The sequence below is a fragment of the Oryctolagus cuniculus genome, chromosome 8, assembly GCF_964237555.1.
Source record: "Oryctolagus cuniculus chromosome 8, mOryCun1.1, whole genome shotgun sequence".
Lineage (NCBI taxonomy): Eukaryota > Metazoa > Chordata > Mammalia > Lagomorpha > Leporidae > Oryctolagus > Oryctolagus cuniculus.
The window spans coordinates 32,576,567-32,720,745 of NC_091439.1; the positions used below are offsets into that span (position 1 = coordinate 32,576,567).

Sequence of the window (144,179 nt, forward strand, 5' to 3'; positions counted from 1 at the left end):
AAGAAAGTCAGAGATGTGGGCCGGCGCCACGGCTCACTAGGCTAATCCTCCCCCTTGCAGTGCCGGCACACCGGGCTCTAGTCCCGGTCGGGGCGCCGGATTCTGTCTCCGTTGCCCCTCTTCCAGAGCAGCTCTCTGCTCTGGCCAGGGAGTGCAGTGGAGGATGGCCCAAGTACTTGGGCCCTGCACCCCATAGGAGACCAGGATAAGTACCTGGCTCCTGCCATTGGATCAGCCTGGTGCGCCGGCCACGGCGGCCATTTGAGGGTGAACCAACAGCAAAGGAAGACCTTTCTCTCTGTCTCTCTGTCTCTCTCTCTCACTGTCCACTCTGCCTGTCAAATATAAAATAAAATAAAATAAAATAAAATAAAATAAAATAATCCTCTGCCTGCGGTGCCAGCATCCCATAAGGGCTCCAGGTTCTAGTCCTGGTTGCTCCTCTTCTAGTCCAGCTATTTCCTGTGACCTGGGAAGGCAGTGTGGAGGATGGCCAAAGTGCTTGGGGGCCTGCACCCACATGGGAGATGGCTCCTGGCTTCGGATCGGCACAGCGCACCGGCTGTAGCGGCCATTTGGGGAGTGAACCGACGGAAGGAAGACTTTCTTTCTGTCTTTCTCTCTCACTGTAACTCTACCTGTCAAATAAATTTAAAAAAAAAAGAGGAAATTTATTTCTCATAGCTTATTGCATCATCTTAGTGAGCTTGCCAGACACTGAAATGATTGTTTAAAAGAACATGAAAAGGGGCAGATGCTGTGGAGCAGCGGGTTAAAGCCCTGGCCTGATGCACCAGCATCCCATATGTGCACCAGTTCTAGTCCTGGCTGCTCCTCTTCCAACCCAGCTCTTTGGTATGGCCTGGGAAAGCAGTAGAAGATGGCCCAAGTGCTTGGGCCCCTGCACCCACTTGGGAGAGCAGGAGGAAGTGCTTGGCTCCTGGTTTGGATCCGCAGAGTTCTGGCCTTTGTGGCCATCTGGGGAGTGAACCAGTGGATGGAAGACCTCTCTCTCTGTCTCTACCTCTCTCTGTAACTCAGTCTTTCAAATAAATAAAACAAATCTTTAAAAAAGAACATGAAGATCCCTGAATGAAGTGCTGCAATGCTTTTCCAAAATTGCTTTATTTTACCCTTGTTGTTGAAGTTTTATGGTCTTACATTTTTGCTCTTGTTATCGGCATTTGTATATCTCATACAAATTACTCTTACACTCTTATGAATTTTTCTTGCTAGATGATGTGTAACTATGATTTTCCTGATTATCCTTCCTAGTCATATTTTAAATCACTTTTTAAATATCAACATACAAAATTTCATTTTATTCCTAGTTTAATGAGAAGAAAGTGTTATTATATTTGTGAAATTAGACATTTTGAAGGCTTTAAAAATACTCAAGTATGCTTCAAATTCTAAAGTACTGCATTTAGTAACACTCAATCTGTTTTTTAATTAAGTTAAAACATTTCAGTATTAAAGACTCTGTTGCTTATTAATCTGACATATTTAGTGTCAGTATCATATCATCTCAGAGTTAACCACCAAACTAACCAAGCAAAACAAACAAACAAAACATAAAACCAGACTCACCAAGATGCTGTGCCATGTTCCTATTTTTAAAAGGAAATCCTGCTTACTTAAAAAATATGTATTGGGCCAGCGCCGTGGCTCACTTGGTTAATCCTCCACCTGTGGCGCCGGCATCCCACATGGGTGCCGGGTTCCAGTCCTGGTTGCTCCTCTTCCAGTCCAGCTCTCTGCTGTGGCCTAGGAGGGCAGTGGAGGATGGCCCAAGTGCTTGGGCCCTGCACCCGCATGAGAGACCAGGAGGAAGCACCTGGCTCCTGGCTTCGGATTGACGTAGCTCTGGCCGTAGCGGCCAATTGGGTGATGAACCAATGGAAGGAAGACCTTTCTTTCTATCTCTCTCTCTCTCTCACTGTCTAACTCTATCTGTCAAATAAGAAAAAATATATATATATGTATTAAGGGGCCAACATTATGGCACAGCAGGTTAGGCCACAACTTGACACAACAGCGTCCTGTACAGGAGTGCTGGTTTTGGGTCCAGCTGCTGCATGTTTGATTGAACTGCCTGCCAATATGCCTTAGAAGGCAGCAGAGGATGACACGAACACTTGAGCACTTGACACTCATATGGGAGACAAGGATGGAGTTTCTGGTTCCTGGCTTCAGGTGGGCCATACACAGCTCTTACGGCCATTTTGGGAAATGAACCAGCCAATGGAAGATCAATTCTCTCTCTCTCTCTCTCTCTCTCTCTATCTCTCTCTCTCTCTAGTAGTCTGTCTTTAAAATAAATAAATAAATCTTAACGGCAGCTTGGACTCTGCAATAGAATGCTTCATGATTTTATATGAAATGATATTTGAGTCATGGCAGGTAAATTTTAGCAGTTGATATTTACAACTTTTACCATTTTTATAGGAGTACCTGAGTGGACAGTAATGAGTAATAATTCTGCTTCTCTACGATTTTTTATGTACCTTATAAGATAAACAAGTTCTAGAATTTTGAGAAGCTTGTGTAAATTGATGAGATATTTTAAATCAGTTTGTATTTTTTTTTTCTAAGAGAAATTTCATGCTCAAAGCATAACCCTAAAAATGGAAATTTTTTCATTTAAGCATTTTGAATGTTGATGATTGTTTGTAGCCCTTGTCTGTGTTCTTGAGGAAGTATTTTTTTCTACTGATTACTAGTTGAATTCTTTAAATTCAAAGTATTTCTATGAATATTTTACTTGATTTTCAGGGAAGAGAAACAATCCCATCAACTCATATTCTCATGCGATGTTAAATTTCACATATCATTTACAAATATTTTAATTATTGCTTAATTATGAGATTCCAAGATTGCAGACTAAGGAATGAGATATAGTGCTAGGCTAAGGATAAACAATTTTAAAAAAAAGTATAGGAAGAGCACTCTCAGGGGCCAATTAGAGAGAAAATCACAGTAGAAATTCTATGCATGGAAGAGGAATGTTGTGGTCCTGTGTGGAAGGTATGGACATGTAACACAAACATGGACACAACACATGACTCCAGCAGCTGGAACGGGTGGCAGCTTGAAGATGGAGGTGAGACCAGACTGCAGAAACCTGTGGTGATATAGCTCGTGGGACAGTGTGGCATAAGTTTGGCCTGCCGCCTCAGAGACTAGAGGGTATCCATGGAACCAGTGGAAGTAAAAGTGGCACGTTTTTCTCACACCGTCTTCCCAGTAATGGTGTCTGATGCTTGGCTGAGAGAGAGCTGGTGCCATTTGGGCTTGGGAAGCAGCTGCAGAAGCCCTTGTTCACATACAGAGCAATTAGCTGAGACAGGACACCATCTTCTTGGCATCTGATGGCAGTGGCGGAAAGAGGGCAACATTTGACCAGCTGGTCTTTTGTATGCCTGTGATACAGAGACTCTAGCTGAGGAAAAAAACAGCAATCGCCGATGACTTTGAGCCTAACTCAGAAGATTGACTGGGTCCAGGTATTCATATAGGACCAACTGTGAGGCGCTCCCAGCCCCACAACATACCATAGTCTTGGAGGATCAAGGTGCCTAGGCAGAGTACTCATGGACATATAGCTTGGGGAACGTTGGCCTCTCCATAGACTGGACCAGTTGTAGGGTACAGTGGACCCTCTCAATCCAGCAACTGTGGGATATTTCTGTGCTGAGACTGTGGAGATTTTGTGACTGCATGAGAGGGTGCAGGGTATTGATTGCACCAACTGGGAGCTAAATCCCAGGCATTGATCACTTTGGAGGAGAGGAGGTGAGAACACTATGCCCCCACTTCTGTTAACAAGAGGAGAACTACCACTGCCAACTTAGATGTTATCCTGTTTATTCACCATCTCTGGAATACTGACCAGAATTCCTTGGCCACACACACCACACGTTGATCATTGAAAGTGACACTCCACTAAGATGCAGAGGAATAATTCAAAGATAAAAGCCATCAGAGGAAAAACTCAATTATCTCCACAAATCCCTAAAAATAAATGCAGAAATTCGAGAAACAAGAATAAGGAAGACACCACAACCCCCCCCAACAAAGGAACACAAAAACATTTCAACATTAGAATGTGAAGATGAATAGATTGATGAAATGCCTGAAACAATTCAAAAAATTAATGATAGGATTACTCAGAAGCAATGAGAAGCAAATCCATGAAATAAAAATTTCACACATAGCACGAATAAAAATTTTCCCATAAGATTGAGATTTTAAAGAGAAATCAGAATGGAATGTTAGAAATGAAGAATTCAATAGGTCAAATAAAATATATGGTGGCAAATCTTAACAGACTTAGAGACAGAATAAAGAATACCCAAACTAAAAAGACAAACCTTGGGAAATTTTTGAGTCAGTCCAAAAAAAAAAGAAGAAAATAGAAAAATTAAAAACAATGTTGGAGATTTACTGTGTAGTATTCAATCATGCAGCATACAGATCTTAGGAGTTTCTGAAGGTGTGAATAGAGACAATGTATTGGAAGCCCTGATTATTGAATTCTACCTAGTTGGTCTGTCTATGGAAGAAAGTAGGGAAGAAATTAATTACAGAAAATGTCCCTAACTTGAATAAAGAAAAGGATATCCAAACACAAGAAGCAAATAGAACTCCTAATAGATGTAACCAGAAAAGATTTTTTACCAAAGCACATTGTAGTCAAACTTTCACCAGTAAACCATAAAGAAATAATTTTAAAATGTGTATGAGAGAAATGCCAGATTACTTTCAGAGGATCTCCAATTAGAATCACAGCTGACTTCTCATCATAAACTCTGCAGGCTAGGAGAACAGGGAGATACACAGTCCAAGTCTTAAAAGAAACAAAACTGTCAACCCAAAATAGTGCACCCTGCAAAGCTCTCATTTATGAATGAAGATGAAATAAAGGCTTTCAATAACCAAAAGAAATTAAAAGAATTTTTCATCACCCAGTCAGCCTTACAAAAGATTTAAAGATGTGATACACACAGAAACACAGTAAGATAGCCATCATTATTTAAAGAATGTGAAGGCAGATAATCTCCTAGTAAAAGTATAAAGGAAATCTAATGCTTACTATAGGAATATTTATGGGAAAATGACAGGGCCAAGTCATTACTTATCAATATAAACTTGAAGGTAAATGGTCTAAAATCTCCAGGTAAAAATACAGAATGGCCAAATGGAATAAAAACCAATATCCATCTATTGGCTTCCAAGAAAAAAACACATATCACCAACAAAGATACAGACAGACTGAAAGTGAAAGGACTGAAAATAAATATTCAATTCTAATGGAAAGTAAAAAGGGGCAGGTGTAGCCATCCTAATTTCAGACAAAATAGACTTTAACATAAAAACTTTTAAAAGAGATGAAGATGAATACTATGAAATGATTAAGGGATCAATTCAATATCAAGACATGAACATAATAAATGCATATGCACAAATTACAGGGCACCTGACTATCTAAAAAATGTTAATATATCTAAAGGGAGAAATAGACTCTAATGCAATAGTAAGGGGGGCACTTCTACATCCTACTTTCTTCCATGGACAGATCAACTAGATAGAAAATAAAAAAAAAAAAATACAACAGTGCTAATTGACACAATGGACCAAATGTACCACTGTTATATATATAGAACATTTCACTACATACTTGCAGAACACACATTCTTCTCACCAGTCCACTGAGCTTCCTCTAACGTAGGCCTTAAAACAATTTATAACTATTTCAAAATCAAAATCATACCATGCATATTCCTGACCACAATGTAATGAACATTGACATCAACAACTCAAGAACCTAGATCTCATATGCAAGCACCTGGAGACTGAAAACATGTTCCTGAATGAACAGTGGCTCCTAGGAAAATCAAAAGAGAAACAAAAAAAAAAAATGTAAGCAAAAGTATTCAACAACGTATCATATCAAAACAAATGGAATACAACAAAAGCAATATAAAGAGGGATGTTTATAGCAATTGGCATCTATATGAAAAAATTGAAATGGTATCAAATAAATGAGCTATCAATACATCTCAATATCAGAGAAAAATAACAACAAATTAAATACAAAATTTGTAGGAGGAAAGAAATAATTAAAATTAGATGTTAAAATTAGAAAATAAATAACCAAATTTGAAACAAAAATAATACAAAGTATAGGGGTAATGAAGAACTGTTTATCTTTTTTGAAAAATAAACCAAACTGATACAACACTGGCCCAACTAACCAAAAAAAAAAAAAAAGAGGACCCTAATCAATAAAATCAGAGATGAAAAAGATAACACAGAAATAAAAAATAATTATCAGTAATTACTACAAAGTACTATAGGGCAACAAATTGATAAACCTATAAGAAGTAGATTCCTTGATGTAAACAATCTATTGAGTAATGAAGACATAGAAAACCTAAAAAGATCAATAACCAAGACAGAGATTGAAACAGTAATAAAGATCCTCCTAAAAAAGAAAAGTCCATCTCTCTCTCACATTCCATTCTGCCTGTCAAAAATAAAAAATAAAAAAAGAAAAGTCCAGGACCAGGTGGCTTCCCTGGTGAATTTTAAGACATTGAAAGAAGAACTAATCCCAATTCTTCTCAAGGTATTAAAAATAATTGAAAGGGAGAGAATCCTCAGTAACTCTCTCAATTAAGCCTGCATCACTTTAATTCCTAAAACAGAAAAAAATATGCAATAGTAAATGAGAACTATAGACCAATATCTCTGATGAATATAAATGCAAAAGTACTCAACAAATTATTAGGTAATCAAATCCAACAACACATTGGAAAGATCATTCACCCAGACCAAGTGGGATTCATCCCTGGAATGCAGGGTTGGTTCAACAGTCACAAACTATTCAATGTGATGTGTCTCATTAACAAACTGAAGAAAAAAAATTTGAATATCTCAATAGATGCAAAGAAAGCATTTGATGAATACAGCATCCTTTCATTTGGAAAACTGTAAGCAAATTTTGTATGAAAGAAAAATTCTTCAATACAATAAAGACAACTGATGAGAAACAGCCAGCCAGCATCTTATTGAATGGGGAAAATTGGAAGCATTCCCCTTAAGATCTGGAACCAGACAAGGATGCCAACCCTCACCATTGCTATTCAATATTGTCCTGAAAGTTTTAGCAAGAGACATTACGCAAAGATAAAGAAGTCAAAATGATACAAATTGGAAAGGAGGAAGTCCAACTATCTCTGTTTACAGATGACATGATTCTATGTGTGGAACATCCAAAAGATTCCTATGAGAGACTACTGATACTTATAATAATGTTTAGTAAAGTGACAGGAAAAAAAATAAAACACAAAAATCAATGGCCTATGTGTACATAGAAAACACCAGGGCTGACAAAGAACTTTTAAAATCAATCCCATTCACAATAGCTACAAAACAATTAAACAACTTGGAATAAATTTAACTAAGGATTTCAAAGATCATTATGCTGAAAATTATAAATCAATTAAGAAAGAAATAGAAGAAGACATTAAAAATAGAAAAATCTTTCATTTTCATGGATTGGAAGAATCAACATCATCAAAATGTCCATACTGCCAAAAGCAATTTATAGATTCAATGTGATCATAAGCAAAATGCCAATGACATTCTTCACAGATCTAGTAAAACTAATGCTAAAATCCATATAGAAACACAATAGACCCCAAATAATTAAAGCAAGTTTGTGATAAAAACAAAGTTGGAGGCATCACAATATCATATTTAAAGACATACTACAGGGTGTTTATCATCAAAATGGCCCTGTACTGGCACAAAAATAGACTTGTAGATCAAAGCAACAGAACATAAACTCCAGAAATCAATGTGTGCATCTGCAGTCAACTTATATTTTACAAAGGAGCTAAAATCAGTACCTGGAGCAAGCAGAGTCTCTTCAACAAATGGTCCTGGGAAAACTGGATCTCTCCCTTCCACCTTCCACCCTTACACAAATATCCATTCAAAATCGATCAAAGACCTAAATCTATGACCTATACCATCAAATTACTAGAGAGCATTGGGGAAACTCTGCAAGATATTTACATAGGCCAAGAGTTCTTTGAATAGACACCATAAGTACAAGAAATAAAAAGCAAAATTGACGAATGGGAATACTTTGAGCTGAGATGACTTTGCACTACAAAAGAAACACTCAGCAAAGTGAGGAGGCAACCAACAGGTTGGGAGAAAATATTTTCCAACTGTAGAGCTGATAAAAGGTTAATATACATAATCTATAAAGAGCTAAATAAACTCAACAACAAAAGAAACATTCCTGTTATGAAATGGCAAAGAATTTGAACAGGCATTTTTCAGGAAAGGAAATTCAAATGGCTAAGTGACACTTGAAAAAATGTTCAGGATTACTAGCCATCAAGGAAATGTAAATCAAAACCACAATTGGGTTTTACTCCACCCCAGTTAGAAAAACTCTTATACAGAAAACAAAAAGCAACAAATGCTAGTGAGGATGTGGGGGAAAATATACTATAATCCTAAAATGTAATGTATTGGAGTGAAAAGGACATTTTAAGATTCAATGATTGTTTACAGCCCTCATCTTTTCTGTTGAGGACCAGTGTTTTTCCTCTTCATATTATTTGTTGAACTCTTTAGTAAGTGCAGGGCTAACTTTATGGTCATTCAGTAAACTGAGAGTAGATCTTTGTAAAAATTAAGAGTGGTAATTGGAGGCCGGCGCCGCGGCTCACTAGGTTAATCCTCCGCCTTGCGGCGCCGGCACACAGGGTTCTAGTCCCGGTCGGGGCGCCTGATTCTCTCCTGGTTGCCCCTCTTCCAGGCCAGCTCTCTGCTGTGGCCCTGGAGTGCAGTGGAGGATGGCCCAAGTGCTTGGGTCCTGCATCCCACGGGAGACCAGGATAAGTACCTGGCTCCTGCCTTCAGATCAGCGCGGTGCGCCGGCCGCAGTGCGCTGGCCACGGTGGCCATTGGAGGGTGAACCAACGGCAAAAGGAAGACCTTTCTCTCTGTCTCTCTCTCTCTCTGTCCACTCTGCCTGTAAAAAATAAGAAATAAAAAATTAAAAATAAATTAAAAAAAAGAGTGGTAATTGGAAAGAGAGGATGAAAGATTTGGAGCATGGGTTGGATGGACTGTAGAGTATGAAGTATTACTATGTTCCTAAATCTGCATGTATGAAACTTATAACTTGTATAATTAAATAAAATTTAAAATAAATTTTAAAATATTGCTTAATTATATGTAATTAATAATAATTGCTTTATTGTTAAAATATCTATATTTATAAATATATATTTTTATAAATGTAGACAGCAGGTACCAGGGCTGTGTTGTGTTTCAGTGGGTTAAGCTGTTGCCTGAAGTGCCAACATCCCTTATGAGAGACTATTTGAGTCCCAGCTGCTCTAATTCTGACCCAGATCTCTGTTAATGGAGTGGGAAGAACAGTAAAGATGGCCCAAGTGCTGGGGCCCCTGCACCCACTTGGGAGACCAGGAAGAAGCTCCTTGCTTCCGTCTGGCCTAACTTTGGCTGTTGTAGCTATCTGGAGAGTAAACCAGAGGATGGACGTTCTCTCTCTCTGGCATTCCGTCTCTCTGTCTCTGTCTGTAACTCAGCCTTTAAATGAATACATATTTGAAAATAACAAGACAAGACACGCTGAAAATGTATTTACTATAATGACAAACCATGAATCCATTATGTATAGGCCACTTAAACATTTGTCTCACAATTCTTTTTTTTTTTTTTTTTTTTTTTTTGACAGGCAGAGTGGACAGTGAGAGAGAGAGACAGAGAGAAATGTCTTCCTTTTACCGTTGGTTCACCCTCCAATGGCCGCCGCAGCCAGCGTGCTGCGGCCAGCGCACTGCGCCTATCCAAGGCGAGAGCCAGGTGCTTCTCCTGGTCTCCCATGGGGTGCAAGGCCCAAGGACTTGGGCCATCCTCCACTGCACTCCCGGGCCACAGCAGAGAGCTGGCCTGGAAGAGGGGCAACCGGGACAGAATCCGGCGCCCCGACCAGGACTAGAAACCAGTGTGCCGGTGCCACAGGCGGAGGATGAGCCTAGTGAGCCATGGTGCCAGCCTATCTCACAATTCTTTAGAAATTACGAGTTTTTAAAATTAAACTCTCTTTAAAACTAATTAGCCCTCTATGGAAAGTATAAAAACTGAAGATTATTGGTATCAAAGAGCACTACTAATCAGTAGAATCAAAGTTGCTAAAATCTTATATATTAATTATACTGTGTAGTAGCTTATACTTATTTAAATAGTAATAGAAATTAATAGATAATGAAAATGAAAAAGACATTGTTTGAAATAAGAAGGATTTTTGCAAATCATTCTTTGAATCTGGGAGCTTATAAGACATCATCCTTTGTTTGTAGTAATAGAAATACTTATTTCCTCCTTGTGATATAAATTTTAAAATATATTTTATTGTACTGTTGTCTTGATGAAATGTATTTTAAGGGCATTTTTTTTTTATTTTGACAGGGAGAGCTAGACAGTGCGAGAGAGAGACAGAGAGAAAGGTCTTCCTTCCATTAGTTCACCCCTCAAATAGCTGCCACGGCTGGCACGCTGTGCCAATCCGAAGCCAGGAGCCAGGCACCTCCCCCTGGTCTCCCTTGTGAGTGCAGGGCCCAAGCACCTGGGCCATCCTCCACTGCCTTCCCGGGCCACAGCAGAGAGCTGGACTGGAAGAGGAGCAACCGGGACTAGAACTCGGTGCCCATATGGGATGCTGACACCACAGCAAGCACTTTTCTGAAATTTCAAATTACCCAAATATCCAGGAAAGAGGCACACAGAGATACATACAAATACTCACTCACATGCACATAACATATACATATGTGTGTTTACAGCTCTTTGGTTTATGATCGTTCAACTTAGGATTTTTTGAGGCTGTGAGGGTGCGAAAGTGATAAACATTCAGTAGATACTGTACTTAAAATTTTGAGCTTTTATCTTCTGCCAGGTTAGCAGTATGTGTTGTAAGATATCATCTTTCCATGATGGGCAAAAACGGGGAGCAGGAGTCCCTAGGCAGTCACATGTTCATGAGGTTAAACAACAGATTCTCTGTAATGCACTCTGTTGCTAGGAAAATTAAATACAGGTGTTCAATAAATTATATGAGATATTCTACATTGTGTTATAAAATGGTCTTTATGTTAGGTTAATTTACCCAACTATAGGTTAACAAAAGGTTTCTGAATTAGTTTCAAGTAGGCTAAGTAGAGCTATGGCTTTTGTTAGGCTATGCGTATTAAATGAATTTTTGACTTAGAATACTTACAACTTATGATAGGTTTCTTGAGATATGACTTTAGTCGAGAAGTGTTTATATATCCAACTGTGTCTCTATAGCAAAGATCATATGTATACACACTTTTGTGTGTATAAAGAATTTATAATCATGTTTTGATTAATGACAGGAATACTGTCTAAGAGATATGTTGCGGTGTTATGGGACTATGGTTGTATACAGTGTGATTGTGTACATATATAAAATCTACCATCTATTTTTATTTATAGGTATAAAATTTTATATATGTGTTTGTGCATATACACAGAAAGATACATTTTTACTTTATTATCCTTTATAGTTTAGTGTGATTTATGGTAACATGTTTAAATAAAATAAGCCATATTTTTAAAGACATATTTCAGATCATGAGTAAAAAATAAAATACCACTTCTCTATTGGTTAAAAACAGCAAAATATCTATTATAAAGTAGATGGTAAAGTGAGGATACTAATTTTTTCCTTAATTTCTAATATGATTGGTTCCATTCATCTATAATCTTGTATTAAAATAAGCCTTTTTCCCATACTTTTTCTAGTTAAATTATCATTTGCCAAACTATTTAGGTAGGAAAACCTGTGATAGCTCATTAGTGGATGATTTACTATCTGCATATAGAGCTCAGTATGGTTTCATTCTTGGCACCTGTGATTAAATGCCATTTGGAACACATTTCCACAAGGACACCTTGGAGGAAATAGTTCTGTATAAGCTGAATTCATGTGCTGCTTAAGGAAAATTATGAATCGGGATTCACAGAGCAGAAGAAAAAAATCTTTGACAGTTGCTTACAATGAATTTACAAATTCTGTTTTATTGAAGCTAGTGGTATTTGGCTCTGTGTGTTGTCAATTATTCTTGGCACTTCATAATTTCTTGGCATACTTTAGGGTTTGAGTGGAAAAACAATTTATATAACTGTCACATCAAATTGGAGAGAATTATCTAAACATAATCAAGTTACAGCAAAAAGATGCAATAATTCTACAAAAAAGAGGCAGTGTAGCTCTCATTTAAGAATAAAATGATCTGTTGAAAATGGACATTTACTATAATACAAGTCTGGATTAAATGCTAATATAGGGAAGCAATACAAGAGACCAAGATGTCAGGAGAATAAAAATGTGTATAAATAAAATAGTATACTAAGCAGACATGTATCAGGCACAATTTTAGATGATCATCTGAAGATAAGTAATTAACAGAAATATGCATAATTGAACAAAAATATAGAAACCTAACCTTTTGTCAACATATTTTAATTGTCTTTTGGTTAGTTTATTAGGACATCATGGGGTTACCTGATGTGGAACGAGATCTAAATATTATTTTAGTTAATATAGTCAAAGTATCTGCATTTTCATATATACAAGAAATAAAATTATTTTTATTTTATAATTAGCTTAAAAATTAAATGAGGAGCCAGAGTCACGGCTCAATAGGCTAATCCTCTGCCTGCGGCACCTGCACCCCGGGTTCTAGTCCTGGTCAGGGCGCCGGATTCTGTCCCGGTTGCTCCTCTTCCAGTCCAGCTCTCTGCTGTGGCCCGGGAGTGCAGTGGAGGATGGCCCAAGTCTTTGGGCCCTGCACCTGCATGGGAGACCAGGAGAAGAACCTGGCTCCTGGCTTTGGATCAGTGCAGTGCACTGGCCATAGCTGCCATTGTGGGGTGAACCTACAGAAAAAGGAAGACCTTTCTCTCTGTCTCTCTCTCTTACTGTCCACTCTTCCTTTCCCAAAAAAAAAAAAAAAAATAAAGTTTTACTTAATAAATATACATTTTCAAAGTACAACTTTTGGATTAGAGTGGCTTTTTCCTCCCATAACCTCCCTCCAACCCACAACCATCTCATTTCCCACTCCCTCTCCCATCCCATTCACATCAAGATTCATTTTCAGCCCGGCGCCGTGGCTCAATAGGCTAATCCTCCGCCTTGCAGCGCCGGCACACCAGGTTCTAGTCCCGGTCGGGACGCCGGATTCTGTCCCGGTTGCCCCTCTTCCAGGCCAGCTCTCTGCTGTGGCCTGGGAAGGCAGTGGAGGATGGCCCAAGTGCTTGGGCCCTGCACACCATGGGAGACCAGGAGAAGCACCTGGCTCCTGCCATCGGATGAGCGTGGTGCACCGGCCCTGGCGGCCAATGGAGGGTAAACCAACGGCAAAAGGAAGACCTTTCTCTCTGTCTGTGTCTCTCTCTGTCACTGTCCACTCTGCCTGTAAAGAAAAAAGAGAAAAGAAAAGAAAAGACATTAAAAAAAGATTCATTTTCATTTATCTTATATACCAAAGATCATTTTAGTATATAATAAGTAAAGATTTCAACAGTTTTTACCCACACAGAAACATAAAGTATAAAGTACTGTTTGAATACTAGTTATAGCATTAATTCACTTGTACAACACATTAGGGACAGAAATCCTACATGGGAAATAAGTGTACAGTGACTCCTGTTGTTGATTTAACAATTGACACTCTTATTTATAATGTCAAGAAGCGATGGGCCAAGGATCTAAATAGACAGTTTTCAAAAGAGGATAAACAAATGGCCAACAGACACATGAAAAAATATTCAGGATCACTAACAATCAGGGAAATGCCAATCAAAACCACAATGAGGTTTCACCTCACCCTGGTTAGAATAACTCACATACAGAAATCTACCAACAATAGATGCTGGCGAGGATGTGGGGAAAAAGGGACACTAACCCACTGTTGGTGGGAATGCAAACTGGTAAAGCCACTATGGAAGTCAGTCTGGAGATTCCTCAGAAACCTGTACCATACAACCCAGCCATTCCACTCCTTGGCATTAACCCAAAGGAAGTGAAATTGGCAAATAAAAGAGCTGTCTGCACATTAATGTTTATTGCAGCTCAATTCACAATAGCTAAGACCTGGAATCAGCTTAAATGCCCATCAGCAGAAGACTGGATAAAGAAAATATGGGATATGTACACTATAGAATACTAAACAGCAGTAAAAAAAAAAATGAAATCCTGTCATTTGCTACAAAATGGAGGAACCTGGAAAACATCATGGTCAGTGAAATAAGCCAGTCCCAAAGGGACAAATATCATATGTTCTCCTTGATTGGTGACAACTAAATGAGCACATAAAAGGAAACCTGTTGAAGCAAAATGGACACTATGAGAAACAATGACTTGAACAACCCTTGTCCTGACTGTTGAGGAACAACTTACTACTTTATTCCTTTTAGTATTTTTTTGTTATACTGAATACCATTGGTTGAACTCTTTAATTAATACACAATTATTCTTAGGTCTTTAAATTTAACTGAAAAGTGATTTCTGTTAAATATAAGAGTGGGAATAAGAGAGGGAGGAGATGTATAGTTTGGCACATACTCAAATGGACTTACCCCTAATGGTAGACTTAGAAACGTGCCAGGGGATTCCAATTCAATCACATCAAGGTGGCATGTACCAATGCCATCTCATTAGTCAAAGTGATCAATTTCAGTTCATAATTGATCATAATGATAGGATTAAGTGTCAAAGGGATCACATAAATAAGACTAGTGTCTGCTAAAGCTAACTGATCGAATTAAAATGAGAGAACAATCCAACATGGGAAGCGGGATACATAGCAGACTCATAGAATGGCAGATGTCCTAAACAGCACTCTGGCTTCAGAACCAGCCCTTAAGGCATTCAGATATGGCTAAAGAGCCCATGAGAGTATTTTAGGCATGCAAAGCCAAGACACTGTGGGAAAAAAAAAAATGACCTAAATGAAAGATCTCTGTGAGTGAGATCCCAGTGGGTCATCAAAGAAGGAGGTACCTCTCTGAAAGGAGGAGAGAACTTCTACTTTGACAATGGCCTTGTCTTAATAAGATGGGAATTGGCGAATTCAAGAGGCTTCCATAGCCTTGGCAGCTCATGTAAGGCATACTTTCAACACTGTATAGTTAATTCCTTTATTCATCAAAACAACGTTAACAGTGAAATTCTCTTCTCATTCCCATGTAATTGATGAGTAATTGAAGCACATAGAAGTGAAATAATATGTGTAAGTTTGCACAGCAAAGAAAAAGTAAAGCAAGGATTAATACCTAGACTTGGTTCTCTATCCTTTTAACTGTCATGTTCAAATTTATTTCAAACATTATTTTTTCTCAGTATAGTATTTAAAAGACTCCATATGAAAACATTTACTACCTATTAAAATTATTTCTATTTGAACAAATATACTTGAATTTGTGATTTTATTAAAAATGCCAAAATTACCTGATTTGATATTTTTTCATTGGTGTCCATAGCGTCTTATAAACCCTGTAAAATAAATTACACAAAATTTTGATATTGACTTCTACTTAGGCAAAACATTGTAAGATTGATCCTATTATTTGTTTGAACAAAAGAGAAAATAGAAACCAAAATTCAATCTTTGAGGTTTGAAGATTGTGTGTTCTTTTAATAGGAAGTTGATTACTACCATAGTACAATGTAAGTTTATATAAATAAATATAAGATTAAGCTCGCAGAGGAACCCTTATACACTGTTTGAACGTAAATTAGTATATCCACTAGAGAAAAGAGTTTGGAGATTTCTTTAAAAACTAGAAATAGAACTGTCATGTTATCCAACAATTTCACTACTGGGTACACACTCAAACAACAGGAAATGATTGCAGCAAATAATACCCACTCCACCATGTTCATTGAAACACTGTTCAAAATATCTGAGATGTGGAATCAATTGAAGTGTACATCATCTGATGAATGGATACTGACAATGTGGTTTATATACACAATAGTATCCTACTTAGCCATAAGAAGAATGACATCTGACATCTGCAGTAAAATAGATGGAACTGGAGGACATAATGTTCAGTGAATAAGTCTGATAAAGACAGACAAATACTGCATGCATTTCTGCGTATGTTGGAGCTAAAAAGAAAAACTAAATCTGGACAAAAAGGTGATTACTAGAGGGTGGGATGGGTGGGAAGCATAGAGGAAATTTGGGTAAATACTAGGGGACGATCAGGTGAGTGTGCCTCATTAATTGTGCTAATATAAGCTGTTAATAATAAGGGCAAGTGGGTGTGGTTTGTAGATCGTGACAAATATACCGATGTGAGAAGTTAACAATGGGGGACGCCGGTGCCATGGCTCACTAGGCTAATCCTCCACCTTGCGGCGCCGGCACACCAGGTTCTAGTCCCGGTCGGGGCGCCGGATTCTGTCCCGGTTGCCCCTCTTCCAGGCCAGCTCTCTGCTGTGCCCAGGAGTGCAGTGGAGGATGGCCCAGGTGCTTGGGCCTTGCACCCCATGGGAGACCAGGAGAAGCACCTGGCTCCTGCTTTCAGATAGGCACGGTGAGCCGGCCACAGCGCGCTGGCTGCGGCGGCCATTGGAGGGTGAACCAACGGCAAAGGAAGACCTTTCTCTCTGTCACTCTCTCTCACTGTCCACTCTGCCTGTCAAAAAAAAAAAAATACAATGGGGGACGATGAGTGCAGTATATGAGAACTCTGTACTGCTTCACAATTTCTGTTTTGTAAATGCAAAACTATTCAGAAATTTTAAAGATTTGAATATAAAAATAATTATTATAATATAATTCTCTATTTTGAAAGACTGAATCAAAAACACTAAGTAATAAGGAAAAGGAATAATAATATGGTGATAATATTCTAATCTCAAAAACAAAACAAGCAAAAATTATATAAGTACATTAACTTTTATTTTTTTTTTGTCTAATTAATTAAAGAGTTGACTATTCTCAGAAGCCACATAACTGTCTACAAATTTTGTAATCTTATGATTGCATAATTAGGATCTATGGGTTATAAAGAAGACACTTTGTCCTCCATTGTCTTGTCTCTACATGAATGAAAATTGCAATTAACTGACACTGCTAATTAATAGATAGCTCATAACCTTATGGTCACTTTAAATTGTAGAACTTAGTAACCAATTTTTATTTAAAATAGCTAGTTTTTGTAAAGTCAACTGTTCTGATTTCTTAAAGTTGTTAATGCCAGAGAAATGCCTGCACTATGTGACGAGTAGTGTGACCTGTTTCTTATCTCTTGGCATTCATCTTTTCCGTCAGCTTGAAGCTGGTTGAATCTCAGCTCAGGAGCACCTGTTTTCAGAGAAACCATATTTCTAATATTAATGCACTACCAATTATGTGAATGAGGAATATAGATACATCAGACTATACTTAGTTGCTTACATGTTGCAGAATTATCTGCTTTACAACGTACTTTTATATGTAGTTTCTATTTCACTTATCAGACAAAAATCTGATGTTATACATTTTGCAATGAATTTACTTGAAAAGGTGAGGGGAAAGACACAAAATACATACAGTCAAATTTTCCTGTGCCTAGCATGCTAGTTGATATGACTTCTTTGATATAAAACATTCATAGACCAACAGTGTTCTTAGTATTAAATATGTTTAGGAAGTATTTATTTTTTTTTTTTTGACAGATATAGACAGTGAGAGAGAGAGAGAGAGAAAGGTCTTCCTTCCATTGGTTCACCCCTCAAATGGCTGCAATGGCCAGAGCTATGCCGATCCGAAGCCAGGAGCCAGGTGCTTCTTCTTGGTCTCCCAAGTGGGTGCAGGGGCCTTCCCGGGCCACAGCAGATAGCTGGACTGGATGAGGAGCAACCAGGACTAGAACTTGGCGCCCATATGGGATGCTGGTGCCACAGGCGGAGGATTAACCAAGTGAGCCACAGCTCCAGACCCCTAAGCAGTATTTACTTTAAAAGTACACTTATTTTACAAGCATGGTTTTTCCCAGTTGGATATAACTGAATGACCCTTGCAACAGTATGACAGCAAGAATATTTTCAATAATTAGACTTTCCACAAATGATATTGGCTTCTTTGAATTAATACAAAAATGTGTGTATTTATCTTGTGTAACATATTATTGATATTAATATGTGTATTTTTTCATCTAGTTGTCAATTTTCTGTGTGGCAAAAATACTGTGATCTTACATTTTACTGTATTACATTTTTTAATATTTCACATTCTTATCTAAAGTAAACATGTTGTACACTAGATCCCTTGAACTTATTTTTCCATATAGTTTTGTATCCATTATCAACACCCCAATTGCAGGCCCTGTGTAATCATCATTTTGCACAAAACTTATACAAGACTAACTGTTACAGACTCCACACATTTGTACAGGGTTTCCTTCTTTTTCTGTTGCAGAAAAAGAAAGATGTATATTTACTAAAATTTCTGTAACTGGCCGGCGCTGCAGCTCACTAGGCTAATCCTCCGCCTGCGGCGCTGGCACACCGGGTTCTAGCCCCGGTCGGGGCACCAGATTCTGTCCCGGTTGCCCCTCTTCCAGGCCAGCTCTCTGCTGTGGCTAGGGAGTGCCGTGGAGGATGGCCCAGGTGCTTGGGCCCTGCACCCCATGGGAGACCAGGATAAGTACCTGGCTCCTGCCATCGGATCAGCATGGTGCGCCGGCCGCGGCGGCCATTGGAGGGTAAACCAACGGCAAAGGAAGACCTTTCTCTCTGTCTCTGTCTCACTGTCCACTCTGCCTGTCAAAAAAAAAAAAAAAAAAATTAAAAAAAAAATTCTGTAACTGTTCATCTGCTGCTGAACTCTTTACTTGATTCCCTATTTTGAATGCTGCAGAATTATTCTATAATATGTTTAAATTGTATTCAAAAATTTAATTATTCAATCAGAGAATGAGAATCTTTGGATATAAAATTGAAAAACAAAAGGTATAGTAACTGTGGAAAGATATGACCCCCTTTATAAAAATAAATTTATTTATTTGAAGGGCAAAGTTACAGAGAGGCAGAGGCAGAGAGAGGCAGAGAGAGAGAGAGAGAGAGAGAGAGAGATCTTCAATCCACTGCTTCCCTCCCCAAGTGGCTGCAAAGGCCGGAGCTTAGCTGAGCCAAAGCCAGGAGCCCGGAGTTCCTCCGGGTCTCCCACGCAGGTGCAGGGGCCCAAGGACTTGAGCCATCGTCCATTGTTTTCCCAGGCCATAGCAGAGAGCTGGATCGGGAGTGGAACAGATGGCTCTTGAACCAGCACCCATATGGGATGCTGGCACTGCAGACTGTGGCTTTACCCACTACACCACAGTGCTGGCCCCATGACCCCCTTTAATGTATGGTGGTATGTAGAAATGCTATGTTTGTGCTATCACACATTTCTCTTCTCCAACACTTACTCAACTCTGTGGCAGCCATTACCTATGTACATACGGATCCATAGAAAACAGGGGTAAGTGAGTGTGCTTGTACATTTTATATTTGTTATAGCTAATAATTTCCTTAAGTGAGTATCAAGTTATTTACTCAAATTTCATTTTGCAATATATTAGTAAAATGGTAATTTTGTTCATGCAATAGTAATATCAATTTTTATTTCAAAATAATTTTGAGTTAGTTATCAATTTCAATATTTATTTACAGGTTCTTTTCAAACTCCAAAATTTTGATAACCCTGAGCCTAATGTTAGATGATCAGTAAAGACATATTGGATTAGAAGGTAGGGAGAAATTATGTGAAGCAGAAGAACAGACCATACAAAGGAATTTTTGCAAATTAATAAGAATTATCCATTAAAAATATAAGTGAGAGAGAGAATGGAAGTGGACAAGGGAAATAGACTTTTTTTTTTGAGAGGCAGAGTGGACAGTGAGAGAGAGAGACAGAGAGAAAGGTCTTCCTTTGCCGTTGGTTCACCCTCCAATGGCTGCCACGGCCAGCGCACCGTGCTGATCCAATGGCAGGAGCCAGGTACTTCTCCTGGTCTCCCATGGGGTGCAGGGCCCAAGTACTTGGGCCATCCTCCACTGCATTCCCTGGCCACAGCAGAGAGCTGGCTTGGAAGAGGGGCAACCGGGACAGAATCCGGCGCCCTGACCGGGACTAGAACCCGGTGAACCGGCGCCACTAGGCGGAGGATTAGCCTAGTGAGCCGCGGCGCCAGCTGGGAAATAGTCTTGAACAGAGTGTGAGACATACTAAATTTGTAGAAAGGTTGGCCTTTATAGAAGTGCAGGTGATTTTTCCATTGGAGGAGGCAAGAAAACAGAGTAGATGGATGTAGATGCTAGAAAATTGATGATTGCAATTGATTGAACTTCTGAAAATATCTCTCTGATTGAAAGTTCTCTCTGATTGATTCTATTCACTTCTTAAAATGGAATTAAGGACTCAACTGACAGGAAGGAAGGGGGAGAAGCTATTGGAAAATTGTTTAACAGTTAAACAGCAAAAAAAGAAGATTGACTCAACCAGAGAAATACAACATGATTTCTTGACAACACTTTGTTAAGAGAGGTGAGTTGATGTGGATGCTGATCATTATTGCTAGAGCCATGTGATCTAGCTATTTCAAAGATTTCACTGATAACATGGTTCTTTAATAATTACTTGTCACCATGTCTCCTTGTTGCTATTTGGGTACCTAAATATTGGATTTCATTGATTATATGTCACTGTCATTTAGGGCAATTGATAGATATTCAATAATTAATAATAGTAAGCTGGTATCTTCTATGATCTCTAACCATATTTTGTGTGACTTTCACAAATCACACTTGTAAATTGTCATGAAACCTGTTAGGAAATTGTTCCATCTGTGAATGAGAGCTGTTTTTACTTTCTGCCCCCACTTAAAAATTGCAATTTTATAGCACTTTCATAGGTGATTTCCAGATACAAATATCTTCTCAATACTGATTGTTAGTCTGTGTACCAGGTTGTGACAGAGACAATATGTTTTATTTATATTCAAGATTTATAAGTAGTATTTTATATACACTATATAAATCATATAGTATTATTTTATTTATAATATATTATAGAGAAAATCAATATATATATTCATGCAATTAGTGATATTATGGAAGAAGAATTTAATATTTTTGTGCTTTGAAAAATAAGATCTTATTGACCTTTTCCCAAGGACATTACCAGTAATGTGGATTTGTTATAATAATTAGTTATTTTGTGGCCAAGTATATTACTATTTTTCATTAATGTAAATAAAATGCGACTGACTATTTTTTCTGTGCCTATTTTAAGGATAGATGTGATGATTATATTTGGAAAGCATCACTCATCTTTGACTTATTCTAATTCAAAAAATGGAATTTTCACATCTGCAATAGATTAACCAATTTTATTACTTAATGTTCTTCTTTTCTTTCCTTATTTTTATTATTTTTTAACTTTTACTTAATAAATATAAATTTCCAAAGTACAGTTTTTGGATTATAGTGGCTTCCCCCCACCATAAATTCCCTCCCACCCACAACCCTCCCATCTCCTGCTCCCTCTCCCATTCCATTCACATCAAGATTCATTTTCAATTCTCTGTATATATATAGAATATCAGTTTAGTATATATTAAGTAAAGATTTCAATAGTTTGCACCCACACAGAAACACAAAGTGTAAAGTACTGTTTGAGTACTTGTTATAGCATCAATTCACATTGTGCAACACATTAAGGACAGAGATCCTACATGGGAAATAAATGCACAGTGACTCCTGTTGTTGACTTAGCAAATTGACACTCTTGTTTATGGCCTCAGTAATCACCCTAGGCTCTTGTCATGAGTTGCCAAGGCTATGGAAGCCTTTTGAGTTCGCAAACTTCGATCTTATTCAGACAAGGTCATAGTCAAAGTGGAAGTTCTCTCTTCCCTTCAGAGAAAGGTACCTCCTTCTTTGATGGCCCACTCTTTCCACTGGGATCTCACTCACAGAAATCTTTCATTTAGGTCATTTGTCTTTTTTTTGCCAGTGTCTTGGCTTTCCATGCCTAAAATACTCTCATGGGCTCTTCAGCCATACCCGAATGCCTTAAGGGCTGATTCTGAGGCCAGAGGCTGTTTAGGACTTCTGCCATTCTATGAGTCTGCTCTGTATCCCGTTTCCCATGTTGGATGGTTCTCTCCTTTTTAATTCTATCAGTTAGTATTATCAGACACTATTATTTAATTTTAAATAAGGATAATGATGCATGTGATCTCCTACAAGGTAATTTAATTATATAATGTTTCCAGTTTGAGGAATATATATATATATATATATATATAAATGTATGTATAGTTAATTTTGAAAAGGTTCATTATGCCCTGTAATGTGTGCTATAATTATATGAGGTGAGTCAGCCATATACAAACAAATATAATATTTTGAAGAGAAATTACTTAAAATAACTATGAATTAAAATTTTAAAAATGTGTCATAGAAGCTAGCAGAAAAATCATAAGAATTCAGGAGAGAAGAGTATTACCTTCAATCTTATGGACAGCATTCTTAGAGAAGTACTTGAATCTTGCTTTGAAGCATATGAAAATTTTGGGAAGTTATAGTTTTGGGGGCAATGTTGTGAGTACATGAGTCATATGTGAGGCAGCAAAAGTCATACATGAGAGAGTGAAATAAAGCAAAGTCAAAAAAAAAAAGATTGGTAGACAGCAACTACTAAAAAAGTTTTCACACTGTTTATTCAAAATAAAAGGCATCGCGTGTATAAAAGGGCAAAAAAAAAGCTTGATTTAATCTATGCTTTATGGAGATTTTTTTTACACCTGAGTATTAGACTCACTGAAACAGAAAACTGGGAAAATAGTAAAGAGACATTATAAAGCTTAGAAACGATTACTTGAATTTTCATAGAAAATTTCAGAATCAGGAAGAATGGTTTTAATTGAATAATACTGAAGATATAGACTGCAGACAGAATTTGAGGGGAAAATATTAATTTGACAATCTGCAACCTGGGGTGACTTTGAAGATATTAACTTCATTTAAAAACAAATGTGCAACAAAAGCAATTTAGAAAGAGGTTGATGAATTCAGTATTTTATGTGTGTTTGAAGACCCTTAAGTGGAGATTTTAAATGGGCATCTGTAAAATGATCTCTTTGCAGATAAGATACTTGTAGATATCAAAAATGAGATTGTTCACACATAACTGGGGTTAAAGTCTTAAGGTTAGATAAGATATTCTGGGAAAGAAATGCAAAATAGCAAAGAGGAGATAGAAGGAAAAAAATTGCACAGAAAATTAACTATAAAGAATCAAGGAGGGGCCGGTGCCGTGGCATAGTAGGTTAATCCTCCGCTTGCAGCACTGGCTTCCCATATGGGTGCCAGTTCCAGTCCCGGCTGCTCGTCTTCCAATCCAGCTTTCTGCTGTGGCCTGGGAAAGCAGTAGAAGATGGCCCAAGTCCTTGGGCCCCTGCACCCATGTGGGAGACCATGAAGAAGCTACTGGCTCCTGGCTTAGGATCTGCGCAGCTCTGGCCCTTACGGCCAACTGCGGATTGAACCAAAGGAAGGAAGACCTTTCTCTCTGTTTCTCCCTCTCACTGTCTGTAACTCTACCTCTCAAATAAATAAATAAAATTTTAAAAAAAGAATCAAAGAAAAACGAAAAAGTAATTTGAGGTGAGTTTTAATGCCTTAATCCATGTAAGTTCCAGAGAATTTTAGACATCTGTGAAGACTGAAATTATAGGTATTTCATTAGTTTTTTTTTTTTTAAAAAAAACTGTAGATCATAATCTCAATATATTTGGGTGAATGATAAATTTACAAAAATGACATCATTTTATTAAGATATATGATGATTATAGAAAACTATTACATTGTCCTCATCATAACTTTCCCAAAGATAATAAGTTTATGACAAGTGTACATGACAAGCATTACAAAACCTAGTTTGTGTTACTCAATAAAACTTGAGTGCTATACAGCAACCTTTAGGTAGTAAGTACTCAAAACTTTTGTAAAATTATTTATCATATAAAGAAATGGAGGCAGGCTTATGAATTTAACGAAAAGTCAAATGTTAAAATTAAAGGCAAAATGAGAAATAATATAATTAACACACACTGGGACAATGATACTATCAGTGAATTATATTTGCCCAAAGGATATATATTTTCAGATGAGAAAACATACCTAATATTGTTATTAATGTAAAATTATCCTTACTATTAGGCATTTTAATTTTAAAAGTTAGCTAGTTTCTTAGTAATTGTCATCCTCAAACACATGAAAAACATGGAACTAGGTAATGTACTATTCATTTTAATTTCTAAAAATTTATAGGGTAGTCTGTAATCCCTGCATACGTTGCATAATGTTCAAATCAGAGTAAACATATCTACCTCCTCAAACATTTCTTTATCTAGAAAATATTCAAAATTCTTTCTTATAGGTTACATTACAGAGCTCACAAAACCTTTGTGGAGCTCTATATCTGAAAATGCCATTTCACATTTAACAGCCATGATGGAAGTCTTTTATATATTCATTCCACCATGGACAGCCTGAAGTCATATTTCTTTTCCTGTCAAAAATATTTACTTTTATCATGAGCTTGTCATTCTACTGTATTAAAATGGAAAAATGGATACTTTGGAAATTGTGATTCTGTTGTAAATATAAGAGCTGTGGATATCTTATAACTTCTTTTATTTTTAAAAGCCAAATATTGATTGTATAATATTGGAGATTAATAAAACTAATAGCAGGTATATTTTAATTTGTAAGAACATAGTTAATTGTTCGTATGATCATTGATAAGAACGTTGATTCTGACACCAAGCAGGTTACCAGTTAGTTTACACATTGCATTTAATGGTCTCTGACATTTTTTTGGAATGAGCACAAAAAGTGTCTGTTATTATGAGCTGTGAAAACTGGAAGAAATGGAAAGAAAATATTTTTTTAAAAGCATGATGTTGAGAATCTAGAAATGTAATGACCACCTGTGTCCCCATGACCTAGGTATAGCATATATTTAAATGCACAGATAATTAGGGAGAAACATGTAATGATAAGGAAGAGAGAAGAAGCTTAATCAACAAGACAGGTCAAATGAACCTGATAATTAAACATTTGACAACTATCGCCCCACATTTATATATCCATCCTCTCAGGACTCTGGAGAACGGATTATATAACTGAGATGATAAACTTGATAAATTTATATGACACAAAATGAAGCAAATAAATTTGAAGATACAGACAGCCAACAGGTATTTTTCAAAGAAAATAAATTCCAATTTGAAGACTTCTATATTGTTGACAACATTTCTGTTTAATTCAGATTATACATAATTGTAGTATTATAAAGGTCAAGGTACTAATTACTAATTTTATTTTCTAAACTAAACATACATTCCTTAACCCTAGTAACATTTCAAAGACAGAAATCTCTGTCCAGAGTACTTTGAGATTTAATCATCCAAACTTGTATGGCATATACATTTAAAAGTATAAATAAATTGAAATTATCTCTGGGAATATTAATTTCATTTTAATAATATAATTTTAAGTAATAAAACATTCCCAAGGATACAGTTGTTCTTGGAATATGTTTTAGTTGACCACAGAATTACATGTTCATTCTTTTAGCAACTTATTTTAGGAGATAGTACTGCATATTTCTAGTGCCCTGAAATCTAAATCCTGGCAACCAGTGTGTGGGGGGAGGGGAACAGGGGAACGAGTTCAGAGAAAAGCTATGTGTGATTTCCATGCAGTGAAGACAAATTACCAATGTCTTGACCTTGGGCACTGGTTCAAAGTAAATGACAATTTAAGAAAGTGAAAACACAGAAACTGAAAGATATTTACATCTCTTGATACTATGAGTATGAAAAAAGCTTCTCATCTAAAGGAGGGAAATAAAGAGAGTACCTGATACTATAAATTTTCATTTAAAAGAAATGTCAGTATAGTTAGTTAAATACAAAAGGGCATGCCAATTATTCCATGTCTCATTTACCTTCTAAATACCTCAGTCATACTACAGGCCACTGTTAAAAAGGTACATCAGTGCAGACAATTTTAGTCTAACAATAGAGATATAGCTGATATTGGCAGGAATAAGCAACTTATCCCAAGTTAAAATTTATATATATACATAAATATATATATTTATAATATGTATTCACTATTTATATATTAGAATATATAATATATATTATATATTTTTAGAATATTCCAGGAAACAGGGAGAAACTCAGACTCAGCAGATTTAAGTCACAATAGTCAATAGGGAAAGAGTCTATGTACTGTGTTCATGAAGAATCATGGGAGGAAATAATTGAAAAAGTTGACAAAGCATTGGAAATTCCCAAGTCATTTTGTTTATTCTTAACCATTCTTTCACATCTTAATCTAAAATAACTACCTAAGTTTTCACCTCACTGGGGCAAAACAAGATCCTTAACATTGTAGTGAATAACCAATAATTTCTTCTCAATTTGAAATCTTCAAATTCTCACCTTAGAATATTTCTTTACTGGCTCATTTGTTGTTTTACTTTATTCAGCCATAATTCTACCCCTCATACACATTTTTATTGGATTTCTTGCAGACCTCAACTCTTCTACTAGTAGTTCATTATCTCACACAAAAATTATTCTCACATTCCTGATTCTTTTGTGGAAAATATTTTACAAATCTGTAGTCCTTAACCCATCAAGACAAATTGCAAAATGTGATATCAAAGTAGGTATGGTTTACTAGAGAAAATGATGAAATCACTTGGAATATCAGAGAGTGGGTGAAAGATTATCCCAGATGCAGTAACTCCGCAATTTAAACAAATAATATTATGGTAAATATTTTGAAAATCGAAATTAATGTGAACAATTCAAATCAAATATAAAATACAAAAAAAAAACTATCAACATATCAGCTATCAAGACATTAAGTAAAGTTAAGGTCAGTATTAATAAATTTCCTTTTTTGCCTCAGACTCCACTGTAGCTCAATATGGTCCTTTTACTATTTCCAATAATAATTAAGATTTTGATAGTTAGTTCCTCACTGAGTATTAAAGAAAATGAAAAGAGTAATGTATAGTTGTATATTATAAGTAGTAGAATTTAAAAAATGCTATCATTTCACAAAAGTATTACAGGAACAACATATTTGTCAGATATATAAATTAAGCAAATTAGGGAGCACATTTGGCATGGTGATTGATATGATCCTCGGGGACTGTATCCCATATCAGAGTATCTGCATTCAAGTCCTTGCTCTCTTCCCAATTTCAGCTTTATAGGAAGCAGGAGTTGAAGGTTCAAGTGCTTGAGTCCCTGCCACCCATGTGGGAGCTTTCAACTGAGTCCTTGGTTCCTGGTTTTGGCCTGGACTAGTCCCCAAGCCATGGTAGCCAGTTAGTGACTAAACCTGCAGATGGGACTCGCTGCCCCCAATAAACAAATAATTGTTTTAAAAAGTTAAGTAACCTAAAAAACATTTTAATAGTTGCTTTAAATGTGTAAATTTAGAAGAGAGCAAAAAAATGTCAACTTCTTGTGATGTTTAGATGCATTCAAGTATTATTGGTGTATTACATAGTGTTTAAATTTACTTGGAGTTTTGTGGAACAACAAATGTGAGTAGTCATAAAAATGTAGATTTTCCTTTCCTCTTGAACTCTTCTCACTCTAAATAAAAGAAATATATATATATATTCTTTTATACCTTGACCATTTATACATATATGTATAAATATATAAATATTCAAAGAGATGCTCATTCACCAATTTTTATAAATGTTAAGCAATAAGAGATAAACTATAGGCAAAAATACATTTTCATGAGTGTAGCACTGTTTTTCTAGGGAGAAAATGAGAGACACGAATATCTATCCATGAATGAAACATAAGAAGGAAAAACAATAAAAGAAAACATAATTTAGAGTAGTGAATTTAAGATGCTAAAGTCCAATATTAATTAAATTAGATATGATTCATTCTGTAAGTGCATAGAATCACACAGCTTCTTTTGTAAAACTACTTTTCTATGAACTGGGTAATTAGAAAATAACTATCAGTTATTTACCTTTTCAACAAATATAGCTCCTTCATGTGTATTTTGATGATTCTTTCCTAAAATAGGTTCATTAATATTAAACATTCATGCAAAGGAAGTTGTATTATACTATATAAACAATCCTAACAATTCAATTTATAGGTAAAAAAAATGATATTCCCCTACCCAGAGCTGTTTCTAATTGGAAAAGTTTAGAAACTGAATGCTTCAGGATAGAATACTGACGAAAATAAACATGGATATGGCTATATAACAGCAAGTGCTCATCTAAAATTATATAGTCTCAGAATATTCAATGAAATTAAAATGTCATGGCATCTACTTAAGTGAAAAACGAAATTGCATATCATATTCAGTTATGTTCAAATTTTTGTTGGAAAGAAAATTAAGACTTTTGAACACAGCTTTTCAGAAATAGCTCCACATTGCACTACATAATACTCTTAACAATAAACATCTCTGACTGGCACACTGATTTGGGAGAATTTCCTGTCCACAAGACTGATTATATAAGTTACAGATTAAGAGAAAAATGAAAATCCTGACACAAAATTTTAAACTTCAAGACAGCAGATCATGCAATCAAGCAAGATCCTTTCTGAATGCAGGGCTCTGAGAGAGCACACAGGTCATGTACCCATAAGGCTGGCCCTGGCTGTCTAGCATATCTGCTTTGTTTACTCCCATGCCTTTGTGTGTTTTATGATTGTTTTGTTGAAAGTGAGGAAAAATTAAACACGTTATTTTTAGGGCATTTTTGTGTTCGCAGAGAAACTGAGTAGAAGGCACAGAGGTTTCCTGTATCACCCCTGTCCCCACAGATGCATGTCCTATCTCATTATCAATATCCTCCAGTTAGGTGGTCCCTGCGTTACAAGTGATCAACATTCGTTGACACAGCACAAACACTCTATGTCCACAGCTTATTTAGGGTTCACTCTCGGCGTTGTGTATTTAAATATTCTGACAATTATGTAATGACATTTATCCATGTTCCATTAATGAATTTTACAGAGTAGTTTCACAGTCCTGAAAATTCACTGTATTCTGCTTTTTCATTCATCCTTTCTCCTTATGTCATGGCAACCACTGGCCTTTTTATACTCTCCATAGTTTTATCTTTTCAAAAATGTCATTATAGTTCAAATTATTAAGGCATGTTGCCTTTTCAGATTGGCGTATTTCAATTACTAATATTCATTTAAAGTTACTCCATGTATATTCAAGACTTGCAGGTTTCTTTCTGTTAAGTACTGAATAATGTTACATTGAGGGTATGCACTACACTCTATTTAATCATTCAAGAACTATTCAACTTCTTAGTTGTTTCCAAACTCTTTCCAAATATATATATAAAAGCATCTATGTGTGGATATTGGGATGGACATTAGATTTCAACTACTTTGGGTTTATACCAAAGAGCACAGTTGTCAGCTTGCATAGTTAAGTGTATGCCTACTTTATCAAGAGACTGCCAAATAGTTTCCTGTAAGGTTTTAGCATTTTGTGTTCCTACCAACAATGAATGAGTGTTCCTGTTGCTCCACTTTGTCATCAGCGTATGGTGTTGTCAGTGTTCCAAATTTGGCCATTTGAATAGTGTATAGTCATGTATCATTGTTGTTTTAATTTGTAAGTCCTTGATGACATAGGGAAGAGCATCTTATCATGTTTTTTTGACTTCTGAATATCCTATTTGCTGAGGTATCTTCTATGGTCTTTGAACTGGTTCTTAAACATACTGTTGGCATTCTTATCTTTGAGTTTTAAAAGTTGTTTGAATATCTTACATGACAATCCTTTATCTGAAATATAATTTGCAAATAGTTTCAGTGTCTGGCTCGCTTTTCATTCTATTCAAAGTATCTTATGTAAAGTACACATTTTAAGGTCCAGCTTATGATTTTTTTTTCTTTCATGGAATGTTCCTTTGGTGTTGCATTTAAAAAGTGATTACTGAATCTGAAGTGAATTAGATTTTATCTTATGTGACTTTTCAGGTCTTTATTTTAATCATCTGAGAAGCAAAGATTCATATATGCAGAAAGAGAGAAAGAGAAGAGAGGGACAGACACTTTGCTGAGTGTTTGTTTTACAACCAGAAGGTTCTCAGCTTGAGGCAATTCAATTTGTCAAATTTGGCTTTGATTGCCTGTGCTTCTGGGGTCTTTTCCAAGCCATCATTACCTATGCAATATCTTTCAGGTTTCCCCAGTGTTCTCTAGTAATTCAATGGTGTTAAGTCTTAGATTTAAGTCTTTGATCCATTTTCAGTGGATTTTTGTGTAAGATGTAAAGTATGGGTTCAGTTTTATATTTCTGAACATGCATATCTTACTTCCCCAGCACTATTTCTTTAGTAGACTGTCCTTGCGGTCCAGGGATTGAATTTTACTCCTTTCTCAAAGATAAGTTGGTTGTAGATGTGTGGTTTGGTTTCTCCAGGTTCTATTCTGTTCTATGTGTTTAAATGTCTAATTTTCACTAGATTTTTACTGAAGGTTTCTGAATATATGATTATCAGAGATATTGGTTTGTTATTCTTTCTTTTTTGTATCTTTTTGTGCGTTAGCAATTAAGGTGGTGCTGACTTCATAGAAGGAGTTTGGGGGGAGGAGGCAAGATGGCGGAATAGGAAGGGAGCACACTGATAGTCCGGGGAGAGATAGTTTAATAAAAGTGGAGATACTGCAGGTTCAAGGAAGAGTAGGGGAGGAAACAGCAGAAGAAACTCTTCTGGAATGCGTGATTCACAGCAGACCTGCGTGGAGAGCGTGGGAGCCCACAGTTCGGGACACCAGCGGCAGACTCAACACACCAGCGCTGGAACGCGAGGTGAGCCGAACCTCAATAGCCCGAGACACCGGCAGGCAAGCGGAAAGAGGAGACTAGAGGGAACAACCCCCGGGGGGGGGGGAATTTCACCAGGCTAACTGGAAGAGAAAGAGAGAAAAAAAAAAGTGACTGGTACGGACACGGGTTTCTCTCTCTCCGCTCACCTCTCAAGGGCAAGCAAGACAAAGAGCAGGCACCATCTTGGACATACGTCATAAGCAGAGCGACCTCACATCTGCACCGGCCCTGAGCCTAGCAGAAAAACCTGACTCTGGGCGGGGCGAATTAACAGGAGATTAGGACCTAGTAAATTTGTGGTGCTACTGAACTGAGACTGTGAAAAAAGAGACGGTGGGGGAGAGAACTCACGGAATTCACGTGAGTACTCTCCAGAGACGCTACAATTCCGTAACTTTGGCAACCCAGTGGGAGACTGAAGGAGAAGTTGAGCCCACTCTGAGGGCTGAACAGATTCCCTGTGTGGTCCTTGGAAAGAGCTTCTTATCTCTGGCTCCTGTGGGTATATCATTTGCCTGCTAACTACCTCCAACTTCATTCAGCTGTGCGGAATTACTTCCCTTTTGAATCAAAAAAAGAAAGAGAGAGAGAGAGAAATTTACCACGCATAACCTGGGAGTGTCACCTTTGGCACACCAAACAGAGCTCTCAGGCCACACCCATCTCAAGCCCTAAGGCTCCATCAAAAACAGATAGTCCACTTAATCTAGAGTCATAGTATAGCAAGAAAAAGCACCACAGTGAAGAAACCAAATATCTCCAATATGCAAAATAACAAACACAAAAACCGAGGTAATAAAAACAAGGAAGTCACCATGATGCCCTCAAATGAAAAAGACACCCCAATTCAAGATTATGAAGATGATGAGTTAGAAGAAATGCAAGAAGTAGATCTCAAAAAATTGATAAGAACATTAAGAAGTTCTCAAAAACAAATTCTTGAACTACAGAAATCCTTAATGGACAAGATAGAAAATCTCTCTTGTGAAAATCAAATATTAAGGAGGAATCAAAATGAAATGAAACAACTAGTACAACAGGAAACTGTGATAGTAATGAAGTGAAGAATTCAATAGATCAAATGAAAAACACAATAGAGAGCCTTACAAACAGAATGGGTGAAGCAGAAGAGAGAATATCGGACTTAGAAGACAGAGAACAGGAAAGGATACAGTCAGACCAAAGAAAAGAAGAGGAAATTAGAAATCTAAAACATATTCTCAGGAATCTTCAGGATACTATTAAAAAACCCAACATTCGGGTTCTAGGAGTTCCTGAAGGCATGGAGAGGGAGAAAGGATTAGAAGGCCTTTTTAGTGAGATATTAGCAGAAAATTTCCCAGGTTTGGAGAAGGACAGAGAAATCCTAGTACAGGAAGCTCACAGAACCCCTAATAAACATGACCAAAAGAGATCCTCACCACGACACATTGTAATTAAACTCTCCACAGTGAAACATAAAGAAAAGATCCTAAAATGTGCAAGAGAGAAACGTCAGATTACTCTCAGAGGATCTCCAATCAGACTCACAGCTGACTTCTCATCAGAAACTCTACAAGCTAGGAGGGAATGGCGAGATATAGCCCAGGTACTAAGAGAGAAAAACTGCCAGCCCAGAATATTATATCCTGCCAAGCTATCATTTGTGAATGAAGGTGAAAGAAGCATAGCAAACAGAAATTGAAAGAATTTGTCGCCACTTGCCCAGCCCTGCAAAAGATGCTTAAAGATGTGTTACACACAGAAACACGGAAACGCAGTCATCAATATGAAATAAGATAAAGGAAGGAAACCTCACAATAAAAGATCACAGGGAATTCAAAGCATATATTAGAACTTATCTTTGGCAAATGGCAGGGCAAAATTACCACTTTTCATTAGTCACATTGAACGTTAATGGCCTGAACTCTCCAGTTAAAAGACACCGATTGGCTGATTGGGCTAAGGAACAAAAGCCATCTATTTGCTGCTTACAAGAAACACATCTTTCCAACAAAGATCCATACAGACTGAAAGTGAAAGGCTGGAAAAAGATATACCATGCCAACAGAAATGAAAAAAGAGCGGGCGTAGCCATCTTAATATCAAACATAAACTTTACCACAAAAACTGTTAAGAGAGACAAAGAGGGGCACTATATAATGATTAAGGGATCAATACAACAGGAAGATATAACAATTATCAATGTATATGCACCTAACTACAGGGCACCAGTTTATCTAAAAGATTTGTTAACGGACTTAAAGGGAGACTTAGACCCCAATACAATAGTACTGGGGGACTTCAATACTCCACTCTCAGAAATAGACAGATCAATAGGACAGAAGATCAACAAGGATACAGTAGATTTAAACGACACTATAGCCCAAATGGATCTAACAGATATCTACAGAACTTTCAATCCTACAGCTAAAGATTTTACATTCTTCTCAGCAGTACATGGAACCTTCTCTAGGATTGACCACATACTAGGCCATAAAGCAAGTCTCAGCAAATTCAAAAGCATTAGAATCATACCATGCAGCTTCTCAGACCATAAAGGAATGAAGTTGGAAATTAGCAACTCAGGAATCCCTAGAGCATACGCAAACACATGGAGATTGACCAACATGCTCCTGAATGAACAATGGGCCATAGAAGAAATTAAAAGAGAAATCAAAAATTTTCTGGAAGTAAATGAGGATAACAGCACAACATACCAAAACTTATGGGATGCAGCAAAAGCAGTGTTAAAAGGAAAGTTTATATCAATAGGTGTCTACATCAAGAAATTAGAAAGGCCCCAAATAGATGAGCTTTCAATTCACCTCAAGGATCTAGAAAACCTACAGCAAACCAGACCCAAATCTAGTAGGAGAAGAGAAATAATTAAAATCAGAGAAGAAATCAACAGGATTGAATCAAGAAAAACATTACAAAAAATCAGCCAAACGAGGAGCTGGTTTTTTGAAAAAATAAACAAAATTGGCACCCCATTGCCCCAACTAACTAAAAAAAGAAGAGAAAAGACCCAAATCAATAAAATCAGAGATGAAAAAGGAAATGTAACAACAGAAACCACAGAAATGAAAAGAATCATCAGAAATTACTACAAGGACTTGTATGCCAGCAAACAGGGAAACCTATTAGAAATGGATAGATTTCTGGACACATTCAACCTACCTAAATTGAACCAGGAAGACATAGAAAACCTAAATAGAACCATAACTGAGACAGAAATTGAAACAGTAATAAAGGCCCTCCCAACAAAGAAAAGCCCAGGACCAGATGGATTCACTGCTGAATTCTACCAGACATTTAAAGAGGAACTGACTCCAATTCTTCTCAAACTATTCAGAACAATCGAAGAAGAGGGAATCCTCCCAAATTCTTTCTATGAAGCCAGCATCACCTTAATTCCTAAGCTGGAAAAAGACGCAGCACTGAAAGAGAATTACAGACCAATATCCCTGATGAACATAGATGCAAAAATCCTCAATAAAGTTCTCGCCAATAGAATGCAGCAACACATCAGAAAGATCATTCATCCAGACCAAATGGGATTTATCCCTGGTATGCAGGGATGGTTTAATGTGCGCAAGACAATCAATGTGATGCACCACATTAACAGACTGCAGAAGAAAAACCATATGATTATCTCAATAGAGGCCAAGAAAGCATTTGATAAAATACAACACCCGTTCATGATGAAAACTCTAAGCAAACTGGGTTTGGAAGGAACATTCCTCAATACAATCAAAGGAATCTATGAAAAACTCACAGCCAACATCCTATTGAATGGGGAAAAGTTGGAAGCATTTCCACTGAGATCTGGTACCAGACAGGGATGCCCACTGTAAGCAGTGCTATTCAATATAGTTCTCGAAGTTTTAGCCAGAGCTATTAGGCAAGAAAAAGAAATTAAAGGGATACAAATTGGGAAGGAAGAACTCAAACTATCCCTCTTTGCAGATGACATGATTCTTTATTTAGGGGACCCAAAGAACTCTACTAGGAGACTATTGGAACTCATAGAAGATTTTGGCAAAGTAGCAATGCACAAAAATCAACAGCCTTTGTATACACAGACAATGCCATGGCTGAGGAAGAACTTCTAAGATCAATCCCATTCACAATAGCTACAAAAACAATCAAATACCTTGGAATAAACTTAACCAAGGACGTTAAAGATCTCTACGATGAAAATTGCAAAACCTTAAAGAAAGAAATAGAAGAGGATACCAAGAAATGGAAAACTCTTCCATGCTCATGGATTGGAAGAATCAATATCATCAAAATGTCCATTCTCCAAAAAGCAATTTATAGATTCAATGCAATACCAATCAAGATACCGAAGACCTTCTTCTCAGATCTGGAAAAAATGGTGCTGAAATTTATATGGAGGCACAAGAGACCTCGAATAGCTAAAGCAATCTTGTACAACAAAAACAAAGCTGGAGGCATCACAATACCAGATTTCAGGACATACTACAGGGCAGTTGTAATCAAAACAGCATGGTACTGGTACAGAAACAGATGGAGAGACCAATGGAACAGAATTGAAACACCAGAAATCAACCCAAACATCTACAGCCAACTTATATTTGATCAAGGATCTAAAACTAATTCCTGGAGCAAGGACAGTCTATTCAATAAATGGTGCTGGGAAAATTGGATTTCCACGTGCAGAATAATGAAGCAAGACCCCTACCTTACACCTTACACAAAAATCCACTCAACGTGGATTAAAGACCTAAATCTATGACCTGACACCATCAAGTTATTAGAGCACATTGGAGAAACCATTCAAGATATTGGCACAGGCAAAGAATTTCTGGAAAAGACCCAGGAGGCACAGGCAGTCAAAGCCAAAATCAACTATTGGGATTGCATCAAATTGAGAAGTTTCTGTACTGCAAAAGAAACAGTCAGGAGAGTGAAGAGACAACCGTCAGAATGGGAAAAAATATTTGCAAACTATGCAACAGATAAAGGGTTAATAACCAGAATCTACAAAGAGATCAAGAATCTCCACAAAAATAAAACAAACAACCCACTTAAGAGATGGGCCAAGGACCTCAATAGACATGTTTCAAAAGAGGAAATCCAAATGGCCAACAGGCACATGAAAAAATGTTCAAGGTCATTAGCAATCAGGGAAATGCAAATCAAAACCACAATGAGGTTTCACCTCACCCCGGTTAGAATGGCTGACATGCAGAAATCTACCAACAACAGATGCTGGCGAGGATGTGGGGAAAAAGGGACACTAACCCACTGTTGGTGGGAATGCAAACTGGTCAAGCCACTATGGAAGTTAGTCTGGAGATTCCTCAGAAACCTGAAGATAACCCTACCATTGGACCCAGCCATCCCACTCTTTTGAATTTACCCAAAGGAGTTTAAATTGGCAAACAAAAAAGCGGTCTGCACATTAATGTTTATTGCAGCTCAATTCACAATAGCTAAGACCTGGAACTAACATAAATGCCCATCAACGGTAGACTGGATAAAGAAATTATGGGATATGTACTCTTTAGAATACTATACCGCAGTAAGAAACAACGAAATCCAGTCATTTGCAACAAAATGGAGGAATCTGGAACACATCATGCTGAGTGAAATAAGCCAGTCCCAAAGGGACAAATACCATATGTTCTCCCTGATCGGTGACAACTGACTGAACACCAAAAAGGAAACCTGTTGAAGTGAAATGGACACTATGGGAAATGGTGACTTGATCAGCATAGCCCTGACTGTTAATGAACAACTTAATACATTATCCCTCTTAGTATTTTTTTTGTCTGTTCTACTTAATATGACTGGTTTAATTCTGTAATTATCACACAGTTATTCTTAAGTGTTGAAAATTAACTGAAATGTGATCCCTGTTAAACATAAGAGTGGGAATAAGAGAGGGAAGAGATGTATAATTTGGGGCATGCTCGGGCTGTCTTGCCCCAATTGGTAGAGTTGGAAACATACCAGGGGATTCCAATTCAATCCCATCAAGGTGGCATGTGCCAATGCCATCTCACCAGTCCAAGTGATCAATTTCAGTTCACAATTGATCATAATGAAAGGACTAAGAGTCAAAGGGAGCACATAAATTAGTCTAATACCTGCTAATACTAACTGATAGAATAATAAAGGGAGAGTGATCCAACATGGGAAGCGAGATACTCAGCAGACTCATAGAATGGTGGAAGTCCTAAACAGCATTCTGGCCTCAGAATCAGCCCTAAAGGCATTCCGATCTGGCTGAAAAGCCCATGAGAGTATTTCATGCATGGAAAGCCAAGAAACTCTGGCAAAAAAAAAAAAAAAAAACTACATGAAAGATGAAAGTTCTCTGTGAGTGAGATCCCAGTGGAAAGAACAGGTCTCCAAAGAAGGAGGTACCTTTCTCTGAAGGGAGGAGAGAACCTCCACTTTGAATATGACCTTGTCTAAACAAGATAATAGTCGGTGAACTCAAAAGGCTTCCATAGCCTTGGAAACTCATGACTGGTGCATAGGGAGATTACTGATGCCATAAACAGGAGTGTCAATTTGTAAAGTCAACAACAGGAGTCATTGTGCACTTACTCCTCATGTAGGATCTCTGTCCTTAATGTGCTGTACATTGAGACTTAATGCTATAATGAGTACTCAAACAGTATATTTCGCTTTGTGTTTCTATGGGGGTGCAAACTGTTGAAATCTTTACTTAATGTGTACTAAACTGATCTTCTGTAAAAAAAAAAAAAAGAAGAAGAAATTATCAATTCCCCACTTGACTCTCACTGGGATTAAACATGACAATAGATCTGATCTGATTCCATCATCATTTAAAAAATCATCTATTATTTTTCACTTTATGTTTCTGTGTGGGAGCAAACTGTTGAAATCTTTACTTAATGTATGGTAAACTGATCTTCTGTATATAAAGAGAATCGAAAATGAATCCTGATGTGAATGGAAGGGGAGAGGGAGTGGGAAAGGGGAGGGTTGCGGGTGGGAAGGACGTTATGGGGAGGAAGCCATTGTAATCCATAGCCGTACTTTGGAAATTTATATTCATTAAATAAAAGTTAAAAAAAAGAAGGAGTTTGGGAGGATTCCTTCCCTTTCAAATATTTTGAATAGCTTGAGAAGAATTGGAGTTAGCTTTTGAGCATGTCCCAAATTGTACATCTCTTTCCTCTCTTATTCCCACTCTTATGTAGAATTTGGGACATGCTCAAGCTGACTTGCCCCAAATGGTAGAGTTAGAAACATACCAGGGGACTCCAATTTAATCCCATCAAGGTGGCATGTACCAATGCCATCTCACTAGTCCAGGTGATCAATTTCAGTTCACAATTGATCATAATGAAAGGACTAAGAGTCAAAGGGAGCACATAAACAAGTCTAGTACCTGCTAATATTAACTGATAGAATAAACAAAGGGGAGAGTGATCCAACATGGGAAGCGAGATACTCAGCAGACTCATAGAATGGTGGATGTCCTATACAGCATTCTGGGCTCAGAATCAGCCCTAAAGCCATTCCGATCTGGCTGAAAAGCCCATGAGGGTATTTCAGACATGGAAAGCCAAGACACTCTGGGAAAAAAAAAAAAAAAAAAAAAAACCTAAATGAAAGATCTCTGTGAGTGAGATCCCAGTGGAAAGAACAGGTCTTCAAAGAAGGATGTACATTTCTCTGAAGGGAGGAGAGAACCTCCACTTTGAATATGACCTTGTCTAAACAAGATAAGAGTCGGAGAACTCAAAGGGCTTCCATAGCCTTGGAAACTCATGACTGCTGCATAGGGAGATTACTAATGCCATAAACAAGAGTGCCAATTTGTAAAGTCAACAACAGGAGTCATTGTGCACTTACTCCCTGTGTAGGATCTCTGTCCTTAATATGTTGTACAATGTGAATTAATGCTATAACGAGTACTCAAACAGTATATTTCACTTTGTGTTTCTATGGGGGTGCAAACTGTTGAAATCTTTACTTAATGTGTACTAAACTGATCTTCTGTAAAAAAAAAAAAAAAAAGAAGAAATTATCAATTCCCAACTTGACTCTCACTGGGATTAAACATGACAATAGGTCTGATCTGATTTCATCATCATTTAAAAAATCATCTATTATTTTTCACTTTATGTTTCTGTGTGGGAGCAAACTGTTGAAATCTTTACTTAATGTATGCTAAATTGGTCTTCTGTATATAAAGAGAAACGGAAATGAATCCTGATGTGAATGGAAGGGGAGAGGAAGTGGGAAAGGGGAGGGTTGCGGGTGGGAGGGACGTTATGGGGGGGAAGCCATTGTAATCCATAAGCCGTACTTTGGAAATTTATATTCATTAAATAAAAGTTAAAAAAGAAGAATTGGAGTTAGCTTTTTTTTTCAATGTTAAGCTTTTCTTAGTTGAAGGCTCTTTATCATTGATTCATTTTCCATCATGGTTATTGATCTGTTTAGCTTTGCTATGTCTTCATGATTCAGTTTTGAGAGAGTTTATGTGTCCAAGAATCTATACATTTAAGTTTCCCAATTTGTTGGCATATAGCACTTTGTAATAATTCCTGATTATTCTTTTTATTTCTGTTATATCTGTTGTTGCATTGCCTTTTCCATCTCAGATTTTCTTGATTTGGGTCTTCTCCCTTTTTTATTTATTTACTTTTTTGGTTAGTTAGGCCTATGATGTTTAATTTTTCTTTATTTTTTCAAATATCCAACTCTTCATTTCACTAATCTTTTTTTTTTTTTTTTGACAGGCAGAGTGGACAGTGAGAGAGAGAGAGACAGAGAGAAAGGTCTTCCTTTGCCGTTGGTTCACCCTCCAATGGCCACCACAGCCGGCACACCGCGCTGATCCGAAGCCAGGAGCCAGGTGCTTCTCCTGGTCTCCCATGGGGTACAGGGCCCAAGGACTTGGGACATCTTCCACTGCACTCCCGGGCCACAGCAAAGAGCTGGCCTGGAAGAAGGGCAACCAGGACACAATCTGGAGCCCGACCAGGACTAGAACCCAGTGTGCCGGCGCCGCATGTGGAGGATTAGCCTATTGAGCCGCAGACCCGGCCTAACTAATCTTTTGTATTACTTTTTTGGTTTCAATTTTATTTCTTCTGTAATTTTTAATTAGATCTTTCCTCCTACGAATTTGGGGTTTTGTTTCTTGTGTTTATAGGTCCCTGAGATGCACTAATAGCTCATTTATATGGAGCATTTCCAATTTCTTGTTATAAGTGTCAATTGCTATGAACATTAATGCTGCTTTTGCTGTATCCCATAAGTTTTATATTTTGTACTGTCATCCTCATGTGTTTCCAAATTTTTTTAATTTCTTTTTTAATTTCTTCAATGATTCACTGTTAATTCAGGACCATGTTGTTCAGTGTCTACATATTTGCATATAATCTAGGTATTTGAGTTGTTGATTTCCTGGTTTATGTGGTCAGAGAAGATACAAGGTATGATTTAGATTTATTTTTTTTTTTTTTGTTTAATATGCTGATGCTTGCTTTACAGCCTAGCATTTGCTCTATCCTCAAGAAAATTTCAGTCACTGATGAGAAAAATGCGTATTCTTGCAACTATAGGCCAAAAAATTCAGTAGATATCAGTTAGGTCATTTTGTCCATAGTGTCGATTAGCTCTGTTGTTTCTTTGTTGATTTTCTGTCTAGTTGATCTGTCCATTGATGAAAGTGGAGTATTGCAGTTCCCCATTAACACTGTATTGGAGTCTATGTATCCCAATACATTCACTAATACTTCCTTTAAATAGTCAGGCACCCTGTAATTGGGTGCATGTACATTTATAAGGTGACATCTTCATGCCTTTATACACTGGTGTGCTGCAGATAGTGAAAACCATTTTTTAACATTTGAAAATTCAGCAAATTGGTCATTTAGCCATTGGTAAACTGACAAAAAGTTATGGTAGGGAATATTTAAATCATATTAATTAGCTCATTCTACACTCCATGGCTTTAGTTTCCCCTAGAGAGCTAGTTTACCAACATAACACCACATACATGTACTGTACTCAGGAACATTCCTTAACAAATTTCCTTCATTTAACATGCCATTTCAGGGTCTGATTCCTGGGAAAGAAATTTGTTATCCATGGATATTTTAAGGAAGTAATCCCCAAAGGGGATATTTTAGCAAGTTCATCCACTACTGGATGTCAATGAGAACTTCATTACTGGTGTCATGTGGTATGCCAATACCCCTGACATGACTTAGGGGTGATATTTTTTATAGTATCCCAATTGGTGAACTGGGATTGAAAGTCTCATAGAACATCTTCAGACATCTAAGTGATTCAGGTTACTTGTAATTACAGGTGATGCAATTAGATCCCTTGCCTGAGTGAGGAGATTCATTTAAGAAATATGATAGCGGGATGAAGGTAATTAATCATCAACTTACAGAAAAGTCTAAAAATCAGACGATGCCCTTTGTAGCATAAAAAAACAGTTATTTAACAGAGTCAGAAGGCAGAAAAAAGCTGATAAGCTGATGTCAAGTGTTAGATTTAATAACAAAGAAAGCAGTGATATTGACTTCTCAATCCCATAAAATCTGTTGTGCCAAGTCAGGGTTCTAGTTGGGAATAGCTAGCAACTTTGGACTTAAAACATGAATATCTACGTCAATGCAATCAGCAATATTGAAACTCCAGGTTCCCTAAGACACCTTGGATCTGAAGAAGTACTTACTTCTTCCCTCTTAAAAACTAGAAATTTCTGCTATTCCCCCATTCTTTGAGACTCTACAGAGTATCTTGATTATAAATTAAAAAATCTACTAGCCTTTTCCACCCTGCATGATAAACAATAGCAAGTAAAATCATGAATAAACTTTTCTTGGGAAGTACTGAGTCTGTTTTGGGAGGGCAATTATTATGTGTATTAGTCCATTGTTATCAATACTATGCTTAAGACAACTAAGATTGGATAATTTTATGACAACAAAGGTATTATTTAGCCCACCCTCCTGGAAGCTGGGGGTCTAAACAACGTGTCATAGTTTTTAGTGAATACCCCATGGTTGCATTACATGCTGGATTGCAATGGCATGCCCAGTGTGTGTATAGGTGCAAAGGATTACACCTTGATTGAGGAAGCCAGAGAGTTTTGGGAATCAGGCTTAGACTTTTAAAACAATTCACTTTCATGAGAACCCATTCCAGAACAGCATACTCCTTTACAGGAGCAATATTTAAAATAATCTAAGGGTCTCACACTAGGTCCAAGCATCATCCCATAGTGCCACCTCAGGGACCAAGCATCCAATACATGAATCTTGGCATAGGGAAGAGGGACAAAACACATCTGAATTATAGCAAAATACCACAAATGAGCTAGGGCCTATCAAGTAAGGATCACCATGAAAAGGCAATATGCATGGTATAGAATTCTGAAGATGTAGAATTAAAGAAGATATGACAAAAAGTTGAAAATGTGATAGTTGAAGAATCTAGCATTGTAGTGCAGTGAGTTAAGCCACTATCTGCAACACCAGCATCCCATAAGTGCACTGATTTGAGTCACAGCTGCTCTAATTCCAATCCAGCTCTCTTCTAATGTGCCTGCAAACAGATACGACTCAAGTACTTGGACCTCTGCCACCTACATGGGAGACTTGGCTGGAGCTCCTGGGTCCTGACTTTAGACTGGCCTAGCCCCAGCCATGTGGGAAGTGAATCAGCAGATGGATGATCTCCGTTTCCATCTCTCTCTCTCTCTCTGTGACTCTGCCTTATTTATGAATATAAATAAATAAATATTTTTAAATATGGAAGCTTATTCCTATGGGAATATGTTCACTTGACAGAAGGTTTAGCACCCTGTAAAGTTCTATGTGTTACAATATTAGTGAACTGTCAAATTAAATTTGGTAAACTTGAAAAATTGATAGCTTACATAAATTGAACTTGAACTGGCACAAGAGTCATCATCAGTTATTACTGTAATGATTAAAGGACTCAGAGAAATGGGAGTGAGAGAATGGATATAAGGCCATAAAACTGAAACTAGTACCTCTGGTTCATGGGAGGACCAAGATGATATTCATGTTACCATTATCATTACTAGTGATTAAAAACATGCCATTTAGAAAGGAAATACACTAGGGTGTATCACAAGAGATACATCACAGAATTGTTGTCTGTGTTACCAGTATATAGTGTGAGGCCTTACAACAATAGAGACCAAGGTTAATCACTAGAATAAATATGGAAAATTTATTCTATTAAATGAGAAATTTGAGCTAGAGTCTGAGGTGTTTATGCAGATGATTAAAGAAGATAGTGGCCAGTGCCGCAGCTCACTAGGCTAATCCTGCGCCTTGCGGCGCTGGCACACCGGGTTCTAGTCCTGGTCGGGACGCCAGATTCTGTCCTGGTTGCCTCTCTTCCAGATCAGCTCTCTGCTGTGGCCAGGGAGTGCAGTGGAGGATGGTCCAAGTCCTTGGGCCCTGCACCCCATGGGAGACCAGGAGAAGCACCTGGCTCCTGGCTTCGGATCAGCGTGGTGCACCAGCTGCAGCGTGCCGGCCACGGCGGCCATTGGAGGGTGAACCAACGGTAAAAGGAAGACCTTTCTCTGTGTCTCTCTCTCTCACTGTCTACTCTGCCTGTCAAAAAAAAAAAAAAAAAAAAAAAAGAGATAGTGTTCCAAGACAAACTAGTAACAAGCAGTCACTCAATCTATAAAATCCAAGGACACAGAACTGGTAATCAGCTTCCTAGCCCTCCCAGAAGTCATGATTTTTGATTGAGCAATTGTCCATTATTCAGAGCTGAGTCATTTTCCTAAGCACTGGATCCCCACTGAAGGGGGATATTTTTCACCTGAGAATATTCATTTATTGTGGACCTGATCTGGAAGTTTACAACCCGGACTTCAAGTCTTTGCCTAGTGCCATAATAATATGAACGTTTTGAGGGTGAGAATCTTGGGAGAAGGTGTGTATGTATTATGGAATGGTCGATAACTAAGTTTTCATAGAGGACTTCAAAAAATTGTATTATTTCTGAAATTGCATGATACTTCCTATCACAAATGCTCTCTCAGAACATAGCCACTCTATGTTAGAAAGTGCAGATTGTGCCCTCTGTGCCCTTTGTGGGCTTCTATTAACAGCCTCAATTAATAGGTGTGACAAACGGGAGCACATATTTTGAACCTGTATCTTTTCTCACTAAACTTTCCCTTATAATCCGTATGATATGATTTTTGTCATCTTGGACCACAAAGACAGTCCTGTTTGGAAAAGGAGTGCAGCTAGTATCTACCACAGTTGGCTAAAACTTTAGGTAAGCATATGACCAATTTGCCAGTCTAGTGAGCGGTTTGGCCTGAAATCAGATCTTTTCCATCCTTATGAAGCCATTCTAGCTGACAATGCATGGGATAGACAAAGGCCCTTCTGACAATTCTCTGTGTAAATTGGAGGTTCATGAGAAAAAGAAATAACATTTGAAACATATATGTTTGCTTACTGTAACTTTGAAGATTTGAAATCAAGTTACCATTTTTGTGATAACAACACTTTACATACACTCTGTAAATGTTTCAAGAATTTGCTAATTATACTAGAATAATTACAAAGCTTCATACAAAATGAGATCAAAAGATAATCTGCTTTGTGCAAAATATTTCTGTCAGGATTTCCCCCTTTGGGAACTGGCTGGGTTACCGCAAAGGAAGAGTCGAGGAGACTGAGGAAGGTCAAGCTAAACACACTTTATTGATACTCTAGGTGACTAGGAGGAGAGATGGCTCAAGCCTATTCCTGTGGGCACTAGGCACTATGGACCAGGGAGAGAGGCTGAGCAACCTCTGGTTTACAGTGTCTGAGGGTCCCCTTACATACAGTTTCTAGAGTCTAGCCCCGCCCACATTCCGACCTCCCAGGGTTCTGTAGTCATGGCAAGGACAGTTTGTGGTTAGGCTGTCTAGTTAGGCTGTGGGTTTTCAAATCTTACCAGCGAGGGTGCTTACCTTTCTACTTTTCTTTCAAGCTGTACTACTGCACAGTTACTTTCTTTCAAACGGCACTACAGTTACTTTGTTTCAAAGGGTGCTACAATTACTTTCTCCATGAATGGTTCCCTAACAATTTCTGAATTTCATGCAGAGATTTTTCTTACACATATTTCCATGTACTTTTTGAAAACAATTTACATGCATTGATTTCAAAAATTTTTGAGTCACAATAAACATAATTAAAAAATTTATTTTTATTGATTTGAAATCAGAAAGAGAGTAAAAGAGAGAGAGACAAGGAAGTCTTCCACATTCTTGTTCCCTTGCAAATGTCCACAGCAGCCAGGCTGGGCCAGTCTGAATGCAGAAGTCAAGAACTCCATCTGGATCTGCCATGTGGATGGCAAGGACACACAATTGCTTCATTCATCTTCAGCTGCCTACCAGGGTGCTTATTAGCAGGAAGCTTGTCGCTCCCCCTCTCGCGGAGGAACGACACTGGACACTGCACTGTTCTTTTGTCTGCTCGGCCCTTCCTGGGTTAGCTGCCGTTCCCTCACTCACGGAGGAATGATGCCGTCCCGGGTTAGCTGCCGCCCCCTCCACCTCCATGGAGGGGTGGCACCCCCTGCCACTTACCCCGCTTCCGCAGAGGAGTGGCACACCGCCGGCCAGCTCTCAGGGGTTCCTCAGATGTTGCTCTCAGATGTTCCTGGTGCATGTTGTCTCTCTCCTCCTTTATAGTCCTCTTCCACCAATCCATGCTCTGCTGCCCACATGCCGAGCACGCTGCTCTCCTCCAATCAGGAGCAGGATCAGCTCCTGCAGTTTATTGGTCGAACTGGAGGCAGCTGCGTAGAAGTTGTTTGGTCCCTCTCAACGCCATATTGTGGGAGAGCAGATGCATAGAATAAGTCTTAATTCCAGTAACTTAGTCTAGTCTCAGTTGCTCCCCACAAAGCTGACAGGAAGTAGAGGCTGAAGTTAATTTCTAGGTACACTTCTACAGGATGTGGGTGCCCCAAGCAGTGGTTTAATCCCCTGCACAACAATGCCCACCACTAAATTTATTTTTAATTATGTTTTCTACAAACTTTTTGAAGTCCCCAAATATCCTTTGTCATGATCATTGTAGCCATTATATTTCATTGCATTTTCATACAAACTTCAGGTTGAGTGAAAAATTAAAGCCTCCTGGGGTTCTAATTTAGCTTTAATTAAAATAACAATATTAACTATGAAAAGACACTGTTTTTCAATCCAGTCTTTCCTATTGCTGCAGGATCCAAAGGGTGTTTTAAATGTTTCTGTCCTTAATGGAATTCTTGAAGCTAATTTTGAATTATAATAATATGATCATTCAACATTTGTCAACACTTCTAAAATTAGAAAACTTACCCAAGTTTAAAACCCTTAAGTCACACTTCAACTATTATGCTCACTTATTAGAGCTATGGAAAAAGCTACTGTTTCACTGTTAGTGCTACAGTCCTGCAGAACTTATCACCACTCTAACTTAAAGAAGCAATGGAATCTTCTCTCTACACAACTGTGAACAATTCACTTCTGGGACCCCATCTTGAGCTTGTTTACATATCTTCTACCAAGTATTCAAGTGTATAGTCTGCATTCAGTATGGCTCTTTTAAAGCATTCAAGTGTTTCTTTTAAAGGCAATGAATAAATAAAGTACTTGCTGTAGTTAGTTAGTTCATTTGTAGCATGACCCCAAGAAATAAGATTTAAGGAACATGTAGAACAGGAAAAGAAAAAAGAAAAGCCAGACTAAAGTCCATTATTGAGATCCCTGCTGAGACAATGTTATCATTACTATTGTGGATTCATTATTATCCCTAGTGTAGCATCCCTAGTGTATTATACTATTCTCCTCAAGATTTATATCTATGCAATCCAGAATTGCTGACCTGTAACAGAACACTCTGGAACATTAATAACGTCCATTGCTCACTATTTGAGTGTTGCTCCTTGAGGTGCTCCCTGCATTTTCAACCTATCCTGTAATTGGCTTAGACGTGTACCATACTAAAATCTGAGTCATAAAGCAGAACTCAGGGTGAAAATTTAGATTGGAAACTAATACCATTTGGCAGCCTGATCTCGCAAAGAACTCATCACCACCATTAAAACAAATCAATTGTGAGCTCGAGGTCCATAGCATCAGTTTCTACTACAAATTCATTTTAGTATTCAAAGGTTTTGTTTACCACACTAGTATCGTATTATCTCTTTTCTCATTATTGAATAATGCCATTTTTATTCTTTTATGATAGCTGAAAATTCTGGAATGAGTAGTAATAATTGTTTGTTTAACTAGAGATAACAAAGAAACATGCATTCCCTAAGGAGAGAAAAAAAAAAAAACACTGAAGTTTTGAACATATTTCTACACCATTATCAAACATTATGCTCAAATGCAAATAATTGTTAAAGACTAATATTTCTAAACTTCATTTGTCCAGAAAATTCAACATATTTAATTCTTTAGATATACAACCAGGACATGTATTACTTCTCAAAATTAAGATATACATAAAGTAATTTAAATCTTTCAGTGCTATTCTGGAAACATGGAAAAGATATATAAGATAAAAAAGCCCAATAAAATATATTTGAAAATCATAAATAAACCTTACAATTTTCTTTTATAAGCATTTTTGAAAATATTATATGAATACAAAATTATTCAGAATAAACAATATTATTTTTCAACAAAATCACAAATGAACTCATTCATAGTACTGAAAGAAAAGCCTTTATTCAGAAATTTAAAAAGGATTACCGCTGGCACAGTGGCTCACTAGGCTAATCCTCCGCCTGCGGCACCGGCACCCCGGGTTCTGGTCCCGGTTGGGGTGCTGGATTCTGTCCCAGTTGCTCCTCCTCCAGTCCAGCTCTCTGCTGTGGCCTGGGAGTGTGGTGGAGGATGGCTCAAGTCCTTGGGCCCTGCACCCTCATGGGAGACCAGGAGGAAGCACCTGGCTCCTGGCTTCGGATCAGTGCGGTGTGCTGGCGGCAGCAGTCATTGGGGGGTGAACCAATGGAAAAGGAAGACCTTTTCTCTGTCTCTCTCTCTGTCTACTCTGCCTGTCAAAAAAATAAATAAATAAAAAAGGATTTCATTATTTTTAAAATAAATGTAGGCAGATAATTTGTGGATTTATTGACACATGAGGATGTTTGCAAAGTTCAAGGAAAAATAGAATTAAATGAGAAGATTACTTGATGTAATTTTTAAAACCCATGCGTATCTGTAAATAATAAATATTTTTCTATGAACCTTTTGAAGATCTCTTGCATTTGTTGTGTTAAATATCTGCTGGGGTCATATTTATTTATTGAAATACTCTTTACAACAGAGGAAAAGGCCTCATGGGAAAATGTCAGGTTTTTACTTTTCATTTGACAAATATTTTCATAACAACTGTGTTTAAAGAAAAACATCGGTTTTATATCAGGGCTATGAAATGACAATCTCAGTAAAATATTTACAATTTTTTTTTTGTTTCTAAAGACCGTAAAAATCTGGTGATAATTGGTAAAACAAAAGAACTGTGTTGCTAGCAAAACAATGATTGAATTGTCTTGCTAAATATCTTGAATTTGACACATACTTGCTTTTGTTAACAAATTATATAAAATTATAGTACTTGTTTATGTGGCTGGTATTACATTTAATCAGAATATTTCAAACAAACGAATGTTAAAAGTTCTGCTGAACTAAATGTTGTTTGGAGAGAAATACATGAAGAACCTCATGATGATTCTTCATAAATGCTAATTATTTTAATACTAAAAATAAAAAGCTTATAATCTTATCATGTTAAGAATTTCCAAATATTAGACAGTGAAGTCAAAGGTAAAGGTACTCTTTTGGACATCTTACCCATCCTTACCTATTGTTGCAAGTTGTATCCCCCAGGTAGCAAACTGTGAGATGAAGAAAAGTGTATGGAAATTTATTAGAGAAATTTCTTGGACTAAAAATCTTTGAAGGTGAAGGGAGAGAAACAGCATTGGACAGCTGGAGGGATTAAGCTGTGATGTAGCCTCAATTAGAAGCTTCAGCCTATCCAAAAAAGACTGCTGAACCTGAGACGTCCTGTTCAGAGTGGTCCTGAACTTGGAAGAGAGTACTGAGTCTTCGCATCCTTCTCTAAAGCAGTCTTTGATTGTGAACTTCATAAGACAATACAATCTTAAGCTAACTCTTAAGTAAGGCAAATCTACATTGAGCTAACAACTGAGAGCTTGTACTAGGATAGCTCCAGGGAGCTGATACAGGATGGAGATGTTTTATTCTTGAAAGGGAATCTGGGTAATGCATTTCACAAACCAGTACAATGTATTCCTTTTGCTACATTATGCTACTTCTTCATTTAAGTTTGAGGAATACTTCCCCCAGGATTATAGCATACTTATTCTTCTAGGGAAAACATAAAATAGGAAAGATAATGAAACATATTGCATCCTGTACTTTCATAGTTAGGCTTTGAACTTTACTGGTGTCCATCATATCTTATCTCTCTTTCTCATTATTATCTATTCTAGATTGCTGTCAAAAATCAAGTAACAACTCTGCTGATGTCAGTGGCAAAATTGCTAGTGACTCAAATTCTCACTCATCAGTGTAAAAATATAATATTCATAGGAATTCCAGGTGGTCTTGTTTTTTTGAGATGATGTTAAATAGAAGGTATAAGAAGCAACATAGCTCTGGGCCAGATCATCAATTAATACTGATGTTTATTCCAAGTGAATACAGACTGTTCAGATCGGCTTTTCTAATAAAAATGGCAAAGAAACAATTTGACAAATCAATGGCTATATACCCTGTACCAGAGGCCATGTTAATTTTCTCTAGCAAATATGTTACATCTGGCCTGGCAGCTGTAGTGGGACTATTACCTGGTTAAATCTGCAGTTATCCACTGTCATCATTCAGGTTCCATCTGTTTTTGTACTTGAACCAGATGTGCAAATTAAATGGAGAGATGACAGAACCATAGATCCTCCAGATCTTTAAGAGCTGTACTAATTTCTGCCATTTCCCTTGGGATTCAGTATTGTTCCTCATTCACTTCATTGACTGAGGATTAGTACATTTTTATTTTTTAAGATTTATCTATTTATTTGATAGGTAGAATTACAGAAAGAGAGGGAGAGAGAGGGAAATAGAGATCTTCCATCTGCTGGTTCATTCCCCAGGTGGACAAAATTGCCAGCGCTAAACCACGTCAAAGCCAGGAGCCAGGACCTTCATCTATGGCTCCCACATGAATTGGAGAGGCCCAAACACTTTGGAAAACTTTCAATGCTTTTCCAAAGCTATTAGCAGGGAATTGGATTTGGGGTGAAGCAGCCAAGACACAAATCAGCACTCGTAAGGGATGTTTACATTGTAGGTGTTGTTTTTATTCTACACACTGAAATGCCAACTGGTCCCTGCAACATTTATATATATATATATATATATATATATACACACACACACACATATATAATACATATATATAATATATATATTTATTTGTGAGTTTGTGTGTATGTGTATATGCGGTGTGTGTGTGTGTATAGTACTGAAATCCAATTTGAGGCTTAGATATATTTTTACAAAACTAACAGCATTGATACCTTGTACTGTAATCCTCCTGGGTGTTACAATAAGGACAGACATACCCTGGTATTTGCAGGGGAAGAACCTAGCAAAAATGCATTTCACAATTTCACACCTAATACAGGAACTTTATTATATCTCCCCCACCCCCATTCACTACTTCAAGTACTGGACCAGGAAGAAAACCTTATATTTTTAATGCAAGTAAATCTTTCCTTAGAAGGTAAGAACATAATCTAGATTTTACAAACATTTGAAACATAAATAAATGACCTGTTAGTTTTATTACTTTAAAAACTACATGGCTACCATTATGACACCCATAGAATAGAAAAACAAATAATTCTGGGGAAAAGATATATTCTCTACCATTATTGAAACCTTCTGATAATAAAGATCATTGAAATAACTTCTTAGGGGTTTGGAGTCTTACAATTGGGTTTTCATAATAACAGTTCTTTTCCTGCAAACTAAGAAACAAATAACAATTTTTGTTTACTTAATTTGTCTATTTCCATTATGTGCATGTTGACTGGTGAGTTAACTACATGGTGTATTTGGACCATGGCCACACTCTAAACCTAACCTACACCATATGCCTATGTACTCACATACCGTATGTATTTCACTCTCACAAGGGCCTGTAAAGATGCTCTGGCATACTGCATCTTCATGTCAACTTGAGATCTATATCCAATTGTCCTCAGAATGTACATACGTTGACATAAAATAACAGCTATAGGTCCCTTTGAAAAAGGAATGGTTACCATGCAAAGGTGTTGTGATGTTACAGTTCTCCCTCTTGGTGAATGAAACCCTTCTTTAGTCAGTGTGTTCCATATCAGAATCTTAGCTTAAACCGGAAATGGAGCAAGAAATCCTGACGTTTTATTAAGTGTTCGTTTGAGTCTTGATTTTCTATCTTTGGTTAGGTAAAGTGAGCTTTACTTGTAGTAACTGTCCATAGATTTTGCCATTAAGGAAACCATTGTCTTCTTAAGCCTTTCCATAGAGCTTTGAGGGCTAGTCCTTCAAATTGGCATTTCCTCTGGTTATTTTGTCCCCTTTCTTCTGATGACTAAGGCTTGACAGTAATTGAGAGGCATCTGTTGTTAATAGGGAGAAATAGGGCTCTACTACAGATCCAGAGGGTGCAGGAAAATCTGGAAAGGCATGCCTTTGGGATATAGCAATAAAAGTATTCCAGTCTCAACTGTTGGGATCTCATTTTTCCTAACAAGGAACCTAATCTTGTCATAACAGATCTACTTAATTTAAGAGCAACATTTTTGGAGCTCTACTAGAGTGATGATTTTATCCTCATTTTTTTCTTCCTTCTATTTACATAATTTCAAAATCTTATATACTCGCAAGAAGGCTTTATGGATTCCATGAAAAGGGTTTACTTCTTAATTAATCACTTAATTCTTCTTGTCTTTAAGATATGTTATCCTTAGTAAGATTACTCAATGCCAGAATCTTCATACTCATTAATTGTCCTTATTCCCAAAAGCTTGATATTTTGTATCTGATAGTAAATTCCCTTCAGTGGGAATATTACCCCAATTCACTACAATGTTTAAAATTGCACTATTACATAGTGCCAGGAGCTCACTGTGCTGTGCCTGTCTAACTTCTAGTGATCAAGACTTCATTGCCAGCTAAACAGTATTTAATGTGAAAAATCATCTTAATATTTACTGTGTCAAATCATTACTAATATTGAGTGGTATATGTTGAAATGCTCAGAAGTAGATTTTAAAAATGTCTTTGGGGGCCAGCACTGTGGCTCACTAGGCTAATCCTCTGCCTGTGGCACCGGCACCCTGGGTTCTAGTCCTGGTTGGGGCACCGGTTCTGTCCCGGTTGCTCCTCTTCCAGTGCAGCTCTCTGCTGTGGCCCGGGATGGCAGTGGAAGATGGCCCAAGTGCTTGGGCCTTGCACCCGCATGGGAGACCAGGAGGAAGCACCTGGCTCCTGGCTTCGGATCAGCGCAGCGCACCGGTCTTAGCGGCCATTTGGGGGATGAAGGAAGATCTTTCTCTCTGTCTCTCTCTCTCTCTCTCTCTCTCTCACTGTCTAACTCTGCCTGTCAAAAAAGTGTCTTTGAAATAGATGCCAATATAGATAACAACATGTTTGAGGTTTATTGAGGAGTTTCATTGGGATCCTTGCTTCCTGATGGGGAGCTTTTGAAAGCAGTGGTGGGCGGACAGAACTTGGGCTATGATGTGGTTCCAGTGGGAAGAAGGTCACACATAGGATTTTGTGTAAATCAAGATTAATTCTATGGGGGCATTCATATCCTTAAATGAAAGCTAGTAATTGTGAACTGTTTTTGCAAAGGGGCGTTATTTTGAGTGGAACAACTCAAATTAGTGAATGAGATCTGCAAGAAAACTGAAAGCCAAGGCTCTCTTCATGCAACACTTTCAGCAGCTTGGCGAATAAGTCTTGAAAGGGATCTGGTTGATGAATACCAGATGCTATTATATCTACTAATGTGGAACATATCCCTCCACCCCACCTCTCTTTAAGGATTGCATTTTATAATTACTCCTTGGAGCATTCATCATCAACATGGATCTTACTTGGGACTGCATTGTGTACTTCCAAAAAGCTATGTTGAAGAGCTAATGTCCAGTACCTCAGATTGTGACATTATCTGCAAATGGAGTCTTACACAGGTAATCAGGTTGAAATGAGGTCATTTAGATGAGGTGACAGGAAATTAACCTGAAATAAACTCATTGCAGTATGACTTATGTCTTTATAAAAGAGAAGGGTTGGTATATGGGAAGAGACACACAGAGAAAGAAAACAAGATAAGAAATTGTGTAATGCCACATGCACACCAAGGATTATAGTGATAGATCTACAAGGTAAAGGGCTATAAAGAGTAGCTAGGAAGAGGTGAGGAAGGATTCTCTTACAATGTTCAGGGGAAGGATGGCCCTGTTGGCATTGTGACTGGATTTCTAACCTTTACAATAGAGACTATATTTTTTATTCTAACCCATCAAGTTTTGGTTGCTTTCATATGGTAACCTTAGGAACTTAATTGTAGAAACTAAAACAAAAACATTAATAATTCATTGAGAACTTTTTCAATGTAAATAATTATATTCTTCATTAAAATTTGCCCCTTTAATTTGAGGGTATACAATAAAGATATAATTTAAGAAAGAACATAAAATATTTAGATGTTGCTATTTTTTTTTTTTTTTTTGACAGGCAGAGTTAGACAGTGAGAGAGAGAGAGAGAGACAGAGAGGAGAAAGGTCTTCCTTCCATTGGTTCACTCCCCTAATGGCCACTACAGCCGGTGCACTGCGCCGATCTGAAGCCAGGAGCCAGGTTCTTCCTCCTGGTCTCCCATGCGGGTGCAGGGAGTGCTGGACCCGCAGGTGGAGGATTAGCCTAGTGAGCCACAGCACAAGCCAGATGTTACTATTTAACATTATAATAATATTAATGGTTAATAACAAATATGAAGAAAAGCAATATCACATATTGATCATTGAGCAAGGTAAAAACCAGATATTAATTAAAGCGACCTGTGTAGATATCATTGAAAAAGTAATGTCTGAGTAGAGACAATGCAATGCCTTCGTGGGAACATGTCTGACAAATGACAGGGAATTTAATGAGTCAAAGTTACTAGAGTGGGTGATATTATGAAGTGGATTATAGGACAAGTCAAGGTGCTAGATTACAAAAAAATGGAATAGGCCGGCGCCGCGGCTCACTAGGCTAATCCTCTGCCTAGTGGCGCCGGCACACCGGGTTCTAGTTCCGGTTGGGGTGCCGGATTCTGTCCCGGTTGCCCCTCTTCCAGGCCACCTCTCTGCTGTGGCCAGGGAGTGCAGTGGAGGATGGCCCAAGTGCTTGGGCCCTGTATCCCATGGGAGACCAGGATAAGTACCTGGCTCCTGCCATCAGATCAGGACGGTACGCTGGCCGTGGCGGCCATTGGAGGGTGAACCAACGGCAAAGGAAGACCTTTCTCTCTGTCTCTGCTGTTTCCAGGGAGTGCAGTGGAGGATGGCCCAGGTGCTTGGGCCCTGCACCCCATGGGAGACCAGGAAAAGCACCTGGCTCCTGGCTCCTGCCATCGGATCAGCGCAGTCCGCCGGCCGCGGCGGCCATTGGAGGGTGAACCAACGGCAAAGGAAGACCTTTCTCTCTGTCTCTCTCTCTCTCACTGTCCACTCTGCCTGTCAAAAAATAAAAAAAATAAAAAATAAAAAATAAATGGAATATAAATGGTTAAATTCTGACATAAAAATTGCTTACTTTTAACTTTCATTTTATTATAGACGGGGAAAGAGAGAGGGAGAAAAAGACAGAGAGAACATTCATATTTGTTGTTTCATTCCCTCAAGGCCTGTAATACCCTGGGTTGGGATAGAGATGTAGCTGGGAATTGGTAATATAATCCAGCCTGATCATGTAGATCGTAGAAACTTAATTATTTCAACTATCACCACTGTCTCTCATATTCTGCACTAGCAGGTACCTGGAGTCTGGAACCAGAGCTTGTAATCAAATCCAGGTTACTTTGTGAGTTTTAGGTGTCTTAACGAAATACCCACTTCCTGACATATTATTTAAAAATTTATTATTAAAAATATTTAGCTGTTATTTTGAAAGTTGATATTTGCATTACTGTTCACAGACAAAAATTTAGAATAATATCTCTTCTAGCAAGGTTTATATTTTCCTTATTATCCAGTTTTGGTAGCAAAAGTCTATTAGCTTCATAAGAATATTTTATTCACCTTTACTCCAGTTCTTGAAAAAAAGTTCTGGTATATCAGGCTTAAATCCTTTTATATATTTGTTAGGACTTAGATCAAAATCAGATATATCAAAAACAGATATATCTCTTCACTTATACGCATTATTTAACTTATTTAAAACATTAATGTGTGATTATTATATTTTACTTTATCTTGATGTAGTTTTTTATTAGTACCATTAATTTTAGCATATGTTTTCATCATATTTAAGATAATATTTCTCTTGTAATTTTAAATCCCAAGTATTAATAATTCTATATTTTATTAGATAAAATGAAGAATTTTTGAAGTCTTTCTTTGGAAAATATAGGAAGAAAATAGATTTGTTCAAAGGTTACTTAAAAGCTTGAAGAACCACTAGGGTGGCTGTGTGAGCAGGTTTGGTGGAACGCACGGAAATCACAGGCACACTCTGAACAGAGAGCTTGTTCTCTGAAGATGCTAGCTCTGATATTACGGAGCTGGAGACACAGCCATGCTGTGCGCAAAAGCTTCCTGTGTTCCCAAGAAGTTGTCTAGCACACTGCTGTCTTACTGCCTTTCAAACGCCGTATGAGTGCTACTGTTTTCCACTAAAACCACTACAAGGAAGGTTTTCTGTGGTTCATCTGTTTTCTCTGTATTTACTATTATAAGGCTATGTAAAGGATGCATCAGCTATAAGGCACTGAATCCATGGAGCACTCAGGTTCTTTTTTTAACTTTTATTTAATAAATATAAATTTTCCTAAGTACAGCTTATGGATTACAGTGGCTTTTCCCCCCAATAACTTCCCTCCCACCTGCAACCCTCCTATCTCCCACTCCCTCTCACATTCCATTCACATCAAGATTCATTTTCAATTATCTTTATATACAGAAGATCAATTTACTATATATTAAGTAAAGGTTTCAACAGTTTGCACCCACACAGAAACACGAAGTGTAAAGTACTGTTTGAGTACTAGTTATAGCATTAATTAACATTGTACAACATATTAAGGACAGAGATCCTACACAGGGAGTAAGTGCACAGTGACTCCTTTTGTTGACTTAACAAATTGACACTCTTGTTTATGGCGTCAGTAATCTCCCTAGGCTCTAGTCATGAGTTGCCAAGGGTATGGAAACCATTTGAGTTCGCTGACTTTGATCTTATTCAGACAAGGTCATAGTCAAAGTGGAAGTTCTCTCCTCCCTTCAGAGAAAGTTACCTCCTTCTTTGATGGCCCATTTTTTTTTTTTTTCCAGAGTGTCTTGGCTTTCCATGCCTGAAATACTCTCATGGGCTCTTCAGCCAGTTCCGAAGGCCTTAAGGGCTGATTCTGAGACCAGAAGCACTCAGGTTCTTAATGTGCAACTTCAATGAAGTATCACGTGTATCATTGAAGTTCCATCACTTGTTGATTTTGATCATTTGAATAATAGGAAATATTGCTCCAAGAAACACTAATCCTCTCACAAATAAATTGCAACCTCTAAAATTTAAAACTATATCAAGTATGTTGCACTTTTATAAAGCTCAAAAGCATATAAAACAATACAGATTTTTTGGAAAGATAAGTATATATGATAACAATATGAGTATAAAGGATAGTCCTTCAATATCATAGCTAGTAGCCACATGTAACTCTTGAATACTTAATATATGGCAAGTGTGGAAAAAGATATACTCTAATTACAAAATATACATCTGACACCAAATGCTTAGTATCGAATTTTTAAAGAACTAATGAGATAGACATGTACAAATGGCAAGTACCAGAACTGAGCAACAAATTCCTTATATGTTTATTTACTATTGGCATGTGCCTTTCAAATAAATATTTTGAGCTAAAAAAATTAAGAACTTACACGACTTTTACAAATGTATATGCAATGTAGTAGAAAACTAGCTTTAAAATTTACTAAAGTATAGTTAAATGTACTACATTTAACTGACTTAAATTTTGAAACATAATATTCTCAGAAATGTACTACCAGAGCACATATTATTTTACTATGGGTATTTTTCTGAAATCAAAATATATTAAATAGTATATTTTAAACAGTACATATTATTATAGATACCATGTAAATGAAGCACAAGATAGGAGTGACCCTGTGGTCCACTGAGATAATAGGCAGATGCTTTGTGTGTGGGCTTGTGGCTTATAAGATTGTTGGGAAGTCAAGATTTATAAAATGCTTGCTAATTAAATAACACAGCTCACTTATTTAAAAATGAAATTGAGATACTTCATTAATATTTTAAAACATTGAAATGATATTTTTATAATTAGGCTAGTATAATAGAATACATGGTCTTTAGAAAAATTATGTATTGTTAACCTCACTATATTTCTATTATATCTTGTTTCACACTGTTAGAAATAAAAAACAAGGAGTGATAATAATAAATTCCAGGTAGTTTGCTTTAGATGTAAAGAATAAAGCTATAGGATTACCACATGCAATTTGTTTCATTCAAGGTGCATCAAAATCTTACCAAGGACTCCACACCAAATTTAGAGTGAGAGTCCAGGATCTTGCCTATAGCTGTGAAGAACAGCATGCTTTTCCCTGCACACATCTCTAAATTAACTTCCTGTCACCAAGTCTAACTTGCTGCTTTCCCTCTTACTTTAGCTGTAATATGGAAAGCATATCTACCTGTCATAACCTTCGAATTTTATCTTCAGCTAAACTACTTTTCCTTCAGATATTCCCATGCCTTCCATATTTCATTTTGTTTCTATTTACATGTTAATTTTCTGGAAATGGCATCCTTTAGAATCCTATTGAAAATTGTAGTCTGTATTGCAATTTTGCTCTAAATAGTTCTTTTACTGTTCAATATTTCTCTCTCTTTATATGCTTATTGCCATTCTTCCTCATCATAACTTAAACTTGAGAAGATAGAGACAGTCTATTTTGTTCACTCCTAAATCAACTACTCTTGAAAAAGTAACTGGTGTATACATACATATATATATATATGTATATGTATACATATATGCATATGTGTATATATATATATATATAGAGAGAGAGAGAGAGAGAGAGAGAGAGAGTATTCGGTACATATTAAGTCTACTCCCAAAACTGAGTGTATTAAATAAAATAAATGATGAATAATTGAATGAGTTGCAATTAAGTAAAGCAGGGTGGAAAAATGCCTGAGCATAAAAATTAAATTTTATATGAATAATTCATTAACATATAGGATTATGTATCAAAAAATTTCACCAAATGTACCATTACTATCATAGTCATGTTATTCAGGAAATTTTTGTTATGCTGATTATCAATATATCCTTCTTCTATATTTAATATAGTCTATTAATTCAACAAATATGATATGATATAATTTTTAAATTAAGCTGTCTTTACAACTATTTTTAATTTATTTAAAAATTAGAGTGACAGAGGGCGGAAGAGGGATCTTCCACCTGCTGATTCACTCCCCCAATGGTTGCAATGACTAGGGCTGAGTCAGACTCAAGGCAGAACTCCAGTCAGGTCTCCTACACGAGTGGCAAGGACCCAAGTAATTGGGCCATCTTCTGTTACTTTACCACGCAAGTCATTTTAGTGGGGATCTGGATCCAAAGAGGAACGTCCAGGACTCAAGCAGGCACTCTGATATGAGATGCCCCCATTGCTAGCAGTGGTTTAACCTGCTGTGCCAAAATGCTGGCTCCAACATCTTCATAAAACAAAACCGCAAGCATCAAACTAAAGCTTTTATACATAAGTGATTATTTTAGTGGCTTAAAATATTAATAGGGGGCCAGTACCATGGAATGTGGATGCCTGTTCTAGTCCCAGCAGCTCCACTTCCCATCCAGCTCTGGCCTAGGAAAGCAGTAGAGGATAGCCCAAGTCCTTGGGCCCCTGCATACACGTGGGAGACCTGAAAGAGGCTCCCAGCTACTGGCTTCGAATCAGCACAGCTCTAGCCATTGTGGCCATTTCTCTCTCCTTCTGCTGCTCTGTAACTCTGCCTTTCAAATAAATAAATAAATCTTTTAAAAATATATTTATAGGATAAGTCTTATTCAAATAAAAAACACATGTTATTCAAGAGAACCTTTAATTGAAAACAATCTTTTTAAAGTATTAAACTTCACGAATTTGCGTGTCATCCTTGCGCAGGGGCCATGCTAATCTTCTCTGTATAGTTCGAATTTTAGTATGAGAAATGGTGACTTGATCAGCCCTCACCCTGACTGTTGATGAGCAGCTTAATATGTTATCCCTCTTAGTATTTTTTTTTGTTTGTTCTACTTAATACTTTTGGTTGAATACTGTAATCAATACACAATTCTTCTTAAGTGCTGAAACTTAACTGAAAAGTGATCGCTGTTAAATATAAGAGTGGGAATAAGAGAGGGAAGAGATGTACAATTCGGGACATGCTCAAGCTGACTTGCCTCAAATGGTAGAGTTAGAAACATACCAGGGGATTCCAATTCAATCCATCGAGGTGGCATGTACCAATGCCATCTCACTAGTCCCAGTGAACAATTTCTGTTCACAATTGATCGTAATGATAGGACTAAGAACCAAAGGGATCACATAAACAAGAATAGTGTCTGCAAATACTAGCTGATAGAATAAAAAAGGGAGAGAATGGTCCAACATGGGAAGTGAGATACACAGCAGACCCATAGAATGGCAAATGTCCTAACAGCACTCTGGCCTCAAAATCAGCCCTTAAGGCATGCGGATCCAGCTGAAATGCCCATGAGAGTATTTCAGGCATGGAAAGCCAAGACACTCTGGGGAAAAAAAAAAAAAAAAAAAAAAAAAAAACTAAATGAAAAATCTCCACGGGTGAGATCCCAGTGGAAAGAACAGGTCATCAAAGAAGGAGGTACCTTTCTCTGAAGGGAGGAGAGAACTTCCACTTTGACCATGGCCTTGTCTAAAAATGATCATAGTCAGTGAACTCAGGGGGTTTCCATAGCCTTGGCAGCTTATGACAAGAGCCTAGGGTGATTACTGAGGCCATAAACAAGAGTGTCAATTTGTTAAGTCAACAACAGGAGTCACTGTGCACTTACTCCTCATGTAGGATCTTTGTCCTTAGTGTGCTGTACATTGAGATTTAATGCTATAACTGGTACTCAAACAGTATTTTTCACTTTATGTTTCTGTGTGGGAGCAAACTTTTGAAATCTTTACTTAATATATGCTAAACTGATCTTCTGTATATAAAGAGAATCAAAAATGAATCTTGATGTGAAAGGAAGGGGAGAGGGAGTGGGAAAGGGGAGGGTTGCGGGTTGGAGGGACGTTATGGGGGGGAAGCCATTATAATCCATATTCTGTACTTTGGAAATTTATATTCATTAAATAAAAGTTAAAAAAATAAAGTATTAAACTTCTATATAGCTTTTGAGAAATGGTATAATTCAGTTTTACAAGGATTCTATAGTAAATTTCTATGTATCTTTTATACTTCAGCTTATGAGCATTTTACCATAAGCTTTGAGTAATATTTTATATTGAAATGAATTGATTATTATGAAAGTAAATATTTTAATATAAGAATTGGATTTCTGGGGTTGGCACGTGGCAGAGTGGGTTAAGCTTCCACTTACAAAGTTATGGAAATCAGAGCATTGGTTTGAGCCCTGGCTGCTCTGCTTCCAGTCCAGCTTCCTGCCAATGTGATTTGGAAAGCACTGGAAGATGACTCAAATGCTTAGACCCACGTTACCCATGCGGGAGAACAATATTGGAGTTCTAGGCTCCTGGCTTCAGCCTGGCCCAGCCTTAGTGCTTGTGGCCATTTGGGGAAGAAATTAGTGAAATATATATATTCTCTCTCTCTCTCTCTCTCTCTCTACCACTTTCAAATAAAATAATTTTAAAAAAGAATTGCCTTTTCATTGTAAATATGTATTATTTTTCAAGAGTACAATTTATCTTGTAGGCACACTACTTCCATGTTTTACAGAAAAAAACACTGTAATAGTAGTATTTATGCATATCAATATCACAGCTCATGTTCTTATGCTAATCATTTGAATGTTGATTGAGATGCCTGATGGCTCTTTTGTACTTATGAGAACCAGTAGAAAGAAACACCTCATTCACACTGCTTTCAATTTATATAAAAATATGGTATGATTTCAATTTTTTGAAAAACAATAATATGTTTCTAAGAATCTATCAGTTGAACCATGCAAAATTTAAAACATTTTATTATCTTCAATGTATGCTAAATTATTTTTGATAAATTAAAATTCGGCATTTTGATTTATTCCTCCTTTCTGGGAATATACATTATACTTTATTCAAGAGTAAATTAGACTTTTAGAGTTAATTACATTTTTTTAATGCACATAACTTCTATTAGCATATAATAAAAAATACATACATATACAACAAAGAGTAGAACCCTCTGGCCTTTTGAATTTGAGTGACTCAGCTGAATAAGCATGGCTTATTAACCCCAGTACAAATACATATACCTCTTCCAATTAGAAAATCAAACATAATTATCCTGCTGAAAGTAGTGAGCTACCACATCTATTAAATCAAATGCTTGATTATAAATAGGAAAAATGCTAGATTTTTAAATGTTAAATATTCATCTCTAGCTAATTATGTGAAATAAGAATATTGTTAATTTAAATATGTCTAAGCCAGTATGTTTTGATGAGTGTCATATTTCCATTAGGAAAAAAAATTTGCAGAGTATCATTTGATTAACAATCATTTTTATATAATATAAAATACTGATATTTTAAATTTTAATGATGTTTTATAATAAACTGCACATTTTGAAATTTCTGATGGTAGAAAAATACAATAGCTAGAAAAGAAAATTAATATTTAGAATAGTTAGACTATTTTTTTTCTAGAATTATCTATGCTGTCAGTAGGAATAGTGCATATATGTAGTTAGTGGAACCCTGGAGAAAAATGTAAGCATTCAAAACACTATTGAGTGAATTTCATAGGGCTTGAATTATATACTAAGAGTAATGTGCTGTAAAGTTTACTATTTTTTTTAGCAGTGGTAAGCAAAGCAGCAAGGTTTATTGGGATAGGGCATCTGTCAGAGCAGATGCAACAGAATGTGAGAGAGAGTGTGCAGTCACTCCGACTGGGGGAAGCAAGGTTACATGGTTAAATGGAGAGAATGCACCTGGCAGGACAGGTGGGCGGCTCAACAGAAAGCTGAGTGCTGAACATGTGGTATGTTTCAGATTGGGGTTTTTAAGGGGATAGTTACAGTTCCTCCTCCTCCTCCAGGACAAAGTGTTTGCCAAGTGTAAATTAAGAAAATCCCCCCCCCCCCCCCAGTGGTTTACGACTCAGTGCTGTTAGAATGGGGAGCCCACTTGGCAGAGGAGCTTCTCCTGGGGTGCCGGCCTTGGAGGAAAGCTGTGAAGGTTTTATTGCTCCATTTTATCAGGCCAGGTAACCCATTTGGTGCTGAGGAGAGAGGATTGTCTTGGGAGCTTTCCTTGAGAGAAGGCCTGAGACCACCTGGAAAGTTATCAGGGTACTGGCAGGACTTTGAAGTGTAAAATACTGAGTTGTTTCCAAGTTGAGCTTCTATAGATGCTATTTTCTTCAGGCCACTTTCATACACACATAGCCTAATTTCTTTCTTCCTACCTAATGTTTCTACCAAACATTCCCCCCTTTAGAGATGATACCCATAATTTTATTGGGATAGAAAGGATAAATTCCATCGTATGTAGTTTCTTCAGAACTGACAAATGGGCATAGAGCAGCTTATGGGTATTTTTCTCTTGCTATCTGCCTCATGGTGTTTGAGGGTGGCCTCGGAAAACTGCTCTGCTCGGTCTAGAGGACTGGTCATCTTGTCTGATGTCTAGGCTGAAAAAGCTGTCTCAGAAGCAGCTGGAGCTGGATGGCTGGTCTTCTTCTGTTAGACACAAAACAAAAAAGGACATTAAAGACAGTAACCTATTGAGAAGTAAAAAGAATGTGGATGCTATATCACCAAGGAAAGGCAATTAACAGAATTTCTATCACCAGATGCGAGGCTACATATTTTAGCCTTGTCTGACCGGGTCCTAGACTTGTCTGGCCTTGTCCAAGATAGTATAAACATGATTTCATACCCATCTTGTTTGACCTTCATTTGGGGGCTCTTACCTGGGCAGCAGTTAGCAGGTGTACGGCTTGCCTGTTGTGTAGGGCTGGGTTTAGCAGTCCTACTGCAGGGGCCCTAGTCATGGAAGCCTTCCAACCAATGAAGGCTCTGTTTGATTTGTTGGTTTGTTTTTTCCAAAGCAGGGAGCTCTGTTTTGGCTCACTGTTGGGAGCATGATTTAGGAACATTGCTATTTCCCTGTATCTAGGAATCTGTAAAATGTTAAGAAAATGTTGGGACTGTCTTAAGGTTGTGGAACTTGGTGCATGGCCTGTATCCTCTCTAGGGTTTGTCTTTTCTCCCCAGGGGTGAGAACAAGAGCAAAATAATTAACTTTCTGGCAGACTAGCCATGATTTTTCCCTGAATGCCTGGTAGCTACATTCTGCTGGGAAGTTGAGAGCGTTAGCTAATGCACAAGACCAGAGTCTCAGGTCAGAGGGAAGGAGGGATAGATTAACAAACCATCTACATTCTGGATTATTTCATATCCCCCTCAGAGATAGATCCTTTAAGTCCTCTGTGAGAGCCTATCCAAATAGGTTCAGGACTATCTAAGCTGTTACTCTCAGCCCTGTCCTATAACTCAGTTAATGGCAGATAGGAATTGATAGGAGGGGCTTTTAAGGCTTAATGATATTCAAATGGGCTTTAAGGCCTGGCCAAGTATGTGTGAGGCCCAGACCTATCCATGGGATATTGGAAGAGACACTATAAGGGAGGTTGAACCTCCTTATGGAAGGTACCATGTTGAGTCTCATTATGTGGCAGGACTAGGAGGAAAGCTGGTCTGAACAGAAGGCTAGCACAGAATAGGCAGTGTCTCTAAATAGAAATTTATGTTTTCATTGACTCTAGACCATACCCTCAATAACAATGGTTAGAGTTGGAAGCTGGGCGGAGCTAAGGGATTCTTAGCTTGGGGCCATCAATGTCCACAGTTCTGAACCAGGAGTCCTTTGACTCCCAGGGCAGTTCCATTTCCAGTGGCTTTGTTCTTAGTGTAGTTGACTGAAGCTGGTTTCTGACAGCTGCTTGCCTAATGCCCTGGCTCTTCATATCAAAACAGGCTCTGTTTGGGATAGACTGGCCTTGTTGGGTCTTCTTGATGGCAGATCTTTGTGTAAAGCAGCTGTTAACTGTCCTGCCACCTAGCCTGACAGTGTTCCTTTTACCTACCTTGATCCTCCTTTTCTTGGTCTCTAATAAAGTAGACCATGGAGGCAATCTTTATGTCAGCCAAATGGGTGCTCAGCTCATCCCTAGTTTTTGAAGATTTCTTTTAATATTATCAAGGTGAACTAGAATAGGCAAATTTTGACACTTACTATCTCTCTGTGAGTTAAAACAGTGGCCATGAGAATTACGATCTTCCAGATAAGAACAAATGTGGTTACCTATCTATACATATTGAGATCATCAGAACAACTTCCTATCTCCTCCTCAGTTTGCTTTTAAAGCAGAGTTCTGCCCATTTGCCATGCAAACAGAAAAATAGATCTAGCTGTTATAAAACAATTCTAGCTGGAAAGCAGTAACATGAATCCAACATAACATTGGCATCATTTTGTAACCTTACAATGTACTTTACACAATCTGAATTGACTCAAACAACCATTATCTCACCATACTGAGAGTTTCATCCTTTGAAAGTTGCAGGGATCTGACTCTGAGAGTTGCAGGTATCTGATTAGAAGACTCAGTTTAGAACTTAAATTGTCAGAGTCAAACTGTTTAGTCAAAGTGAAATAGTACATTTAACCTGAACATTTTAATCAAAAATGTGGGTCAGATCTAATCAGAGTTAAGGTAATCGCTCAAACATTACAAAGAGGCAGATAATATAAATATTTTAAAATGTAGTTCTCCAATTCAGGACTCAATAAGCATAACAAAAAAAAAAAACCACAAAACCTTCAAAACACGTGAAAATGCTCATTACCTAAGTCAGTTACAATAGCACAGAAAACAAAAACTTTGCTTATCAGCATATTAGCCCATTATTAGGACAGTGAAATACATCATGAAACAGAGGCAGAGAGTCATAGACTCCTCCAGTCAAGAGCTGAAGGAAAAAGTTACCAAATACTGCAGAGAAGGGAGAAAATGTTGGAAAGGGTTAATGGATTAAGACTTCTCTATTGCTTAGTTAGGGAAACCTGTAAGGCCAGCTGTGGCTAGAGGCATTTCCCATTCTCCCTCCTAGTGAGGAGGGCTATTGAATTGGAGGTGGAGAGGGAGGGAGAGAAAGAGAAAGAGGAGAGAGAGAGAAAGAGAGAGAGAGAGAGCGCGCTCACAAGCTCACATCATTTTCCAGAGATTTCTGGCTGTGCTTGTGTGGATGTGGCAAGGCATTTTGACTGAAAGAGAGGACAAGAAAAGGTTGAGGTGGCTCCTTTTTCTCATGATCGTCCACTATCTAGTTGTCTGAGTTTACCTGGAGGGCCAATATTAGCTGATGTCAAGGCTACACCCACCTAGTGCAGCAGTAGTCAGCATAACTAGGCATCCCCCCAAGAGAGAGAGACAAAGTCCAGTCCGTGGGTAATAGCCTGGCTGCAGGAAAGCCAAAGCAAGCTTGGGAACTCTCCAGGCTATTGGCCAACTGTCCTTCCTTGTTGCCCTTCCCCAGCCATGGGATGCTGGAGGATCAATGATCATTCCCACAGATCCGGTTCTTTTTGTGCGAAGGAATACAGACCTTAGTGAAATCTCCCATCAAATCCCTCCGTAGTTGCCAAAAATGTTAACAGAAATTGATGTGGGATTTTTTTTTTTGCACAAGAAAAAAATTCAGAAGTGAGACAGACAGGAGTGGTAAACAAAGTAGCAATGTCTACTGGAGTAGGGCATCTATCAGAACGGATGGGACAGAATCCAAGAGAGTGCCCAGTTAGTCAGACTGGGGAAAGCATGGTTACATGGCTAAATGGAAAGAATACACTTGGCAGGCCAAGCAGGTGGCTCAGTAGAGAGCTGATTGCTGAGCGCAACACAGTTTACTATTAAAAGACATTAATTCACTCACAAGTTTTCTATTGAGGTTCTGTTATATGTCAGACAATTAAGACACAACAGTGAATAAAATTGACAAGACCTTCCCTGCTCATTCTTGGTGACATGATCTAATTTGCAACCCAAGTGAGAGAAAAAATAGGTACAGTGATGTTGAATATAATAAATCCTGTACATGTTCAGAAGGGTGCAGTGATTGTGCATCATGTTGGTAAATCATCATTTTGTAGGAATGTCATCCACTTTCTATGTATTCAGTTATTTAAAATTTGAAATGCAGTACCATAGAAAAGCCCAGACATAAAAAGTAAAGGGAAAGATATTAAGGTTATGATTGTTAATCTAATGGCACATTATTTTTATTCTAACTTATTGCCATTGTGTTTATCCTGCACCCATACATTGACTTAAATTCCTTGTGGACAATGTCTATATCATGATTTTTTTTTCATAGCCATGGATTTACATATAGATTGCACTGAGAATGTTCTTAAGACATATTGGTTGCAAGGGAAATCATGAATCTCCTTTGTTTGCAGATTTAAGACATTTCATAGATTTAGATGTGACATCCCTGTAAGAGACATTGATTACTAATTAAAATATAATTCTCTGGGATATTAGCTGCTACACAACTATGTGTGCCATCTATTTTAACTTTTATACATTTTATTATGCCAATTATTGATAATGTAAAAATGATATCCAGTTTCTACATAAACTTTCAATTAGTCAGATGTATGTAGCAGTTATATTATTAAGCATCAAAGAAATTATAGGTTTCAGTAGATACCATTTTGTGTGATTCCTCAAAATAATATAGCCAATTTTTTCTTCTGTTGCACATGGCCTAACTCAAAACCAAAATTTTAATTTCTAGAATCCGCTATGATAACATGGAAGGATGAATTATATACAGAAATATGTGCTCTTTTAGTCTTGGCTCTGGAAGAACAACATTAATACAGAATAAAATTTCAATTCTCTTTCCTACATTTTGAAATCTTTTTAAAATATTTTATTTATTTATTTGGCGAGTTACAGGCAGTAAGAAAAAGAGATAGAGAGAAAAGTCTCCCTTCTGTTGGTTCACTAACCACATGGCTGCAACGGCCGGAGCTGTGCCATTCAAAGCCAGGAGCTAGGTGCTTCTTCCCAGTCTCCCATGTGGGTGCAGGGGCCCAAGGACTTGGACCACTTTCTACTGCTTTCCCAGGCCTTAGCAGAGATCTGGATGGAAAGAGGAGCAACCATGACTAGAATGGGTGTCCATGCTGGATGCTGGTGCTGCAGGCGGAGGATTAACCTAGTGTGCCACAGCACTGGCCCCCATTTTGAAATCTTAATGGTAATATGTATTTATGGCTCAAAGGCAAATTGTCTACAGTATTTACAGTAATTACATTCATTTTTGTCTCACTTTTGGCAACAGATTCCTAGATTGGTTTTATAAACATGTTACAATTAAAATATCTCTGCAGTCCTGAAAAACATTGCTACTTGGTTAACACCATATCTTATTCTTTATATTTATGTTAATTAAGACTTCATACCAATTGCCTACTTATTATTGAATTAACTTCTCTCTGAATTTTTGCAGAGTCAAACTTTTGCAAGTTTAGCCTATAGCTTTTTACTTTTTATTTGAAACCTGCATAAACAGATTTTAAAGACATTTAATTTCATCTTTATTTTATTTGGTATTTTCTCCCTGTCCATTGTCTTTGGATGCCTAAGTTAATAAAATAGCAATTCCCCAATCATAAGATTTGTAATGGAAAATATTAACTAATTTAAAAGTTGTGCAATCCACTCTCATTTTTTATGGATGAGTACAAGCATCCACACATCATCAGTTCTACTCTGTCACTGATGATATTTCTCTCCATGCCTATATGTACCACATCAGATACCTGCCTCCCCTCCAGGGGAGCAAAGGAGGGAATTAGAGAGGATGGAGTAAGAAAGAGAGAGAGAGAGAGAAAGAGAGAGAGAGAGAGAGAGAGAGAGAAACTTGGTGTGTAAGAAGCTTGCAAGTATCTTATAGAGATATAGAGATAGATACTATTCTATTTGAAGAACTATATGATGCACTACTCAAAAATACTTGGTATTGGGGCCGGCGCTGTGACGCAGTGGGTTAAAGCCCTGGCCTGAAACACCGGAATCCTCTAGGGGTGCCGGTTTGAGTCCTGGCTGCTCCACTTCCAATCTAGCTCTCTGGTATGGCCTGGGAGATCAGTGGAGGATGGCCAGAATGCTTGGGCCTTTGCACCCACGCGGGAAACCCAGAGGAAGCTGGCTCCTGGCTGCTGCTTTGGATGGGTGCAGCTCCAACCATTGCGGCCAATTGGAGAGTGAACCATTGGATGCAAGATCTCTCTCTCTCTCTCTCTCTCTGCCTCTCCTCTCTCTGTGTAACTCAGACTTTCATATAAATAAATAAATTAAAAAAAAATGCTTGGTACTATAGCACTTTCTCATCTGTGGGAGAAAAAACTCTACTGCTCTTACCCTCTGTATAATTCAAACACATTTTTTTTATCCATTCAGTTTTGGCACCTCCTTCTCTGTTCCCAGCTGTCCTCTTATTGAGTGTTCTAGAGAGGAAAATATGTTCTTCAATAGAGCTATACTTTTTTCTTGTGCACTGAAATGCTTATGTATCCATTGGAAAAGTCTGGATTAAAGTGAGAAGGGTAGAGAAAGGCAGAAACAAATAGGTGGTGAATAGATTAATACTTGGAGTAACTCAAATAGGTACTAAATAAGAATTGCTGGCTTGTTGTGGGGGGAGGTCTCAGATTTTAGTGCCTCATTTAGCTCACATTAAGCCTTTACAAATGTTGGTTTAGCACTATTCATATTTTCAAACTAATATTCATCTCATTGTAAGTTACATTGACTACTTCTTTTCTGGAAGTACACTTCATGTAAAATTCTTGTTCATCTGATAGTTACATTTAATTTCTCCTTAATCAAACTGATGCTACATTATCTCTCCAGGGAACCTTCCCTAGAGGACTCACCCTGCATCTCTCCTGTTTGTACTGCTCAGTCTTCCTTCTTTTGTCAGAAGTAGACTCTCTCTTACATTATTTTTTCAGGTGTCCATAAGTCAAGAATTATTTCTGCCCTCTATTATAATCTTTTTTTTTTTAACAGGTAGAGTGGATAGTGAGAGAGAGAGACAGAGAGAAAGGTCTCCCTTTTGCCGTTGGTTCACCCTCCAATAGCCGCCACAGCTGGCACGCTGCGGCCGCCACACCACGCTGATCCGAAGCAGGAGCCAGGTGCTTCTCCTGGTCTCCTATGGGGTGCAGGGCCCAAGCACTTGGGCCATCCTCCACTGCCTTCCTGGGCTACAGCAGAGAGCTGGCCTGGAACAGGGGGAACCAGCACAGAATCTGGCGCCCCGACCAGGACTAGAACCCGGTGTGCCAGCGCCACTAGGTGGAGGATTAGCCTATTGAGCCACGGCGCTGGCAATATTATAATCTTTTGACATCTTTTTCATTTATATTACTTCTAAGGAGTGTATCATTCATTTCCTGTTTGGGGACACTGTTATATAGACAGAGATTGTAATTGTGTAATTTGGAGATTATATACACTTGTAATTGTGTGACCTCCACTCACTCTGAATTGAAGCAACAAAGGACAAAATTGTTACTCCAGTGTACGTTTGGTTGCTTTCATTCTCTCCCTCTTGGACACTACATTTTTGTTCTAATGCAGAGCTCTCTAATATTGCACACCTTTTTATGATTCTGCTCCCTAGTGAAACCCTGCATTCCTGTTGTCCTAGAATGATTCCTCACCTATTATGTTTGTGTAACATCAATATAGCTCATTTGTTGGATCTGATGCTAAGCTTCTCTCTCTTTTCCCTGAAGGGTTTGGGTAATCTTCACCTTTACCATGCAGATAGGACATGACACATAGAATTTCCTATTTCAGATTTTGTATAACTTATAAATTAACCTAGGAACAAGCAACAGAGGAGAATGATTACAATACTCCAGGAACACAGGTGTTAATCCAACTTTACTTGATTTACCTTGGAAATCTTTAAGTTATTGAGAAAAGTGTGAGTTTTCTGATACCAGTGCATCACTGTTTTATTTCTGTGTTACCAGTTTCCATGGATCCATCTCAATAGTCACCAACATATTCACAGCAAAAAGAGAAGGAAAGTAAAAACTAAGATACTTAAGATGTAAGTGCATAAACAGAAAACTACAATGACTTCTGCTTTAAAAATTAAAATGCAGACATTGATTTTGCATAGTTTATATGTACTGTCATATAAATAGTCCCTGTGAAATTTTCACTTATGTATAGTTTATAATAAACTATAGACCAGGTTTCCACTAACAGAACAGGTTCTTATGCTTGTATATTTTCATCCTAAGATGCACTTTTTGAAGAACTTCTTTCATATTCACTTGTATATTATTAACAGTTTAGCCATAAGTTTTCTGATTTCCACTGTCCAAAGATTTTTCTCTCAGTTATCTTCAAAATTACACAACTATTTAATTACTAAGAGATGTTGTAGGACCAATATTATAGTATGATGGGTAAAGCCAATTCCTGCAAAGCTGGCACACCAGATGGGCACCAGTTTGAATCAAGGCTGCTTCATTTCCTATCCAGGTCTCTGCTAATTGCTTGAGAAAGCAGTGGAAAATGGCCCAAGTCATTGGGCCCCTGACACCCACGTGGGGAGACACTGATGAAGATCTTGGCTCCTGGCTTCAGCATGGCTCAGCCCTGGATGTTGCAGCCACCTGGGCAGAGAAACAGTGGACAGAAGGTCTCTCTGCCTCTCCCTCTCTCTCTCTTTAATTCTAATTTCCAAATAAATAAGTAAATCTTTTTTTAAAAACATAAAATGCTGTTATATTTTAAACAAAGGCAATATATTTCTTGCTATTACAAGGTTGATAACTGGAATTTTGAATGATCATACAATCATTTAATAATACTAAATTTCCATAATAAAAATGCAAATTATATATGTATATACATATATAAATACATGCATATTGACACACAAGTGCATTTAAAATAATACATGTGAATAAATTCATATAAAAGTCAAATATACACAAAAATGTGCACATGTATATATGTATAGCCTTTCTCCACTGTATCTAACAATTTCAATAAAAGTTTAGGTTACTACATTCTAAATTATCAACTTGATATCAGATAGTAACTGATAACTAAAATAGTTTTACTAGCAAACTGCAAAAAGAAAATAAAAACATTAAAGAGTCAAATTACGATTAAACCTTAAAAGGTTTTATTTCATCAGAAATTCCCATATTAGACCATCATATTAAAGTTGACATATGCATTATTTTATATTATATTTTATTTTCCATTTCTGTTTTTTAGGTTTTGAAACATCATTGCATCAAAATATAGTCAGTTTTATATACCCAGGCCCATCACATGCTAGAAACCTAAATCAGAGTTTATTTTTAAAGTTTCTGAGTGTTCACATCCAAGAAATGTTGAATTGCTGTTCAGAGAGAGTTTTTATGAGAGATATGGATGAGATATCACATTTTCTGGAAAATAGTCAATAAAAATTTTAGCTTTTCTCACTTGAGAAAAATTTTAGCTCACATTTTGAACCCCAATCATATTTTTCCCTATCTATTTTACCACACATATTTTTTATTTTGACCTGTTTATAATACATTTTTAAATTTAATTACTCAGTTCTTCATATTGATATCTGTCATTCTCATTATATATTTTAAAATTAACATAACAGAAATTCTAGAAAATAATTTCATGTTTTTCTACAACAAATATATTTTTCTGCACAAATATGTGTGTGTGATAATTTGCTAATATGTTTCTTGAATTGTTCTACCTTAGAATAGAGAAAGATCATGCCAATTTTCAAATTTCCAGATTTTGCCAACATTATTTTTTCATTAAGTAATCTTGTTTTTATCAAATCTCTCCAGCATTGCTGAAAAATTAGAGATTAAGGCAAACATGTGGTGAATGCTTGATCTGTGTTGACCCTTAATTACCATCAGTCTACTGTGATTGTTATGTCTTAAATAAAGCTTTTACCTATCTGAGTTTTTCTCTTATTTTCTTCCTTTGTGAACACATAATTTCATAAATACATACCTGCTTAAATTATATTGGATTGTTTAATGCAATCATTTTTATCTTGATGTCTTCCATCTTTATCTGATAATATATTCATATTAATATATTCATATTAATTACTCATGTTCACCTATACTACATATACAAAATATAACTATATATTCACAGGAAATTCAGGCTCTTTGCTTCTCTCATGATATGATTAGTACCTCATTAAAATCCTGTATTCTAGTCTGATTCCATTTATGTGTTGGTTACCCTGGTTTGATCAGTACATCTTGTATATATGCATTGAAATATCACACTCTAGCCCATAAATATGTACAATCATTGATAAAAAAAAAGGTTTGTCTTGAATGTATTGCTTTTTATTAGTGTTAAATTATAAATGCTGTTTGAGCAAAATGAATTAATTTTTCTTTAAAATGCATTTGTCAAGGTTTGGTGATAAAATACCAAACGCAATATGGCATTATTGGAAAGTTTTCACTGATGATTTTCAGAGATCAGAAGAGGAAAAAGAAAATTAACTACCAGAAATACTTCAAGAGTAGTGTAGTAGGTTACAAATAGAAAAAAAAAAATGTCATTTCTTGGTAAGAGTAGAATCAGCTGCCATTATTTAAAAAGTATTTTCAGATTCCATTCTTTGGGGTGCATCAATCTAGTAACTTATTTTATTGCTATCGACAGAAAAGTCAGATATATGTCTTATTGATCTATATATATTTTACAAAAGAACATTCGGTTATAAAATTTCCTATTATAACTGAGAATGTGTCTGGTTCTTACTCATTTTACAGTATCTGAAAGTTTAGCATCCCACAAATTATTTCAGATTAAATCTATATTTTTTTGGAAATTTCTTTTTTCCCTTTACAAAAAAATGGATAACAGCCTCTCACTCAACTGCTATAAATTCTAGGTTGTAGTCTGTGACCAGATTCTATAATGCAACAGAATGCAAAAGTGACAAATATACTAATATGAGAATGTTCCTTGGGGAAATAAGGTGGAGGGCATATGAGGAATCTTTGTATGATGACCCCACTATTTTTGTTTGTAAATTTAAAACTATTCTGATATAAAATATTAAAAGAAAATAAAAAACAAAAGGAAAATAAATCAGTAACTAAGAAAAGAGTTCACTACATGTACAGACTGCACATTTCAGACATTATCAGATTTTGCTGAGACTCCCAAAAGGGGAGGTGATAACTATTTTTATTCTCTTAACTGAGGTTCTATATCACTTCTTCATGACTTGTCTAGGAGATATTCTGGGGTGACATCAGAGAAACTTAGATGAGCAGTAATTTCTACTTTATTTAAAAATAAGTTGTGGCCAGTGTTGTGGAGTGTTGAGTAAAACCCACCACCTGTGACCCCGGAATCTCATATTGGTGCTGGTTCGAGTCATAGCTTCTCCACTTCCATTTCAGCTCCCTGCTAATGTGCCTTGAAAACAGTGGAAGGCGGCTCAAGTCCTTGGATCCCTACATCCACATGGAAGACCTGAAAGAAACTCCTGGCTCCTGGCTCCTGGCTCCTGGCTTTGGCCTGGCCCAGCTCTAGCCACCGCGACCACTTGAGGCGTAAACCTGCAGATGGAAGATTCTCTCTCTCTCCCTCCCTCTCTCTCTTTTTTTCCTCTCTGTCTCTCACTGTAATTGTGCTTTCAAATAAATAAAAAATGAATAAATCTTTAAAAAATTAAAAAATAAGACTGGGAAATAAGACTATGATGAGAATCAAAAGGGCATTGTTTATGTGCTGGATTCCACCACTGGCTGATAGTGGATTGGAATGGATTTTTCTTCTCTCCAAGGAGACTTCTTAGGAAACTCAATATGGATTGCTTAGAACTTGGTAAAGAAAGTGGACAATCATGTAAGTAATGCCTAATAAATCTCATAGTCAAGAAATGAGGTGAAGTGGCCTGTGGGTTGTTGTCTGCAAATTCATTGATGACAATATTCAACTCTATTATTTCAGCAAACCAGGTTAGTTAGCAAATTAACTGCCATTAGTTCACATGACAGTTGCCCAGAGAGGTCAGAACAAATCAACAGAAATAAGCTGATCTTCTACAATACATCTGAACCAAGGAAACAACTGTTTAGAGAGGTCAAATATTGGGAATTCTAAGTGGTCTCAGAAAGGTGTTTCAGAGAGTATTATTTCTATATCTCTGTCAAGCTTAATCTGGTCAAAGATCCAATAGGTAAGAAATACATTGATTTCTTAACCTCTTTTTGTCCTGCTTTGACCTGAAACATCAGTAATGATATTTGACATGGGAAGAACATACAAAGAACAATACTGGAGCAGTCACCCATACCTCATTTCCATTCCTAAATCCCAAGACTAGTTTTGAACTACAGAAAGGGAGATATTCTATTTTTAAATAAAGTGTGGGTTTTTGATTATTTTATGGGACTGAATATTTTGCTGACAATTTTAATCTTTTGTGATGAGAAACGACTTGGGAATTCGACTTTTCTCCCTGCAAATCAAGTCTGAACAAACAGAAAGGAAAAAGAATTGGTAGTTCCTCTTATTACATAAGTTCCACTTACTCAATGTAAAATACCTCAAATCAACATCAAGGAATGATTTTTCAGGACTCACTTCTTAATTTTAAAGTGATTATATCTTATCATTCTAGGAAATTTTGTACTTACAGTTGAAAAGTTTATTAGTAATAATAATTGTACAATTTATCACTGTATTTTTAATGGCCTACTACAAGCAATAGCCCACAGACTCACACACAGACAACAAAAACACATATGCTGGTGCTCAAAAAGAATTCAAACAATATTAACAAACATCACACTTTCTGTTTTTTTTAGGTACACTAATACAATAAACTTTTTTTCTCTCTCTCAGTGATTAAGATTGATCTCATGTGCCTGTATGCTGCCTTACATCTTTTTTTAAGATCTATCTATCTATCTATCTATCTGAAAGGGAGAGATATAGAGAGAAGAAGAAGGAGGAGGAGGAAGAAGAAGAAAAAAAAAAACAGAGAAAGAGAGAAAGATTGAGAGAGAGAGAGAGATGTTCTATCTGCTTTTTCACTCCCCAAATGGCCTCAATGGCTGGGACTGGGCGAGGCTGAAACCAGGAGCCAGGAGATTCTTCTGGGTCCCCTATATGAGTGCAGGGGCCCAAGCACCTGGGCTATCTTCCTCTGCTACTTTCCCAGGTGCATTATCAGGGAGCTGGATTGGAAGTTGAGCAAAAGGAACTCAAACCAGCACAGATATGGGATGCCAGCACTGCAGGTGGAGCCTTAACCTTCTCTGCCTCAGCATTGGCCCCTTTCCACCCTCTAAAACTGTGAACATACTGTAGATCACCACATTAGGATCTACATTTACACTTCAGAGCATGATGGGGAAATCAGCTTTCATAAAACCTGATTCCAACCTGAACTTGACTTTAAGAAATAGCAAGATGTAAGACTGTTTACTCACACTCAGAATTTTTAGTTGAGCTAAGATCTTCATTTATAGTATGAAAATACAGTTCTTTGTATATTCAAATGGATTAATGTATGAATTTAATAATATTCTTATTTTATTTTATAGTTACAATTTTATAAAATTATATTTTATGGTATATACAATTTGAAATATGTTAGCATAGAAAGGGAGCAAATAGATTCATTCTTCATATTTAATTAATTTCTTTGAATTACATAGAATTGACATGTATTCTTTGGCCTTTATTTTGTGAAAATCATAAATTACACTTTCCTGAAAATTATGTTTTGCTACAATGGTATTTCATTTACATGACTTGGGGAATGTAACATTAAACTAATTTGAGTTTTTTAACTGAAGTAAACAATTTTTTCTATCAAAGAATAAACTTCTCTCACATTTTGTTTCTCTTACAAAAGATTCATGAAACTGGCTGATCTGAACAAAGTTATTCATTAAATAACAACTTAATTTACAAATTATCTTTTTATGAATTTTTGTTTATTATCTGCAGTGATTTCATTAATATCTGCTTTGTGACTTAGTTGCCTTCATCAATTATCTGAGGTTAATAAACATTAACTTAGTCTGCTTAATGATATGAATTCCAGAAAACAATTTTCTCTTTTGGCATGTAAATCTCTACTGTTTTGCCCTCAATAAACTTCAGCTTTTAGAACACATTTGGAATTCCTTTTATTATGTTTTGACTTATAATCAAAAAAGTACAGAAATTGTTTGTTCATATATATAAGCCCACCATTAGTAGCTCACACAAAGCATTAAACATTTTTGCAGGCTTATGGATTATTGCATTTTCCAGAACAAACTATTGTTCAAATCCATCTCCATTTTATAAATGGAAATGAAATGAAAATGGGCAATTTTAGCCTTTTAGAATGATTTTTTTCATTCCTATAAGTTGTTTTTTGTGAGATAGTTTACAAATAGCCTGCCATCGTTAGTATTTCAAACAATGAATGAAGTTTTTTTTTTGTTTTTTTTTTTTTTTCCCTTACAAAGGCAGCAGTAAACTAGAATCAAGATCAGCTGGCTGAATTTTTCTTCTTCTTGTCTGATGATGTATCTTAATTTTAAATCCTGATTTTTTGAAGTAAACTTACTTAACTTACTTCCAATTATCATTTCAGTGATGGACACATAAGAACTAGAAGTCTGTTTGTGTAATTAATGTGATTTATTTCTATTCATATATATTCAAGAATAATAACTGTTCAGTAGAGATCCATAAAATCTATGTAAAATATATTAAAAATGATTGACACTGAAATTATGTACATGCCATTTAATTTCCAAGGAGTAGTAATAAATAAACTATAAAGAAACATATTATCTTGTCTTCCATTTCTTTGTTATTTTCTTGAAGTTCAGTATTGAATCCTACCTTTGTGGATTGATATAATTAGCAATGTAGTATATGCTGTAACTAGTGAACATTTTTTTTTTTTATAATTTTGAGTCAACACAATATTTTAAAAAGCAACATTGTTATGTGATAATGTTACAATATAGGTATTTAGTTCATGTAATTATTAGGACACAATATATTTGTTGTCCCTGTTATTTTTCCAGGATATTTCCTTTAATTTGTATTGAAGACTGTCAACATTAACAAGATTAGAAGTCCTTTACTTTAAAAGAAAGTAAAACTACTATAGATTACACAAGCATACTACATTAGAAAATATAACATCTCATATATTCATGCAAATTAAGAGATACATTGCTAAGTGTAGTTTAAATGTTAAGTCATTTACTCAACCTTTATTTGAAATTCTTTTCTATATGGTGGGTATTTATTAAGTAAGGTTTCTATTTTCCTTTTAACATGGTGGAAGGACATTTGGTTTAGCATTAAAACCCTGATCAAGGTGCCAGTGTCTCATACTGAAGTGCCTGTGTTTGATTTTCAGCTCTGGTTCCTGCTTCATGCTTCCAGTTTATGACTCAAGGAATAGGGTTACTATCATCAATTGGTTCCTGTCATGCCTGGATTGATGGCTCAGCTCCTGGCTTTGGCTGCACCTCATCTTAGACACTCCAGCCCTTTGGGAGCAGGAACCAGCTAGGAGCACTTCCCTTTGTATCTCTCTGTCTCTGTATCTCTGCTTCTTAAATAAATAAATATACCATAGGGGAAAAAAGGAAACAGGTTAAGTTTTAGTTTATCACTACATTTTTCAAGTAGGTTTAGAGCTAGGGTTAGAGTAAAAAGAAAAGTTTTCCCTGGATTACTTACGGAGTCATTTCCTAGCAACTCCATGCATAAAACTGTATTAACCTGGAGATATGCATCCCTCATAGATTCAGAAATGTGCAACATAATAACATCCACAGACAGACATAGTCAGATATTTTCAGAGGCCTGAAAATTTTAGAATATTTTCCTCTATTAGAGATTATAGAAAAACCAATGAAAATGAATAATCTCATTTCATATGATTCTTTAGTAAAAGGTGATACCATCTTCCCTACCTAATCCTTACCAAAACTGGATGAATGCAAATGAATCATTTCTAATATGTTCCCCAGCAGTGTCCAATTCCACAAACACAAAATAGGAACAAAATCATTTGGCCTAAATAGATGTATCAGATAGTACACTGCCTTCAAGTTCATAATTATGAGAACAACGGATACTGGTTAATGTTGTGAATGCTTTATGCGTTCTTGGTACTTAAGATTTCAGAGATTAAATTTTGTTGCCTCCTTGGTGGAACAATGAGTTTGAGTCTTAAATGCACGCATATTGAGATGAATATTTATTATTTAAATTTGTTGAAAATATTTATATAAGTCTAAAAACTGGTCCTCAGCAGTTCATAGATGGATGGTGAGCTTCTAGAGAGACTGATACAGTACTGGCACACACTAAGCACAGTGCAAGTGTCAGGTTGACACATTGTTCAATAATTGGTTATTTGATACCACATGAATCCTATTTCTATGCAAAACCCCACATGAACATGAGGGCATGATGAAATAACCACATTTAATATTTTCATCTAGAAGCCCAATATATATGAATTCAGAACATGACTTAATACCTGCTGTGTGCGACATGAAAGAGGAAAGTTAATTAGAAGCCATTTACTGAGGGGTACCTGCTTGGGCTAGCACTTTGCCAGTTACAATTCTTGCATCTCATACTGGGGTGCCTGGGTTTACATCTGCCTCCATTTCCTGACTTCAGCTTCCTGCTAATGCAGATCCTGGTAGGCAGTGGTGAATATTCAAGTGACTGAGTTCCTGCAAGCAACAGATAAACCTTGAGTTCCCAGGTCTCAGCTCCTACCCCAGGCCATAATGGTCATTTGCTATTACGGGCATTTGCTACCATGGGTATTTGGGGAATGAACCAGAAGATGGACTCTCAGTCTCAATATACGTACATGTAAATGTAAAGAAACAATGATTATGATAATTTGGGAGAGGTACAAAAATGTAAGGGCATACTGTTATAATCTGATTTAAAGCATCAGTACCTTAAATTGTTTGACAGATGAATATAGCCATTGAACAATACCAGGCTTGTTTCATACAGGTATTCTGTGAAAGAAAAGAAATATGATATATTACTCCCTAAGTAGCATATGAAATTAATAATCGTGCATATTGGGCCTAGATGGTAAGACTTTGGTTAAGACACCCACGTCCTAAGCAAGACAACCTGTGTTTGATTCCCTGCTCTGGCTCCTGACCATAAATTCCTGCTACTGCAGACCCTGGGAGCAGGAGTGATGCCTCAGGAATTGTGTTCCTGCCACTGATATGGGATAACTAGATTGACTTCCCCATTCCTGGCTTTAGCCCCCAGCCCCTACAAGCACTTAAGGGAGTGAATCAAAAGATGGGAGCAATTTCTCTCTATGCTTCTATTTCTCACTTTCAGTCTGTCACTCTGCCAAATAAATTTGAAACATACTTTCACTATTTCCTATCTTCTAATTTTTTTCTGATACTTTATTTTTCATATTAATGTAATATCAATACAAAGAATTGACGCATTGTAGTTCATAGATAGAATTCTGAGAATATAATGATTTAAAAATTGGTACAGACCCCTATCAGTCATAGAAATACAAAGAAAAGAAAGCAGAGGGGCCAGCGCTGTGGCATATCTGGTAGTCACTGCCTGCAGTACCAGTATCCCATATCGGTGCTGGTTCAAGTCCTGGCTGCTCCCCTTCAATCCAGCTCCCTGTTAATGTGCTAGGGAAAGCAGCGGAAGATGGTCCAATTCCTGAGCTTCTAAATCCACATAGGAGACCAGAAGAAGCTCCTGGCTCCTGGCTGCAGATTAGCCCAGGTCTGAATGTTGAGGCCATTTGGAGAGTGAACCAGTAGTTGGAAGATCTCTTCTCACTGCCTCTGCCTCTCTGTAATTCTGCCTTTCACATAAATAAATAAATCCTAGAACAAAGAAAAACAGAATTTTTTTTTCCAGAAACAAAGGAAATTGTAGTAATACACAAAATTACATCATGAGAACATAGCTAAATATAATACAACCATAGTATATTTGAATTTATAATGCCAGCAAGCCCAATCTGTATTAAAACACATATCCACAACTAAAAACTTACAGAAGGAGGAGTACAGCATAATGATGCAAAAAGAATAAAATTAAAAGAACCTTTAAAGATACCAAAAAAAAAAAATAACCAAAGCAATGTGGTTAGCTCTTAATGCAGCCAGAAAAAAAGCAAATAATCCAATTACTACATATGAAAAACTGTGGAAGATGATACAAATACTTGAGCTCTTTCCATCCATGTGAAGCAAACCAGTGGACAGAACATTCTCTCTCTCTCTCTCTCTCTCTCTCTCTCTGTCCCTCTCTCTCTCTTTTTCACTCTCTCTTTCACTCTGTATTTCAATGAAATACAAAATTAAAAAAAAAGGATGTAAAAACTGTGAATAAAATTCTTTAGCTTATTAAACATGTATAAAACATTTCAAAAAATAATAATGTAAGGCACAATTTCAAGCATAAGTGAGTTTACAAAGATTGACTTTTAGGCCTTGAAGTATTTTTCAATAAATAACAAAGAGAAACATAATATAGTAGATGTTTCCCAACCACAATGTTGTTATGGGATGAATATGAGATAGTTTTACTCCCTGTCAAATGATTCATATGCATGTGTCACTCCCCCTCTTCGTGGAGGAACGACACTAAACCCTGAGCTGTTCTTTTGTCTGCTCGGCCCTTCCCGGGTTTGCTGCTGGTTCTTCCCGGGTCGGCTGCCGTCCCTCCCACCTCCTTTGAAGGGCGGCTCCCCCTGCCACTTTCCCCACTTCCTCGGGGGAGTGGCACACCACCGGCGGGCTCTCTCAGGGGCTGCTCAGATGTTATCCAGATGTTCCCCTTAGATGTTCCTCGTGCATGTTGTCTCTCTCCTCCTTTATAGTCCTCTTCCACCAATCCCAACTCTGCTACCCACACGCCGAGTACGCTGCTCTCCTCCAGTCAGGAGCAGGATCAGCTCCTGCAGGTTATTGGTTGAACTGGAGGCAGCTGTGTAGAAGTTGTTTACTCCTCTCCCAGCACCATATTGTGGGAGAGCAGAAGCATAGAATAAATCTTAATTCCAGTAACTAAGTCTAGTCCGAGTTGCTCCCCACATGCATGAACATAAATATTTAATTACAAGTAAATAATAAAAACAAATAGGGATTTGAATATACATACAAATATATTCACACTAATATTTAGATAACAATGAAAATGATACTTAATGAACCTGAATGTGATCTAAAGCCCAAAATAGCAGTGGTTTAATCAACATGGAAGTTTATTTCTCCATCTCACACAAATGTTAGGCAGTCTTGGGTATTGAGCTTGATGTAATCCATTACCTAAGTTTCTGTTACGTTGCATCTGTGCTTTTATCTTACCCATGTAGAGAAGAAGAGGGAGCAGGAGATGAACTTCTGCTTTCTTCGAAGATTTTTTCCATAAGTGGCACAGAAGGCTTTCTTTTAAATACCTGACCCAATATTAATGATACAGACGTTCATAGATGCAGAGGAGTTTGGGAATTGTACTTCTTATTTTGGATAGTCTAGTGCCCAGTAAATAGCACTGTATGCTTCTTTTACTAAAGTAGACAACATATATTAGAAGACAGTTGATTGGCTATCATAGTCACAACATATTATAAGGGGCTCCGTGATCAGAAACCAAAGCATTTGAAAGATATTTCATCAGTATCAGAAATATATTGAGCCGGCGCCATGGCTCAATAGGCTAATCCTCCGCCTAGCAGCGCCGGCACACCGGGTTCTAGTCCCGGTTGGGGCGCCGGATTCTGTCCTGGTTGCCCCTCTTCCAGGCCAGCTCTCTGCTGTGGCCAGGGAGTGCAGTGGAGGATGGTCCAAGTCCTTGGGCCCTGCACCCCATGGGAGACTAGGAGAAGCACCTGGCTCCTGCCTTCAGATCAGTGCGGTGCGCCAGCCGCAGCACACTGACCGCGGCGGCCATTGGAGGGTGAACCAACGGCAAAGGAAGACCTTTCTCTCTCTCTCTCTCTCTCTAACTGTTCACTCTGCCAGTAAAAAAAAAATATATATATATATATATATTAAATGATGGCTTTTTGTTTCCAAAATTTATTAGATAACGTTGGGAACCAAATTTTAGTTTTTAATTTGTCATTTGTTTAGTAGCCTATATTAACAAATAATATAAATTCATCTTGGCTTTAGGTTTTTGAAGAAAGTTCATTAAACTTTCCTAATCAGTGCAAAAAATAGACTGAGATTCCTTGGAAGTATCATTTAAAGATTTAAAATAAAGTAATTTTGCTTCCTGGCCCTCCATTATCTCCTTTCTGTTTACATTTTGTCTCATGATTAATCTCTTTATTTTCCCTCAGAAAGGGGTAAAATGAATGTTAATCGCTTTTAATCTTACCTTAAATCTTTTCCGCAGTCTGTTAAACCCAAAACATCAATGAGGCCTTAGAATACTTGAATTTTTTCTACATTTTTATGTAGACAAGGGAAATATATCAGCTAATACACCTGGATGCACACATGTGAGTGAGTGTGTGCCAGTGAGTATATCATAGCCTTGTCTGTAAAACATGTATGTCTTCCTCATGGGTTAAAAAACTGTATTGCTAAACTACTATTAATATGCTATCAATTTCATTTGAAGATATAATACCTCCTTCAAACAATAAAACCATTCAATGTTACAATAATATTTTTACAAATTTCAATAACTTTTAAAGTACTTTTTTCATTTCCAATTTTAATAAAAGTGTTATCTCAAAATATTAAAAAAATTTAGCCAGAGGCATCAGATGTACTGTGAATATCTGCGACAATTTCACTTTATTGAGATATTTATTGGATAGCTGCTGTCATCACTGGAATCTCCAGGTATAATATTACACTCTTATTACTTTTATTGACAAGTATTATGGATACTCAGTAGACACATACTACCAAATTTGGCTAAATCAAATATTCTTAGAGGAAATCATGAAATTTAACTTCTTTAAATAACTTATAGGATTAAAATATAAATGTGCTATTAATAAAGAAATGCTACCTTACTCTATAATCCTATTCAATTCAATTTATGACTGATTTACTCCATACCAGTAACTAAACTCTCTCAGTTTATTTTTCACAATTTCCTAATTACTGAATTTAACTAATGGAGCAGCAGCATTTTTTGTGCTAACAAGCTCAGTAAGAAAACTGAAATGCAACCCAAGTCTTACTGTTGCCCTGATCACAAAACAGATACTTAAAATCCTAACTCACAGTATTTAACAATGTGACCAAATTAGAAAATGAGATCTTTTCCTTATATAATTGGTTACAATGCTCTGTACTTGAGCAAAGTAGTCTCCCAATCCAATGTGACTGCTTGCCTTCTCATACAAGAACCACGGGAAGAGAGACACTGGGAGCACACTGTAAGAAAGTAGAGAGTGGAATTGCGTTGCCACATAAACCTCCACAAACACCACGAAGTGATGGAGAAAGCTGCGACAGATCACTGGATCATCATTCTTCAACCTTGTATCCTCCCTTCTCTTCATTGCGTGCACAGCTTTAACCCCGAGATATATCTGATAGAAGCAGGATGGTTTCTCTCAATCCCTTTCTTAGTTGTGTCTCTAATAGGTGTCTCCATTCAATTAGGCTACAAAGCACCCCAGGAAGGCCACATCAAACCTAATACACTGTTTTCTGGTTTTTTTTTTTTTTTTTTTTTTTTTTTTAAGATTTATTTACTTATTTGGAAGGCAGAGTTAGAGAGAGGCAGAGACTGAGAGAGTGTTTTTCCATCCATTGGTTCACTTACCACATAGCCACAACAGCCGGAGCTGAGCCAATCTGAAGCCAGGAGCCAGGTGCTTCTTCCAGGTCTCCCACGCAGGTGCAAGGGCCCAAGAACTTAAGCTATCTTCTACTGCTTTTCTAGGCCATAGCAGAGAGCTGGATCAGAAGTGGAGCAGCTGGGACTTGAACCAGTGTTCATAAGGGATGCTGCAATTACAGTTGGCAACTTTATCTACTACTCTACAACACCTGCCCCTAATACACTGTTTTAAGACAAGGTAAGGTGAGGACAATGATAGAGGGCCTGGCACTATTCTTCCCTTATTTCTTCCTCACTTCAGGCCCATTTCCCATGATTATCTTCTTCTAACTGGGAAATGAAGTATGTGTGTTGACAAAGGAAACAGCTTCTGCTGTTGAACAATTCTCCATGAACTTCCTCTAACCAGGTAGAGCATAGCAGAAGAATTGGGCCTTGTCTCTGAGACCCCAGGAACTTTTGCTTTCCAAGTTCCATTTCTTCTCTCCCTGCCTTCTGTTTCATGATTTCAGGACAGTGAGGGTGACTTAAGTGAATGAAATAATTTTAGGAGTGGATGGTTAGCCTACCAATTAAGACAACATTGTCCCACCTCAGGGTACTTAGGTGCAATTCCCACCTCCTACTCCTGACTATTTTCCTCCTAATGCAGAACCTGGGATCAGTGGTGATGGTCTAAGTTATTGAATTCCTGAAACCCACATAGGAGACCTGGGTTACAATTCTTGTTCCCGGACTCAGTCCCTTCCAGATCCTGGTTAATGTGGGCATTTGAGGTGTGAACCAATGGATGAGAGTCTCTCTCTCTCTCTCTCTCTCTCTCTCTCTCTCTCTCTCTCCCCCGCTCTGTAACTCTACCTTTTAAATAAATAATTAAAATCTTAAAAATAAAAACTGTCACACTGATCAGTTGAACAGAATAGAGAGCCAAAAAATTGATCTGCGTACACATAGTCAAACGATTTTTGAGAAAGTTCTCAAGAATGCCTTTTGGAGAAAAGACACTCTGTTCAATAAATGATGCTAGCAAAACAGGACTATAAATGTAGATAATGGAAATTAGATCCCTACATGTTACAATATAAAAAGATCAACTCAGGATATATCAGACTCCCATATAAGGCTTGAACTGGTAAAATTGCTACAAGAAAAAATAGGGGAAACACTTCAAATCATTGGTGTAGGTGATGACTTCTTAGATAAGATCCCAAATACACAGACAACAAAAGTAAAACAAAACCAATGATATTATAACAAACTCAGAAGTTTCTGCACAGCAAAGAAACAATCAGTAGAGTGAAGAGATATCCAATAGAATGGGAGAAAATATTTGCAAGCTATCTATAAGAAAGGATTAATATCCATAATGCATCAGCAGCTCTAAAAACACTTAACAGCAAAAAATAATAACAATAATAAAATTAATCCACTTAAGAACTGGGCAAAAGAGAATAGGCAGTTCTCAAAAGAAGAGATAGAAATGTTCAACAAATATATGAAAAAAATGCTGAATATCACAAACCATCATGGAAATGCAAACCCAAAACCATTATGACATATCACATGACCCCTGTCAAAATGGGTATTATCTAAAACCAGAATTAATAAATGCTGTTGAGGATGGGGAGAAAGCGAAATTGTTATTCACTATTGGTGGGGATGTCAATTAGGACAGCCACTGTGGAAAATAGTAAGGGAATTTCTCAAAAACTAAAAAAGGAAATGCCATATGATTGAGCAATTCCAGCAGTGGGTGTATACTCAAAAGAAATTAACTATTCCACCATGTTTATGACAGCACTTTTCTCAATATCCAAAACATGAAATCAAACTATGTATCCATCATTCAATGAATGGATAAAGCAAATATGGTACATATCTAAAATAAAATATTAGTAATAAAAAAGAATTGAATCCTGTCATTTCTAGCAAAGTGGATGAAGCTGGAGGACATCATGATGAGTAAAATAAGCAAAATACCACATGTCCTTCCTTATATGTAAAAGCTAATACCATATATATATGTATATATATATATGCACACACACACATATATAGGCATAGATAGATAAATAGATTATTTGTGTCTGGAGGGGTAGTACTGATGCGGTGAGAGATATATGGGAATTCTTTGTATTGATGTATTAAAAATTTCTGTTTTCTAAATTTAAAGTTTCTCCAAAATAAATGTCATAAAAGCAGTAAATATATTTCATTTTTGAAGAAAAATATATTCAGAGCTCAGATATAGGAATTATCCAAGTTGATTAAAATTTCATACTGTAGAAATCCAAAACAAAGAACAGTAGAAAAAAACGTGGTTGCTGTTACACTATGAAATATGTGTGTGTGTTTACTCTTTAATAGATTTTAAGCCTGATTTAATGAAGTTTTAATGTTATACTTTGTAACACACTAGTATATCCTCCATAGTATGAGAGATAGTAATTGGAATATATGGTCCAATTCACATTCAATTAGTAGTGTACTATTTCATACTGAAAGTTGCACTGCTGCTAAATTGTTTCATTTGTAGAGACCTTATACTAATTGGATTTTATAGCAATAATTCAAAGAAATTATCTGGTAAAATCTCATAGTTGTTTTTATTTCCTTTTAGAGAAAGGTTACTAATTGCTGTATCCATCAAATTCAAATCTGTAAAAAGACTTTTCTGTAGTGACATAATAATTATAAGAAATAATCTGAAACTGATGGCTATTATACTTTTATAAATAAAACATATATGTTATGCAAAAATAGATTTAAACTTCTCATAAATGACAGCAAAATTGGGAAGTTATTGTTTTTCAAGTATCTTTTTGAAAAAAAATTGACAATACAGGTTGTAACAAAAAGAGAAAAATCATCAAATGCCAACATAATGTTTAAAATCTCAAGTTTTAATATATGACTTACAGGGGGATATAAGAGGTAAGTAGTGAGAAGCCACAGTGACCTCATCCACAGAAAGAAAAGAAAAGCAAAGAAAGGACCGCATTTTAGGGGGGCTGATTGAAAGAAACTTTCAGTGGAGAGGTATTGGAACAGATCCTAAACATGCGGCACCAAGGAAAGAGGACAAATGTGTTGCTGGCACCAGCCACTACTGCTAGCCTCTACCACCTCTACACAACTGACTTTGGCTGGAAAACACCACCTTGCCTAGACAAGGCAAAAAGAATCTGATGTGGCCTCCCTCCACTTGCAGCCTTAACTGAGGGAGAATTCTACAGTCCTTTCTGGCTTCAAGCCCCACTTAGGGAACTGACTTGGGGCTGAGTAAGTTGTTTCAAAATGGAAACTACATTGCTTCTACCTCCTCCCCTCAAAGCACCAGACTCAATTCTTTATGGTAGAGTTAACTCTGAACTGTTCTGACTCAGGGGACTGCAAGAATTGCCACTGCTACCAGAAGCCACCAGATTCAGAGCCAGGTCAATTTTCAGGGTGAAGAATAGATTCCTTGTACCTGCACATGGGAGAGTTGTGGGAATAAGCTCCACAGGTGCACTAACTCAGTGTGAGCCAGGGGTGTTCCCTTCAGCTTCTTGGGGCTAGTACCAGGAACTCCCAGTAAAAAATCTGGGAAAATCCAGCCTGTGGTTGTTTCCTCTGAACCTCCTATCACATGGTGCCAGGTGACCCAGGCACAAGCCCCAGCATCACACTTGCATGCTTTGTAAAATTGTTTCTGTTCATGTTTGTATTACTTGCCCTCTAGTGAGGTATCTAGAGAGCTCTAGCTGCATTGTTCAGCTCCAACAAAGTTCCTATCACCATCCCCAGTGTAACAGACTCTTACCCTAGAAGACCTAGATAATGTCCTCATTGCATCCATCTCAATGCTGCACTTACACCCCACTGTAGAACTTCTATGGTCCATTACATTGAAGACACTGTTGACACCAATTAAAGCAAAAAGAAATCACTGAGAGATTACACATCTGGGCTTACCTAAAAACAAAGACAAGGCAACAAGCCAAAAATACCCTGCATTACAGATATACAAACCTACTTTTTCAGAACAAAACCTACTCTATAAAGAAGAAACTATTACACCAAATGTACAGACAAAATATAGGGAAACAGGAAACATGGACAAGCAAGCTAGCAGGACACAAACCAAAGAACACAATAATTCCCCGGAAATAGATCCTGATCTGAAGGAAATCTACAAAATGTCTGAATGGAATTAAAAAAAATATATATTTAAGGAAATTCAATGCAATGGAAGAAAATATAGACAGCTTAAGGAAGTGAAAGAATTAGCAGGTAAAATGAATGAGAAATTCACTAAGGAGATAAAAATCATTTAAAAGAACTAAACAGAATTTGAGCTGAGAAATTCAATCTGTGAAATAAAAGATAAAAAATGAGAGCTTCAACAGCAGCACAGACCAAGCGGAGGAAGGAATTTTTGATTCGCAGGACAAGATTTTGAAGTAACACAGATAAAAAATAAAGAGAAAAGGATTAAAAAAAAATGGAAAACCAGCTTATGAGAAACATGAAATCCCGTTATACAAGGAAATATTCATATTATAGGGATTCCTGAAGGAGAAGAGAATGAAAACAACATTAATAACTTACTAAATAAATAAGTTGAAAACTTCCCAAGTCTTGATAAAGACATGGACATACAGATAAGAGAAGTTCTAAGGAAGTTTTAAGGAAGTTCTGAAGAAATTTCACCCACAATGTGTCATTCCAAATATATTATAGTCAAAATGTCAAATATTAAGGACAAGGAAAAAAATCTTAACGAGAGTAAGAGAAATGTATCAAGTTAATTGTAAAGAAAAATCAATTAAAATAACAGCAGACTTCTCAGCAGAAACCCTATAGGCCAGAAGACAGTGGGGTGATATTTTTAAGGTCTGAAAATAAACAAACAAAACTTTCGACAAAGAATATTATGCACAACAAAATTCTCTATTGGAAGTAAAGGAGAAACAAGCTGCTTATGAGATAACAAAATTGAGAGAATTCATTACTACCAAAACAATCTTATGAAAAATTTCAAATTGAGTCTCACATTAGAAGTAAGCATCAGGGGCTGGCATTGTGGCATGGGGGTAAAGCGGCTGCCTGCAATGCCCGCAAACCTTTTGGGTTCGAATCCTAGCTGCCCCAACTTCAATCCAGCTCCCCACTAATATGTTCTGAAAGCAGCCAAGGACAGTTTAAGCGCTTGGGCCCCTGCACTCATACGTGAGACGTGGAAGAAACTCGGTTCCTGGCTTCCGCTCGGCCCAGCTCTAGGTGTTGCAGTCATTTGGGGAGTGAACCAGAGACTGAACTTTTCTCACTGTCTCTGCCTGTCTCTGTCTTTCTTTCAAGTAAACAAAAATAATTTTTTAAAATGAAGAAGTAAACATCAAGAAAGGATATGATATTACGAAATTCACGTACACAGCAAATATAATCAATAATCAATCAACAAAATGGAAGGTGTTTTTTTTTTATCTATCAGTGTGAACCTTGAGTGTAAATGGGTTAAATTCCCCAGACAAATGAGGTAAGCTAATATTGAACACTTCCCCTATGCATAGTATTTGAACCTCCACACACTTTCTTCATTCTTCTTGGTTCTTTTCACCTTTATTGTTTTGCAACTGTGTATTTTCAAATGGCCTCTCTGAGTTCATTTATTTTTCTGTTTGATTTATTCTACAGTTGATGCCGTCTTCTTTTTTAAAAATAGCATTTTGTATACTTGTTTTAATTTATTTGAAAGGTTAAGTGATAGGGGGAGAGACACAGAGAAAAAGATCTTCAATTGCTGCTTCATTATTAAATGACTGTAACTGCTCAGGGCAGGGCTGGGCTGGGCCAGGCTGAAGCTGGGAGCCAGGAACTCCTGTGTGGGTAATAAGGGTCCAAGTTTTTGGATCCTCTTACACCCTTTCCCAGTCACATTAGCATGGAGCTGGGATGAAAGCAAAGCAGACAGGGCTCAAACTTGTGCTGTGATATGGGATTCTGGTGTCAAAGACAGCGTCTTAACCTTCTCTACCATGATGCTGACCACCGATCACAACCCTGACCCCTAATGTTTGCTTCTATGTCTTAATTTCACTTTGCTTACATTTTAGTTGAAGGATTTGTTTCAGTTTTTAAAAAGCACTTTCATCTCTGTCAAGACCCCCAGTCAGAGTTTTAAATTAGTTCTCTATAGTCTCTTAAATTCATTGAGATTCTTTAAAATGACAATTTTGAAATGTTCATCTGTGTATTCAAAAGTTTCAGCTCTTAAGTGTTTGTTTTCTGGAACCTTTCTTTTTTTCATTAGGTGAAGCTTTTTCTTTCTTTAAAAGTCCCTGGCACTGATTGGAATTCAATGTCATCTGTGCATTGAAGAATTTGTTATTTATCCAGGCTTCTCAATCTGTCATTTTAAATGAGTTTCCTCACACATTTCTAATCAGTCTCTTTATTTTGTTTTAGCCTGTGGATACCTTTGCTATTTCAGCACTAAATGGAAACCTAACACAAAGTTTTCTACCAGTATATTTGCAGTGTGTTGTCACTATTATAGTCCTAGAGGATGTGAAAACTCAGATTTCTTCCAAATCTGCAGCTGGTATGTCACTCAGATTATTTGAAGAAGTGTTTAAATAAGGGTAGTATGTCCCACAAGCCTCTTTCTTGCACTGTGTATATGGGAAGATGGGAAGTCATTTGAACACAAATGTGTCACTTTTTGATAATTCCCAGAGCCTTTTGGGCCACCAAAAAACCAATAGAGCATGGGATTAGAACCAATGCTAATCTGCTTTGGGTTGTCTGCTGCTGAGGTGGACATATAGCCTCAGTCTGTTGCATCAAGCCATGGGTAATGCTGGCTGATAGATATAGATATAGATATAGATATAGATATAGATATAGATATAGATATAGATATCCAATATATATCTCCAATCAACTGTGGACATGGGGCTCCACTTGACACTGGTGCAGATCCAGAGACTGTTCTTCTAGTACTTGCTTGAGATTATGACCATTAGGATTTGTCCAATGTTAGGTTTTCACATCCTGGCACTGAGTCACAAGATAGATTCTTATGGTTATTTGTTGTCTTTTCAAGGTGGGGGAGAGTAGTGAATAACGCCTCTCAGCTGCCAATCCTTATATTAAATTGGGCCTCATCTAAGTCTTATCCCTAGGTCCAGTGCAGACTCAAAGGTGTCCATCAGTCACAAATGAACCAGGCAGCATTGCATGCTAAAATGTGTCCCTCTACTAGGGACATGTCTCTATCTGCAGAGCGTTTGAGTGTTGATTTTCTATCCTGCCACTTCACCAAACTCTCTTACAAATTCCAACAGTCTCTTGGTTGAGTCTTTTGGCATGCTGTATATATGATCTTGTCTTCCACAAGCAGGGATCATTTGACTTACTCTTTTCCAATATGTATCCCTTTGATTTCTTTTTGTTGTATAATGGCTGTGGCTCCCTTTTGCTTTCCATTAGCATGGAATAGGTTTTTTTTTCTTTTTTTTTAAGATTTTATTTATTTATTTGAGAGGTAGAGTTACAGACAGAGGGAGAGTCAGAGAGAAAGGTCGTCCTTCCGTTGGTTCACTCTCCAAATGGCCACAAAGGCTGGAACTGTGCCAATCCGAAGCCAGGAGCCAGGTTCTTCTTCCTGGTCTCCCATCTGAGTGCGGGGGCCCAAGGACTTGAGCCATCTTGTACTGCTTTCCCAGGCCACAGCAGAGAGCTGGATTGGAAGAGTGGCAGCAGGGACTAGAAATGGCACCCACATGAGATGCCAGTGCCTCAGGCAGAGGATTAACCTACTGCGCCAAGGTGCTGGCCCCAGTCTGTATCTTTTAATTTGAGAATTTTGACCTGTTATATTCAAGGTTCTTATTGATAAGTAACTACTCGGTTCTGCCATTTTTCTATAATTATTCCTATTGTTCACTTTGTATTTCCTTTGTACATTTACTAGGATATTTTCTGCTTTTATATTTATTCATAATGATGACATTATTTCTCTGTTGCTTTGTGTAGCACATCCTTAAGAATTATTTGCAAGTCTAGATGAGTGATAACAAATTCTTTCAATTTCTCTTTGTATTAGAAGTTCTTTATTTTACCATCACTTTAAATGAGAGATTTCCTGGGTACAGCATTCTTTGTTGACAGTTTTTTCTTCCCATTAGGACTTGGACTATGTCTCTCCATTCTCTATTAGCCTGTTGGTTTCTGATAAGAAATCAGCTGTCACTCTAATTGGAGATTCTTTGAACGTAATCTGGCATTTCTCTCATTTTCATTTTAGGGTATTTTCTTTATGTTTACTTCTGAAAGTTTGACTGCAATATGTCATGGTGAGGATAGTTTCTGATTGAGTCTATTGGGAGTTTTTTTTTATTTTTTTAAGATTTATTTATTTATTTGAAAGAGTTACACAGAGAGAGGAGAGAGAGAGAGAGAGAGAGAGAGAGAGAGAAAGGTCTTCCATTTGCTGGTTCACTCCCTAATTGGCACAATGGCCAAAGCTGTGCCGATCCGAAGCCAGGAGCCAGGAGCTTCTTCCAGGTCTCCCACATGGGTCCAGGGGCCTAAGGACTTGGACCATCATCTTCTGCTTTCCCAGGCCATAGCAGAGAGCTAATCTGGGTCTTGAACTGGCACCCATACAGGATGCCAGCGCTTCAGGCCAGGGTGTTAACCCACTGTGCCACAGTGCTGGACCCTATTGGGAGTTCTATGTGCTTCTTGTACTTGGATGTCTTTATCTTTCTCCAAATTATGGAGGTTTTCTGCTATTATTTTGCTTAATAGATCTTCTAATCCTTTCCCTCTTTCTTATCTTCAGGAACGCCTAAGACATGTATGTTTGGTCATTTGATATTATTCTATCAATCATGAACAGTATTTTCAGTTTTTCTGATTTTTTCTTTTTTTGGCCTGGTTGAGATATTTCTAATGAATTTTCTTCTGGCTTGGATTTCTTCTGCCTTACCGAGTGTGTTGTTAAGGCTGCCCACTGTATTTTCTGTTTGATATATTGAATTATTCTTTCTTGGCTAATATTTCATTTCAATATATCTGCTGCTACTTTTTTTTTTATTTGTGACGTGTATGGATTTCTTTAACTCATGTATTTGCTTCCCTGTATTTTTAAGTGATCTTATGATTATTCTTTTAAATTTCTTTTGAGGCATTTCATCAAAGTCTTCATCATGAAATTCTATTATTGAAGTGTTTCTGTGGAGTTTAATTGTCATCCTTGTTCATTTTTCTTGTATTTTTATGTTTATTTTTAGGTATTTGTGGAAAAACTTCCTGATTTTCTCCTCTGGTGGCTTTTTTTCTTTGAAATATGCCTCTGTGGCTTAGTGTAGTGTCTGCACTTTCAATGGCTATCCAGAGGCATTGGATGGATTGATCCAGGAAGCTCTGCTCAGTGTTTAAGAGTGGAACAAGAGTTCAGGGTGACAACTTAATTGGGCATGCTAGATCTCTATTGTCAGCAGGGGGAAGGTACTATCGCCAGAGACTCATATCCTATCTGCCAAGGTGATCAGTACCCATGGTAGGCCCACAGTGGCTACATTCCACACCCATGTAGGCACACAAACTACACAAAGAAACTGCACAGCCCTCAGTGTGAGCAGCAAAACCTGTGAAACAACCCACCCCAGGCACTCAGGGAACACTGAGCTTCTCATCCCAGATACAGTCACTGCCCCAAGACCTAACCACACCCTACTCTCTATCACATATCACAGAATTCCCACAATCACACAGTGCAGGGCTCCCATAGTAATGTGAGCAAGGGTTCCTTGTGAGCCTGCCCCTTTCTACAGAAAGAGCTGAAGCATTCCAAGAGTCTGTTGCTGCTTGTCCTTGGCAGCTAGAGTCTGTGCTCACATGACACAGCAAAGCAGAGGGGAGCTCTTCACAGGCCTACGGGGGCTCCCCAACACCTGCCAATGCTCCAGGCCAGACACAAAGTCAGTGGCGCCATGGATTTATCCCTCTGATAGAATCCCCTTGTTGCATCATTAAAATGCTTTGCCATCCCGTTAGGTGCTAGGCAAACTTGTGGGTGGATGGGAGCATAGCAATGTGCTCTCTCTTCGTCGTGTTAGGTGAGCACCCTTCCCCCGCTAGGCCACAGGCCAGACTCAAAGTCAGTGTGGTCTGCAAGGTTTTCCCACAGGCAATATCACCAATGATACAGGCTGCCATAGAATCCTATAGCCTCAATCAAAGAAGATGGCATCTCCTCCAGGCCCAGATGCGAGAGTCACCAGAGCATTGGTGTCCCTGCTCACGCTGCGTGTTTGTACTGTCTCTGCTGCTCTACATCTCTCTTCTTTTGTAGAATTCCTGCTGCAAACTTCTCTGCAACTCTCCCCTGGGGATGTACTTCTTCTGTTTTTCTTCTGTTATCTTCAAAATCAGCATGTCTTTTCCCTAACCAGACATGTTGGATCTCTCTGCCTAACCTTTTAGTGAGGTTTCAGAGACTCAACAGATAGGAGTGGACCTGGAGATAGAAGTTTAGGAGCCCTTTCTGGTTCTGGGTTTAACTGGTGGGCCTAGTGCTGGGTTTCAAGAACAAGATCTGGACTTCGTATCCTTACCTTCTCCCAAGCGGGAAGTCTCTCCACGGTGCCATACCTGAAGCTGGGTAAGAGGTGATGTGGGCAACTCTTTGCTTCCTGCTCTCTTTAATGCATCTTATTATTCTAAAAGCACTGTGTTCTGTCATCTGGCCTCCGGAGTTTTTGTGAAAGTGACTTGTTGAGTAAAGAGCTATTCACATTGGAGTCCTCTGGTGAGATGATCTCAACAGCAGTTTACTCAGCTGTTATCTTGTTCCATCCCTGAAATGCATTTGGTATCTCTTAGGAGCCATCATTGTGGAGCACCAGTTCAAGTCCTGGTTCTTCCAATTCCAATCCAGCTCCCTGATAATGTGCCTGGGAAAGCTAGAGAAGATGGCCCAATTCCTTGGGCCCCTGAACTCACATATAAGATCCAGATGAAACTCCTGGCTCCTGGCTTTGGGCTGGCCCAGCCCCAGCCATTGTGGCCATTTGGGAGTTAACCAGCAGACAGAAAATCAATCAATCTCTCTCTCTCTCTCTCTCTCTCATTCTCTTTCTTTCTCTCTTTCTCTTTCCATCTCTCTTGTTCTTTCTCTGTATATCTGTCTTACAAATAAATATTTTTAAAAATAACCAAAAAAAGATATCTATTAATCATACATAACCACTTGCTTACTAATGGTGAACATTTTCTTATATTTCTAGAATAGATCTAATAAAATAAGGTGTGTAAATATTCATTATTGTATTAATTTTTAAGAACATTTCTTATTCATTATATTACTATATGTTGATTAAAATAATTTATGATAAAACTTCTCTAGAAAACAGTTACAATCACAAGAGGCACAATTTTATTTTCTAAATTATACTGCAAAGATCTATCACCGACTATAAGAACATTGCAGTTTATGTGCTAACTTGCAATTAATATTATACAAATACTATTTTCAAATCAGGTAGTATGTTACTTCTAATTTTGTTCTTTTAGCTCAAGATTGCTTTGGCTATTAGGGATCTTTTGTGATCCTTCATATATGTTAGGATGGCTTTACCTATTATGAAAATATCATCGCTTCTCAGCCTTTTGGCTAAGATCAAGTGTAGGGGGTAGGAGAGAGGGAGTAAAGGAGGAAATGTTGGAAGTTTCATTATTTTCTTAAAACTCTATATATGAAATACATGAATTATGTTCCCCTTATATAAATAAATTAAATATCATTGGAAATTTAATGGGAATTCTGTTGATGCTGTTGTCCACTCATAGTAGGTACTATGAGCATTTTCATAACATTAATTTTGTAATTCATGAATATAGAGTATATTTCCATTTCTTTTGTCTTATTCAACTTTTCCATTAGTTTTTTTACAGAATTCAGTATATAATATTTACTACTGTCTCTGGTTAAATTTATTCCTTAAGTACATCATTTATTTTTAACACTATTTTGAGAGAGAGAAGTTCCTTAATTTCATTCTTGAATATTTCATTGTTAATTTAAAAAAAAAAATTACTGGTTTCTGTGTGTTGATTTTTTAAATTTTGTAACTTTATAGACTTTGATGATTGTTCTGCGAAGAAATTCCAGTATACACTGAACATCTTTGCATCCTAAGGATAAATTCCTTTTGATCATGGTTGCTGATATGTTTAATATATTGTTGAATTTGGATTATTTGTATTTTGTTCAGAAATCTTTCATCTATGTTCAACAAGGATAATGGCTTATAATTTTTCTTTTTAAAAACAATGTACACAAACAAGACTAGTGTCTGCAAATACTAACTGATAGAATAAAAAAGGGAGAGAATGATCCAACATGGGAAGTGGGATACACAGCAGACTCGTAGAATGCCAGATGCCCTAAACAGCACTCTGGTCTCAGAATCATCCCTTAAGGCATTCGGATCTGGCTAAAGAGCCCATGTGAATATTTCAGGCATGGAAAGACAAGACACTATGGCAAAAAACAAACAAACAAAAAACCTAAATGAAAGGTCTCTGTGAGTGAGATCCCAATAGAAAGAACGGGCCATCAAAGAAGGAGGTAACTTTCTCTGAAGGGAGGAGAGAACTTCCACTTTGACTATGACCTGGTCTAAATAAAATCAAAGTCAGCGAACTCAAGAGGCTTCCATAGCCTTGGAAACTCATGACTAGAGCCTAGGGAGATTTCTGACGCCATAAACAAGAGTGTCAAATTGTTAAGTCAACAACAGGAGTCACTTTGCACTTACTCCCCGTGTAGGATCTCTGTCCTTAATGTGTTGTCCAATGTGAATGAATGCTATAACTATTACTGAAACAGTATTTTACACTTAATGTTCTGTGTGGGTGCAAACTGTTGAAATCTTTACTTAATATATAGTAAATCGATCTTCTGTATATAAAGAGAATTGAAAATGAATCTTGATGTGAATGGAATGGGAGAGGGACCGGGAGATGATAAGGGTGCGGGTGGGAGGGAAGTTATGGGGGGGAAAAGCCATTGTAATCCATAAACTGTACTTTGGAAAATTGCATTTACTAAATAAAAGTTAAAAAAAGTAAAAAATGTATTTTTTGAGAGACAGAGAGATCGACAGACACAGAGATAGCAGCTCCTATTTGGTAGTTCTTACCCTAAATGCTTCCAACAGGTAGGTCTTAGCCAGGGCTGAAACTTAGAACAAGGAATACAATCTATTGGAAAATGAACATAATTTGTCTTCTAATTTTCTTCTATTTTTTTCTTCATTTTAGTTTACTTCATTGTAGTTTACATGCCTGGATTTCATACCTGAGAATACCAAGTTTCTTGGTCTTACAAAACGGCTTTGAAAGTATTCTCACTTCGAATTTCAGGAGTTTCAAACTCTATAGTAACTAAAGACAATTTTATTGCAAAAAAATTGAAATACATGAACAATTTTTAAATGATCATTTTCCGTGAAAATTTTGAAGATCTCACATATTTCTGATTTTAATATTTTTGCACCAAAATGAACTTTTGATTAATTCCCTTTTTTCAAGTATTGTGAAAATATCCTTAAAGACAGATTGCAATGTTATTCAGACTTAAAAGAAAAAAAATATTTAAGAGTTGCAGAAGCATGAATGAATCCAGAGGTCATTAATCCAAGTGACACTCTGCCTTTCAAATAATAATTCTTTAATAGTATAAAAATCTAAGTGATTAAAGTTAGTCACAAAAAAACAAATAACACATGGTCTTGGTTTTTTGGTGGAATCTAAAAAATTCAAAGCTTTAGAAGTAGAGATTAGAGTGGTGGTTACCAGAGGGCAGGCAGAAAATGTGAAAATGTGTTCAAAAAATGTATCAGTTATACAGGAGAAATAAGCTTTTGAGGTCTATGTGTTTGAAATTCATACCACACCAAAAAATCACATATGAGGTGATTTAATTATTTCATGATGATTATACAAAGCAAATATCATATCTATTCCATAATATGGGAGCAAACTGTTGAAATCTTTACTAATGTATACTAAGATGATCTTCTGTATATTAAGAGAATCGAAAATGAATCTTGATGTGAATGGAAGGGGAGAGGGTTTGGGAAAGGGGAAGGTTGCGGGTGGGAGGGACCGTATGGGGGGGAAGCCATTGTAATCCATAAGTCGTACTTTGGAAATTTATATTCATTAAATAAAAGTTAAAAAAAACTATTATACATATATAAATTGTTCCATTCCATATATCTAAGTCAATAATGCATATTTTTAATAGAATATATTGTCATTTGAACTTCTTTACAACATCAGTTTAGATATCTACTTTTTATTTCTCTTGACAATGTTAGTAGATATTTTTGACTTTCATAATTTGGTGGGGAATTACTATGGACATTTAGAGGGTGGAGGCCTACAGAATACAGAGTGGTTAATCCTACAGCAAAATATTATTTGACACCAAATGTCAATAGCCCTAACCTGAGAAATTCTGCTGTAGAGAAAAGGGTAAAAAATAAGGTATGCAGACAGTGCCATGTGTCATGTTAAAATGGCTGAAAATAGTATTTGTAACCCTCAATTCTAAATTTGGAGTAACAATAAATTCTTGACTCCATACAGCTTAAGTAATATCTACTACAGGTATGATTAATATATGACAGCATCTTTGACTTCAAATTAAACCACAGCAGGACAATGGCAAAGCAAAGCTCATAGATGGAAATAAGCATGAGAATCTAAGCTCCATTAATGGCAAGAAGGCTTTGGCCAGCACTAAGCTCTCCAATGTCTGTGGAATGGACATTAAATTCATTTATAAATGTAAAAATCAAAGTGGGCTCAGCAGAATTTATATTGATGAGACTAAAATAAGGTGAGGAACCAAAATAATCAACCAGGAATCATATGAAGTGAGATGACTTCCATTTCACTTCATTAATATATTCAAGAGTCAGCCTTTAGCACTTATAGACTTTAACTAAATCGAAATTATAAATATTAAAATATGTGATACAGTATTTACTTATATGCCTTATATTTAAAATTACAAAGATAATTGCTTTTTTTTTTTTTTTTTTTTGACAGGCAGAGTGGACAATGAGAGAGAGAGACAGAGAGAAAGGTCTTCCTTTTGCCTTTGGTTCACCCTCCAATGGTCGCTGCGGCCCACGCTGTGGCTGGCGCACTGTGCTGATCCGAAGGCAGGAGCCAGGTGCTTCTCCTGGTCTCCCATGGGGTGCAGGGCCCAAGCACTTGGGCCATCCTCCACTGCCTTCCTGGGCCACAGCAGAGAGCTGGACTGGAAGGGGGGCAACCGGGACAGAATCCGGCACCCCAACCAGGCTAGAACCCGGTGTGCTGGTGCCGCTAGGTGGAGGATTAGCCTATTGAGCCGTGGCGCCAGCCGATAATTGCTTTTAAAATTACTAAAATAACAATGAAATTGAGGAAAATATGTAAGTACACCAATTAGTTGACAAATATATCAAAGAATGAAAATCAGTTATTTCCATGGTGTAGAAACTTTTAATCCTTTATAATGCTGAATCTGGAGAAAGAAGCTTATTTTGAATAGCCATAATTTTTAGAAGAATGAACTAACATAATTTTTAAATCATAAAATCTTATTTTTAGAATGTTTTTTGCTTACAGTACCCAAGAAAGCTGTGAGATGGAAATCATATAGTATTTTATTGAGATGGAAATCATTTAATACTGTATACTCTATACTCTACACCATCAATATAATGAGCTCAGTATGATAGTAAAAAAATCAATTAATTTTTATGAGTATTTTAAGATTTCAATCTTACATGGTAATTTTCAGAGCTACCTGTAAATGTTGTGATAACACAATATAAAGGAGCAGATGGTCTCTTTTAAAGTATATAATCTGCATATAGATTCAGTATAATTTTACTAATATTCACATAAAAATACCCACTGTAACTATCAGAAATCTAAATATAGTCCAACTAGAGACACACAAAAATACCTATGCCACAAACAATTAATTCTAAAATTACATTTCTTATCTACTTCTAATTGCTTCAGCCAACATATCTCATATAGTTCAATTATCACATTCCAAATAGAATGAAGATTAGATTATTTTTCATTTTTTCCTTCAACAATAATTATCTATAAGAAGTCATTAGTGTAGAACCTAAGATAATTAAAAAAAAATGTGGTAACCATCCAAATACTAAAGAAAGCATTTAATTTCAGTGAGTACAGGGACCTAATTTTAAAATCATTGTAGTCAATGCCAAAGGAAAAATAAATGAAAATATCACAGGGTGCCTAACATGTAGCATTTGAGACACATTTTCTATAATAGAGAGGAATGTCCAAGTTTTGTTTTGATAATTTTTAGGTATTTTAATTGATACTTTTGCTATTCTATCCCAGAGGACAGTGGAAGGCCAGTGATAGAGATTAGATGGATTTTTAAAAATCATTTGAGCAAATTATCCCTTCAATCATAATATTTCCTCAGAAGAATGATGGAAGACTAGGCCACGCTGATGACACTCTCCTGTTGTGCCTGTTATCTGGAATACCGTGTGAAAACGCGTTACATGTATTATGGTCTTGACTTCACAGAGAGTTTTCCTCTGTGGTTGTATTTAAAATTTGTAATGTACACAGAAATATTTGGTTCAGAAATTGACAGAGTTTAATTTATCTTTTGTTCTACATTCTCTAGGTTATGTCTTGTAAATGTAATTCAGTTTTCTCAAACTTTAATATGCAGATCACCCAAATATTTAAATCTACATTCTAGTTTAAAAAATGTGGAATCACTACCAAGATAGTCTTGTTTTTGACACACTTCCCCAAAACTCCCAGTTAATTAAAATCCTGGTCTCTGATGCTGATACTCCTTTTATATAAGAAGAAAAAAAGTTAAATGAATGTATACAGTTCTTAGCACAACCTCTGCAATACATAAAACATCTTAAGTGGTAAACTGCTAGTCAGCTATCATAGTTCAACAGAACATGTAAACATCGGTGTTATTAAAGATTAACTACTGACTATGTTATAATTTTATTGTGTTTTCTATTATCTCCCCCTGCTTAACTTATGCGGTGTTCTCCAGTTATTGTTTCAAATAAATTGTTCTCATCTTTTCCATAGTATTACTTATCAGAAAAGCCTAGCTAGTTGGAGGGAGAACTGATTTTTTTTTTTTGTTATCATGGCATGCATTATTCAAAGTATCATCATTCTATTTCTGGAGTTATGACATGAAAACCTACCTTGCACTTTAAATAACATAGCTCAGAGCCTATTTCATTTGCAGAGGTATTATCTGGATTTCTTTGGTTTTGGTGTCACCATGAAAATCAGTAAGAGTGTGAGTCTATTAGTAGGTTAAATAGTCTTTAACATTCTCGCCATCAAATTAAATGTCAAAATATATTTTCTCAGCACTTCCAGGCACACTGTAAAACTGAGCAGAAAATAACAGAATTTCAAGATGCAGTAATTTCTGATCATCACAAGCACTCAGGAACCCCTGCAGCTACCAAAATCTGCAGTTATTTATTTACATTTAATCTGTGTACATTCTCTTTTACAATTTAAATAATCTCTAGATTATTTTTATTAATTATTTTATATTATTTAGGGAATAATGAAAATTTAAAAATATATATGCTCATTACACAGTTCCCCCCCCCAATATTTTCCCTTCACATTTAATTGAACCTCAACACTATAATGGCTGTGCATATGATACTAGAAGTTTTGACAATGACAATTGGATCCTGGAAACCTGATTCATGGTTGAACTTGTTTTAAGAAACTGCCAGGTAGATAATGAGGTGCTCAGGTTCTGGGCTTTGGCAGCCAAAATCCCATAGTTTTGGACTGTGAATGGGTCTGTTTGCAAGCCTTACACCTGAAACACTCTGGGTTCCAGGGCTTCTGACAGGAGCATCCATGATAAAGGAGCTACCTTCAGGTCACCCTAGGGCAAGAGAGACACTTGTAATTGCTCTGTTCTTAGATGGTTCTGTGCTACAGCAGTATAGGCTCTGGAGGTTTGAGGGAGGCCAATGTGATTACTTTCTTTCGAGAAATGTAGTTTCATAAACCCCACACAGCTCTTCAAATCAGATTTGTAGGCTGGGAAGATACCCAAATTTAGCATATCTATATATTTTTCATAATGTTTAAAATTGTTTTTGATGTACTTATTCTTCAAAATTCTTTTATACACCTAAACATTACTGACTTTCTTACAAGTTTTGCTTATAGTATAAGTGCAATAATTTCTAAATTTAAAATATCCCTATCTAACTTAACAATTAATATTAATGCATCAATTTCAACATTATAATATATTAAAGAATATTTGACATATGTTACACATTTTCCTCACTACCATTACTAGGTCTTGTATCATACTTCACTTTTTAAAAAAAAATTTCAAGAGGCATTTATTACCAAAATAAAGCAGAGGTCTTTAACTGTGTTAACAGCAAAAATAATGTGTCTAACAAGATGCGTGTTGGAGGTACATTTCCAACAATGACCACTTCCTTAAAAAAAGAGTTGGAAAAAGAGACATGTATCTGCACAAGTAATTATTTTAAAATTAAAATTCTTCAGTGATGCATAAAAAATATTCTAGAGTAATTTAAATTCATAAAAGAAAAGGTATTTGTCAGTCAATGTTGCCCTAAAACTCCAACTCAGAATAATCCTAGAATAAAATCACTCCAAACCGAGTGACAATCTGTAGCCTGGTTTATGACTGATTTGTGGGGCATTTTCCCCTATATGCAGAGTCCTAAAGAATAAATCAGAAAATTTTAAATTTGAATTTGTAACTGACATGTAACTCAATAGCAGCTTCCACAAAACCACCAACCATCAGTGGAAGTAGATGGTCACCCCTTCAGTTCAGGATGACAGCCCCTTCTGTTACCTAACACAAATGGTCCACTCCCTTAGGATGTTCCCAGATATATCAACTCAAGCAAGAGTTGCTTCAAGGGAAGCTTTATGTACCTGTGACAAGTAAAAGTGACAATGGGAAAGTATGTTTCCTGAAACCAACTGACTCTCTGAGAAGCAATTTGCCTTGGCTTTTATAGCAAGACCTAAAAGAATATTGCAGATACAGAAAAGGGAGAAGAAGACCCTTCCTGACGTCAATCTATATCTCACTCACTGTGTGTGAACATTTGCACACAGGAGTAGGCGTTTGGCTTAGCAGTTAAGAAACCAAAATGGTTTCAAATTCTTAGGAAATAAATTGAATAAACACTGTTGAATTTGCAATATGTATCATCCTATTTTATTACACCTAATTTAAAATATTTATTAACTCAAGCTATAGTTGAAATTTTATTTTTCCTATTTATTACTATTCACAATTTTAATATTTTGGATCCTGGTGAAAAATTTTCCCAAATGTATGCACTGATAGAACAAGAACATAAGCCTCAGCCATTTTAGGTACTTGTTACCTTTGCCTTCTTTCAAGAGACCAGATCAGTCTCACACACTGTATTGTTCCGCACCCCACCCCCTGCATTCTTCTCCAGGTTTGAAAGCCCCTGGAAAAACTTGGAAAAGTTCTATAGGGAAGCTACCCTCCACCTACTGTCCCCACTCCTTGGACTTCAGGCCCATGTAAGATTAAAAAAAAAAAAAAAAAAAAAACTAGCCTGCTGGGGTGTAGACCCTCTGCTACTTGTTCAATCTGTGTGCATGCTGGCAGTTGGCCATGAACCCACCTCTGCAAAGTTCTTTATTTTCTTAGAATAAATTCATTTTGGCAATGAGTTTGTGTCCTGTGTCCTCTCTGATCTGAACCCCTTTTCCTTACATTCGGTTGCCCATGTGAGGAGGAGATCGAGGGATGGGCATCTTGCCCAAACATGCCACTCCTGCATCCATTGAACTTTCTTCTCCTTTCTGAACTTCCTCTTTTTCACTGTCTCTGCCCCACCCCTTACCTTCTCTTTCCCACAATCTCCTTTTCCTTTCAGACCCAGATGGCCCTGAGAAAATACTTTCTCACTCCTGCTTGCATGTCCTTGTCTCCAGAAGAATTCACAGCCAGAGGCTTTTGCCAGATCTCATCACTACATGGCCATCGGATCACTAAGAGGTTGGCTATTAACTCCCCAGAGTGCACTGGAGCAGAATTGCCATTGTCCCCTACCTCCACAAGGTCTCAGGTAGACTTTTGTCCTGCTCCCCCCTACCTTTTGTTCTGGGAACAAGAGGAGACCCCCGAGAGGTCTAACTTTTGGTAAGCTTGTTCCAGTTTTGGGCAAGGATGCTTTTCTTAAAGTTGGGACCACTCCCCTCTGGAAGAAGATTCTGATTGCATGGGACTTCTAGGGGGAAGTCTTAAGGTGGTGACCCTGAATCTTTGGGTCCAATCTACCAGATCCACAGGCTCCAAAATTTCTCACATTTTTCTAGAATCCCCACTGGTTTGTCTCTTAAACTTGCACAAGTTGGACCTAAAGGGGAAGAGAAGGCCAAAGAAATGTCCATGAATTTGGCACTTTTGCTCTCAAAATTCTCTACAACTTTAATAACTTTACACAGAGAAATGACAAATAGTCAGAATTCCCCTACATCCAAACCTTTGCTCTCTTGCAAGTTCATCTTTCCTCATTCCACACCCTCTGGCAGGCGAAAGGCTTGGAGCATCCTCTTGAACCCTTTCCTTTCCTTTCTTCCACTCCTTGTCTTCTCTCAGGGATGCTGCTGTCTCTGGAATATGACCTTCAACTTGCCCTGTCCTTCTGACCAGCTTCTCCCTGCTCCTTTCCCTCATCGGCAGGCAGCTGAAACTGCCTCTCTCCTCTCCTTGTGGCCCCTCCCCTCCTCCATGCTGCCACTCTCTCCTCCTGGGTGTAGAAGGATACTGTAAATGTTAGCAGAATGTGTATTGCTCAGGAAAGCCCCACACCTGGACATTCCATACTGATAAGACAATGCACCATAAACTTCACCATCTTCTGCCCACCTTATGGGGTCCATGTGCTGCTCTGTACCTCCCCCAACAAGAGCTTAAGAAAGGACTCTACTTGCTGTTTAAATGCAATGAATCCTGACATCAACCCCCTGTCCACATCCCAGCCTTCTGTCTGGGGGCTCAGCCCCTGCTATTGTTACTGGGTGCTTATTAGTAAATTCACAATATTAATTAGCCTGTAGGTTCTTGCCACAAATCCAGAGAAGAATTCTGAATACTGGCACAAATAAACAAGGCAGCATGATACGTTTTAAGCTTTTTATTCAGTGAGAGGAATGCATAGGGGAGTGAGGGCTCTATCTAAGAAGGGAAAGGGAAATCTAGATTCATACAGAGTAAGCAGGAGCCAGCCACATAGAGGAACACGCAGACAGAAAGCAAGGGGAGGGTGGCCGAAGGCCACATGCCCCTGAGGCTCAGGGGCAGCACAGACCCACAATGGTGAAAGAGGCAAGAAGGCAAAAAGGGTCAGGCCCACTGTGTCCCGGGCTTTTAATTCACTTCCAAATGGGAGTGGTTAATTAGCCTGATTGGCAGGTGGACACACAGGTGTGGCCAGGTAGGGGATGAGGTCACACAGGGGCGTGGTGAAGGTGTGGTCTTCCAGCTCACAAACCTAGTCAATTTTATCCTGTATGCCTGCCTACAGCACTCTCTTTTTTACCATCCCCCATTCTTTCCTCCCTAAAACAAATTCTTCCTGACTAGCTGCCTCCTCTCCTTCTACGAACCCTAATATCCTAAAACCTAACATAATGGAGCCACATCTTGCACTGCTACTCTGTCTCAAATTTGAATTTTCTCTCCCACGAAGACAAACTCTGTTCTCACCATCTCCAGTAATATGTTTGTCAGAGCTAGCCAAGAAAACTCAAAAACAGTGTTAAGTCCTTATCAACTTTGCTGCAAAGAATGCTTCATGCCTAGCCTTCTTCTCTTTTCCCCTGCTTTATCTAGTGACAGCCAAAATCTCTTTTCCAGTATTTCATGGAGATATGGGCTTGCCTACTCTCTTCTAACCTAGTCACCTTGACATCTCCTCCTGCCCTGGACTAAGAAGGCCTCTTCTATAGTCCTGGGAGGGATTTTTGGGAATTCCACACCTAGGAAACCCTCTACTCAGCAATGTCTCACACAAGGAGTGGATAAAAAATGAAAGGACCCCTCCCATGGCAACATCACCCTGGGAGATATTCTGTCACCTATCAGATTCTCCTTTTAGGAATCTCTCTCCATCCAGAGGAGTGAATCTCATCCCTTCCCTAGTGCTGACTTTGTTAAAAATGTTCCAAGTTATGAGATGATTTCATGAGCTCACTCTTATAAGAAGATTTTTGTTTCTCATTTTGGTGAAAGATCAAAGAGATAGCAATTTTTTATCCTACAGAGGTCATCTTTGTGTTCTCTGCCTCTAAGTTCTGATTATTTAAAAACAGCTGAGTTTTATTAAGAGTTTTGGTTTGTTTGAATATATACTTTATCTAAAGCATTTGAGTGATCAGTTTATAATACGGTTTACATTATGATAATGTAAAATTCTACTGATGCAATGTCTAACAAAATTCTAATGATGCTGTTGTATTATTATTAGTCATGATGATTATTTTAATGAAAAGGACCCAGAGGCCTAAAAGGGATAAATGTTTAAAAAGTCTCACAGGTGCTTTCAAAAAGACTATGTGGAGTAAGCAAGTGATTCTTGCTTATGGCCAAGAGCTAAGCCATTGGAAACAGAACTGCCCAGGATCCAAGGACTCCAAGGTCACTGCTACAGACTCTGTTGGCCCTCCCTAAGCTGAAAAAGACCTTCACTCTGCTCAGCATCCAAAGTAACCACCGCCATCAGAGGGACAGCCTAGGATCAGTAACAATGCAGGCAGAATGGTAAATTTCAGTTTTAGAGATGTCACATATTAGAAATCGATTCAGGCCAGCCCTCCTCCCAGGCCAGCTAGGTAAAGGAAGTCAACAGGGTGTCTTCCCTAAAGAGGTTCACACTTCCCTTTTGGTGTCTCTTCCAGTACCCCATGTGGAGAGATATAGGTCTGGACCTCATATATATCTGTCCAGGCCTGAACTCCCACCTGATTATTGTCAAACTCCTGTCAGTTTCTATTTGCCTCTCAATGGGAAAACTTCCTCATAGTTTGGACAGCACATTTTCTAGGTCCTGTAATAATGCCATGTCCTTTTTGTTTTGTTTTGTTTTTCTTTTTGACGCTTTGTATTTAATCTGCTTTTTAGATCTATTTTCTCCAGACTTGAAGCAATAAAATTCTAGATGGCCATGCCCAGGAAACCTCCAGTGGAAACAGTTTCTGTGAGCTGGCACTGCAGCCCCCTTGAGAGGCTATCTTCTGATAGAACCTTGTCTTGACCACGGGTCCCTATTCACCCCTACTCAGCTTGAAGAGCAGTCCTCACCCTAACCCCTGACAGCAGCCAGGGCTTCCATAAGCTGAGGGAGGGAATGAGGGAGCCCAGGACTAGAAGCAGGACACACTAACTCCATCCCACAGCTCCTGCCACCACGTGCACACTAAACAAAACAAGAGTATTCAGGCCTTCACCTGTTGAAATTGTACCCTTGTTTTCCTGTTTCCCTCTTTGTCTTCATTGTTTCAGCCATGGGCATTGTTTCTAATATCTCCTTTTATCCTCATACTACTAGTGCTCCTATTTCTACCATGTATAATCAACCTATTTTGAAAGTCCTTATAGAAATGAAGGACTGCTGTATGTCAAGCCATCACACAGGAGAAAAACAAGGCTGTTTATTCTCCAATCAATCTGATCCAGTGTATACCCTGCCCTACTTCGACTCCCTGTATCAGCAGAAAGTAGCCAGAAAGAAATCCGTGCCCCATCTGCTTATCTATATTAAGAGTCAGGATTGATGCCACTCCTCCTCATACTGCCCCCGCTCCGCTCAACTCCTAGCCCACCTAAGGTATGAAAAGGCCTAGCCTGCTGAGGTTTAGGCCCTCGGCCATATGTCCAGTCACTGTGCATGCTGGCAGTTGGTCACCCACTTCTGCCTACTTATTTATTTTCTTATAATAAATTAAGTTTGGTTGTGAGACTGTATCCTGTCTCTTCTATGATCTGTGCCCCTTTTCCTCACATAAACAAGACAAAATATAAAAGTATGGTGTATAATGCCAATTTAAAGAATATTAGTTTCCTTTTCTCCTTCCTTTATTAGCTAAGTATTTAAGAAACAATTTCCAGGGTCAACACCGTGACACAAAGGATTAAAGCTCCAGGCTGCGGTGCTGGCATCCTATTTGGGTGCTGGTTCTAGTCCCGGGTACTCCACTTCTGATCCAGCTCCCTGCTGGTGCACATGGGAAAACAGCAGAACATGGCAAGTCCTTGAGCCACTGCATCCACGTGGGAGAACAGGAAGAAGCTCCTGGCAGCTGACTCCAGATTAGGTCAGCTCTGCCCATTTCAGCAATTTGGGAAGTGAACCAGTGGATAGAAGCCCCTTCTGTATAACTCTGTCTTTCAGATAAATAAAATAGATCTTTAAAAAAAAAAGAAGCAATTTCTAAATTTGTCATTATTATTATATGAAAACAAAGATATCACATTGAAGAGTCAAGATAGTACCGAAATATTTAAATATAAATCTCGTTCTGAAACATTTAACCACCAGAAACTTTTAATCAAGGCAGAAATCCTTGATTTTCATTTCAGAGTACAGCATGGATTATTGCAAAAGCAGATTTTGTCTCTTATTTTCCCATACCGTATGCCTCCTAAAAAAGCTTTAGACTGAAAGGAAAACCAGCATTGTTCCTGACTTTCTGTGTCATTCACCATTAGCATTTGGAAAGAATTGTGACATTCATGATTTTATTATTGTGGCATCCCTCCATGTCCTGAAGCAGGATTAGGAAATGGAAAAATAATAACTCACCTTGAACTAGTTGTATTTTTGTATCATTTATTTAGTAATACATTTGGACAAATAATAGTAAAGATAAACTCTACAATAATATTCAAGAAAGCATATATTATTTTATTAGAGATAAGTTGTTTATGTCTTCAGATCCTTTACAATCTTTCCAAGACATGAGGTCCTACAAAGTTTCTCATAACCTAATATAGGGAAATTCAGATAATTTATTACGAATTGTTATTGGTCTTTTACCCAGTGGAATTTTAGATAGCATAGATTAATAATAAAATATTCTGATTATCAGGTGAATATCAATGGCTGATTGTTGGGTGGCAGGAATACATGTTGTGAAATGCTCAGTGTTGTCGCTTTTAAGAACTGAAACTTGCCTTGATTCTATGAAAGGTTGAAGGAGGTCAACCACTTCTCTGGGAGGCCAACGTACAGGACACCAGTCTTCAATGAAGTAAACGTTACCTAGCATCAGTGTTCCAGAAACATGTCAGGTGTTGTGGTACAGCAGGTTAATCAGTCCCTTGGTGTCCTACATCATTCTAGAATGCTATAATAGAGTCTGGCTCTACTTTTTATCCAGCTTCCTGCTAATATACTTGAGAGGCAGCAGATAATGGCTCAAATACTTGAGTTCCTACCAGCCACATGGGAGACCTGGATGGAATTTCCAGCTCCTGTCTACAGCTTGACTCGGTCCAGCCTTAACTATTGAGGGCATTTGGGCAATGAATTAGTACATGAAAATTTTGGATTTGATTCTAATGAAAAGAGAAAGTTATAGAGTCAAGCTGGCTGGCGCCGCAGCTCACTAGGCTAATCCTCCACCTTGCGGCCCCAGCACACTGGGTTCTAGTCGTGGTCGGGGCTCCGGATTCTGTCCCGGTTGCCCCTCTTCCAGGCCAGCTCTCTGCTGTGGCCAGGGAGTGCAGTGGAGGATGGCCCAAGTGCTTGGGCCCTGCACCCCATGGGAGACCAGGATAAGCACCTGGCTCCTGGCTTCGGATCAGCGTGGTGTGCCGGCCGCAGCGCGCTGGCCATTGGAGAGTGAACCAACAGCAAAGAAAGACCTTTCTCTCTGTCTCTCTCTCTCTCACTGTCCACTCTGCCTGTCAAAAAAAAAAAAAAAAGTCAAGCTAATAGTTGGAAATAAAGTTACTTTTTTAGAAAATTTTCTACATGAAAATAAATGAAATTTCCATGGATCTGAGGATGGAGGAGTGCGAGAATTCAGTAACTTAAGGAGATGGTTCAAAACATATAGGTTTTCAAGCAAGAAACCAAGTTTAAAGATGAATTGAAAATAAACCAGACATTGAGGAGGACTGGGGTTGTGGTGTAGCAGGTCAGCCACCACTTGTGATACCAGCATTCCAGATGACAACAATGGCTCAAGTCTTGGTTGCTCAGCTTCTGATCTAGCTTCCTGTTAAAGTGCCTTGGAAAGCACTCGATGACGACTGAAGTACATGGGTCACCTACATGGGAGACCCTGATAGGGCTCTGGGCTCCTGGCTTTAGTCTAGCTTAGCCCAAGCTATTGAAACTGTTTGGGACACGAATCCATGGACAGAATCTCTCTGTCTCTCTCTCTCTCTCTTTCTGACTCTCTGACTCTATCACTCTGCCTTTCAAATAAATAAATGAGCCTTAAAAAAATGGAAAGTGAACCAAACACAAAGAAGAAAGCCTAGATAGTTCCATACCCAGGTTAGTTTTCAGTTAGAAAAAAAATTAGTCCTTTTTGAGAGACTATCCCTTCCTCCTGAGCATTAAAGTACCCCTATATTTTAATACGTGAAATATGTCACTCAATAAAAAAAGTTATCGAAAAACCAAAAAATCAAAAAATGTCGTGATCAAGAGAATATAAAGTAAAAAATTAAATAAATTTTAGGAAATTTAGATACAGAATTTAACGTTACAGATTTTACAATATTTGAGATTACTATTTTTTAAATTATTGAGTGAGAAGGTAAAATATTTAGACTAAGGTAGATAAAATTAAAAAATGAATATTTTGAATTTAAAGTAACCTAATAGAAATTTGAAATTCATAGAAGTACAGTACATAATTAAAACTGCAAGCCTGAGATTCTTACAGTTAAGTAGACCTACTTGTTAGAAAAGCTAGACTTTGTACTTGGGAAATTCTATTTGAATTTAGTGATTTTTTTTCCACAATTACCTGATAAAAATGGCTCGTGGAGACTAAACTATCTGTGGAAACAATGAAAATGATGCCTAAGGCCTGCTTTTCTCCTAGGAGTCTAGAAATCTGACAAATGCTTGCAAAGAGTACCTACATGACCAACTTCAATATAACACTCAGCAACAAATCCCTAAAGAACACAGCACTGAGCACCAAATCCCTAAGAAATGTCTTTGTAATTCACATTAATATCGAACTGCCTGTTGAGAACATATATCCAGTAAAGGACTAGTGGCCAAAATATATCAAGACATTTAATATTCAACAATAAGGAACCAAATGACTTCAGTTAAAAAGAATGAGCAAAAGATCAGAATGGATAGCAACAATCACATGAAAAGAGGAACACAATTATTTATCATTAGAAAAATTCAAGTAAAACAACAATGAAATGCCATCAGAATGGTTAAAATAACAAAATGGTACAAAAGTAAGATTGAAGAGCATGTGGAGAACAAGAACTATCATTCATTGTTGGTTGGAATTTAAAATAATACAACCATTTCAGACATTAGTTCAGAAATTTCTTACAAAGCTAAAACAGTCTGATCATGTAATCCAAAGCTTTTAAGTATTTACCCAATTGATTTGAAAATGTGTATCTACCCAAAGATGTGCAAGGAAATGTTGATAATATTTCACTCAAAATGACCCAAATCTGAAATGCAGACATCCTTCAATAGATGAAATAGATGAATGAGTGGACAAATTGGGGTACTTTGATACAATGCAATACTGTTCAGTAATTGAAAAGAAAGTGCTATCAAGCTTTGGAAAAAATATAAAAGATGCTAGCCATAAAAGGCACAGATTTTATGGTTACACTTATATGACATTTTGGAAAAGATAAAAGTATAAGAGAGAGTAAACAGAGCAATGTTTGCCAAGGGTTTGGGAGGGGGAGAAGATGGAATAGGAAAACTGTGCAGATATTTTAGAGCAGTGAAGCTATTCCTCATCACACTATATTAGATACACTATGCTATGCATCTGTCAAAACTCAGCACAATTTGCATCACAAAGAATGATCATTTGCATATCCAAATAAAAATAATTTAGGATTTCTGGGGTCTCTCAATGGTATACAGTGATACAGTAATCTAAGGTATTACAAATATGTAAATGAAAGAAGTGACACAAAAAGTGCTGACAAGTGATTCTAGAAGTGTGAAGAGACTGTAAATTAAAGGCAAAAAAACCTTACCTATCACTATTTTGTATACTATAAATTTGTTTCTCACAGGAGTATAAGCTAGTAGTTCTGAACTCCCTACACATATATACCAGAGTTGAATAATAAAATAATGGATACCTTCCACATTTATCATTGTTGGATTAGGGGTTAAACAATTAAAGGCAAGGCTAGAATGGTCAGTATATTCACTCATTCAATTTACAGACATCAATTTATTTACTTTGTGTTTAGCATACTATTGGTGTAAAAGAATGCAAATAGAATTATGTATAGATATGTCTGGGCACAGGTTAGCACATGTATATATCTCTGCACTATCAGCTGTGAGGGCCCAAATTCAAGACACTCTGATAGCAATGAGCAGAGATAGCATTCCTGTCTTATTTTCTATTACCCTTTTCAAATAAAAGGAATCAAGGTTCTTTGGAGAAATCACTGGGTCTACAATTGGGACAGGAAACATGGAAGATGAATCAAAACCATCTTATAGTTTAAAAATGAACATATTCCAACCAATAAAAAAGGGGGAGGAAAACCCACACCCACAAAAACAGGATATGTCACAGGAACACAGGGAGCCTGTGGCACAGCAGGTTAAAGCCCTGGCCTGAAGTGCCGGCATCCCATATGGGTGCTGGTTCTAGTCCAGGCTGCTCCTCTTCCAATCCAGCTCTCCGCTTTAGCCTGGGAAAGCAGTAGAAGACGGCCCACGTCCTTGGGCCCCTGCACCCACATGGGAGACCCAGAGGAAGCTCCTGGCTCCTGGATTTGGATTGACACAGCTCTAGCCGTTACAGCCATCTAGGGAGTGAACCAGTGGATGGAAAACCTTTCTCTCTGTCTCTACCTCTCTCTGTAACTCTTTCAAATAAATAAAATAGATCTTTTTTAAAAAAATAGAAAGAATACTCCCAATGGACAAAGTAGAAAGAATCTAATCACAAAAATGAAGTAATAATTTATTATAACCCAATGTGAGCACACATATGTACATATGTATATAAATAAATGATTGAATAAACATTTCTCAAAAGAAGATGTACAAATTATCAACAGATTTGTGGGAAAATGCTCAGTGTCACCAATTATAGAGAAAATGGAAATGTAAGCCATAATAGAGTATTACCTTATTTCTATCTTAACAGTTATTGTCAAAAACATGAATTATATGTGCTGGTAAGGATATAGATAAAAGGTACACTTGGAAAGTGTTGGTATTAATGTAAATTAATACAACCACATGGAAAACAATATGAAGTTTCCTCAAAAAATTTAAAAATAAAACTACCATATGAACCAACAATACTACTGCTGGGTATATAAACCAAAAAATGAAACCAGTACGTCCAAGACATATCTACATTCTGCTGTTCATTACAGCATTACTCACAGTAACCAAATATGGAGTTAACCCAGGTGTCCACCAGTGGACAAATTTTTGAAAGTGTAGTATATATGCATAATAGAAGCATAATAGAATGCTATTCATCCTTTAAAAAAAGGAAATCCTGTCACAACAACATAGATGCAACTGAAGACACTATATTAAATCAAATAAGGTGGCATAGAAAGAAGTTAACCTTGTACATGTGCTCATTTCTGGAATCTAAAGAACTTGATCTCACAGAAGCATGGAGAAGAATAATGGTTACCCAAGGCAAAATATATGAGAGGGGGAAGGAAGAACACAAAGATATTGACCAAAGTATCCAATGTTCCAGCAAAATGGGAGGAAAAATGATAAATTTTAGAGATTAAGAAAATGTAATAATTTGGGGTATTCTGGAGATAATATATATCTTCATTTTGGTAGTGATTTTATGCTTGCTTATGTTGTCAAAACATATCCAGTTCTCGACAAATTAGTTTTATTATATATAAGTTAGACTTCAAATGTTGATTTTATAAAGAAAAACTTTTAAAGCAATCACACTCAAGTACAAATGTTTAGTCTAAAGAAAATTTCAGTTAATTCAATAAAATAATGTTTTAAATAATATATTTTAAAAGAATAAGTCATTGAATGGATTTTATTTCAAAATTTTTAGCTATTTTAAGAAACAAAAAATAAGCAAATATTTCATGATCACCTACCTGTTCAGCTACAAAATTACGGCATGTGCATTTTTTGAGTGGATAAGTTAAACTCAGTAAGATTTTTTTCAAAGAACACACATTTTGTAAACTTATATTGAATAAATAAGCCTATACAATCATATCAATATTATTCCTCACTTTAAGTACATAATAGGATGAAGGCTTTACAAAGGAATCTCCCTAAAGATAGAAAAACCTCCAAGGAAATTTGCTATAAACATTGTTAGGAACTAAGAATAGCAGGGAACTTTCATATACATAGTAACTGACAGAAAACGCCATGATTAAAATGAAGAATAATTATATTCAAATAAAAACCAGAGACAGATTAATATTATTAAGTGTTTTTTAAACTTTATTTATTTATTTATTTGAAAGAGTTACACACACACAGAGAGAGAGAGAGAGAGAGAGAGAGAGATCTTCCATCTGCTGTTTCATGCCCTAGATGACTGTAACGGTAAGGACTGAGCCAGGCTAGAGCCAGGATCCAGGAGCCTGGAGCCTCATCCAGGTCTCTCACATGGGTGGCAGCAGCTCAGACATCTGAGCCATCATCCTCTACTTTTTCTCCCAGGCCATTAGCAGGCAGCTGAATAGGACAGGGAGCAGCCAGCACACCAACCTGTGCCCATATGTGCTGCTGGTATCACAAGGTGGTGTTTTCACCCACTACACCACAAGGCCTGCCCCCAAAAATGAAAACTAGCCTCCCAGATGATTACAGATCACTTACAGCAGAGAAGAGTCATGTTACCTTCATGTCTTGAAACAGTCAGTTCCTGCATGTCCTGCCTGCCTATCAGAGCCAAGAGGGGTTATAAGCAGGATGATCTAAGCCAGGCCCACAGCAATAGAATCACCCCAGCAAGACTGGACAAACTGTCAACTCGTACGATCCTGTCTTGAAATATTAGATGCTAATTCTTGTTAATAAAATTTGGAATATTCTATTGTAATCTATTGAGAACTAATATAACATGCAAATAAGATGAGGAAAAGAAGTCTACAAAGTATTCAGAGAATTTCAAGACAACTTGAATAAATTGACATGTTTAAAATGTCACAGATAGGGATTTTTAAAGGTATGCTTCTTAACTTGATCTGTACTTCCTCTAAAAATTTAAACCATTCCCCAAAACAACCCTCCCAGTACTTTTGAATTAATCAATAAAAAGCTGATTATATAATGTCTATGTTAACACAAATGGCTGGGAATCAATGGAACATTCTTAAAAATAAGCAAACAAAAAAGAAAATTGGTGCACTTACATAAGTTATCAACTGATAATTAAAAAACAATTAGGACAAACCAGAAATTGGGACAGTATGATGTTGGCATAAAGAAGACAAATGGAGCACTACAACAGAGTAAATAGTCCAGAACCACACCTCCACATTAAGTATTTTCTTGATTTATAGCAAAGTTTACATAAGGGACAGATCATTTTTCAAAACAAGTTGGTATTAAGTGGATACTGACATAGAAAAAAGTATTCCTGTTACCTACAAAACACTGCACACACAAAAAATTACCCATTCTAACTGTGAAGTTAATTAATCGAGATTATAAAGATAGAAATTTAATTAGCAAAACATATTGGCATATATTAAAATGAAAAACTATGTAATAATATTATAAATGTGAAATCAAGTAATAAATTGTACTACAAGTTACAAAGAGCTTATATCTGAGAAATGTATCTATAAATTATATGTTAAACAATAATAAAAATAGGCATGCATAACTCAAGTGGAAAAGGGAAAATGGACATTGAAGATAATCTCACAGGGAAATATTCATATAGTCAATATAAACAGAAAGGGGACCTTTCATTTTTCATTAAGAAAAGATAAAATAATGCAAATATTATTTTATTAGAGAGTTATCGGAATTACTAGTAAGAGAGAAATTGAAAATAACTTAAAGGATGTCAAATCTAGAGCAAGTGGGATTTTCTGTAAATTGGTTCCACTTAGAAAAACTCAAAGGTACTACTAAAATTGAATGCAATGCTTTTTGTTGCCTAAACAATTCCAATGAATATACTCATTTCCATAAAATGATAAGCACAAGAATGTTCATTCCAGCTTTACTTTTAACAACAAAAACCTGGTGGCTAAATGAGTTTTGGTATATTTATTCAATGGAATATTGCACAATAGTGTAAAGAAATTACTTGTTCCACAGAATAATAGGCTAAATGTCACCATTATCATGTTTAGTAGAAGTCAATATACCAGGGGCTGGCTCCGTGGCACAGTAGGTAAATCCTCCGCCTGCAGCACCAGCATCCCAAATGGGCACCGGTTCTAGTTCTGACTGCCTCTCTTCTAATGCAGCTCTCTGCTATGGCCTGGGAAAGCCGTGGAGGATGGCCCAGGTGTTTGGGCCCCTGCACCCGCATGGGAGACCTGGAAGAGGCACCTGGCTCCTGGCTTCAGATTAGTGCAGCTCCTGCTGTTGCGGCCATCTGGGGAGTGAACCAAAGGAGGGAAGACCTTTCTCTCTGTCTCTGCCTTTCACTGTCTGTAACTCTACCTCTCAAATAAATAAATAAAATCTAAAAAAAAAAAAAAAAAAGAAGTCAATATACCAGAGCATATAAACTCTTAGACTGTCTTTAAACCATTGATTAAAGTCACATTAAATTGAAGTGCCAGTGCCAGTGAGCTATGGCCTGACCAGCATAACTTCATTTTGTCTCAGAGTAATCTAGTCACTCTGTCCTCTATTTTTTCTAAACAGTTGCACAGCTACTATCTGCTCAAAAACTAGCCTTGTAAGAAAGTTATCTGTAAGGATTATGTAGATTAAGTGCTGGGAAAATGTGTTTGATGCCCTGAGATAAATGTATCCTTGCTTGTTCTGGCTTCTGTATGGAATGCTTGGCTTTGTAATTAACTCTCAACAAGATGTGGTTTTTGCCTTTATAAGCTTACCCTGCAGCTCAATCTGGGCTGCATGATTTGGAAAGCACATATCCAGCATGGAACCACTGGCTTCCTGGACAAAAGACTCTGGCCCCGAGAGTTTGGTGTAACTCACTGTTTTCTGTAACTCACTGTCCCGAATATCACAGAATGAGAATATATGAAAATCAAGAACCATTTAAGTCATTGAAAATTGAATTATATTTGGAGTTCCATCCAATAGCTAAAATAATATTTGAGAATCTTATAAGAAATGTGGTTCTTTTATTCGCCATTGTTTCAGACTACATAGACTAAATATTATCACGATCTTTAATAGCAAACTTGCCAGGGTATTATTGGTTTTGTAGAAGCTCTATCAATGTATCAAAATATAAAAAGGAGAAAATAAGAATATTTGTACCAGAGTATTTTTCAGTTTTCATTAATATCTATAAACTTTGACTTGGTATTTTGGTCTTACTCTGTTTTTTTTTTTGTTGTTGTTGTTGTTGTTGTTCTCTTGTTTGTTGCTTCTTTCAGTTCTATTCACTCTCCCACTCTCCTATAGTCACCTTGCTGTAACTTACCTTCAGCAGCTGCTAATATAATCCAGGTTCATCCATCTTCTGAACATGGCTGGCCTTGTTGAGCTGGGTCACAGCTAACATGACATCCATGCTGATGGATTGACTGTATTTCACTACCTCACTGATGTTGATCTTGTCTTGCCTTATGATGTAAAGTCTGGTTCATAGATTACTGATGAGACTCCTCAGGATACTGGATGGATGTCCATGGCAAGTTCAACTATCAGAGTCATAAAGAGGAGGGACAACACCATTACTCTGAAGACCTGGGAGTTGATGACACATAAATGAAAAATTATTTGTACATGTATTTTTCTAAGGTTGAAGATCTATTTTATTTCTAAGATGATATTCACCACCTTTGCAAATACAAGTTTTACTTGCTTATTTATATATATCAAAGTCCCATGATACATAAAGAGCAGATATTTGTTTTAGGTCTGATATTACTATTTTGAAGGTCAGTCCATTTATAAGAAAGTTTCCTTTAACTTTTGCATTTGCAAGATATAGCTGAGTTGAATTCTTTATCACTGCACATTCTAATAAGAATTCTGCTATTGCCTGTTTCCTACTGAGTTGTAAAAGAATAGCCCTTTGTTATGATAAATACTCTTGATTCTGTGTAGAAAAGAATGGTACAATTCTGTGGCAATGCAATTTATGTTAACAACATAGATGAGCCTATAACTGCTCCCCCATTAACATTGTTGTTTTTCTCTGTTCACCATTTTCTAAAAATCCTACCTTTAAGGTTGGACTATTTCATACTTGTCTCCAAACAAAATGTGTCTCTTTTTATAAAATTTCACTTATGTCAGTGGAGCTGTTATTGTGGGTAAGGAAATGGGGAGGAAAAAATCATTTCTATTTTCCCCTAAAGGCATTTTATTCATGAGAAAAGTCTAAATGACAAAATCTTATTTGTTCTACAAGTTTGTTCATGAGGATAAATGTTACTTTACTTATAGGAAACAGCAATATGATAGCTCTGGCTAATTTAGTACAAAATAGAAATGCCCAATTGAAATGAGGTAGGTTTTTTTCCTTAGTGCAAATAATTCCAAATGTCATTTATGTAAAAAATTTAATTAGAAGCACTATAAAATAACTTTATCTTACCTATGGTATTGTGGTACATATAAATATTAAAAGTGAATTTAAGAATCACTTCAAGAGACTTAGAGACATGGAAAATATATACAAATGGAGTTATATTGTGTGTGTGTGTATGTACGAATTTATGCTTGCATGTGTCTACACACACACACACACACAGATATGTATGCATCTATAATTCCAGTAAAAATAGAAAGTAGATGGACTGAATTGCTTTTAACCTGATATAATTAATCTTACATAAAACATAATTAGAGGAAACCATGAGGAGATTTATTGATCAAGATATTACTTTTAATTATTATTATTTATTTTGAAAGAGCTACAGAGAAAAAGGGAGAACAGAGAGATCTTACATCCACTGGTTAATCCCCAGATGGCTGCAATGGCCAGTGCTGGGCCAGGTGGAAAACATGAGCCAGGAATTTCATTGTGTCTTCCATGTTGGTGGCAGGGGTCCAAACATTTGTGCCATTTTCTGCTGCCCAGGCCATTAGCAGGGGGCTGGATCAGAAATGGAGCTATTGGGACATGAACTGGAGCTTTTATGGGATGCTGATACTGCAGGCAGTGGCTCTACCAGCAATGCCACAATGCTGGCAACCCAGTGGAGATTTTTGTATTTTCTTAGGTTAACTAAGCATTGGTTTATTCCTCATTTTGAAGTAGGCAGGCATACAGGTTAAAATTAATTAAGTTTGTGAGCTGGAAGACCACGCCTTCACCATACCCCTGTGTGACCTCATGCTCTACCTGATACCTTCACCATGCCCCTGTGTGACCTCATCCCCCGACCTGGCCACACTTAGCTGCCCACCAGCCAATCAGGTTAATTAACCACTCCCCTTTGGAAGTGAGTTAAAAGCCTGGGACACAGTGTGTCCTGGCAGGCCCTTCTCTTCTTCCCTGGCCTCTTGCCAGGAGGGCGCTTGCTGTAGCCCTTTGCCTCCAAGGTACATGGCCTTCAGGCCACCCGCCCAAGGCTTACTGGCCTAGATGCTCCTCCACGTGGCTGGTTTTTGGTGCTCAGTATGGATCCAGATTTACCTCTCTCTCTTAAATAAAGCTCTCACTCTCCTGTGCACCTTTTGCACTAAATAAAAGCCTAAAATGTACCATGCTGCCTTGTTTATCTGTGCCGGTATTTAGAATTCTTCTCTAAATATTAGGCAAGAACCCTCTTGGGCTTTTTAATATTGGGGATTTATTAATAAGCATATGGTGAAATTATATGGCACCACAAATTCCAGTAGCATATGTGGCACCCCATATGGCGCTTCTGGGGAACTCTAAAGGGCCACATTTTTGTATAAATTTTAGGGGACATCTCCTATTTCAATTTTATGCTTCTGACCCACCTTCATCTTTAAATAGACTTACTTTAGAAGACTTGTACCTGCAGATTATTCCTCTGGGTAAATCCATATAGTCTCCTTGAAATCCTCTTTTCAAGCTAAGAACTCAAGAAAATACTTTATCAGAGAATTGGAAGCCATTGCCTTGTCTGTGTAGAATGTGGAAGTCTGGTTGGTTTCAATTAGCAAACACAGATGGCTGAATCACAGAAGAAAACATTCACCGTCTCTGAACTAACTTGGTATTTTCCATGACCTGCTGATCTACCCTTGTCAACATGACCTGCAAGATTTTTCATCAGCTTGTCTTAGTATTTAAAATCCTCTTGCCTGTTACTTATTGCAGTGGTTTTGGAAAAAAGTCCGGAGCCAGTGCTGTGGCTTAACAGGTAATCCCATATGGGCACTGGTTCAAGTCCTACCTGCTCCAATTTTGATCCAGCTCTCTGCTATGGCCTGGGAAGGCAGTAGAAGATGGCCCAAGTCCTTGGGCCCCTGCACCCACGAGGGAGACTCGGAAGAAGCTCCTGGCTCCTGCCTTCAGATCAGCGCAGCTCCAGGCATTGTGGCTTATTGGGAGTGAACCAGCAGACGGAAGACCCCTCTCTCCCTGTCTCTGCTTCTCCTTCTCTCTCTGTGTAACTCTGACTTTCAAATAAATAAATCTTTAAAAAACAAGAAAAAATAATCTTTCTTGACTATTTAACTATTAGTCTTTCTTTTACAATAGCCAAACAAGACATTCAATGTAGCAATAGTCCTTTTAAAAAATTATTGTATGATAATGGATGTGTGGGAAGCAGGGCCCGGCTCCCACAACATGGCGCTGAGAGGGAGTAAACAAGTTCTACACAGCGGCTTCGGCTGCTTCATCAATGTGACTAATGAGTTGCAGGAGCTGACCCAACCTCTGATTGGAAGAAAGCGGCATCCTCAGCACGCGGGTAGCGGGCAGCGGGCAGCGGGCAGCGGAGAATGGATTGGTGGAAGAGGACTATAAAAGGAGACTCAACTGCACTTTCTGGGACAACTACTGTCTCCAGGCTGGTGGAGAGTTCGGGGGTGGAGAGTTGGTGGAGAGTTCGCTGGGGAGCTCGTTATTTCGTTCTTCTCTTTACTTGTGCTTGCTTTACTGTAGAAAAAAACGACAGCAAGGGAATAACAGCGTCCGGTCAGCGAGCGGAGGAGCGACAGGATGGAAATTATGTGATAATGAATTTAATTTTCCAATTGGTTTATAGGTGGATTTTGCTAGGTTAACTCCAGAATATGCTATGATTATTTATCTTTACTACATTCCATCATTGTTCTTAGAATGTTCTTTGCAGTTTTTCTCCTCCTCAAGTCTTGGCTTGCACTGGGACCTTCTTTGGCTATTAGGATGCATTGGAAGTGATCCTGTGTCTGCTCTGAGCCTAGGTCTGAAAATACATCCACATTCTTTTGGCATCTGACACTACCATGAGAATTAACAAGGACCAGCCTGGTGAAAAGATGATGTAGCATTTGAAAGAGAGCTCATTTTCCCCAATCTCAGGCTTCCTTCAATCTTCAAACAAGTAGGGAAAACTAATCAATATAATCTGTGCAACCTACTTGGTCAACAGTATCCAGGAAGATGAACTGTATATGTAGTTTCAATGACAAAAAAGCTTTACACTTAAGCCACTTAAGTTAGTTACTGTACATATTGGTGAGTAGTCTGAGTTTTTTAAGACTTACATCTTGCCTTTAAGGACCACATTGGAGGGGCTGGCACTGTGGTATAGTGGATAAAACTGCCTCCTGCAGTGCTGGCATCCCATAAGGGCACCAGTTCAAGTCCCAGCTGCTCCACTTTCGATCCATCTCTGCTATGGCCTGGGAAAGCAGCAGAAGATGGCCCAAGTCCTTGGGCTCCTGCACATGTGTGGGAGACCTGGAAGAAGCTCCTGGCTGTGGGTTGGCCCAGCTCTGGCTGTCATGGCCATTTGGGGAGCAAACCAGCAGATAGAAGACCTCTCTCTCTCTCTCTCTCGTGCTCCCTTGCTCCCTCTCTGTCTCTCTCTCTGCCTCTGCCTCTCTGTAACTCTGCTTTCAAATAAATAAATAAATGTTTTTAAAAAGACCTCATTGACAAGAAATACACATATTTCCATTGTATTTATCATCAGTTTTAATACATATATGACTATTTTTCAAAAAGAGGAATAAAGACAATAAATTCATTTAGGAAAATGACTTTATATATGAGAGTACTTCAAGCAATTCTTGGAAAAACTAGATTAAATATATTTATTCTGTGCAAGAAATTCCAAAATACATGAATAGTTTTACATAATATGTATTTTCTATGAAGCTTTTGAATCCCCCTTTTACTTTCATAGATAAGATAGCTCTTCTGGATATTTCAAATAGGCCTGATAAAGACTGGTATGGAGTGGTCAGTGTTGTGGAGCAGTGGGTTAAGCCACTGCCTGTGAAGTCAGCATTCTGTATTTGGGTGCCCATTAGAGTCCTGGCTACATTGCTTTCCTGCTAATGTGCCTAGGAAAGCAACAGAAGATGTCCCAAGTTCTTGAGCCCTTGCCTGTGGTGCATGCATGGGTGCATGTGGGAGACAAGGCTATGAAAGTAGTTCCAGTAAAAGGAGAATGGGTATAAATCATGTTTCCAATCAGTTTATTTTCTATCAAAATATAACATAACCTATTGTAACGTATCTAGTTTAACCAACGTAATGAAAAGTTAAAAATGTTATTTTAGTGCTTGAGGAATTCATTTTATATAGCTGATATTCCTATGCATCTCTAAGCTGTTTCTGGGAATTCCCATATGGAATTTACTTTCAGACACTATTATAGGTTCAAGCTCTGAGGAGTGTTGGGAGCAAGTAGAATGAAAAATGTTTGCAAAATAAAAAGTTCTTATTTGAATTTTTGTGATTTTGTTTTATTTTAATTGCATTATGTTAAATTGCATAGTTCTTAAATTATGATGTATTGTATATTGTCTGTAGCAAATATAAATATGGAATTTAGGATTTGGCCAAGTATTATGCCATCCTACAAATATATCTTCTTCAAGCAAATTTTGCTTAAGAGAATATTGCAATATTCAATAATTAATTATTCATTCTAAATGCTAAATAATAGTCTTTCCATTGAATTTTTCTGAAATAATAAATTTTCTATGTGGAAAAATGTTTTATTTAATATAAAATTTAGAAACATTATCCTTTGATAAAATATGAGTTAAAATATTTCATGTGTAATATTAAATGTATTAAAAGAGGATTCATTAATAATTTAATTCCACTAAGAAAGTTGCATTTTTTTGCACCTGCACATGACTATGAACAATTGTCCTAATATTGTGTTATAGTTGAAGTAATCCACAGTGATTTCAAATAAAATGAAATGTTTTTAATGTAATAGCTCCTCTAAATTTAATAGCCACACTTAACATGAAATAATTATTGCTATTAGGAAAATATTTATTCATTATTATGACCAAATTTTTAAAAACATATACTATATATGTAACATTTAAATTCATAAATTGAAATATGATGAAATTATTGGAAAGTTTTAGAAGCAATAAAATGTTCTTAGTCCATGCATTCTTAATATGTGAGGATGCCATACATAATGAACAGTAAATTGATAATTAACCTTGACAGATTTTATTATGGAAAAGAGATCATGCTCATATAAATTAATAATAATTAAAATGATAGAGTGAATTTTGATTTGGTTTTAACAATCAATAATAAATAATAGATTATTTATAACAAATAATCATACATTGAAATAAATAACCAATTTATAATATAAAATCATGTCAATTAATTGCCAATCTGCTTTTATCAGTGCTATAAAATGTGCATCATGAGGACTAATGATTATTTAGAGAAACTGTTGAGGGTAAACAAGTTACTTTAATTTTTTTATTATTTTAGTTTTGTTACTAAAGCATTTTGGCCAAAATTGTTATTTAAGTGTTTCTAAAGTCCAGACATTGTTTTCTAATGATATCAGTAAGCTTCAGCAGCATTAGTATAAATTATTACATCTTTTATTTAATGGCAGTATATTAGTCCAACTTTTATTGAAATATTCAGAAATGCATCTTTCAAAATTTAAATATTACATCAGAATATTTGGCATTGTGTAATGCCAATTGAATCGCATCTTTATGTTTAATTTAAAGAAAAATTTTTTTAACTTTTATTTAACGAATATAAATTTCCAAAGTACAGCTTATGGATTACAATGGCTTCCCCCCATAACGTCCCTCCTACCCGCATCCCTCCCCTTTTCTGCTCCCTCCCCCCTTCCATTCACATCAAGATTCATTTTCTTTTTTTTTCTTTTTTTTTTTTTTTTTGACAGGCAGAGTGGACAGTGAGAGAGAGAGAGAGAGAGAAAGGTCTTCCTTTGCCGTTGGTTCACCCTCCAATGGCCGCCGTGGCCGGCGCGCTGCGGCCGGCACACCGCGCTGATCCGATGGCAGGAGCCAGGAGCCAGGTGCTTTTCCTGGTCTCCCATGGGGTGCAGGGCCCAAGCACCTGGGCCATCCTCCACTGCATTCCCTGGCCACAGCAGAGAGCTGGCCTGGAAGAGGGGCAACTGGGACAGAATCCGGCGCCCCAACTGGGACTAGAACCCGGTGTGCCGGCGCCGCTAGGCGGAGGATTAGCCTAGTGAGCCGCGGCGCCGGCCATTTTCAATTCTCTTTATATACAGAATATCAGTTTAGCATACATTAAGTAAAGATTTCAACAGTTTGCACCCACATAGAAACACAAAGTGTAAAATACTGTTTGAGTACTAGTTGTAGCATTAAATCACCATGTACAGCACATTTAGGACAGAGATCCTACATGGGGAGTAAGTGCACAGTGACTACTGTTGTTGACTTAACAAATTGACACTCCTGTTTATGGCATCAGTAATCATTCTAGGCTCTTGTCATGAGTCGCCAAGGCTATGGAAGCCTTTTGAGTTCACCAACTCTGATCATATTTAGACAAGGTCGTAGTCAAAGTGGAAGTTCTCTCCTCCCTTCAAAGAAAGGTACTTCCATCAGCATACAAAAATCAGTGATTATTGCTGTAGAAAAACAGCCAGTTATCTGAAAATGAAATCAAGAAGGTAATCCAGTAGAGGACACACTCATGGACCAGTAGTATAATATGATATATAAATACAATGTATTATTATTCAGTAATAAAAGCACTGAATCCTGTCATTTGCCACAACAATAAGGAAACCAGAGGTCATTGCAGTAAGTAAAATAAGCCAGGTACAGAAAGACAACTACCTGTGATTTCACTCTTAAGTAGAATCTAAAAATGCTAATCTCATGGACACCAAGAATAGAGTGATAATACTAAAGGCTGTGGAGAACTAGGTGAGAGAGGGATGGGAAAATGTTCATCAATCAGCATTCAGTGATAGAAGTTCTGATATTATATTCACTATAAGATAAAGGCAGATACTAATAATGAGGTATTTTCTATTCAAAAAAAAACTAAAAGAGAAGATTTTGCATATGTTCAGCATAAAGAGATGATAAATATGTGTTTTAAATACGTTCACACTGATTTGAATTTTGCACAATGTGTATATATACCAAAATATCACATGGTACCTCATAAATATGCACATTCTATATCTCAACAAAAAAGAAAAAAAATGTTCTTTCTTTTTTTTTCTGTAGCATTGAACTACCAAATTTTCCAATCCTTGTAGTTCTAGAGGGTAATGGGATTCTTCAATACTGTTCCTATTTGCACCCTCTTATAGCAGGTTTCTCTTTTCCTGGTAGTTATCACAGTGCTTTCACCACATGGTTGCTGTGGAGTAGCTATTTAGATTAGGAAAGATGTGCATTTGTTTCTTTGCTTAAAACATTGAACATATGGTAACTAACCACTATTTGATTGTCTTCAATACAGAGGCGTCTAATATAATACAAATTCTTTTTTCATCAGGCAAAGCCTTAGGAATCCTTCTTAGAATAGTGATTTTTAAAAATTAATTTAAATACAGATTTCATACTGAACTAATAATATTTAAAAGTAGGTATTCAGTAAATAATTAAGTTAATTTTTCAGTATATTTTTGCTATTATTTAAGTATTGAATAACAAGTTTTACAGAATTTTAATTTTCTGATAAATAGAAAATTATGTGAACTCAAAACATATTTTATTTCTATTTTTAACAATCACTCAGATGCAGTTAATAAGCTGATTTATTGTTGTGATAGAACATGTCTAAAATAACTCTCTATTATCACTACCCCCATGTTACCCCTTATAGTTACCCCTCTTACATGTGATTTTTACAAAATAATTGGTTTCCAACAAATGTAATACAACATATATACTAGAATAGCTATTCTGTGATTAGGTTATAAAACAACTATCAGCTTCTGTCTTAATTGCTCTGCTGTCTAGCCTAGACACTGAAAATTGTGTAAGAGAAGATCATCTTTTAAAATAATGATGGATATTATCATTATTTAAAGTTTTAAAGATTTATTTCATTTTATATTATTTGAAAGGCAGAGTCATAGAGAAAGGTAGAGACAGAGAGAGAGGTCTTCCATTTGTTGGTTCACTCTCCAAATTGTTGAAATGACTGGGGCTCTGCTAGACCAAAGCCAAGAGCCAGGAGCCTCCTCTATGTCTCCCATGGTTACACGGACCCAAAACCTGGGACATCCTTGCAGCTTTCTCAGGTTCATTATCAGGGAGCTGGATCAGAAGTGGAGCAGCCATGAGCCTGCTCTGTGGCTCACTTGGTTAATCCTCCATCTGTGGCACCACCATCCCATATGGGTGCCCGGTTCTAGTCCCGGTTGCTCCTCTTCCAGTCCAGCTCTCTGCTGTAGCCCGGAAAGGCAGTGGAGGATGGCCCAAGTGTTTGGGCCCTGCACCCCCATGGGAGACCAGGAGGAAGCACCTGGCTCCTGGCTTCAGATAGGCGAAGCGCGCTGGTCGTTGTGGCCATTTGGGGGAGTGAACCAACGGAAGGAAGGCCTTTCTCTCTCTCTCTCTCTCTCTCTCTCTCTCACTGTCTATCTGTCAAATAAAAAAATAAAAAATAATAAAATAAAGAAGTGGAGCATCTAGGACTTGAACTGTTGCCCATATGGGATGCTGGCACTGTAGGCAGGGGTTTTAACCCACTGTTCCACTGTGCTGGCTCTTATTATTAAGAAAATTCTAGATACATTAGCAAAAATGCCCAGTGACTGATACAGTTGATATATAACAGTTCACAGAAGAGACAAATATATTTGCTCCCGTTGAGCAACCACATGACCACAGACAAGAAATCTTATTTTGTTTTACATTCTTGTTTTAAAGGACAATGTATACATATATCACCATAGAAAGCCATCCTTACAAGAAATTATATTTTGTGTATGATCTAAAATATCATTTCTGGAAATCATTATCTTTCTGAGATTGAATAACACAATTTGTTAGCCACAAAAGATAAATATGTATAAGAGGCAGTTCATTTTACTGCCAAAGTTAACATAATACACCAAATATAATTGTAAAATAAAAGGGCTACAAAAATAACAATTGAAATTCTGACACTGATAATTCTTTATAAACATTTGTATTTTCAATCTAAAATTTAGCAATTTCAGATGATGTTTCTGAGTGAATCTAACAATGCTAAAGAAAGATTGCTTAGAAGTAAACCTCAAGAATGTTTTAGGAAGCAAATAAACAACTCTAACATTCTTCCTAAGTTACAACATACTAGGAAAGATTGTGTGTATATACACAAATGTTCGTGGTGACTATTCACAATTGCCAAAATGTGGGAAAGCCCAACGGTGCTATCAGCTGAGAAGTGGGTAAATAAACTTCAGTAAATCTATACAATGGCTACTACTTAAGAATGAAAATGAACAAAAATTGATTCACACAGCATAGATGAATAGCAACTGGTGTGGGAGCAAGGGCTAAAAAGAAGAATGAGTAATTTCTCAGTGGCAATAGAAAAGTTGTATAGCTTGGTTGTGAAGGACTTATACCATCCTATGGTTATGCCAAACCTTATGGAACTGTATACTAGATATATAATTTACTATATCTGAACCATATCTCAATTTTAAAGACTTTTTAAACTTTTCAATTAACACATAATTGTACATATCCAAAGGGTACAGTATGATAGTTTTATATTTGTATGCAAAGTATTATTTTCAAATCTGGTTAATTGACTTATCCCTAACCTTCAAAATTTAGCATACTTGGTGTTATGATTACTCAGAATATTTTCTACCAGCTATTTTGAAGTGTACACATATTTGCTGTCAACCATAGTTACTCAAATTGTGTATAGAATATTAGAAAGTAGTCCTCCTATCTAACTGCACAAGGGAGCAATTTTAAAAAATGTAGTTGTTTTTGTTAATGAACGATAAAATTCCTTGTGATACTATTCAAAATGATCTTCTCCAAGTAATACTGAGAAGTTCTAACTGGCATTACTGTAACACATATGGAAATTTAATGGTATTCAAATTACTTGAAATGACAAAATACATGGACTAAAAATAGACTAATAATACAATTACCTATTTCATAATTGAAAAAAAATTAAATTGGAGGTTAAACACACTATCCTGCAAATGTACCTAAACATATTTACTGGACATTTCACCCCACAGGTGCAAAATACATATTCTTACCAGCACATGGAATATTTTTTGAGGATAGGCCACATATTATGCCAATAATCAAGTCTCAGCAGCCTTAAAAAGGTTGTAATCATACCATATATAGTCTGTGATCATAAAGCACCAAAACTAAAAATCAGCAACAAGAACAGAGCTCTCATAAATACTTGGAAATTAAACAGCGTGATAGAATGAACATTGAGTCATTCAAGAAATTAAAATTAACTCAAAACCTTCCGTGAGGCCGGCACTGCGGCTCACTAGGCTAATCCTCCGCCTAGCGGCACCGGCACCCCGGGTTCTAGTCCCGGTCGGGATGCTGGATTCTGTCCAGGTTGTCCCTCTTCCAGGCCAGCTCTCTGCTGTGGCCAGGGAGTGCAGTGGAGGATGGCCCAAGTGCTTGGGCCCTGCACCCCATGGGAGACCAGGAGAAGTACCTGGCTCCTGCCATCGGATCAGCGCGGTGCGCCGGCCGCAGCGTGCCGGCCGCGGCAGCCATTGGAGGGTGAACCAACGGCAAAGGAAGACCTTTCTCTCTGTCTCTCTCTCTCTCACTGTCCACTCTGCCTGTCAAAGAGAAAAAAGAAAAAAGAAAAAAAAAATAAAAACCTTCCTTGAAAATGAGCACACATGGGGCCGGCACTGTGGCATAGCAGCTAAAGCCACCGCCTGAAGTGCTGACATCCCATATAGGTGCCGGTTCAAGTCCCGCTGCCCCGCTTCTGATCCAGCTCTCTGCTATGACCTGGGAAAGCAGTAGAAGATGGCCCAAGTCCTTGGGCCCCTGCACCCATGTGAGAGACCTGGAGGAAGCTCCTGGCTCCTGGCTTCTAATTGGCGCAGCTCTGGCCATTGCAGCCAACTGGGGAGTGAACTAATGGATAGAAGTTCTCTTGCCCCTTCTCTCTCTGTGTAACTCTGACTTTCAAATATATAAATAAATCTTAAAAAAAAAAAAGAAAATGAACACACACATATCAAAATCTGTGGAATACAGCAAAAGCAATATTAATTGGGAAATTTAGCATTAAGAGTTTAAATTAAAAAAAGAGAGAGAAATACCTCAAATGAAAGATCATATAATACATCTTGAATATTTAGAAAAACAAGAACAAAACACCACCTAAATCAGCAGGAGGCAAGAAATAATAAAGATCAGAGCAAAAATAAATGAAATTGAACTAAAAAAATACAAAAGATCAAGAAAACAAAAAGTTGTTTTTTTTTGAGAAGACAAAATAGATAAACCTCTAGCCAAAGAAAAAAAGAGAAAAACATCTCAAAAAATTTAATTCAAGATGAAAAAGCAGACATTACAGCTGACACCACTGAAATACAAAGAATCATAACAAATTACTTCAGAGAACTATATGCTAATAAACTGGAAAGCCTCAAAGAAATAGTTAAATTCCTGGATTCGTAAAACCTATCCAATTTACTAAAGAAGACATAGACAACCTATAAAGACCCATAACAAGCAATGAGATTGAAGCAGTAGCGAGAAATCTTTTGTTAACGAAGTCTGGGACCTGATGGCTTTACTACTGAATTTTACAAAACATTCAAAGAGAAAGTAATTCTAATACCTTTAAACTACTCCAAAATATTGCACAGGGTGAACTCTGTCAAACTCTTTTTATGAGGCCAGCATTACTTTTATACCAAAACCAAACAAAGACACAATATGAAAAGAGAACTATAAACCTATATTCTTAATGAACATAGATACAGATTCTCAACAAAACAGAAAATCTGAAACCACATAAAAAATATCACACGTATATCAAGATATTTACATTTGACAATTTAAACTAATTTAAAAATAATTACTACATATACTAAATATAGTAACATTACAATTATTTGTTTTATCTCAAGCTATTTATATTTTAGTAGTAACATGTCCAGAGCCCAGTGTATATCCAAGTTAGTAATATTCTATTCATTTCTAGAACATGCATGTGGTCTCTCTTCAAAGAGTTTTGGGAAGATTTCATTAAAATTCAATGCTAAGTAAATACAATAAAATCAGGTGAAAAGATAAAATAGCAAAAAATGAGTATTTTCATAAACTATCTTTTCATTAATTCATATCCAGTAATCTCATTAATTGATAATTTAAACATATTATTTTAACTTTCATCTTCTGAGAAAAATGTTGTACAATAATGAGTGCTGATAACTATCTTTTTTTCTGCAGAACTCAACTATTCTTGTTTTCAAAACCCAAGTGTGAAAATATATACTCTTCTGAGCATTTATGACAAAGGAAATTAAAGTACAATGAGTTGTTTGGTTAACCACACTCTTCTAATAAATAAATTTTATGGTTTTCTCTTATGATAGTTGCATATCTCAATTTAGTATCTGTTACAAAAAGCTCCTATTAAAATGGAAATTAACACACAATTATTCTTAGGTGTTGAAATTTAACTGAAAAGTGATCCCTGTTAAATATAAGAGTGGGAATAAGAGAGGGAGGAGATGTACAATTTGGGACATGCTCAAGCTGACTTGCTCCAAATGGTGGAGTTAGAAATGTGCCAGGGGATTCCAATACAATCCCATCAAGGTTGCATGTACCAATGCCATCTTACTAGTCCAAGTGATCAATTTCAGTTCACAATTGATCATACTGATAGGTCTAAGAGTCAAAGGGATCACACAAACAAGACTAGTGTCTGCTAATACTAACTGATAGAATAAAAATGGGAGAGAATGATCCAACATGGGAAGCAGGATACACAGCAGACTCATAGAATGGCAGATGTCCTAAACAGCACTCTGGCCTCAGAATCAGCCCTTAAGGCATTCAGATCTGGCTGAAGAGCCCATGAGAGTATTTTAAGCATGGAAAGCCAAGACACTCTGGCAAAAAAAAAAAAAAAAAAAAAAAAAAAAAAAAAAAAAAAAACAAACACAACAACTAAATGAAAGATCTCTGCGAGTGAGATCCCAGTGGAAAGAGAATGGGCCATCAAAGAAGGAGGTACCTTTCTCTGAAGGGAAGAGAGAACTTCCACTTTGACTATGACCTTGTCTAAATAAGATCAAAGATGGCGAACTCAAAAGGCTTCCATAGGAGCCTAGAACTCAATGCAGTACTCCCAATGGGTGATAGAGACCCAAATACTTGAGCTGTCTCCTGCAGCCTTCTATATTTGCTCATTGGCAGGAAACTTGAATTGGAAATAGAGCCAGGACCAAAGCCCATACACTCTAACATGTGATTCTGGGGCCCCAGGTGGTCGCTTAACTGCTATGCCTTGGCAACTCAGGACAAGAGCCTCAGGTGATTACTGATGCCATAAATAAGAATGTCAATTTGTTAAGTCAACAAAAGGAGTCACTGTGCACTTACTCCCCATGCAGGATGTCTGTCCTTAATGTGTTGTCCAATGTGAATTAATGCTATAAGTAGTACTGAAACAGTATTTTACACTTTATGTTCTGTGTGGGTGCAAACTGATGAAATCTTTACTTAATATATACTAAATCGATCTTCTGTATATAAAGATAATTGAAAATGAATCTTGATGTAAATGGAATGGGAGAGGGAACAGGAGATGAGAGAGGTGTGGTTGGGAGGGAAGTTATGGGGGGGCAAGCCATTGTAATTCATAAACTATATTTTGGAAATTTATATTTACTAAATAAAAGTATAAAAAAGTGATAAAAAATAGAAATGTGAATTGAATAGTCAAATAAGCAGACAATGAATTAGAAAATTGCCAGTAAAATAAGCAGAGGATTAAAACAGGGAGATACGATTCAACATGCTGGTTGGTTTTTCTTCAGCAGTTAGAGAATCTCTCTGAGGATGTAAAATGAACGAACAAGAAATGGGAACAAGAAAACACCTAGTAACATGACAATAGAGGAATAATAATCCAAATAACAGGTTGCCTATTTCGTTAACTTAACAATGAGTTTGACATATTAATGTAGCAGAGAGATCAAAGTAAAAAGTAAATGGGAGACTGGGATAAGTTGATATGAAACAGGAATATAGAACATTTAGGACTATAAAGACAAGATAACACATTTTTATTTTGTTCTATATCCTGGGAGAGTTTTAACTAAGTGAACAGGCTACCTTAATACTGACTGTATTTGCCATATATAAAACAAATAATGGCAAGTACGAAGTCTCAAATAAATATCCTTTAAATAATTGTAATGTAAACCAATTAATAAAATTATTTGCACTATTAGGTATATATTCACCTACTATATCTTTATTTAACACTATTTTAAAAAAGATTTATTCATTTATTTGAAAGTCAGAGCTACACACACATAGAGAAAGAGAGGCAGAGGGAGAGAGAGACAGAGGTCTTCCATCTGCTGGTTCACTCCCCAATTAACTGCAATTGTTGGAGCTGTGCTGATTCGAAGCCAGTAGCCAGGAGCTTCTTCTGGGTCTCTCATGCGGGTGCAGAGGCCCAAGGACTTGGACCATTTTCTTTTCTTTTTTTTTAAAGATTTTTTTTTCTTTGGACAGGCAGAGTTAGACAGTGAGAGAGACAGAGAGACCTTTTTTCTTTTCCATTAGTTCACCCCCCAAGTGGCCGCTATGGCCAGCGTGTTGTGGCCGGTGTGCTGCGCCGATCCGAAGCCAGGAGCCAGGTACTTCTTCCTGGTCTCCCATTCGGGTGCAGGGCCCAAGCACTTGGGCCATCCTCCTGCCTTCCCAGGCCACAGCAGAGAGCTGGACTGGAAGAGGAGCAACCAGGACAGAATCCAGTGCCCCAACCGGGACTAGAACCCGTTGTGCTGGCTCCACAGGCGGAGGATTAGCCTAGTGAGCCGCAGATTTTTATTTACTTGAAAGACTGAGGTATAGAGAGAAACAGAGGTCTTCCATCCGCTGGTTCACTCCCCAGCTGGCCACAATGGCTAGAGCTGTGCCGATCCGAAGCCAGGAGCCAGGAGCTTCTTCCAGGTCTCCCATGCAGGTGCAGGGGCCCAAGGACTTGGGCCATCTTTCACTGCTTTCCCAGGCCATAGCAGAGAGCTGGATAAGAAGAGGAGCAGCTGGGACTAGAGCCGGTGCTTCAGGCCAAGGCTTTAACCCACTGTGTCACAATGCTGTTCCTGGGCCATATTCTACTGCTTTCCCAGGCCTTAGCAGAGAGCTGGATTGGAAGTGGAGCAGCCAGAACTTCAACTAGAATCCCATATGGGATTCCGGCACTTCAAGAGGTGCCTTAACGCACTACGCCACAGCACCTGCCACCGGCAAACACTTTTCAATTCAACACAGTACGCCATGAGCATATAATGACCCATTCCTGATAATGTTTATAGCCTTTTAAGAACAATAAGAAGTCACAATATAATTTTCTAGAAAGTTGGGAAAATTATTATGCAAATTCACAGAAGAATAGTATTGTTTTACTATGGAAGACAAGAGTGGAAAAAATATAAAAATTTCTAAATACATAACTCAGCAGACATGAATTTTATCTTTAATTCATGACATAAATACATCAAGATTTCTCCTATTTCAATTTCTGGACAGTAGGAAAAATGTTTTAGGAAAAAAAAATAATTAACACATCTACAATATCAACCTGGTAATACAGGAAATGCTACAGGAACCAGATGACAATAAAAGAAATAATTATGACAAAAAATCGAAGAGATTGGAAAACAATTTAAGATAAAGTGATTAGGGAGTCAGGCAGAAGAGAAGTACAATACAAATACAGTGGAAGTAGTTTCTGAGTAAAATTAAATTATCAGAACAAGAAAAAATCTTTAGATTCTTACTTTACTGTTCATCTTTGCAAGAAAATGCCAAAAATTTTCTCTTGACACTTATGATATCGGTAAGCTTATTAATAATTTTCAATATTAACACTGTGGGTTCTTGCCACTTATTCAGAAAAGGATCAAAGATGGTGGAATACAGAAAAGATGTGCTGATTTTGACTGTGGGAAGAAAATAGAAGTAAAGCAGGTAACTCCCTTCCCAGGGGAGAGTTGGAGAAAAATCGGCATTGGGAATTCTACAGAAAGAAGAGATGCTGTGGAGCAGCACATACAGTATGAGAGGGGACTTCCACTAACAGGGGTTGGAGGAGACACCGCCACCATCTTCTTCTTCTTTTTAAACAAGATTTATCTAGTTATTTTGAAGATCAGAGTTACAAAGAGAGAGGGAGGTCTTCCACCTCCTTGTTCACTCGCCATTTGGTGTATAGCCTGTGCTGGGCCAGGCTGAAGGCAGAATCCAGGAGCTTCATCTAGGTCCCCCATAAGTGCGTAGAGGCCCAAACACTAGGGCTATCTTCTGGTGCTTTTCATAGACCATTAGCAAGGATTTGTATTGGAAGTGTAGAAACCGGGATATAAATTGGCCACATATGGGATGATGGTATTGCAGGCAGCAACCTTATTTGTTGGCCCTGATTCCATCTTGTTATAGTGAGGTGAGAGTGACAGCTTCTGTCCCTGCTAATATTGCCTGAGGTAGAAATTTGTGGACCACACTGATTTTGAGTCTGGCCTGGAGCACTAGCATGGGGGCAGGGAATCCACTAACACTTTGAAGGGAGAACAAATTGTCTGCATCCCATTTCCCCACTCTCCTCAAGAGCTTCTAGTGACTAGCATGGAGTAAGTACCATTTTAATAAGCAATACAGGAGATCTACTGTGTCCAACTTGGTGTCACCTTGGACTCTTACCCCAATCCCAAGCACTGACCAGAGCTCACTACCCTGACCCAGCACATGTCTCTGAATATCCACTGAATGAGGAAACACTCCACTAAGCCACAGAGGCACGTTTCAAAGATAAAAGCCATTAGAGGCAAAAAAAAAAAAAACCTAATATTTTCACAAATGCCTAAAAATAACTGTAGAAATGAAAGAAACATGAACAAGACAATATGACTCCCCAAAAGGAGCACAAAGCACTCTAATATTAGAATGTAAAGACAAAAAGATTGCTGAAATCCCTGAAAAAGAATTTGAAGAAATGATCATAAGATTACTCAAAAGCAATGAGAAGCAAATTCACGCCCTAAAGATATCCATACATGACATGGATGTAAAATTTTGCCGGAACATACAGATATTGAAACTGAAATATTATAAATTAAGAATTCTATGTGTCAAATAGAAAATGCAGTGGAAAGTCTTAACAGCAGACTTGTGAGACAGAAGAAATAATAATCAAACTGAAAGACAAAATTTTGGCAATATCTCAGTCAGACAATAAAAAGAAAAATTGAAAAAAAATGTTTAAGCTGTATGAAATACTATCAAATGATGAAACATATGTGTGTTAGGGGTTCCTAATGGTGTGGATACACAGAATGGATTAGAAGACCTAATTGGCAACATAATAACAGAAAACTTGCCTAATTTGGAGAAAGAAAGAGACATTAAAGTACAGGCAGCAGCTAAAACTCCCAATAAACATGATCAGAAAAGATCTTCACCACCACACATTCTAGTCAGATTTGCAACAGTAGAATGTACATAAAAGATTCTAAAACATATATTGAAGAAATGCTAGATAAGCAATAGAGGATCTCCAGTTAGACTGACAGTTGATTACTAATCAGAAACCCTACAGGTTAGAAGAGAATGGAGAGACGTAGTCCAAGTACCAAAAGAAAAAATAAAAACTGTGAAGCCAGACTACCATACTTAGCAAAGTTCTCATCTATAAATGAAGGTGAAATAAAAGACCTTGCAAAAGAAAAAGAAAAGGCAGAAATGTGTCATCACTCATCCAGCCTTAAAAATGACACTTAAGGATGTGCTACACACAGAAACAGAGAAAGATAGTTTTCATTATGGGAGAATGTGAAGGCGGAGAATCTAGTAAAAGTACAAAGAAGATCCAAAGCAAAAGCAAGACTATTTATGGAAAATGGCAGGATCAGCTTACCACTCATCAGTACTAACCTTGAATGCAATTGGCCCAAATTCTCCAATTAAAAGGTACAGAATGACTTAATGGATTAAAAAAAAAAAGACCAATCTATTTGCTGCCTGCAAGAAACACACCTCATCAACAAAGATAAACATATGAGATGGCAATCTGTACCTACACATACAAAAAATAAAGAACCTGGGGAATAGTAACTACCTGGGTAATTTTATTTTTTAAAATGATTTAACACTTTTTAAAAGTTATTTATTTATTTATTTGAAATTGAAAGTGACAGACAGAGAAGGAACAACAGAGATCTTCAACCTCTGCTTCACTCCCCAAATTATTACAAGGCTGGGGCGGGGCAAGGTCAAACCATTAGCCAGGAGCTCCATCCATGCGTACCGTGGGTGTGAGAGGGTCCCAAGCACTTGGGTCATCTGCTGTTTTCCCAGGAACATTGGCAGGGAGAAGATTTACAGGTGGAGCAGCAGGGACTCAAATTGGCACTCTGATATAGGATATCAGTGTCATCACATGCAGCAGCTTAACTTGTTGTCCTACATGGTCAGTCCCTGATTTAAGTCTTTTAAAAGACAACTTGAATGTTTAAAAAATCATAATAATATAGAGAAGGGGTGATAAAATATTCCTGCTCTTTGGGTTTATCCGTGCCTGATCTCTAATGTGCCTTGTCCACTTTATGATAGCTCTCTCAAACAGTAAGGATGATCATGTGAAATAAACCTGATCAGTGCAGCCTGGGAAAGATTTTCCCTTTTATCAACAGTAAATAATGGATGAAATGATCAGGCAATAGAAAACAGATCAATCAATAAGGAATTTAAAGAAATCAACAGAGGACAAGGAGTATCTAAGATATTTATGATTATGATTTTGTGGTTCCTGAGTTATGGATCTATGAGAGACAAACACAACACACACACATATATATGTCTGTATCTATATCTATATCTATAGAGAGAATCTTTTATCTATGAGATTAACTTCCCAGATAGCCACCAATGACCAGGCCTGAGCAAGGCTGATGCCAGGTGTCAGGAACTTCTTTCTGGTCTCTCTCATGGGTGACAGGAGCCCAAACATTTGGGCCACCTTTCACTGCTTTTCAGAGGCCATTAATGGAGCTAGATCAAAAGTAGAGCAGCAAGGACTTGAATTGTTGCCTGTATGGGTTGCTGGGATTTCAGGTGGCAGTTTTACCCACTATGCCACAACGCTATCCCCAGATCTAATATTTTTACATTAGCACCTTATGAATATTATGGTTAACCTACATACGTTTTTATATATACTATATTAAATTCATTTTTGTAAATAAGAGTGAGTAATATCTGTCTATTTGGACAATAAACAAACTGGCTAATTTGTCAAGTAAAGTTTATAAGAATCTATTTTTTCTGATTGTAATCTCTATTCGATTTTACTACTATAATTAGTTTGCTTATTTTACCAACTCACTGTTTTATATTTGATTTACACCCTACAATGTTTTAAGATATTATATTCTACCATGTAATTGTTTATAGAAATCAACATTTATCTGCCTTCTCCATTTTTTTCTACACTTTTTAATTAACATGTACTTTCTTAATGTTAATTAGCATTTATATTCATTTTTCTCCACTTGTAAGACGTGTTTTCATGGGAATTATTTTAGATTTTCAAACTCATTTACTACACTGAATATTATCACACTAGGTTTTATGAAAACTGTTTGTTGCAGTACATTGTTTCATTTTTCCATTGCATTTGCTTCTAGACTTCTATGCCAATTCAAACTGCATTTGTAGACTGCTCAGATTACTTTGCTTTTGGATATATGTAGTCAAAAAGTTTTCTTTGCATGAACAAAGAGAATGAAAATCACAATTATTTCAGGAACTGTTAACACACTTCAAGAAAAATTAACATAGCAAGAAAAATAGAAAACTTAACTGTTCTCTGCTTATTCCTTGTTTCAAAGAATTGCTGTGTATAGGAAAAAGATGAGAGTTTTTGACAACTTTTTAGCAACTTCTAATCATGTGCTTGTTCATGTAGTAATTGTATATTAAATGAGTTTCCAGATCTCTTACATTTTCACACACTAATATAAACTCCGAAATTCTCTATGGATCAACAGAAATTGACTCAGGGTTATTCTTATCTGCTTCCTACATAAGCACAAATAATTGAGAGCTCAATTTCACATTACAGGATTGATTAACATTACAAGCCTTTTTGTAAACTACAGAATTTTCAGAGGAAACTATGTTGTCTAACTCAGTCAAGTTACCCTCTATGTTGGAGTAATAGATGCAAATATAAACATGGATTCAAAAACAGGAAATATCCTTTTAGTAAGTAATTTTAACAGAAATTAGAATCATCATGAAGGGATAGCCTAAAAGACTTTTATATAGGAAGCCCCAAGAATGCAAAAGACAAAAATGAATTTTGTAACTTTATTTTTAACAGAAAATCTACCTGTTTACGTATATCTTAAACAAGTTCATTTAATATGAACCTAAATATAAGACTGAAGTAGACAAAAATCTGAATTTACAGTGTGCATATATACATTATAGATTTTATTTGCTAATGTTGACAGTATTACAATATATGATCAATAATCTTATTTTCAAATGATATTAATTTTTTGTCATTTTGAATAACACTGAAACCAAAACTTCAGGTACAAGGTTTTGAGATGGGTAAACTAAACAAGCATTTCTATTAATTTTGCAAAGAATTTCCATATACTTGAATTATAGATATATATGTAAATTTTTTCTCTTACCAGAAAACTTTGCTATTCAATATGCTAGGATACAGAGAAGAGGGATATGTTTTATACAGTCACTATTATAATCCACCAATTGTGTGTTTATCGTTGTAATGCTCAGGCTTTTAAAAATTCCATTTGACTTTTAAATTGTAAGAGATCATCTAAGATCATAGGGCTATGCTCTTTAAGGGAACATTAAATGAATTAACAATATTAAGTCTGATAATGCTTTTTGAGCATTTATTTATGTAAGAAAGTGGTATTAGATGTTTATTTCACCACAAAATAATAAAGTTTAGTAGGTGCATGAGAACTTAGGGTTTACAATAGTTAAGTGATACGAGGTACTGGGACATTTGAAGAGAAAATTATAAACACATATGAAGCCAATTACTTTAAAACAGATATCTATCTATCACAAAGAAGAAAATGAAGGATTGCTTTCATAATGCAAGAAAAATTCAAATATAATAAAGAAAAATTTTCAGGGGCCGGCGCTGTGGTGCAGTGAGTTAACGCCCTCGCCTTACGTGGCAGCATCCCATATGGGTGCTGGTTCTAGACTTGGCTGCTCTACTTCTGATCCAGCTCCTGCTGTGGCCTGGGAAGGCAGTAAAGGATGGCCCAAGTCCTTGGGCCCCTGCACCTGCATGAAAGACCCTGAAGAAGCTTCTGGCTCCTGGCTTCAGATGGGCACAGCTCCAAACATTATGGCCTTCTAGGGAGTGAACCAGCAGATGGAAGACCTCTCTCTCTCTCTCTCTCTGCCTCTCCTTTCTCTGTGCAACTCTGACTTTTGAATAAATAAACAAATTAAAAAATTTTCAGAAAAATTGATATTTTTAAGAAAAGTATTGATTTTTTTAAGAAAATACTTAATTTTAAGTTGGTTTTACCAATGTATATTTTGTATATAACATACATTTTAAAGTGATTTTTTTAAAAAAAATTAGCCCAATTGAAGCATAATTGGCCTATAAAAATCTTGATGTGAATGGAAGGGGAGAGGGAGTGGGAAAGGGGAGGGTTGTGGGTGGGAGGGACGTTATGGGGGGGAAGCCATTGTAATCCATAAGCTGTACTTTGGAAATTTATATTCATTAACTAAAAGTTAAAAAAAAACCTGTATATCATTAATGTAGAAAATTTGGTGAATTTAGATGTAATAAAGTTTGTGTTAAAATTGTATTGAGTTTTATTTTCCACAAACCTTTTGATTTATCTTGCAGTGTATGTACTTCTGTCACTATCACAAAAATGTCCATAATAAACATATCTATTTCCTCCAAAAATCCCTTTCTGCTCGTTTGTTCTTTTGTCATTTTATTTTCCGTGGTAAGAACAATTAACTTGTAGTCTTTGTTGTGACTCAATAGGTTAAGCCGAGGATGCAATGTCTAGATTCCCTATCCATTACTAGTATTAGCTGCTCTGCTTCTTTTTTTTTTTTTTTTTTTTTTTTGACAGGCAGAGTGGACAGTGAGAGAGAGAGACAGAGAGAAAGGTCTTCCTTTTTGTTGTTGGTTCACCCTCCAATGGATGCCGCGGCCGGCGTGCTACGGCCGGCGCATCGCGCTGATCCGAAGCCAGGAGCCAGGTGCTTCTCCTGGTCTCCCATGGGGTGCAGGGCCCAAGCACTTGGGCCATCCTCCACTGCACTCCCGGGCCATAGCAGAGAGCTGGCCTGGAAGAGGGGCAACCAGGACAGAATCCGGCGCTCTGACTGGGACTAGAACTCCATGTGCTGGTGCCGCAAGGCGGAGGATTAGCCTAAAGAGCCGCAGTGCCGGCCGCTGCTCTGCTTCTAAAGCAGCTTCCTGCTAGTGTGCCTGGGAAGGCAGCAGATAATGGTCCAAGTGTTTGGGCCTTTGTCACTCGTGTAGAAGACCAGGGTGATGATCTGTCTCCTGGCGTCTGCCTGGCGCAGTGCTGCCTGTTGTGGCCATTTAGGGAGTGAACTAACAGATGGAAAATAGCTGTCTGTCTCCCTTTCTGTTATTCTGCATTTAAAATAAAATAATTAATTTAAAATGATCAATTACCAAAGGATGCACTCTAACAAATTTGTAGGTGCAGAATGCTTTATTGCTAATGATAGGTATTATGTTGTACAGTGCATCTAAAATTTATACATTTTCATACAAAAAACCATTGTCTAATGAGTATATACTGTCTTACATTTGAGATATTTGCAATTTTTATTCAAAAAACCTACTATATAACTAAGAAAAAGTGATGAATATACTGACCTTCTTTAGAAATGAGATTTTCGGTTGCAATAAAAGAAAATATCCATGTCTCTGTGTCCTAAATTTATATGTATAAAGATAATTATTTGTAAGGGAAGAGCAACATTTCTTTATAAAACCAAGTATTATTTCCACTTGTTTCTTACATGTAGGTAGAAAATCCTGTACATTAGTAGAGAATATATTGTGAATGTTTTAGCTTATTAGTAGTTGCTCTGCTTTACTAAATTATCTAATTCTCTTCACTAATAATAGCATATATTAGGGAGGTATCTGGTGCTAGTTCATAAATTGTATTCATCAAGACCTTCTAGTCAGATAAATACTTTTCCCTACCTATTCAAGTAGGAAATTATTTTAAATTCTGTCAGTATATGTGTGTGTGTGTGTGTGTACATGTATGTGTATTTGTGTATACACATATGTTGCTGTGGATTCATTCTGAGAGGAGGAGCGTGGTGGGAACAAGAGGCTCAGAGTCACCAAATAAACTCCAGGAGTCAGGTAAAAGCAGGCCTGAGGTGAGCAGCCTGCAGACTCATTTATTTCATTTGGTACAGCAGCTTATATAGCCGAGGCAGTCAATCTGGTCAAGGGGTGGTCTGTACCCTAACCAATCACAGCCTGTTGCCAGGCAGTTTCCGAAGCCATCCAATCACAGCCTGTTGCCAGTCAGGCTCTGTTGCCATCTTGGCATGGCCTTCTCATTCCATCGCACACATCAAATTGCAAGTGCTTATATATATATATAAGCCATCTACATTGAATCATTTCTCTATATGTGCATCAACAAATTATATGTGAATATATGGTATTTTGTTATATGAAATGTGGTAATACAAATCCTATGGTATAATCCTAAATAATATTTTATTTAATTTTAGTTTAGCTTAGTTTTAATTGAGCAACAGAAAATGAGCTTCTATCTTCTGGCTCACTCTTCAGATAATCACAATAGCAATATAGAACCAAGCTAAAGCTGGGGGTTGGGAATTCAACAAAGACTCCCATGTGAAAGGCAGAAGCACAATTACTTGAAACATCACTGGTAACTCCTAGGGTCTACAAAAGCAGAAAGCAGGAATGAGGAATCAGAGCCAAGTACTAAACCCAGGTATCTAAATATGGAATGTGAGCATCTTAACTGGGTTCTTAACTGCTAGGCTAAATGTTTTCCCCCAGTACACACATTTGGAATGATCTTTAAGTACATTTAAATAGTTTAGTAAAAAAAGAGCAATTATAATTTAACTCATAGCAATAAAAATCATTTAATAGAGAGATTCAGTTGGCTCAGTTTGTCCAAGACACCATAATATAAACAATAGTTGTCCTTAGGCATTGTACATCTTTAAGGAAAAAAAAAAATCTAATGTTAACCTACTCATATAAATAACCATTTTAAGACAATACTGTCTAATTCTTTTTCATTTTCAATTTATTTTTTTCTTTTCTCAAATGGCTTGCTTCTGAAGAGTGGATAGCATGTATAATTAACAAAACAAGTAAAGATACAATATTGAAGTCCATA

General features: G+C 37.2%; 1 long non-coding RNA gene and 1 other non-coding gene across 2 annotated transcripts; both read right to left on the reverse strand.

The window, feature by feature from the left end:
• Window positions 1-11,791: 11,791 nt before the first annotated feature.
• Window positions 11,792-45,955, reverse strand: LOC138843380 (uncharacterized). The gene is made up of 3 exons (XR_011378039.1): window positions 45,660-45,955; window positions 15,593-15,637; window positions 11,792-13,556 (listed from the first exon to the last, which is right to left on the reverse strand). It is a non-coding gene; the product is annotated as an uncharacterized lncRNA (long non-coding RNA).
• A 13,572-nt stretch (window positions 45,956-59,527) lies between these two features.
• LOC127483390 (U6 spliceosomal RNA) lies at window positions 59,528-59,632 on the reverse strand. Its single transcript, XR_007909562.1, has one exon. It is a non-coding gene; the product is annotated as a U6 spliceosomal RNA (small nuclear RNA).
• Window positions 59,633-144,179: the final 84,547 nt, after the last annotated feature.